The sequence below is a fragment of the Hyla sarda genome, chromosome 6 (genome assembly GCF_029499605.1).
Source record: "Hyla sarda isolate aHylSar1 chromosome 6, aHylSar1.hap1, whole genome shotgun sequence".
Classification (NCBI taxonomy): domain Eukaryota; kingdom Metazoa; phylum Chordata; class Amphibia; order Anura; family Hylidae; genus Hyla; species Hyla sarda.
The window spans coordinates 45,846,554-45,990,732 of record NC_079194.1 but is presented as its reverse complement, the minus strand read 5'-3'; the positions used below and the strand labels follow the sequence as shown (position 1 = coordinate 45,990,732).

The 144,179-nt window shown below is 45.6% G+C and overlaps 2 protein-coding genes across 3 annotated transcripts; one reads left to right on the top strand and one right to left on the bottom strand.

Annotated features, from left to right (window-relative positions):
• Window positions 1-23,242: 23,242 nt before the first annotated feature.
• Window positions 23,243-129,170, bottom strand: FIRRM (FIGNL1 interacting regulator of recombination and mitosis). 2 transcript variants are annotated; one of them, XM_056523585.1, is made up of 26 exons: window positions 129,034-129,170; window positions 128,687-128,781; window positions 124,321-124,361; window positions 124,151-124,239; window positions 122,429-122,533; window positions 120,240-120,380; window positions 108,133-108,295; window positions 107,935-108,019; window positions 107,294-107,432; window positions 106,552-106,632; window positions 95,590-95,654; window positions 93,480-93,628; window positions 92,358-92,478; window positions 86,201-86,387; window positions 85,954-86,036; window positions 85,808-85,859; window positions 84,737-84,826; window positions 79,950-80,135; window positions 71,158-71,277; window positions 63,024-63,119; window positions 62,465-62,578; window positions 58,379-58,483; window positions 57,124-57,204; window positions 54,946-55,068; window positions 50,373-50,584; window positions 23,243-24,252 (listed from the first exon to the last, which is right to left on the bottom strand). In XM_056523585.1, the coding sequence occupies exons 2-25, from the start codon at window positions 128,773-128,775 to the stop codon at window positions 50,390-50,392; spliced, it is 2,700 nt and encodes an 899-aa protein (XP_056379560.1). In that variant the 5' UTR covers window positions 128,776-128,781; window positions 129,034-129,170; the 3' UTR covers window positions 23,243-24,252; window positions 50,373-50,389. The 2 variants fall into 2 exon arrangements, with proteins under 2 accessions (XP_056379560.1, XP_056379561.1); XM_056523586.1 differs by lacking the exon at window positions 128,687-128,781 and having other exon boundaries at window positions 124,321-124,348; window positions 129,034-129,122.
• Window positions 128,839-143,962, top strand: LOC130275527 (14 kDa phosphohistidine phosphatase-like). The gene is made up of 3 exons (XM_056523587.1): window positions 128,839-129,211; window positions 134,949-135,073; window positions 143,706-143,962. The coding sequence occupies exons 1-3, from the start codon at window positions 129,076-129,078 to the stop codon at window positions 143,796-143,798; spliced, it is 354 nt and encodes a 117-aa protein (XP_056379562.1). The 5' UTR covers window positions 128,839-129,075; the 3' UTR covers window positions 143,799-143,962.
• The last annotated feature ends 217 nt before the right edge of the window (window positions 143,963-144,179 follow it).

Below are 144,179 nucleotides of genomic sequence, written 5' to 3'. Positions count from 1 at the left end.
AGAGAGAAGAGAACGCTTGGGCCTGTTCAATTGGTTTTATATTATGTTGTCTCCGCCCCCCTTAGCCAGCCCCCCACCCCCCAGGTGGTCTGTCTAATGTTACAAAAGCCCCTGTAATCTGACTAGTAGACCCCAGGTAAGAGACTACATTTTGCCATTGTTCCAACTCCATGCGGCTTTCCTGGACTAGGATCACAAGTATAGCAAATAAAATGTATGTCATTTTCATGTCCATAACATTCCACCTTTTGATCCTATGCCAGAAAAACTACATTGAGGGTAATCCTCTAAGCTCAGTATTCACAAGTCTATTAAATATACAACAGGTACCTTTTAGGAAAACATACAATGAAATGCATGTTAGTACCGCAAATAACATTCCATGTATTACAGTATTTCCCAAACTTCCCAACAACCCAAACAGTCCCAAGTCCGGTGCTTCATGAAGTTTGTCTTTTACTTCTGTCAGTTTAGACAAATCATGGTTGATTTCGCGTTCATAATTCACAATATAGCTGGAGCATTCTTTTCCCACCAAAGCACACACTCCTCCTTTGGCGGCAAGGACTTAGTCCAAGGCTAGTCTATTTTGGAGAGCTACTGCTCTGATTTGTATCTGCTCCTGAGACAGTTTTTTAATAGAGTCCAATGCGGTGTCCAGAGCATCTTCAAACAGTTGTTGGAGGGCCTCAATGCGATTTAAAGACCAATAAACGCCCCAACTAGGGAATACCACTCCAGTGTTGGCTTCATGAGTCCCTATAAAATCTCCCCACCTCTTGTTCCTCATTTTCCCATTAGGAAACTCATGGGTTTTCCGGATTGCAGGAATCACTGACCCAAGATAACACTCACCCTCCCAATTCAATGGCAACTATTTGTATGCCATTTCCCACATAAAAAGTAGGTGTTTCTTGGCAAAACATTGTAACTTCCATCTGTGTGATGAGTGAAACAGGTTTCCAGGAGTTGGGTTACAAAAGGGTAGTTCAATCTCTTTGTGGTGTACCTGGTGGTGGACTTGATAAGTTTTATTATTGGGGTACTTTTGTTTATATGCATACCCCAGGTATCCCCATACCTATAGCCTGTGATCCAGGCTTGGGAGCAGTTTGATTCTCCTAATCTTGTTATGTTTTGGCCAATGCCTTTGGAATAAATACATACAGCTCCTGCTGTAGGAGGGTTGATGATATGTATTCTTTGCTCTGTAGTGGGTTCACCGTTTTCACAATACCATCCAAACCCGGTTCCATTTAGTTGCTTCATCTCAGAGGCCTCCCATGGGACTCCAAGTAATGGGTAACCTCCTTCCTCGCTGACGGGAATTGCGCCACATATCCAGCAGTCAGAGGCATTGGTAACTTTTGAGTATCTGGCCAAGAAATTCATAAACATGTTGGATGTCCATGGGTTCAGTGGGGCTATACGGCCACTAACCTGTTGGATGGAAAGAAGAGAGGTTTAGTATCTCCATTTAGTAATACAATTTTAGTATTACCTGGACCATCTGATATAAATTCCCCTTTCTGTCTATGTTGGTCAGTAGCTTGTGGCAATACCCACACTTTTGACCCCACTTGTATCTGCTGGTTTTCATCCCAAGATACCAATATTTTATGGGGCACCCAGATTGCAATTTCTCCTAGAATCGCTCCATTAGCTATTCTACTTTCATGTGCGTTGTAAAGAGATGCACTCCACACTCGTCCATCCACACTCACATTCCCTGTTGTACTCCAAACCTCTTTAATTAACTCCTCAGTGAGCATTAAAGTTACCTCTGTACCTTGAGGCATACTGCCTGCTATTGGAAGGATTAATTTCTGCCCCTCCCTCTTGTCACCTGAACTCAGAAACTCAAAATCATTTGTCAGTTGTATTGAAAATTTGTTTTTTCCAGTTACTTTGGGTAAACCACCTGTGAAATGTAATCTTAAACTAACAGTCGGATCAGTATTCCTGCAAATAAGCCTTTGGTAGGGAGATGTGTGTCCTATTGTGCGGTTATTTGGGATCATTAGTGCCTGTGAAATCACCTTATCCCACCCCCTTAGTGACAAGCTTGGGGATAGCTTCCGAATCTGTTCTTTTAAAAGCCCATTGCACCTTCCAGAGTCCTGAGCCCACTGTTGAACTAACTGACCAGTAAAGTGGGTACCATTGTCAGTCTGTATTTCTGTGGGAATACCGTATGCAGTTACTAGAAGTTGCAGCATCTTTAGGGTAAAGGCTTGATTGGCGCTTTTACAAGGAAGTACTCTCATCAGTCCAGTGTATGTGTCTACAGCTGTACAGCAATACATTAAGCCTCCTCTACCTTTTGGTAGTGGACCAATGTAGTCCATCTGCCATATTTCACCTGCAGAATTTCCCCTTTTCAAGTATCCCTTATGTTGCGGAACAAGGGGCCACTTTTTTTACTTCGCTGCAAATGTCGCATGCTTGCTTGGCTGTGGTCACAAGTTCTAGAGTGACGGGAAGTCCCCTTGCTCTTGCCCATTCCAGAGTTGCGTTGTTGCCTTGATGTCCTCCAGTCTCATGGGCCCATGTTGCCATGCGAAGTAGAACAGGATCTACAGGATCACCATCACAGGTCTTTTGGCTTCTGATTCGGGTCAGTTCATCTGCTATCCTGTTGGGGTTCTCCTTGTCTGGATCTTTGGGGACATGGGCATCCACGTGTCCAATTTGAATCAGTCTTTGCTGGGAGGCTGTCCAGATCTTTTCCCAAATTTCTCCACCTCCCCATACTGGTTTTCTCTCCAAGTAGTCATCCATGTAGTACAAGCTTTGTAAACGGCCCAACTGTCTGTGTAAATGAAAAGTTCCTGGGAATCAGTTTCTTCAAGCAAAATGGCTATGGCCGCAAGTTCTGCATATTGACTTGAGCCACCTTTACCTTGCTCCTGGATCACCACCTCTCGACCTGGGTTATAAGCTACAGCTGTCCAGCGTCTTCCTTTAGGGGTGATTACAGCTGATCCATCCGTAAACCATGCATTTAGTTTCTGACAGTCTTGTAGTTCCTCATAGGGTAAAGCAGTCTTTATGGGAGAAGGCTGAAGCACGGGTATCTCACAAGTATTTGGATGTGATAAGGTTTCATATGTCACAAGGCCATTGAGAATCCTGGTTAAGTCCTTTACTTCGCCAGCTTGCACTCCACCTCGCTCTTGAAGGTACCATTTCCATTTTAAAAGAGTCTGACTTTGGGCCACCTCTGCACGTATGGGTAGGTCTTCGTCTCACACCCAACCTGCAATTGGTAAGTCTGTTTTCACGGAGACTGGGGCCTTTTGGGTCATAGTCTCTACATGCTGCAAGGCTGTATAGGCAGCTAGCAAGTTTTTCTCCAGTGGTGAGTACTGTTGCTGAGCTCCAGTTAGTTGCTTGGACCAGAACCCAATTGGTACCGCTCGTTGACCTTTAACTTCATTTGGCTGCCACAAGCCCCATGACATGACGTTGTTGGTCACCATCACATCAAGTTGAAAAGGGAATCCATCTTTGAGTGGAACAAAACCTTGATGCTGTAAAAAGGCTTCCTTGGCTGCTTTAAATGCTGTTTCTTGGTCCGCACCCCAAACAAATGTAGATTTTTTGCGTGTAACATTGTATATGGGACGTAGCAAAAGTCCAAGATAAGGTATAAATGACCTCCAAAATCCAAGTGCACCGAGAAACTTTTGTTCATCTTTCACAGTCTTTGGCGTTGGGGTGTTTTGTATTGTATCCAGTATTGGTTGGGGAATCTTGCGAACAGGACCGGCCCAGATCATTCCGAGGAATTTGACTTCCTGGGCAGAACCCTGCACTTTGTCTTTGTTAACAGCCCATCCTCTGGCAACCATGTGATCAATCAAAACAGTCAATGCTTCTGCCACTTCCTCTTTAGTTCCGGTAATCATGATGTCATCAATGTTGTGGAAAACAGGTACTTTCAGGTTTAACAGGCTTAAGTCTCTGGCAACCAGTCCATGGCATATGGTGGGGGAGTGTATATATCCTTGGGGCACTGTTTGCATGGTGTATTGACGTCCTTCCCAGGTGAAAGCAAAATGGTCTTGCGACTCAGGTGCAACAGGAATTGAAAAGAATGCATTTGTTAGATCAATCACTGCGTGCCACTAGCCGGCCTGTTTGGCTATGTCCTCAACGACAGACGATATTGGGGACTGCAGCACTTAATGGTGGTGCCACTTTATTGAGTCCCCTATAATCTATCGTCATACGCCATGAACCATCTTGTTTCTTAACAGGAAACACCGGACTATTAAAAGGGCTTGTTGCAGGACGAATTACACCTGTTCTCAATAATTCAGCGATTGTTCCACTGATTTCTTTCTGTCCTCCCGGCAGCCGGTACTGCTTCATTCCTTCCTGGGAGGAGGAATGACCACAGGTGTCCAATTTGCATTTCCTCTCACCACCTCGTTGACTGCATTGACATAAGAGGGTTTGTGAGGAAAGCCAAACTTGAACACCCCCCACTGTGTCTCTATACATCGACCTAACCTATAAATCTATCCCCAAGATATTGTCAGGTAAATCGGAAACCAAAATATTAGCCTCAAATCGGGGACCTTTGTTAATGGCTAACATGACAGTTGTCTGGACAGCTTTAGTTACTCTACCCCCCAAACCCTCTATGTGGACTATGGGGCCTGCAAAATGTGAGGGGTTACCCTGAAGCACTTTTACCTCCGACCCCGTGTCAACTAAAGCTAGAACTTTAGTGTTGTGTTTTCCTTTTCCCCACCAAACCGTTAGAGGGACATGGGGCAGTCGATCCCCAGCCATGACTGGTAACATTTTCGGTGTCGGGGATCGGCCGTCCCATCAGTCCAGTAAATTTTGCTTGGCAATGGCCTTCAACTCAGCAGTTGGATACAAGGACTTTGGTTTCCTAGGAGTGGCAACAGGAGGACAAGAATTAGTATAAGGGTATTTAACACCAGATTGCTTATGTTTCAGACCTTTCTTCGTGGGTGTAGGCTTAGAAATGAAATCATCCTCAAAAGTAATTAACTTTTCAACTTGTACAGGACCCGTAGATGCAGTGTGAACCTGAACCCTTTTCTTTAATGCTTTCCACCTTTTAAACAAGGCTCCGGTACCAAGATTTGTAAACGACTCATTTATACCAGCTTCCTGACGATCCTCAATCATCTTTCCTAGACATTCTAGTGCGTTTTGGAATATTCAGATTTTTGTTCCATGCGGGTTTACCCTTGGGAGATTCTACAGTGTCCCCTCTGTCTGACATATTGGCCATAGAGATACCTCTTCTCTGGTTAACCTTTTCTTCCATTTCATACTCCCCCAACTCTGCTAACCTTTGTGTGATCACAAAAATCTGTCCATTTTCGGCTGTACCATTTAGCATAGATAATAAGGACCCTCTTTTAGCACTGGGGGCTGTCTTTAGAAACCTAGACCTCATGCTTGCCGTGAATTCCTCTGCATCAGGCCCTTCCCAGTGATCTTTGTCTAGACCTGCTACACAACCCATAATACGGACTCTAGTTATAGCATCTTTTATGTTGTGCCATTGAATGTGTGGTTCGATGTCAATGTGGGAAAACTTTTAGTAATGCATGTTTAATTATATCCATTAAACTGAAATTACCTTGAATGTTTCTCACTAACCTCAACACCTGTGTGATCTGTGGATTACTTGTGAGCTGACCAATGCTTACGGCTTCATCTGCATTAAGAATGATCTTATCTGCCCCAGAATCCCACACACGCAACAACCACTCACCAATGCTCTCACCCGGAGTCTGCTTATAAAGCTTTGTAATCTCGGTTAGCTCTAGTTGTGAATAACCTCTCACTACCTCATTTATTTCATCTTGTGCACTCTCACGCATTCCTTCGTGACCATCATGGTCCATGGGTACTCTACGTTTTCTCTGTTGAGTGATAAGGGAGGGGGGGGGGGCTTTGTAGTTATCCACCCTCTCATCATCCTCAGAGGAGACATAATAGTATGAATCGTCTTCAGAGGAAGAGAAAAATTACTTATCACACTCATATTGTTTAGTCATTGTTCTCACCTTTCTGGTGTGGTATGGCACTTTACCTCTTTTAGATCGACTACGGTTTATTTTGTAAATTAGCAAAGTATTAGTTTCCTGTAACTCCTCCTTACGGGCATTGTTACTTTCCAAACATTCATTTGACCACAATAACCTCTCTTTTACTTCAGCTAATTCCTTTTCTAGGGCCTGTCTCTGCTCTCTCTCATTTTTTAAAGCATGCAAAATAATCCACCCTACTTCTGCCGCAGTTCTGCTCTCAGGTTTGGAATAGACCCCTAAATCAAGCTTCAGAGCCATACCTCCTATCTCTTCCCCTATCTCTGGGTAAACCGGCGCACCATAGCGTACAAGCTCTTCTGCTATAACACGCCATTTTCCCATAGTGGTAGCCCAATGTGGTACAGCCCCATATTTGGGCCTTCTACCCCCCCCATCAATGAACAAAACTTCTTTCTAATGAAGCTCATTCTCGCAGTCAGATATACTTGGAATGTGATCAGACAAAGGAATCTCAAGCACAATATCAGATGGCGGGACAATAACACGTGTTTGCAGTAAGCCTTATTACTAGTATATATTGTACCACTAACACATACAAACAGGCTACACTGGGGTATCTCGCACAAGCGTGTATGCCCTCTCCCACTAGTGAATATTGTGTAACATGTACAACAGGAGACTTTCTTTATGCTTTAAAATCTGTGTCTAAATAACGATCCTGTATGCAATACAACCAACCATTACCTAGAAAGCAATACTATTAATTACCAGTGACAATCACTAAATAACTATCATGTATGTAATTCAAGTTACCCTTAAAACAAGGAACACAAAAACAACAGTCTATTAGAATCCTGTATAACTAGTCCAGTGCTACACGAGATAACCACAAACAGATTAACCTATTGTATTAGAGTACAACAAAACATGCCCCTCCCCCGACAATGTGCTTTCTTTGTCCCCAAAATGGCCACCAGACTATATAACAAAACGGAAACAGGAAGTACAGACCAACATACAAATCACCCTTTTAGTTAAGAAGACCCTTGAAGACTACAAAGTTAATCATCATAAAAATATTCCTTAATATAGAAGTTTCATAAATAAATTATAATTGCTAGGAAAATGTTGTTAATTTGGTCGATTGGATACTAATATTCATAACTCCTGCAAAATCCCATCCTCGTCGCCATTTGTTGTGGTTCGTAGCTCTGGGGTTGAATTGGATTTGGCTCCAAGGGTTACTCGCCCAGTTATAATCTGCAGACCATGCATCAGAGACACAAAATGGCTGAGACCATGCGGCCTAGTGAATACAATATATTCACACAGACCGCAGATATTTTACTAGCTGTATCACCGGAGACCAAACGCAATCATAAACAACCCACAGACCAACCTATTTTTAGGAATTTTGAAAGAGTTATATCCTAGCATCCAATGCACAAATTAACACTACACACCCAAATGCGGACTAAATTTGTTGTCTCCGCCCCCCTTAGCCAGCACCCCCCCCCCAGGTGGTCTGTCTAATGTTACAAAAGCCCCTGTAATCTGACTAGTAGACCCCAGGTAAGAGACTCCATTTTGCCATTGTTCCAACTCCATGCGGCTTTCCTGGACTAGGATCACAAGTATAGCAAATAAAATGTATGTCATTTTCATGTCCATAACAGTAGCAGAGCTGAGTGAGTGTGTATATGTAGTAGAGTTGAGTTTGTGAGTGTCTATGTAGCAGAGATGAGTTTGTGTGTATGTAGAAGAGTTAAGTGTGAGTGTGTATATAGCAGAATTGTGTGTGAGTGTGTGTATGTAGCAGAGCTGAGTGTGTATGTAGCAGAGCTGAGTGTGAGAATTTAGTGCAAAAATTGTAAATTTTTAGCACCAACTGTTACATCCAAGAAAATTCTGGTGGAAACATCTCACGAAATATTCCATGGTTATTTGTGCCCAGAAAAGTGAGAACTGTATAAATAAAAAATTCTGAGCTTAAATGTGAGTGCAGGTGCAGTGACCAAGAAAAAAACAAAAAAATAAAAAACTATATATTTAAAAAAAAAATATTTATCAATAATAATTCTTTTTTTTATAATTACTTACATAACACTTCCCCCCCTCCCCAAAAAAAGAAGAAAAAACAAAACAAAACAATAAAACCACAACCATTTCTGTGATTTCTACCCTATCAAAAAGCTAGTGTGAAATTTTGGTTGTAAACTGGACTCTCACCCCTTTGAAAATATCATGTAAATCAGACAATATACGTGGACACGCCCACTTTTACAAAACTGACATGAAAAGTGTAAACTGCGGCACAAAGCTCTATGAAAATGTGGTCGATAATTTTCATGCCAAAATTGATTTTTTTCTTGGTGCAAAATTCTTTGCGAATCTCCCCCTCTGTGAACTTTATAAAGATTTATGATTTTACTATTGTGCAGTTTTGTTTGGCACACACTGCTGCTCCAGCACTTCTAGCTATGTGAGCAGTGTGCAGCGGAAAAAAGCCACATCTTTGTGAAGTGTGCGGACAAGGAGTGTACGGTAGAGCGAGGGGGGAGTGTTTCTATATTTGCACAAAATTTATCAAAGGACGTGCACAACTTTAGTAAATCTTGAGCAAGAGTGTAAATTAGACAAGCAGTGTAAAGGGGTAGTTTTGTGTCTACAATAGACACCTAATGATAAATCTACCCCAATGTGCTCACTGTCTGTATATTATTGTATATCCCTTTTGACAGGTTGCCCACATATATGCTGAACAAGGGTTTTGAAAACAGTTTGTATCAAAATGTGAGGAGGGTAGGGACGGGTGATGACTATGAGCATGGTTTGACTCTTCTCCATTCACCTCAGTGATCTGCGCAGGCATTCTGCAAAAGACCAATGATGTAGAAATCCCTCCAAAAATACAGGTCATATGATGAAAATGCACATGTAGAAGTTCATTCATATTTAAAAAGTGCAGTCAGGTACACTTCTAGTGGGTAAATACCAATGACACAGATAACACAACCCCACTTATAGGAGGGGGGATCATATCACCCCTATGTACTCCCAGGGTGTACGTAAATGGACCATGTGACGTCTGCTAAAACAGCAATAAGCTACAAACACTGATATCAAAGAAAAGCTGTGGCAGACATGAGTAGTAAAAATAAACTTTATTGTTTTAAAAACAGATGATCGCGCCACCGGGTCCGGGTGGGATGACAGGGCCGAAGCGCGGGTTGCGGCAGGATCAACCAGGTACACAGCTGCACCTATTACATATGTATGTGATTAGCCAACAAGTTTTATAAATATTCACCGTCATTGTGATTTAGCCACTCCCGGAAGAAGGACTTTGTCCGAAATGGTCGTAGGGGTGAACATCTCTTGGTTACATTTACGCTCTGCACATGTGGGTATCTGTTAGCTTGCACCTGTCAATCAGTGTTGCTTCCTGAGTGGACAGTGTGATTTCACAGAAGAGTGACTGACTTGGAGTTACATTGTGTTGTTTAAGTGTTCCCTTTATTTTTTGCAATAGGAAAAGCAGTAGAAAAATAGACCGATCCTGGCGCTGGTACTCTTGATATAAGAAGGACTTGGAATCCAATGGTATTCCTTTCAATGGATTTTATTTTACAAACATATATGCAACCCGTTTCTGGTGCGAAACGGACCCTTCGTCAGGCAAGGACACCTTGCCTGAGGAAGGGTCCGTTTTGGACCAGAAACGCGTTGCATATGTGTTTGTAAAATAAAATCAATTGAAAGGAATAACATTGGATTCCAAGTCCTTGGATTTAAGAACGCTATCTGAGGTGTTGCGCTCTGAGTGCAACCGAACTCTGAGTTTAATTTTATTTTCACCTTAAACTGATCTGTAACGTCCTTCACTAGGGGGCGAAAATTCCCCTTCTTTTTCTTAATTTTTTTTGAGCAGTGATAAATGTGCATTAACCCCTTCCCTGAAAAAATTTGAATCACCCCACTTTTCCCATTTATCAAATAAAATTATGTAAATTTTTTTTTTTTAAACCTATGGGGTGTCACCGCATGTGTAAATGTACAGGGAGGGGCCATTTATATGGATACACCTTAATAAAATGGAAATGGTTGGTGATATTAACTTCCTGTTTTTGGCACATTAGTATATCTGCGGTGTTGCTATCAGTGTGTGAAGAGTGGGAGAAGAGGGTTGCATTGACAATCCAACACAATGGGCAGCACATTGAACACATTTTATAAGTGGTCAGAAACTTGTAAATAACTCATGAAAGAATAGTTACGTTAAAACCAAGCACATCATTGTTTTTCTTGTGAAATTCCCAATAAGTTTGATGTGTCACATGACCCTCTTCCTATTGAAAAAACAAAAGTTGGATTCAAAATGTCCGACTTCAAAATGGCCACCATGGTCACCCCCTATCTTGAAAAGTTTCCCCCCTCACATATACTAATGTGCCACAAACAGGAAGTTAATATCACCAACCATTCCCATTTTATTAAGGTGTATCCATATAAATGGCCCACCCGGTATATTAAGATATAAGGTTAGGTAATCTGCACGGTCAATGGTGTAAGCATAAAAAAGTGGTCAAAAGAGGACAATTTTTACAAATTTTTTAAGTAGTAAAAAAAAAAAAGTAGCAAGCTAGTGACACTTCCTTCATCTAAGGGACACAACTAGCCTCTTCTCTTGTCCCTTAGATAAAGCTAGCCTGCTCGCATGTGTGTGATTTGTGCAAGGTAATTCCCGATATCGATAACGTCCAAAATCGGAAATACCGGCCAATAATATCGGCCAAACCGATAATCGGTCGATCCCTTATATATATATATATATATATATATATATATATATATATATATATATATATATATATATATATATAGTAAATTTGAGTAGCCATATTAGTCCAGTGATGCAGATGCAAATCATAAAATGTTGCAGTATCTTGTAATACCTTTTTTATTGGACTAACAGCATTTTGTATAGACAAGCTTTCAGGATTCCTCCCTTTATCAAGTCCAAAGCAAATCTAATCTCACAAGTAGAAGACACAGGTTACATCTCACAAATATGCAGGGGTTAAGACAAAAGATGTGGAGAATTCACACTAAGATGGGCCATAAATTGTCCTGTTATGGTAATTGTCAGTCTTGTTCCCATAACAGGAAAATTTATGGCCCATCTCAGTGTGAATTCTCCACACCTATTGTCTTAACCCCTGCATATTTGTGAGATGTAACCTGTGTCTTCTACTTGTGAGATTAGATTTGCTTTGGACTTGATAAAGGGAGGAATCCCGAAAGCTTGTCTATACAAAATGCTGTTAGTCCAAAAAAAAAGGTATTACAAGATACTGCAACACTTTATGATTTGCATCTGCATCACTGGACTAATACGGCTACTCAAATTTACTACATTACGGAAGATACCGCATACAGCCACCTTACAAAGAAAATCTTGAAGATCACAAGAAAAGAAACACAGCTTGTCAGTGACTTATAATTTCTGTCTTGCTGCAAGAGAAGCCAACTCATCCCTAAAGGACTAATGATCAAAAATCCAGTGGCAACAACGCATAACTCCCAATATGCCGAAGACCTCTGCAAACGCACCAGCGAAAAACTGAGGAATCATCTAATCCACCAACTGTACAAGAAAAGAGAAGACATCAAACATTTAAAACAATCCCTCCTTCAGGATCTATGGGAAACTCATCAACATATGGCTGAACAATTGGAAAAGGATATACAATACTTCAATAGACAACAGAAAAGAGAACTCTTCATGAAGAAAAATAAGAAACTCAGCAAACTCTCTCAAAATTTCAACCAACACCAGGCAGAGAGAGAAACCAGGATCATTACAAGCAATGGAATACCTGAAACAACCGATACAAGCAATGGAATACCTGAAACAACCGATACAAGCAATGGAATACCTGAAACAACCGATGACCTCACCACTACTCCTGACAACAATACAGAGAACACAGGGATTATAAATATTTCAGATTATGAACTATCCAACTCTGAGAGATCTGTTCTCTCTAAAGGACTATCATTCTGTCCAAGCACTAAACTGGATGACATCAAACTATACTCAGACTTGGAAGTATTCTTTAGGAGACTACGACTAAAAGAGTACTTTCATAAGAAAGAGGACAGTACTACAACAACCCTGGATTACAATATCAAGAAAAATAATTCTGATTTTACTCCATCACCAGGACGCAACAGCAAACTGGACAGCTACATTGCAAGTTTCAGATTAAGAACAGCATCCCTGGTCAAAAAACACCATTATAAAACCAAGTACAATCTCTCAAAACTAGAAATAGACGCCATCAAAAACTTAAAGAATAATCAAACCATAACAATCAAACCAGCAGACAAGGGAGGAGCAGTGGTGATAATGAACACTGAGGATTACATAAAAGAGGGAAACAGACAATTGTCAGACACTACATACTACAAGAAACTGACAGAAGACCCCACCAAAGAATACACTCTGGAATTGAAGAAATTGATTGAATCCTTCCCAAAAGAGTCACAGAAAGGATTAGAGTCACTCATACCCACAAATCCCAGGGACATTCTACATGCTTCCAAAAATCCACAAAACTGGGAACCCAGGCAGACCAATATTAACCGGTATGGACACATTAACAGAACAGATCTCTGGCTTAGTAGAAAACCTATTAAAGCCCTTTGTCAAAAACACCAGCAGCTTCATACAGGACACCACTGACTTTCTTAAACTCAATCAGATTACAAACTTGCCTGCAAACTCCATATTAGTAACAATGGATGTAGAATCCTTATACAGCAACATCCCTCACAGAGATGGAATTGATGCCTGCTCCCTGTTCCTCTCATCCCAAACCCACAACCGGAAATACAGCCCTGGAGTCATCACTAAACTAATAGAATTCATCCTAACACACAACTACTTCAGTTTTAACAGTGACATATCTACAAATGATGGGCACTGCAATGGGGACCAGGATGGCACCACAATATGCCAACCTATTCATGGCTGACCTTGAACAATGATTTCTAGACACACAACTTCACAAACCCTACAGATACTACCGTTACATTGATATTTTCATCATTTGGACAGAAGGAAAAGAAAAACTCAGAAAGTTTCATGATGCCTTTAACACATTCAATCCAACTATCAAACTCAAAATGGACTTCTCTACAGAAAGTGTGAACTTCCTGGAAACTACTGTCACAATAAACAGGAACACACTACAAATGTCTGTATACAGAAAACCCACAGACCGATCCAGCTATCTACATAAATCCAGTTTCCATCCATCACACACAAAGAAAGGCATCATATACAGCCAAGCTACCAGGTACCATCACATCTGCTCCAACCCTGATGACAGAGACCTGCACCTACAAACACTGTCTGAGAAATTCAAACAAAAAGGATACAAACCTTGGACAATCAATAGGAAAATACACTCCGCCCTTCAAACACCACGGGAACACCTGCTACAATACAGAGCGATACAACCATCACCACGCGTACCACTGGTAGCCACATACAATCCGGCCCTTGAAGAAATACGAAATATTATCAAGGACCTACAGCCGATATTGGCGGAAGATGAGATGCTAAAATAAATCTTCCCTGAACCTCCCATCTTGGCCTTCAGACAACCACACAATTTAAAACAAAAGCTGGTCAGCCGAAAATTACCTACAGAAAGAACAGACACAGAGAATGGGACCAAACCCTGCAACAAACCACGCTGCAAACTCTGCCAACATATCTGCACCAAGATGGAAGCCACCCACAACAACAAGACATATAACATTAGGGGACTATACTCCTGCACATCCCCAAATGTGGTCTACATGATACAATGCACCAAGTGTGACATGGGATGCTACATTGGTGAAACCGGCCAGAAACTCAACGAAAGGATGAATCTACACAGACATTCCATCAACCGCCATAAAGAAAATGACTACTGCACCCCAGTTGGACATCATTTTACTCAAACAGGCCACTCCATACATGACCTTACAATCAAGATACTGAGAGGGAACTTCAAAAACACACGAAAGACATTTGAAGCCAAAATGATACTGTTTTTTTTACTCGGAATGTGGATTTGAGCTTCTTATCTCATTATCAAAATTTCTTATAACCTGTGCTGTACTGTATTCTCTAATAACCTGCACTGTGTTCTCTTTTGCATCTCACTATGTCCTGCTCCAGTCTCTCCCCTGCTCCCCTCTCCCTCCCCCTTTTTCTCATTCTTATCTATTCAGTCTTGTTCCCATAACAGGACAATTTATGGCCCATCTTAGTGTGAATTCTCCAAATCTATTGTCTTAACCCTTGCATATTTGTGAGATGTAACCTGTGTCTTCTACTTGTGAAATTAGATTTGCTTTGGATTTGATAAAGGGAGGAATCCCAAAAGCTTGTCTATACAAAATGCTGTTAGTCCAATAAAAAAGGTATTACAAAATACTGCAACATTTTATGATTTGCATCTATATATATATATATATATATATATATATATATATATACACACACATATATATATATATATAGCAACAGAAGAATGCAGCAGCACACTGCCAGCACAAGGATATAGGTGAAACATGAATATGCAGTTAAAACATGGAGAGCTATAACCGCTATGGTGTAATAGATGCAAATGTGAAACAATGAAATAGTGAGGCACTTAGCTCACAAATTTGTCTCCGCCAGAGGTCAAATAGCTTGGACCGTCCCACCGCGATAAGGTGGCCTCATTGGGACGGACCCTACACTGTGAATATGCCTCTGTGTGAACAGTTCAGTAAGCATGGCAGGGTCTGGAACATCCAAGACACCTTATATACACACCTGATAGAGGTGGGTGGGGTGCAAGGCCAACATGGAGGTAGCCACTCCCCCGTATGTGCAATACAGACAAAGAATAAGTCAGCCAGCACTTTAGTTGATACCAAACTATTGATACCCAAAATATATATACACAAAAGGACAAGTGCAGCACCCCAGATGTATACAAAAAAGTGGTAGTTTATTCCACAGTGCAGACATTTCAGTAGCCCCGCTACCTTTCTCAACACTTTTTTTTTCTGGATACATTTGTGCTGCACATATCCTTTGGCTATTGCTCTGACTTAATTCTGGATCTGCTTCGTTTTTGTATTGGAGTATATATATAACACTGCCATGACAGCTTTAGGTATTGAAACAACTACAGAGCCACAGGTTGGGGAACACTGGCTTAGATGACTTTTTAGGGTGCGTGCAACTTTTTAATTCTCCGCTCCAAATTAATTCACATCTCCTCTACCCATTGACTTTAATGTTTTTTCCGCTGTCCTGTTCACACTGCGGAAATTCTGCTAGCGGAATTCCGATGCGGAATTCTGTTCCGCTTGAAGAATGAGCATGAGCAGAAATCAAAAGAAGTCGATGGTAAAAAAAAATTCTGCCTGACATCGTTTTCCTGCAGAATTTGCGTGGAAATGGCTGAAAAACCCTTCACTTCTTTCTCCCCCATTTCTGCGCCCAATTCCGCAATTCCAATTTCGTGCGAAAATAAAATTATTTTTTCCGCCCATACATTTTTCGCCGTGAATTCCTCTTGATTTACTCAGTGTGAACGCACCCTCAGGATACAATATTAGTGCTGATGTAATCCTTGTACGTTCATCCAGTTGTGTTCAGTAAAGTATTTTTTCCCCATCATAAAGTAGATTGGGATCTTTTTGACATAGATAGTTGTCAGTCATCAATTAGGACTGCCCACTGGATTCCTAAGACCAGAATGGGCAACTATTTTAATAAATAAAAAAGGATAGAAGTCTGGCACCACTAATACACAGTCATGGCCGTAAGGCTAGGTTCACACTGTGGAATTTCTGCTGGAGATTGAGCCGGCGGCACTAGGACCGCGCGGACTACATTGCTGTCCCCATAGATGGCAATGTATTTCTGAGCAGATCTCCCAAAAGATCCACCCAGAAATGCATTGCAGTCTATGGGGGCAGCAATGCAGTCTGCTCGGTCCTAGCGCCACCGGCTCAATCTCCGGCAGAAATTCTGCAGTGTGAACCCAGCTTAAATGTTGGCACTCTTGAAATTTTTCTAGAAAATTAAGTATTTCTCACAGAAAAGGATTGCAGTAACACGTTTTGCTATACATATGTTTATTCCCTTTGTGTGTATTGGAACTAAACCAAAAAAGGGAGGAAAAAAAGCAATTTGGACATGTCACACCAAACTCCAAAACCTTTTTAAAATTGTGGAAAAAAGTAGAATTTTGTACTTACCGTAAATTCTCTTTCTCGGAGCTTCTATTCGGGGACACAGGACCATGGGTATATGCTGCTTGCCACTAGGAGGCTGACACTAGGCAAAAAACAAAAGAAGGCTGGCTCCTCCCAGCAGGATATACCCGCCTACTGGCTCTGAGAAACTCAGTTTTAGTCCCAAAGCAGAGGAGAGCCAACCCCCGAAAAAACAAACAGTCTAACACAACACCCCGAAAAAGGGAAACCGACCAAAAGGGGAACACCCCTGCCCCAGAAAGGCGGAAACCCGCTGGCCGCAAACAAGACAATGGGTGGGTGGCTGTGTCCCCAATAGAAGCTCCGAGAAAGAGAATTTACGGTAAGTACAAAATTCTACTTTTCTCGATCGCTTCATTGGGGGACACAGGACCAAGGGACGTCCTAAAGCAGTCCCTGGGGAGGGCGAACCAACCCCAACAGAAGAAGGTTCAGGCGGAATCACGAACCGCTGCCTGCAAAACCTTGCGGCCCAGGCCTATGTCGAAGGACGCAAAAGTATGAACCCTGTAAAACTTGGTAAAGGTATGCAGGGACGACCAGGTCGCAGCCTTGCATACCTGCAGGGCCGAGGCCCCATGACAGACTGCCCAGGAGGCCCCTACCGCTCGGGTGGAGTGAGCCGTCACGTGGAAAGGAGGCACCTGACTCTTGCATCGGTATGCCTCTGAAATGGCAGAACGGATCCACCGGGAGATTGTGGACTTCGAGGCCGGGAGCCCCTTGCGCCTCCCATCGGGGAGCACAAACAGGGACTACGCCGAAAGGAAGAGGTGACCGCCAAATAGGTCCGCACAGCCCGGACCAAGTCCAGCTTGTGAAGGCGGGAGGGAGACGGACAGAAGGAGGGCAACATGATGTCCTCGTTCAGGTGGAAGGCAGACACCACCTTAGGCTGGAAAGAGGGTACCGACCGAAGAACCAGAAAGGGGGAACGGCAGGAGAGGGTGGCTAGTTCCAAAACTCGGCCCAGAGAAATGACTGCGACCAGAAAGGATACCTTCCAGGAGAGAAAATGGAGAGAAACCTGAGCCCGAGGCTCAAATGGAGTGCCCTGAAGAGCATCCAAAACAAGGTTAAGGTCCCAAGGCGCAGTGGGGGACCGAAGAGGAGGGACCTCGTGGGCCACACCTTGCTAGGTTCTCTATACACTCGTCCGAGGGGTCCTTAAAGGAAGCTGCATCAGCAAGCGGCAAGGTAGTCTATTTAGACAGCCTAGACACAGGGGGATCCACTGTAGGAGGAGAGGACCACTTAGATACTAGCTTTTGCGGAAAGGGAAAAAGAGCTCGAAGCTTCTTAGACCCAGAAAAGTGCCGCTCCGGATGTTTCCAGGCCGCTTCCAACAGTTCTTCGAATTCTGAGTGGGAGCTGAAAACTTGGGGAGTCCGAGGAGCTCGGCGGAAGGAGACTTCAGGGGTAGCCCCAGAAGTTTCCGGGTCCTTCAGGTGGAAGGTGTCCCTTACAGCCGACACCAGGCTCTCCACCATATCTGACATGCGGGGAATCACTTCCGAGTCAGAAGGGGGGGGGGTCCGAATCAGAGTGTCGCAGCTCACCAGGAGACGGTGAGCGCTCTGGGGGGTCCTGGAGCGGGGAGAGGCGGACCGGGAGTGGGGAGACCGGGAGCGGACATCCTGCATCTGAGAGCGGTGATGTCTGGAGGAGGTGGAATGAGAATGGGAACTCCGATGGGAAGGCCCCGGGCGGCCCGACTCGGGGGAGGACTCCGAGGGAGGTCGCCCCGAGCGGTCACGGGAGGACCGTAGGGAATGGTGGGAGCTACTCGCCCTCGGCACCACGGCGGAAGAGCGCGAAGAGGATTGCCCCAGGGCCTTGGTCAGGTCAGAAATGGACCAGGAAAGGGAAGCTACCCATTCCGGAGCGGAATCAGACCGCCCGCCGTCTGGAGTACCGCCCTGGGCGGTAGCTGGGGGGCACAGGGACGCACAGAGCGAGCAGGTGGGTTCGGAGGAACCGCCTGGCATTTTGGTCTTACAGCCTGAGCAGGCATAGTAAGTGACAAGCGCAGTAGCAGCCTGCCGGGTAAGGGGGGGGGGGTCGGACATTAGAAAGCACTAGTAGGTCTGACAATCCAGTGACAAGGAGTAATCTCACCCAGGTGCCTGTATCCGGAGAGGATCCTGGAAACAGCTGGAGGAACCACAGCGGTGCCCGAGTCTGGAAGCAGAATGCCGGCAGAGGGAAGCACTGGAGCACACTGAGCATCGCCTCCCCCCCCCGAAAGAGGGGGAGGAGAAAACGACCCCCACAGCACGTGCCAGGTGCGAGACCACCTCATAGGGTGCCTCCAGAAGCACAGCCCCCCGTGCTGCGCGCGCTCCTAGATGATAGGAGGAAGGAGCGCGTGCAAAAAGCAGAGAGGCCGAGAGGCCAAGGGGGGCTCGGAGGGCCGGCAGCAATGCCACGCAAAGAGAGTGGGAGGGGCTAGGTGCAGGCCGGAGCCACGGGCTCAATTATTGACCTAATACAAAAAGACGTGGAGCTCACACTAAAGAACACGAGGTTAACTGATTTCCTTCACTCAAAGGAGGGGGAAAAAGAAAACAATATCAAAAAAGATCAGTCCTCAGTGTTCCACTCACAGAAATGAGTGTGCTATGGATAAAAGTAATAAATTCTTAAATGCCAGTAGATATATATTATTTATTACACAATACCAAATATACTAAAAGTGTCTCTAGAAGTCTGCCTCCGCAGGGCCCTTGCGGTATATAGGCTTGCTTCAGAGAATGATTGGAGTTGCAATCAAAATAAAAACCGTATAGTGAAGCGGTTCACCCATATAATCATATTACAAACTATATAAAATGGAAAAATTCATGAAGTCCTGAAACGAAAAACAATATAAAAACCAATATAGTCCTATAATAAAAATTAGCCTGTAACAGAAAAAATTGTCCTGTAACTGAGATACATCAAAAATAATGTCCTGCAATATAAATGTGGATCCAAATCCTCAGAAAAAAATATAAAAAGAACTGATCCAAAAAATGTATCCTGTAAAATAAATCCAATGTATGATTTAATTTGTATCACATGAGGAAATGATTTATGAATCCTGTAAAAATGTAAATCTCATCAGACACTCCCGTTGTATCTGTCGATATATTGTATATATTATCAAGTGTCTGATCAGATGGTATAATATAGCCAAGCAGAACCTATACAACGTATCTGTAATAATGAAAGTCCTGTTGGAAGAAAAGTATTGGCACAATGTGCCACTCACCGCCCTTTGATGGAATTGGTGGTTCTCCGGAGTGATGGCTGTCTGGCTGGAGGTAGCGACTCCTGATATCAGGGTCTAGCCCCTTCTTACAGCCTAGATTCGCTGCCTGCCGGTAATGCTCGCTCCGCTGTAAAGATGAATGGCACCCGGCACAAACGGCATGTAGAGCCGGCAGCGTGTGATGTAATCGGTCAGCTGATTGCAGGTCAGCTGACCTTGGCCGTGTTCCGTCCCAATATGCTCCGGAGATTTCAGGTATACTTAGCGGAAGATTTGAAGTGGTGCAGAGACCGGTCGTGATCTCATGACTCACGTTCTAGATGGAAAATGAGTTGTAAAGGTATGCTGGCAATTGTAGTCCTTGATCAGAAATTGTCAGAGTAGACAGTCCTATTAATCTGGATATGACCAGGAATAAGTCCTTTTGCAATATTTAAAAGCAGGATAAGGATATGCAAATAATATATAAAAAACGCAGGTGAACCGCAGGTTAAGTTTGAACTTGTAGCAATCCCAAACGTGTTTCGGGGTACCCGTAGGTGGTTTCCTTGACCCCTTCCTCAGTGGTGCATACAAGAGACTCAAGGTGATTGAGTCTCTTGTATGCACCACTGAGGAAGGGGTCAGGATACCACCTACGGGTACCCCCAAACGCGTTTGGGATTGCTACAAGTCCACACTTAACCTGCGGTTCACCTGTGTTTTTTATATATTATTTGCATATCCTGCTTTTAAATATTGCAAAAGGACTTATTCCTGGTCATATCCAGATTAATAGGACTGTCTACTCTGACAATTTCTGATCAAGGACTACAATTGCCAGCAGACCTTTACAACTCATTTTCCATCCAGAACGAGAGTCATGAGATCACGACCGGACTCTGCACCACTTCAAATCTCCCGCTAAGTATACCTGAAATCTCCGGAGCATATTGGGACGGAACACGGCCAAGGTCAGCTGACCTGTAATCAGCTGACCGATTACATCACACGCCGCTGGCTCTACATGCCGTTTGTGCCGGGCGCCATTCATCTTTACAGCGGAGCGAGCATTACCGGCAGGCAGCGAATCTAGGCTGTAAGAAGGGGCTAGACCCTGATATCAGGAGTCGCTACCTCCAGCCAGCCAGCCATCACTCCGGAGAACCACCAATTCCATCAAAGGGCGGTGAGTGGCACATTGTGCCAATACTTTTCTTCCAACAGGACTTTCATTATTACAGATACGTTGTATAGGTTCTGCTTGGCTATATTATACCATCTGATCAGAGACTTGATAATATATACAATATTTCGACAGATATAATGGGAGTGTCTGATGAGATTTACATTTTTACAGGATTCATAAATCATTTCCTCATCTGATACAAATTGAATCATACATTGGATTTTACAGGATACATTTTTTGGATCAGTTCTTTTTATATTTTTTCTGAGGATTTGGATCTACATTTATATTGCAGGACATTATTTTTGATGTATCTCAGTTACAGGAAAAAAATTTCTGTTACAGGCTAATTTCAATTATAGGACTATATTGTTTTTATATTGTTTTTCATTTCAGGACTTCATGAATTTCCATTTTATATAGTTTGTAATATGATTATATGGGTGAACCGCTTCACTATACGGTTTTTATTTTGATTGTAACTCCAATCATTCTCTGAAGCAAGCCTATATACCGCAAGGGCCCTGCGGAGGCAGAATTCTAGAGACACTTTTAGTATATTTGGTATTGTGTAATAAATAATATATATCTACTGGCATTTAATAATGTATTACTTTTATCCATAGCAAACTCATTTCTGTGGGTGGAACACAGAGGACTGATCTTTTTTGATATTGTTTTCAATTAATGATCTGCCCGCAGCTCCGGACCTGCAAGGAAAAAACGAGGCGCTGGAGATGTTGGCCGGGGAGGGAGGCACTTGACCCCGAGCCGGCCTGCGGCGCAAAGTGCAGGCCGGAGCCGCGGGCTCAGTTAATGACCAGCCCGCAGCTCCGGACCTGCAAGGAGAGAGGCGATCACGGCGCTGTGAGCTCACAGGAGACTGAGTGAAGCGCCGGAAGAGCGGGCGGGGAAGGACCGACCCGCCGAAGCGACGCGCCTTAGCAAAAGACTGCGGCCGTGCAGGAAAAGAACACACGGCCACAGTGTTAACCCCGAGGGCAGAGTTAACTCCCCCACTGCCGGAGAGCAGAAGGAGGAGACCCCCATAAAAGTTAACCCCCATCAAATTTAACCCCCCCGCCAGCCGAGCAGGGCCTGCGGAAGAGGGGAGGGAGAGAGAAGGGAACCTCACTGCAGCCACCATCCAACCCCCAAATAATAAAGAACCCCCCTCTGACCCCACAGCCAGCGGAAAGGTAGTGTGGGGGGGGGGGGGGAGAGGGAGGGGGGGATGAAAAATGAACCCCCAATATACTTACCCCAGGAGACCTCAATACTCCCCCTGAGGGACCTCCATGCCAGGCGTCTTCGACCAGCTGATGCCGCCTGCCTTTAGCCGCCATGGTGAACAGGGGTGAATGGGGGACCCGGACCCTAGGTACACCACCAGGCGCTGGCTGCTGGCGAGGAGGGGTTAACAGTCCATCCATGATGCACCATGCCCCTAGCTCGCATGTGAGGGATCAGGCAGCGCCATGCTCCTGTCGCCCCACGCTAGATAGAACAAAAAAGGGAGAGAAATTCTAAACTGAACCTGATACTAGGGAAAAAAAACTAAAGAAAGAGCAGGTCTGGAGAGCTGCAGAGCTGCGTCTAGTCTCCTCTGACACTAAGCTGAAACTGAGTTGCTCAGAGCCAGTAGGCGGGAATATCCTGCCGGGAGGAGCCAGCCCTGTTTTGTTTTTTGCCTAGTGTCAGCCTCCTACTGGCAAGCAGCATATACCCATGGTCCTGTGTCCCCCAATGAAGCGATCAAGAAATAAGATTGTTTCAACCATGTGATGCTTCATTAAACTCACCTGGGGTAAGTAAAAAGTGTGGGCAATATAAATCCCACCTGAAAGCATATAAAAAGGAGAGAAGTTCACTTAGTCTGTGCATTGTGTGTCTGTGTGTGCCAAACTAAGCATGGACAACAGAAAGAGGAGAAGAGAACTGTCTGAGGACTTGAGAACCAAAATGTGGAAAAATATCAACAATCTCAAGGTTACAAGTCCATCTCCAGAGATCTAGATTTGCCTTTGTCCACAGTGCGCAACATTATCAAGAAGTTTGCAACCCATGGCACTGTAGCTAATCTCCCTGGGCGTGGACAGAAGAGAAAAATTGATGAGATGTGTCAATGCAGTATAGTCTGGATGGTGGATAAGCAGCCCCAAACAAGTTCCAAAGATATTCAAGCTGTTCTGCAGGCTCAGAGAGCATCAGTGTCAGCGCGAACTATCCATCGACATTTAAATGAAATGAAACGCTATGGCAGGAGACCCAGGAGGATCCCACTGCTGATACATAGACATAAAAAAGCAAGACTACATTTTGCCAAAATGAACTTGAGTAAGCCAAAACCCTTCTGGGAAAACATCTTGTGGACAGATGAGGCCAAGATAGAGTTTTTTGGTAAAGCACATCATTCTACTGTTTATTGAAAATGAAATGAGGCCTACAAAGAAAAGAACACAGTACCTACAGTGAAATATGGTGGAGGTTCAATTTTTTTATTTTTTTTTGCTGCCTCTGGCACTGGGTGCCTTGAATGTGTGCAAGGCATTATGAAATCTTAGGATTGCCAACAGATTTTGGGTTGCACTGTACAGCCCAGTGTCAGAAAGCTGGGTTTGCGTCCGAGATCTTGGGTCTTCCAGCAGGACAATGACCCCAAACATACGTCAAAAAGCACCAGAAATGGATGGCAACAAAGCGCTGTCGAGTTCTGAAGTCCAGAGAGAGTGAGAGTTCAGCAATGAGTCCAGATCTAAATCCCATTAGAGATCTTAAAATTGCTGTTGGGAGAGACCTGGAGCAGTTTGCAAAGGAAGAGTGGTCCAACATTCCGGCTGAGAGGTATAAGAAGCTTATTGATGGTTATAGGAAGCGACTGATTTCAGTTATTTTTTCCAAAGGGTGTGCAACCAAATATTAAGTTAAGGGTGCCAATAATTTTGTCCAATTTGCTTTTTTCTTCCCTTTTTTGGTTTAGTTCCAATACACACAAAGGGAATAAACATGTGTATAGCAAAACATGTGATATTGCAATCCTTTTCTGTGAGAAATACTTCATTTTGTAGAAAAATTTCAGGGGTGCCAACATTTACAGCCAGAACTGTAAATGGCAGAGAAAGTAATAATATATAGATGAAGGCATGCAGCACGTGTAACTGTGTAAGTCAGAAAATAGCTGAAGCGGTGCACTTATCCATAAAAACAGGAAGATTCTTGCTTGACAATATAGTACATAAGAGATTAAAGAAGGAGAAAAAATAAAAAATAAACCACTACTTCATATACAAATCTAAGACATATTTTAATATGACAATGTCCAGTACTTTTTAGCTTATATCCATGTGTACATTTATAGCAGCAGTAGTGACAGTGAATGCAGTTGATACAACTGTGATATTCAGTATCTTCATTGGTCTTCCAAATACCAATCATTTTCAAAGTATCTGAGGGAAGAAAACAAACACCTTGTCATAGCATGCAACAATGTTACACAGAAGGCTAGATTCTACGGTATATATTACACTAGACAAGTGAACACGAAATCACAATCTTTCGATTTTAACACTATACATGGAATGATCTTTTGAATTATTGGGCCATCTTACTGGTTATTTTCACAATACGGAATTAAGTGAGGAAAATGTCTTTGCCTAAATGGGCACTGTCAATAAAATTTATTTTGCTATTGCACTCCTTATGGAAATTTTTTTTTTTTTTAATGTACCTTGTTTAAAAAAAAAAATTATGTTTTCTATGTCTAATTTGTATTTAAAAAACCTGCCACTAGGTGTCTCTCTACTTGTCCAGAGCACATTTCCTCCCATCTCTTGCACAGACTTTGGACTCCTGCTGGCCTGGCCGAAGTCCAAACACAGGAAATGCTGAGGAGGGGGGGGGGGGGGGCAGCCTTAGCCAATCATAGTTCATCTGACACAGACTCTTATTATAAAAATATAAAACTTTACAGAAATACAAACATTATTATAAACATAAATACAAACTTTCCGTTTCTAAAGCAAAACACAAAAATAAACATGACTAGCAATAACTATAACACAAAACCACCTCAGAACCATAATCCTGCCTAACCGGCCAGCCCAGCTATAATAACTCATGACACTACACACGCAACTTAAACTAGCTTTAATTAACACCAACACTCCTATTATGCCAAAATGAATTTTTTTTCCTTTTTTTATATTATAAATAACAGAAGTATAGCTTACCTCGCTATAACAAAAAAAGTAAAAAATTCAGCTTGACAATCATTTACCAAAAAAACATTTTTTCTTCTCCTTTTATACATAAATATAAACCACCCTACCCATAAACACACAACTTACCTAGCTACACACCAATAATTAATAACACCAGCTGACCTACACCAGTGATAAGAGGTGGCTAAAAACATAACTTTTAATTGTTACTCAATAAAAGATGCATATAGTACAAATAGTGCCGTTTTGTGCATGTACCCAATGATCTTTAAACCAGAGTAATACTACTAAAATAAGAAATCAATATTCCTTCATCAATAATATCCAAGTAGGGAGTGCTATAGTATTATACAAGCACATCCTAGTGGGGTCTCTTAATAATAACAGGTTGGGGCTACATTTTATCTTCGAGACACATGATCGGGAATTGGCCTTTTTGGACATCAAAATCTATAAAGATGTCAAGGGGGACCTGCAGACTACAATTTTTCGTAAACAGACAGCAACTAATAGCTTGCTGGGATGGAACAGCTGTCACCCAGTAAGCCTCAAAAGGGGCATTCCAAAAGGCCAATACCTCCGACTGAGGAGGAATTGTTCGAGTCTGAGGGTCTTCCAACAGGAAGCGGTTGAATTACGCAGAAGATTTAGGAATAGGGGCTATCCTGATTATGTGCTTCGAAGGGCCTACAAACATGCATTAATGACCCCACGGGAGACACTCTTGAGACCAAGCACGAAGGAAGTCACGGGCAATCAGTTACGGAAAATAGGTATCTTTGATAATGCAGCATCTGTGGTTCGGGAATCCTTGACGAAACATTGGAATGTTTTAAAGCTAGACAAGGATTTGGGAGAGGTTGTAGGTGAGAGACCCATGATTACTTACCGTAAAGGGCAAAGTATAGGAGACACAGTGGTGAGGAGCCACTTGGCTCCAATGAGGAGAGGGGCCAATACGTGGCTGGACAGATATGCACAACCTTTGGGCTGCTATAAATGTGGCAATTGTAAAGCTTGTGCATATGTGCTTAAGACAAAGGAGGTTACGAGTGATGTGTACGGTGGCAATCTGAAGATCAGGCAATTCATTAATTGTAGCTCGAGAGCCGTGATTTATTTGGCCCAGTGTCCATGCCCGAGCTATTATGTGGGTAAGACTCTACGGGAACTGCGTAGACGGGTTTTTGAACATATTGGTGACATCCGCAACAACAGGGATACGCCTTTGGCCAAACATATGAGGGAACATCATCCTAATGACATGTACAGTGCCAGATTTAGGGGTATTGAACACATACGCAGCTCTCCAAGAGGAGGGGATCTGGACCGTTTGTTACTCCAAAAAGAGTGCAAATGGATCCATAAGTTAAAAACCTATACCCCCCCACGGCTTAAATGAGCAACTTAATTTTTCATGTTTTTTGTAAAGATGCACTGGGTAGAGTTTTTATTGGAGGATCTAGGTAGATAGGGGAGACCCTAGTGGGCCTTAGAGATATACCTCCAATAGGAACTCAGGATCGTCAGGGTTTATAGGAGGTTCCAGAGCGGGGCCATCCATTAGGGGTGAAGCCGCATAGGCATAGGGCTGTGACATTAGGGACAAGTAGGGTGGTTATCACAACTAGGGCCCACCCAGTTGGCTCATTGTATAGCCCCCCGCACTCATAATCTCGTGCACATTGCCCCTCCCCTATTGGAAGTTACATGTGACTCCTGTTTTTTGACCCTGTCTAATCAATAAATTATTAACATAATGCATAATTTATTTGATTCTCACATAATGTGTGGTACCAAATATTTTGTTTCTAAATATTTGTATATGTATCTAGATTCCTCAGTGACAACCGAGATAACTATCTTGTTCCATATTAGAAATACCAGGATAATTCATTTACTGACCTTTATGAAAATGCATGGACCATAAACAGTTAACACGGCCGGCGTGTGCTGGTAACCTAGCACCGCCAGAGGACGCGTCGCCCAGGGAAGCAGGGGGCGGGAGCACCGGACGTGACGTGTTGGTCGCGCAGGATATAATGTCAGACGCCGGCTTGCCCGGCAGCGCGCATGGCTGGATATCAGCCGGCCTCTTCGCCACTGCGAGAGTGCGCGCCGCCGGTATATTCTATTGAAGTCACGGAACAGTGAGTACACTCCATATGGAGCATTTTCTCCTTACAGGTGGAATGGACAACTGAATATTGAATAGGGCCATGTCTCTCTTTTTTACAGGGCAGCCAATTGGAGGTGTTGAGTGGGTGAACGTTATGCTGACTGATTTAAACAAAGATCAGTTACATATGGCCATTTGTCTATACACGTTTTTCTTTTTCTCTTCTTTTGCAGGATAGGCCCCCATTGGCACCGGACTCTAGGAGACATATCCATATGGCTTTCTGTTGATATGTTTATATATCTAAGTACTGCAAACAAGAGGCCATCGCATGATATGCGCATTGGCATGCTGTGGCCCCTTGTGTGAGTCCGTTTAGGTGATACATATCCTGACGGTCTTCGGAGATTGACTTCTATGTTATCTCCCCAGATGACGTCGCTGAAATAAGCGATAGAAACGCGTTGGGCATATCAGTCACCACTTAGGATGACTGAGGGAGTAATTGTATGTTGAATGACCACTAGTTGGTTAGTTACATCAGGTTGAACGTGCTCTGACACAACCTTCTATATGTGAACGGATGTGCTTGTATAATACTATAGCACTCCCTACTTGGATATTATTGATGAAGGAATATTGATTTCTTCTTTTAGTAGTATTACTCTGGTTTAACCCGTACAGGACCTAGGGCGTATGGATATGCCTTCTGTACCTGGGTCTTAAGGACCCAGGGCATACCTGTAACCGGGGTGACTGCTGATATCGATCAGCAGGCACCCCGTGCAAATGCCCAGGGGGGTCATCAGACCCCCCCCATGTCGGTGATCGGCGCAAATCGCATGTGAATTCACACTTGCGATTTGCGCCGATTCCGGGTCATTCGGGTCTATGGTGACCCAGAATAGAAGGGGGATCGCGGGTGTCTAAGACACCCACGATTTCCCTGTAGCCATAGGAGTGAGGTGGCAGAGGTGCCACCCCTCCTATCTCTGCTATTGGTGGTCTAGACGCGACCACCAATAGCAGATTAGGGGCGGGGGGGTTTACTTTCATTTTCCCCGTTCTGCCCACCCACAATAGGCGGGGCAGAACGGGGAAATGACGGGGACCGAACGCCGAAGATCCACTTACCCGTCGGTGGAAGCTGCGGGACCGGATCGGCGGCGGCGATCGGCGCGGGCGGCGATGTCGTGCGGCAGAAGAGGACGGCTCCCTGGATCCGACGGAAGCCGGTAAGTTGCCTAGCAACATCTAGAGGGCTACAGTCTGAGACTGTAGCCCTCCAGATGTTGCAAAACTACAACTCCCAGCATGCCCAAACAGCTGCTGGGCATGGTGGGAGATGCAGTTTTGCAACAGCTGGAGGTCTACAGTTTAGAGACCACTGCACAGTGATCTCTATACTTTAGCACTCTAGATCTTGCAAAACTACAACTCCCAGCATGCCCACATAGCTGTTTGCTGTATGTGCATGCTGGAATTTGTAGTTTTGCAACATCTGGAGGTCCACAGTTTGGAGATCACAGTGCAGTGGTCTCTATCTGTAGCCCTCCAGATGTTGCAAAACTGCAAATCCCAGCATGCCGAAACAGCTGTCTCGGCATGCTGGGAGTTGTAGTTGCGATCCCTAAAGCTGTTGCATAACTAGATCTCCCAGCATGCCCTTCGGCGATCAGTACATGCTGGGAGTTGTAGTTTTGCAACAGCTATAGGCACACTGATTGGAAAATACTGAGTTAGGTAACAGAACCTAACTGAAGGTTTTCCAACCAGTGTGCCTCCAGCTGTTGCAAAACTACAACTCCCAGCATGCACGGTCTGTCAGTACATGCTGGGAGTTGTAGTTTTGAAACAGCTGGAGGTTTGCCCCCCCATGTGAACGTACAAGGTACATTCACACTGGCGGGTTTACAGTAAGTTTCCTGCTTCAAGTATGAGCTGCGGCAAACTTTTCGCCGCAGCGCAAATTTCTAGCGGGAAGCTCACTGTAACCCGCCAGTGTGACCGTATCCTAAAAACACTACACTACACTAACATATAATAAAGGGTAAAACACTACACATACACCCCCTTACACTGTCCCCCCAATAAAAATGAAAAATGTATTGTACGGCAGTGTTTCCAAAACGGAGCCTCCAGCTGTTGCAAAACAACAACTCCCAGCATTTCCGGACAGCCACTGACTGTCCAGGCATGCTGGGAGTTAAGCAACAGCTGGAGACACCCTGTTTGGGAATCACTGGCGTAGAATACCCCTATGTCCACCCCTATGCAATCCCTAATTTAGTCCTCAAATGCGCATGGCGCTCTCACTTCAGAGCCCTGTCGTATTTCAAGGAAACAGTTTAGGGCCACATATGGGGTATCTCCGTAATCGGGAGAAATTGTGTTACAAATTTTGGGAGCTTTTTCTCCTTTAACCCCTTATGAAAAGGAAAAGTTGGGGGCTACACCAGCCTGTCAGTGTAAAAAAAATTAAAATTTTACACTAACATGCTGGTGTTGTCCTTTACTTTTTATTTTCACAAGTGTTAAAAGGAAAAAAAGACCCCCAACATTTGTAACACAATTTCTTCTGAGTACAGAAATACCCCATATGTGGGCGTAAAATGCTCTGCGGGCGCATAACAAGACTCAAGAGTGAGAGCGCACTATGTACATTTGAGGCCTACATTGGTGATGTGCACAGGGGTGGCTGAATTTACAGCAGTTCTGACATAAACGCAAAAAAATAAATACCCACATGTGACCCCATTTTGGAAACTACACCCCTCACGGAAAGTAACAAGGGGTATAGTGAGCCTTTACAACCCACAGGTGTTTGACGAATTTGGATGGAAAAATGAAAAAAAAAAATTTTTCACAAAAATGCTGGTGTTACCCAAAATTTTTAATTTTCACAAGGAAACATAGGAAAAAAGCCCCTCAAAATTTGTAACCCCATTTTCTCTGAGTAAGAAAATACCCCAAATGTGGATGTAAAGTGCTTGGCGGGCGAACTACAATTCTCAGAAGAGAAGGAGCACCATTGGGATTTTGAAGATAAAATTTGTCCGGAATTGAAGGCTACGTGTGTTTACAAAGCCCCCATAGAGCCAGAACAATGGAACCCCCCACATATGACCCAATTTTGGAAACTACACCTCTCACGTAATGTAATAAGGGGAACAGTGAGCATTTACGCCCCACAGGTGTCTGACAGATTTTTGGAACTGTGGTCCGTGAAAATTAAAAATGTAATTTTTCATTTGCACAGCCCACTGTTCCAAAGATCTGTCAAATGCCAGTGGGGTGTAAAAACTCACTGCACCCCTTATTAAATTCTGTGGGTGGTGTAGTTTCCAAAATGGGGTCACGTGGGGGGGTCCACTGTTCTGGCACCACGGGGGGGCTTTGTAAACGCACATGGCCCCCGACTTCTATTCCAACCAAATTCTGTCTTCAAAAGCTCAATGGCGCTCCTTCTCTTCTGAGCATTGTAGTGTGCCAGCAGATCACTTGATGTCCACACATGGGGTATTTCCATACTCAGAAGAAATGGGGTTACAAATTTTGGGGGTCATTTTCTCCTATTACCCCTTGTAAAAATATAAAATGTGGGGGAAAACCAGCAATTCAGTGAAATTTTTTTTTTCTCATTTACACATCCGACTTTAGCAAAAAGTCGTCAAACACCTGTGAGGTTTTAAGGCTCACTGTACCCCTTGATGTGTTCCTTGAGGGGTGCAGCATGTGCTTTTTTTTGCTGTTCTGGCACCATAGGGGCTTCCTAAATGCGACATGCCCCACAAAAACCATTTCAGAAAAACTCACTTTCCAAAATCCCATTGTCGCTCCTTCCCTTCTGAGCCCTCTACTGCGCCCGCCGTACACTTGACGTACACATGAGGTATTTCCTTACTCGAGAGAAATTGGGCTACACATTTTAGGAAGATTTCTCTCCTTTTACCCCTTGTAAAAATTCAAAAACTGGGTCTACAAGAACATGCCAGTGTAAAAAAATGAAGATTTTGAATTTTCTCCGTCAATTTGCTGCTATTCCTGTGAAACACCTAAAGGGTTAACAAACCTTTTGAATGTCATTTTGAATACTTTGGGGGGTGCAGTTTTTATAATGGGGTCATTTTCGGGGTATTTCTAATAAGAAGGCCCTTCAAATCCACTTCAAAACGGAACTGGTCCCTGAAAAATTTTGATTTTGAAAATTTTGTGAAAAATTAGAAAATTGCTGCTGAACTTTGAAGCCCTCTGGCGTCTTCCAAAAGTAAAAACATGTCAACGTTATGATGCAAACATAAAGTAGACATGTTGTATATGTGAATCAATATATAATTTATTTGGAATATTAATTTTCCTTATAAGCAGAGAGCTTCAAAGTTAGAAAAATGCAAAATTTTCTATTTTTTCATCAAATTTTGGAATTTTTCACCAAGAAACGATGCAAGGATCGACAAAATTTTACCACTAACGTAAAGTAGAATATGTCACGATATCAGAATGAAAGGTAAAAGCATTCCAGAGTTATTAATGCTTAAAGTGATGTGCAAAAAATGGCCGGGTCCTACAGTGAAAATTGGCTGGGTCCTTAAAGGGTTAAAGATCATTGGGTACATGCACAAAATGGCACTATTTGTACTATGTGCATCTTTTATTGAGAATAACAATTAAAAGATATGTTTTAAGCCACCTCTTATCACTGGTGTAGGTCAGCTGGTGTTATTAATTATTGATTATTGGTTTAGAGGTTATTTTGAATAGATCGGTCGTGTACAGGACCTTATTGGTGTGCAGTCTGTTGTTTGCTAGCTACACACCAACACACATGCTATGCTAAACTATACTTTAAAAATTAAATAAATAAAAAAATAAAATAAAAATAAAAATTTAAAATAAAAAAATATATGAATCACACTACCCCCAAACACACAACTTACCTAGCTACGCACCAATGAACATATACTAAACTATACTGCATTTTTTTCCCCTAGCATAAATAACAGAAATAAAGCTTACTTCGCTTTAACAGAAATAATTTTAATAATTTTTTTTTATATAAATATATATAAACCACACTACACACAAACACACTACACACCAACACACATATACTAAACTATATTACACATTTTTTTTTAAACCTTTCTCCTAGCATAAATAACAGAAATAAATCTGGACTTGGACAGATGTTATTTACAATTTTTTTTCCCCTTCCCCCTCTCCATTTTCCCTTCTCTCCGTAACAGCTTAAGCTGGTCCGACTGCCATAACTATACCCCCATAAAGATTATATATACAATATACACACAATATATACAATAAATACACACAATAAAATAATTAGTGACAATAACCTACTTCACTAAATTAATTCTAACTATACCCATCACCCACACCACCCCCACCTGGATGAGGGTCAGAGTCCGATATGGTTTTGAACAGCAAAGTCTTGTCTTACTGACCCACACCAGGCACCCAAAAAAAACATGAAGTCCGAACATGAGTCCTTTCTTGCCCAACCCAAAGTCCCCCACCCAACCTAACTAAGACCCAACCACCTACCTATACAGAACAACATAACAAAAACATAAAATACTACAAAACAATGCAAACCCTTTATAAAGCCCAAGTTCAGTGCCTGTAAGCCCTTTATCAACCTTCACGTTCTAAACAAAACAAAAGGCTATGGTGTCCATGCATTAGCCCACCACCAGGATTGGAGGATGGCAATCCTGATATGAATTTGAACTCTCTCCCTAACTCTACCCTATCTCTCACTCTATCGCTATCTCTTCATTAAACTAACTCTACACTTACCCTAACCCTGTCCCTATATCACTGCCCCTAATCAAAATAAACGTACCTGGCCCAAAAGGCCTAATACCTAGGGCACATCAAAAGAAAACCCTCTCCATAGGAGAGAAGCCCTACTGGTACCAAGACGGCCATACTCCAAAGACCTGATCTTCCCGAGGTCACCGGTTATATTCCTACAGACCTCCACCTCGGAGAGGATTTTCTGTTGGGTCGACACTAAACACTGTGCGTTCCACGTGTAGTACCTAACCACTAAACTAACTAAGAATAAAGTGCCCCGGTCTCGGCCACCCAGAGTCCTGAATGCCCCATAAGCCCACTCTGGATAGGTAAGGCTAGCAAGTTGACTCCAGCCGATGGAAGCACCCACCCTGTTGTAAACCCCTATATTAAAGGGACAATGAAGCAGGAAGTGGTCCATGCTTTCCAGCGTGTCCCCGTACTCTTCTCGGGGACATCCCCGGTCATCAGAGTTCCTTTACTTCAGATTGTCCCTCACATATATCTTACCCTGAAAGCAGCGCCAGGCCAAGTCCCAAAACTTCTGGGGGATCCTTTTCATGTTCAAAAGATACAATCCCACCATCAGATCCCGACCTGGGCAGTCCCAGAGCACCAGAGTCTTCTGGAAGTGGGTCAACAGAACCCGTTTGTCAAGGAACTGCCTTGACTGGGTCCTGATCTCCCACACTCCCAGACCCCACCAACGTATCGCCTTCAGAGTCGGGGTAGCGTAAGCCGGAAGATATCTATGGGGCGTACGGAAGTCCTTCACTCGCCCTCCTCTCTCCCATTCTCGGAAGAAAGGCTGAAACCATTCCCTGCAGGAGATAACCCACGGAGGAGCCCTCTCTTTCCAGAGGTTTGCGATGTTAGCTTTCAAGAAGGTGTTCGTAAAGAACACCACAGGGTTTACCATAGATAAACCCCCTAGTCTCCTCGTGCGGTACGTAACCTCCCTCTTGACTAGGTTCATCCTGTTTCCCCATAACATCTGGAAAAACAGGCTGTAGATCCTAGTGTAGTAAGCCTCTGGTAAGATACATACACTGCCCAGATAGATAAACAAGGGGAGCAGGTACGATTTGATCAGGTGTACCCTTTCCCTGAGGGTCAAAGACCAACCCTTCCACTGGTTCACCCTCTGAGTGGCATCCTGGAGCTTACCATCCCAGTTTTTGGTGGGATAATCATCCTGGCCAAATGTGATGCCTAAGACTTTTGCTGATTCCTGGGGCCCTGGAAGGGTGTCCGGGAGATCAAACGTGGGATCCCCCCCTCCCAGCCAGAGACTCTCACACTTATCCCGATTGATCTTGGACCCGGATGCCTCCGAGTAGCGGTCCACCTCCGACATCACCACATCGACCTCCTCCCTCGAGGAGACGAAAATAGTGACATCATCAGCGTACACCACCACTCTCTAGGTGACAGCCGGCTCCGCCAGACTCATCCCGACTCCCGCCAATGGTCCGCGACTCAACCTCCTAAGGAAGGGATCGATCGCGAACACATATAAGAGCGGGCTCAAAGGACAACCCTGACGGACTCCGGACCCCACCTCAAAAGAGCGGCCAGACCAACCGTTCACCAGAGGGAAACTCTCTGCCCCTGCATACAAGATCTTAAGCCAATTAACAAAAGTACTTGGTAAGCCACATCTCAGGAGGACAGACCAGAGGTACTCATGGCTCACCCAATCAAATGCTTTGGCCTGATCCAAGGACAGCAAGTACCCCTTCCAGAGACCTGCACTACTCCGCTCCACTGCCTCCCTGACACTAAGGACAGCACTTAAGGTGCTTCGGCCTGGAACAGTGCAGTGCTGGGCCTCCAAAAGGAGCCGGGGTGCAAACTTCCCCAACCGATTAAACAGTATCTTAGCCAGAAGCTTCCTGTCCGTATTGAGAAGAGCTATGGGCCTCCAATTCTCAATACGGCTGGGATCTTTACCGTTTGAGAGAAGAATCAGGGCTGACCTCCTCATTGACTTCGGCAGAGTGCCCGAGGAGAGACACTCATTGAATACCTCAGTCAAGAGGGGAGCTAAAGACTCCTTAAAGGTCCTGTACCACTCAGATGTTAAGCCATCCGGACTTGGCGACTTCTTAGGGGAAAGCCCCTTGATCGCCAGTCTCACTTCCTCTTCTCTGATCTCTTCTGCCAAAATGCCAAGAGAGGGGTCTATCCCTGGCTCAGGAATGGCTTCAGGGAAGAAACCCGACATCACATCCCCATCCAGATCCTTCCTTCCCAAGAGGTGCAAGTAGAAGGATCTGACAACCTCCAAGATCCCTGATCTGGACCGATTCAGAGATCCTGTACTATCAATCAGTCCTGAAATGATTTACTACTCACTGACATCTTGCAGTTTCTGTAAGGGTCGGGCGAGCGGTACATCCTGTAATCACTCTCAAAAACCAAAGATGCGTGCCTATCATACTGACACCTCATCAGCAAGGACTTCACTCTGGAGATATCCTCTTGGCTACCTCCAGTCGAGACGAGAAGCTCGAGTTTCCTCCTTAGACCCTGATACAGGCGGTACCTGTTCAGGGACCTGAGGCTCGAGAGCTGGCTGAAGAACCCCGCAACCCGCTTCTTGAATATCTCCCACCACTCCAGCTTATTACTACATAGATCCAGTAAAGGTACCTGAATCTGAAGAAAATCCTCAAAGGACTGTCTTAACTCCGCTTCCTCCAGGAGGGACGAATTCAGCTTTCAATAACCTTTACCCATCCGGGGGGTCTCTGAAACATTCAAGGAAAACAAAATCATACAGTGATCAGAGAACTCCACCTCAACCACGGACACTGCAGAAGAGACGGCTTCCTCCTTCAAATATAACCTGTCTAACCTAGACCTGCTGCTACCTCAATGAAAGGTGAAACCCGCGTGGCCCGAGGGGCTCCGGATGTGGGCATCCTCTAGGCGAGCTTCCCTAACTATATTATTGAGGGCCACACAGTCATAAGTAAGCGGATTATTGGAACCTCTCCTATCTTGGGACCTCGCGACATTATTGAAGTCCCCTCCAAAAACCACTTGCCGACTCGTAAAAAGAAAGGGCTTAATCTTCATAAAGAGATCCTTACGGGCCCACCTGGTTTGTGGGGCATAGATGTTAATAAGCCGGAGCTCCTGTCCCTTCATGAAGACATCTAAGATCAGGCACCTCCCCATTTCTAACTCAATAACCCGTCTGCATTCAACCGGAGCAGTAAAAAGGACTGCCACCCCACTATACGGCTCAGCCGCAAGAGACCAGTGGGAGGTACCGCACCTCCACTCTCTTCTGGCTTTAACCAGAGAGGCTAGATCTGACAACCTGGTCTCTTGTTAAAGGAAAATGTCGGCTTCAACACGGAGAAAATCAAAGGCTGTGAATCTAGCCATATCCGACTTAATACTGGCACAGTTAATAGATACCAGCGTCAATGGGGAGAGTGCCGCCATCCTGAGTGATTGAGTTAGATGGCCTACTATCCCTTACACCTTCTTCCTCTCCTTTACCGCACCCCCATCTGAGTCAGAGGAAGACCCCTTACTCCTTTTAAGGCTCTGGGATAAATCCATCCCAGGATCTTTATCTTTGGAATCCAGAGTTGCCTTCCCCCCTGAGGAAACCACCTCAGGGGTAGAAGGCTCGGCACCCCCTGGAGGCTGCACCACCTCCTGCCCCTCTTCCTCTCCCTCAAGAGGAGGAGGCGAGATAGTATCCCCGAGGGCCTCATACCGATTCGAGAGGACGATCAGAGGGTCGGAGACTAGGATGTTCCTTTTCAGGTCTGGGGCTGTAACAGAAGAGGAGGACAGAACCTCCTTACTTTTTCCCTTTTTTCTCCTCCTCTTCTTTTTACGGTCACCATTTAGTTTCTGCCCTCCCTCCTCCTCCTCATCCACTGTTTCGTATTGGGAAGAACTGGAGGAGAGGGCAATCTCACCCTCCTCTTTGCAAATTCTCCCGACCTCCTCATCCAACTCAGTCTCACCCAAAACCTCAGATTGCTGACCAACCGAGCCCGTGCCCAGAGAGGGACCCAGAGCTACCCCTGGCACCTGGGAATTCTCCTGGACCCTCTCCAACCTGTGCTTCTCCCTCACTGGTTTTGGTGCCCCTTCTCCATGGCTGGTCCCCCCCCCCCCCCACTGAGGCAACCGACAGGCTCTCCCCAGCAGGAGCGGTCGCAGCATAGGAAAAGGAGCGCGGACACCGGCTGAAAGGGTGACCTAAGTCACCACACAAGTTACACCTAATCTGCCCACAGGTGGCTGCCAGGTGACCCACCCCACAGCAGAGGGCACATATCTGCTGAGTGCAGTTTGCACTGAAATGGTTTGGGTCACCACACCTGTGACACAGCTTCGGCTGCCCTTGGTAGAAGATCTGAATCCTGTCGCGTCCAAGGAAGGTGGCTGAAGGGATGTGGGTGACTGTGTTCCCTGAACGCCTGAGACAGACGGAAAACGTCCAGGCCCCAGACCAGATCCTGTGTTCGTCAAAATTCTTTCGGGGGACGTCCGTCACCTCCCCATACCTGCCCAGCCAGGTCATGATATCGTAGCATGAAAATGACTCATTACGGGTTAATACGGTCACGTTCTTCACCATGCTTTGGCGGGATACTGCTTTTACAGCAAAATCCCGCCATCCGGGCTCGTTCTTCATCAGCTCATAATTAGACCAGAAAAGATCAAGTCCCTCTGGCCTAACAAAGCTGACGTCAAACTCAGAGGAGCCGAACAGGTGGATCAGGGCAAAGATGTCCCTAGCCCTGAAACCCATCTGGAGAAGAAGCTCCACCACCTTGCCCCTTGGGGGGCATGTATCTTTGCCAGTCCACACCAGACGGGCCACATTCCTGCGGCCTGCCTCCTGCCCGGGTGTATGGAGGGACCATACAATCTCCCCATCTTTTTCTCGTAATGCTCCAAGACCATGTCTCTCCACCCAAAAAGACAGGTCCACCCTCCTTTCCCTCTACCTGGAGCGTCCTCTCTCCTCTCCTAAGCGCCTCCAGGAGGTGCCGCTGCAAGTGACCATTTCCAGATTCCAAAGGTAAAGAACTCACTGAACTTCCCGAACCCCCAGCCGCCACACTTTCATAACTCCTGGCGACTGGGGGGGGCAGCCGGACCAGACCCCGACACACCAGAGCCACCAGCACTAACACCACAATCATTCCTCCCATCCATAACACTCCTCCTATTCATACCACTACCACTCCTCTCATCCACAGCACTTCCACTCCTCCCATCTGCACCACTATCACTCCTCCTATTCACAGCACTACCACTCCTCCCATCCACAGCACTAGCACTCCTCTCATCAACAGCACTACCACTCCCCCCCATCTACAGCACTAGCACTCCTCTCATCCACAGCACTACCACTCCTCCCATTCAGAGCACTACCCTTATTCACAGCACTACCACTCCTCCCATTCACTGTACTACCACACCTCTCAACCACAGCACTACCACTCTCATCATTCACACAGGTATTACTAAACCCTTTTAGTGTAGTAGCTCTTTCACACTTACTTTTGACTGAGCTGGCTGGGATATATTGTAAGGTTGCTGGCTTGCGACAGACTGCTGGTGCCGATGTCACTAACTCTGCCTCTGACATCACATCTCTGCCACTGATGTCACCATCTCTGTTTTCCGACGTCACTTCCGTGAGCAGGGCCGCCCCTCCTCCTACACCATGTGACGTGCAGGAAATCCCCTTCCCCACAAGGGAAGTTTCCATTATGTCTGCACTTGCCCTGAACGACCGCATGGACTGTCCAGCTGATGCCTGGACACTCCCCCCCCTCACAGGGGAGTGCCCTGCAGCACCAGCAATGCCCAGGGGACCGCCCCCCACTTTAGACCTGTCCTGCCCTTCCCTACCGACAGGACAGGAGGGCTTCTCAGCATCTCCCTCTGCCATCTTGGATTCCACACTGTACCCCCCGTGCTGGCCCGCTCTACCTCAGAAGCGGGGTCTTGCAGAGTAGGGGGCCCAGCAGCCTGAACCGACTTCTCAGCCAGCCCAGACTGCTGGAAAGGACATAAAACAAACTCGGTAACTTCTCCCATTTTCCTTTTTTTGCTCTTCTGCCCTTTCTTTCTCCCTCCTTCAGGGCCCAGATCCTCACCAAAGGAAAAGTTCTGGAAGTGGGGGGATTCCTGCAGGATGATGGCCCGGAGCATTCCGCCATCACTGTCCTCCTCGCTCTCATCGGATGTCACAGGTAAGGCCACCATTTGGGCAGCAGCAAGGTGGTCTTCACTGAGGGGGGGGGGGGGGTCAGGGGTGACACAGGCAGCTGGGGTCCCACTGTCCAACACCATACTCTCCACCCTCACCTCAGCCTCTCTAACTACCTCCAACTGCTCCTCCACCTCCTCCTCACCGCCACTACTCTCCCCATCATCCACCACCTCCTTACCTGGGGATTTCATGGCGGTGAATCTGTCCCCATTTTGCAGTTTTTCTTTTAACAGTCCACTGCCTTCCAAAAGGACCTTCCTCTCTTCCAATGCCTCAATCTCTGCTTTGCGGGCTTTTATTCCCACCCTCAGCTCGGGTCGTTTCTTCTTGGGACCCCTGTCAGCCAAGTTCTGGGCCAGGCGCAAATCCTCCCTGGCAGCCCTTAGCTCTTTCCCACAGCGGTCATACTCTAAACCAAACCGTCATCCTTGAGCAGTAGATCTCCATAGACTCTTTCGGGTCTCGGTTGCCCCACATCTCGACCGTCTGCAGGCTTTTCTTGGCCTTATTGCCTCTAGTGGCCTTTTCATTACTTGCCGTTGCCTGGGTAGCAGGGCCCACATTACTGCGATCCCTGCTAGATTTTCTTCCACAGGCCGGAAGACTGGCTGTAGATAGCTTCTCTCCACTCCCCGCCAGCCTGGAATGGGAAGTAGAGGCCCGGGACTCCCGGGGCTACATGCAGGAAGGACCTCCCCAGGAGCCTGCCACACTCCTGGGAAAGGCGGATAGAAAACGCTGCCTCTGTACTCTGGAAGTCCTGGAGAGCTCAAAAGGGACACACCTGACAGCTGCACACACTGAACTGCTCTGGGCTGTGTGTAGCAGAGTGAGGGAGGAAGTTCTCCCCTGTATGGCATCAGATGATGTCACGCCTGCTTGGGAACGCCCCTTCCCAGTCTGAATCTGACTGAGCAGAAAATACAGAGCAATTTCAAGGTAGAAAATTAAACAATAATAAAAATAAAGGCAGGGGGTGGTTTATCATGATGGGGGTAGTGAACTGGGAGGATTATAAAATTTAACAAGATTATGACAAGAACTCTAATTCCTCTAGGGACTCGCATGGTATACAGTAGAAATTATGCCGAATCAGACCCTTTTTCCACGTCAGCGGAAATAAGCAAAGGATAAAGGGTAAGTGACACCACATTTGCCCTACTGCAAATAGCAATACCTTTGTAATGTAAAGAGATTCTGTAAAGTAAACATACCCTTAAAGTACAATTTATTGGAGTAATTAACCCCTTAAGGACTCAGGGTTTTTCCGTTTTTGCACTTTCGTTTTTTCCTCCTTACCTTTTAAAAATCATAACCCTTTCAATTTTCCACCTAAAAATCCATATTATGGCTTATTTTTTGCGTCGCCAATTCTACTTTGCAGTGACATTAGTCATTTTACCCAAAAATGCACGGCGAAACGTAAAAAAAAATAATTGTGCGACAAAATCGAAGAAAAAATGCCATTTTGTAAATTTTGGGGGCTTCCGTTTCTACGCAGTGCATATTTCGGTAAAAATTACACCTTATCATTATTCTGTAGGTCCATACGGTTAAAATAATACTCTACTTATATAGGTTTGATTTTGTCGCACTTCTGGAAAAAATCATAACTACATGCAGGAAAATTTATACGTTTAAAAATGTCATCTTCTGACCCCTATAACTTTTTTATTTTTCCACATACAGGGCGGTATGACGACAAATTTTTTTGCGCCGTGATCTGAAGTTTTTATCGGTATGAGTTTTGTTTTGATGGGACTTTTTGATCACTTTTAATTCATTTTTTAATGGTATAAAAAGTGACAAAAAATGCGCTTTTTTTGACTTTGGAATTTTTTTGCGCGTACACCATTGACCGTACGGTTTAATTAATTATATATTTTTATAGTTCGGACATTTACGCACGCGGCGATACCACATACGTTTATTTTTTTTTACACTGTTTTATTTTTTTTATGGGAAAAGGGGGGTGATTCAAACTTTTATTAGGGAAGGGGTTAAATGACCTTTATTAACACATTTTTTTAACATTTTTTTTGCAGTGTTATATATACCTATAACACTGCACACACTGATCTTTTACACAGATCACAGGCGTGTATTAACACGCCTGTGATCAGTGTTATCGGCACTTGACTGCTCCTGCCTGGATCTCAGGCACGGAGCAGTCATTCGCCGTTCGGACACTGAGGAGGCAGGTAAGGGCCCTCCCGATTTCACCGCGGCGGTCTCGAACAGCCCGACTGAGCAGCCGGGTCACTTTCACTTTCGCTTTAGAAGCGGCGGTCAGCTTTGACCGCCACTTCTAAAGGGTTAATACCGCACATCGCCGCGATCGGCGATGTGTGGTATTAGCTGCGGGTCCCGGCCGTTGATGAGTGCCGGGACCGACGCGATATGATGCGGGATCGCGGCGCGATCCCGCTTCATATCGCGGGAGCCGGCGCAGGACGTAAATATACGTCCTGCGTCGTTAAGGGGTTAAAGGCCGGATGTCAAAATACTGAAAAAAAAAAAAAGGTCTCAGAGGAGGATGAAAAAATGTTGCAGGAGATTTGGGGATTAAAACACTTTGGTCATCTGTTTACAAGTGTAATTTACTTGGACTACAGTCTAAAGATGTGTCACGCTTATCTAATAACATGAGTCATTGTGATAAATCTGGCAAATTTTGTAGACTGTCTAGTTGAGAGGTTTCCAAACTTTTCATGTTCGTGGCAAACTTTTAAAATGCAAACTTTAACGACACAATAATTCAGTCTTAAGCTAAGTTTCCACTTGGTTTTTTTCTGGCAGTTTTTGGAATACTGCCACTGCAGTTTTTGAGCCAAAGCCAGAAATGTATTCAAAAGGAATAGGACACATAAAGGAAGGATTTATACTTCTCCTCCCTTATGGATCCACATCTGACTTTGGCTCAAAAACTGCCAGAAAAAAACCAAGTGGAAACTTAGCCGTAGGAGTGTGTGTAAGGATGTCTTAACTCCTACTCCAACCTGCTGTGATTGAGACACTTCAAGCCAATTATACATACAGAGTATAAGCAGTACCTGTACAATCCCTTGACCATAGTGTGCATACACCAATACAACAGAACTGCATGCTAGCTTGTATTGCTAATTTTTGTGTGACACCCCTACAAACTATAGCTGACACACCGACGTGTTGTAGCACAAAGTTTGGAAAGCTCTGGTCTAGTTTAAAGGGAACCAGTCATCACTTTCATGCTTACTAAACCACAAGTCATCAGGATGTTCCCCAGCTACTTCTACCCGTCCCACCAGGCTCGATTGATAAGATTTCTCCCTGTTTATGCATAGAGAAAGATCACTGAAGGCATGTGGAGTCAGAAAGAAGCTGTTGAGAACCATCCTGATGGCTCAGGAAGCATGAAAGTGATGACAGGTTCCCATTAGGTGTGCACTGTAGACAGCATTAGTTAATCAGACCAAAATGTACAATATCTGAATACAGAAAGTGTACAATAAGGGCCTATCCACTCTATAGAATTTCCATCAGGAATTAGATTCCAATGCAGCAGGCTCCCATTGTCTTTAACGGAATTCTGCTGCACTGTGCACAAAGCTCAAATTCTGCACAGGAAATTCAAATTCTGGATTCTGCCAAAAGAATGAACAATGAAAATAAGTAATAACTGTCCCTCAAGGTCTAGGATGACCCAGAGAACGCTTGGATGAAATCTCAATATTTAATATGTAGCAAATTTATAACATACTAGCTGAGTACCCGGCGTTGCCCGGTTTTTCCTTCCTAATCCTTGTTGGGGAGGAAAAAGGAGATTTTTTTTAAACTTACCGTAAAATCTTTTTCTCAGAGGCTCCATTGGGGGACACAGAAACCGTGGGTCCGGAGGGAGCCCAGTCAAAACAACGAACCAACAGACTGACAGGCGACCAACTCTCAGACCACAACTAACAATACAGGGTGGGAGCTGTGTCCCCCAATGGAGCCTCTGAGAAAAAGATTTTACGGTAAGTGCAAAAAATCTCCTTTTCTCATTCAGCTCCATTGGGGGACACAGGAACCGTGGGACATACTAAAGCAGTCCCCGGGGTGGGAACCATGTAACCCAGAATCAAGCGGACGGCAGAGCCACCGCTGCCTGCAAAACCTTACGCCCCAAAGAGGCATCGGCGGATGCAGAAGTGTGCACTTGGTAAAACTTGGTGAACGTGTGCACCGAAGACCAAGTAGCCGCCTCACACACCTGTAGGGCCGAAGCCCTGTTAAAGACCGCCCAAGAGGCCCCCACAGAGCGAGTGGAGTGAGCCGTAACCCAAAAGGGAGGATCCTTCCCCTTGGAACGATACGCTTCAGAAATGGCAGACCGGATCCACCTGGAGATGGTGGCCTTAGAAGCCGGCAAACCTTTGCGTCGGCTCTCCGGAAGGACAAACAGCGACTCCGACCGTCGGAAAGAAGAGGTGGCCTTGAGATAAACTCGTAAGGCTCGGCCTGGCTCCCAGCCGAAAGCCGCCCTGAAGACTGTGAAGCCAGCAGCCGGCTCCTTCTGCGGGGACGGCTGCTGGAGTGAGTAGCAGCCGAGACCACCCACGGGGCGGAGCTACACTCGGCCGGGACCAGGCCAAGCTGCGGCTAAAGTAGCGGCCTGGCTACCGGCCGAACTATGCCGCCCTGACAGCGAAGCCCGCAGCCGTCTCCCTCCGGAACTACACTCGGCCCGGACCAGGCCGAAGCCGCGGGCTAAATTAGCGGCCTGGCTCCCAGCCGAACACGCCGCCCCGACACTGAGAAGCCGGCAGCGGTCTCCACTGCGGGAATGGCTGCCGGGGATATATAGCCAGACCGGACGGCCGCAAATGCCGTCTGGAGGGGCCGGCAGCTGCCTCACCATGTGTGGGGGGCTGTAGCCCACAGTATGATGGTCACGACCAGTGCCCCAAAATAGTCACAGGTCCCCAATGCCCCTACCCCACAACAATAAAGGGGCCCCCAACTGGAATAAAGTAATTTCCCTGAGTAACCCTTGAGGAGCCTTAGAAGATGGAGGGGGTGAGGGGTGTAGGGAACTCACCTGATTATGGAGGTATACTTACCTCCTGAGAAGTTCTGTCTCCAGAAGTCTTCGCCAGACTAAGCCTGCTGCATCATGCCAGGCTTCTTTAAGCGGGGCGAGCAGAGGCAATAGGCGACCCGGACCCAAGGTACAGACCTGGTGCTGGCCGGTGGCGAGGAAGGGTTAACGGACCATACTCTATGGAACCGTGCCCTTCAGTCGCATGTGGGGAAACAGGCAGCGCCATGCTCCTGTCGCTCCTACCTAGAAAAAATAAAAAAGGAAGAAAAAAATTCTAAACACTAACACTAAAAAATTATAAAAAGACCAGGCCTGGAGCAATCCAGGCTCGTGTTGCCTCCTATGACACTAAGCTAAAACTGAGTGTCTCTAAGGCAGTAGGTGGAGTATACCCTGCTGGGAGGGGCAGACTTCTTTTTTGTATGCCTAGTGTCAGCCTCCTAGTGTCAGCAAGATATACCCACGGTTCCTGTGTCCCCCAATGGAGCTGAATGAGAAATTAAGGAGGAAGCTTTAACTTCCTGTCCCATCCTCATATATTGTTGTCATATCTCGACCCCATTTCCCGTCCTCATATCTAAACCTCATGTCCCAACCTCCAATGCCGTCCTCCTGTCCAGTCCTCATATCCCGACCTCCTATGGCGTCCTCATATCTAGACTTCATATCCCGTCCTCATATCCGTCCTTATGTCCCATCCTCATATCCTGTCCTCAGGTGGGACTGATTTGTGATTAAGATATTGTAAGCTGAAAATAGAAGGGGGCGTGGCTTTGTGGGACTGGGAGTGATTTGCAAGCAAGACCGATGCACAAAAAGGGGAGAGAAAGGGTGTGGGGCTTAAACAGTGGGTGTGCCTTTGTGAGATGGGGTGTGGCTTGCAAACCGGACTGACACATTCACCTGGAGATGCAGAGCGGAGCTGGTGGAGTAAGGTACTGGAAGTCCCATATACTTGCAGGGGACTTGAAACAGAAACCCATTTTTTATATAAGGGTGTAGGTAAGGCTTAATTTAACTATCACATATTTTTATTTGACATATAAGTAATATGTGCACCAGGTATTATTGAAATATCTCCAGCCGTACAGAAGTTATGTGGGAACATACATTTCCCATAGATTTGCATGGGACTTTAAACAAAAACCCTGACCCTCACAAATAGGGGGTAGTTAAGGGTTAAATTAACTATCCTATATTTTAAGTGGACATATAAGTAACATGTGACCAAGTATTATCGAAATATCTCCAGCCGTTTGGAAGTTATGCAGTAACATATTTCCCAAAGACTTGTATGGGACTTTAAACAAAAACCCTGACCCTGGCAAATGGGGATGAGTAAGGGTTAAATGACCTATCCTATGTTTGTTGTTGACATATAAGTAACATGTGTGCCAAGTTTCATGTTAATAGTGTTAATATCTTTAGCAATTTGGACGTGATGCTGGAACATACACACATACATACATACACATATACACACATTGAGGGAGATTTATCAAAACATGTGTAGAGGAAAAGTTGACCAGATGCCCATAGCAACCAATCAGCTTGCTTCTTTCAATTTTGAAAGGGCCTCTGAAAAATGAAAGAAGCAATCTGATTCGTTGCTATGGGCAACTGGTCAACTTTTCCTCTACACATGTTTTGATAAATCTCCCTCAATGTGTGTATATGTGTATGTATGTATGTGTGTATGTTCCAGCATCACTATAGACTAGCTGAGTACCCAGCGTTGCCCGGTTTTTCCTTCCTAATCCTTGTTGGGGAGGAAAATAAACAAAGGAGGAAGCTTTTGACTTCATATCCCGTCCTCATATATTGTTGTCATATCCCATCCTCATATCCCGACCTCCTATCTCGACCTCCTGTCCCGTCCTCATATCTCGACCTCCCATCCTGTTCTCATATCCCGTCCTCCTATCTCGACCTCATATCCTGACCCGTAATATGTGTACCAGGTATTGAAATATCTCCACCCGTACGGAAATTATGTGGGAACATACATTTCCCATTGATTTGCATGGGACTTTAACCCCTTAAGGACAATGGACGTACTCCTACGCCCCCGTTCCCGAGTCCTTAAGGACCGAGGACGTAGGAGTACGTCCTGTCCATTCCCGGCCCCCCGCCGCTAGCCGGAGGGGAGCCGGTGCCCGATGCCTGCTGAAATCGTTCAGCAGGCATCCCGGCATATCGCCCAGGGGGGGGTCATTATGACAATTCAGTCCAGCGATCTGCGGCGATTCCGGGTCAATCGGGTCTCCAGTGACCCGGAATTACTGGCTGATCGGGGCCGTCAGAGACGGCCCCAAACAGCCAGAGCCTGCAGGGGTGAGGTGGCACTGGTGCCACCTCACGATCGCCCTGATTCGTCGGCCGGATTCCCGGCCGACCAATCAGGGCGCCTACTGCGGGTGTCACTCCCGCACCCGCTCCGCCCCTCTTCCGGAGGACGTGAGCGGCAGCAGGAGGTGAGTGACAGCCTCCTGCTGTTGCTTAGCAACAGCTCCCAGCATGCAAAAAGGGCATGCTGGAAGCTGTAGTTATGCAACAGGAGGAGGCAGACCACCACAACTCCCAGCATTCCCTTATGGGCATGCTGGGACTTATGGTTTTGCAACTGCTGGAGGCACATTCTTTCTATGGAAAAGTGTACCTTCAGCTGTTGTGTAACTACAACTCCCAGCTTGCACAAACAGCTAAAGTGCATGCTGGGAGTTGTAGTGGTGCATCTGCTGGTTACATAACTACAACTCCCAGCATGCCCGTTGGCTGTCGGTGACTGCTGAGAGTTGTAGTTTTGCAACAGCTGAAGGCACACTGAGTTAAGTAGCAAACCAGTGTGTCTCCAGCTGTTGCATAACTACAATCCCCAGCATCCCCAGCCAAAGTAGTATGCCTCCCGCTGTTGCATAACTACAACACCCAGCATGCCCTTCCGCTGTCCGTACATGCTGGGGGTTGTAGCTTTTGCAACAGCTGAAGGCACACTGGTTGCAAAACACTGAGTTTGTTGCCAAACTCTGTGTTTCACAACCAGTGTGCCTCCAGCTGTTGCAAAACTACAACTCCCAATATGCACTGATAGACCGTACATGCTGGGAGTTGTAGTTTTGCAACAGCTGGATGTTCCCCCCCCCACCCCCCCAATGTGAATGTACAGGGTACACTCACATGGGCGGAGGATTACAGTTAGTATCCGGCTGCAAGTTTGAGCTGCGGCAAATTTTCTGCTGCAGCTCAAACTGCCAGCGAGAAACTACTGTGAACCCCCCGCCCGTGCGACTGTACCCTAAAAAGACTACACTAACACAAAATAAAATAAAAAGTAAAACACACTACATATACACATTCCCCTACACAGCCCCCCTCCCCAATAAAAATGAAAAACGTCTGGTACGCCACCGTTTCCAAAACGGAGCCTCCAGCTGTTGCAAAACTACAACTCCCAGCATGCACTTATAGACCCTATATGCTGGGAGTTGTAGTTTTGCAACAGCTGGATGCCCCCCCCCCCCCCCCCCAATGTGAACGTACAGGGTACGCTCACATGGGCGGAGGATTACAGTAAGTATCCGGCTGCAAGTTTGAGCTGCGGCAAATTTTCTGCCGCTGCTCAAACTGCCAGCGAGAAACTACTGTGAACCCCCCGCCCATGCGACTGTACCCTAAAAACACTACACTACCACAAAATAAATTAAAAAGTTAAAAACACTACATATACACATTCCCCTACACAGCCCCCCTCCCCAATAAAAAACATCTGGTACGCCACTGTTTCCAAAACGGAGCCTCCAGCTGTTGCAAAACAACAACTCCCAGTATTACCAGACAGCCACTGACTGTCCAGGCATGCTGGGACTTTTACAACAGCTGGAGGCACCCTGTTTGGGAATCACTGGCGTAGAATACCCCTATGTCCACCCCTATGCAAGTCCCTAATTTAGGCCTCAAATGTGCATGGCGCTCTCACTTTGGAGCCCTGTCGTATTTCAAGGCAACAGTTAAGGGTCACATATGGGGTATCGCCGTACTCGGGAGAAATTGTGTTACAAATTATGGGGGGTATTTTCTGCTATTACCCTTTTTAAAAATGTAAAATTTTTGGGAAACCAAGCATTTTTTTGCTGTCCTGGCACCATAGGGGCTTCCTAAATGCGGTATGCCCCCAGAGCAAAATTTGCTTTCAAAAAGCCAAATGTGACTACTCCTCTTCTGAGACCTGTAGTGCGCCAGCAGAGCACTTTTCACCCCCATATGGGGTGTTTTCTGAATCGGGAGAAATTGGGCTTCAAATTTTGGGGGGTATTTTCTGCTATTATCCTTTTTAAAAATGTAACATTTTTGGGAAACCAAGCATTTTAGGTAAAACATTTTTTTTTTTTTTTTTTTTTACATATGCAAAAGTCGTGAATCACATGTGGGGTATTAAGGTTCACTTTACCCCTTGTTACGTTCCCTGAGGGGTCTAGTTTCCAAAATGGTATGCCATGTGTTTTTTTTTTGCTGTCCTGGCACCATAGGGGCTTCCTAAAGGTGACATGCCCCCTAAAAACCATTTGTCGCTCCTTCCCTTCTGAGCCCTCTACTGCGCCCGCCGAACAATTAACATAGACATATGAGGTATGTGCTTACTCGAGAGAAATTGGGTTTCAAATACAAGTAAAAATTTTCTCCTTTCTACCAATTGCAAAAATTGGGTCTACAAGAACATGAGAGTGTAAAAAATGAAGATTGTGAATTTTCTCCTTCACTTTTCTGCTATTCCTGTGAAACACCTAAAGGGTTAATACACTTATTGAATGTCATTTTGAATACTTTGGGGGGTGTAGTTTTTATAATGGGGTCATTTATGGGGTATTTCTAATATGAAGACCCTTCAAATCCACTTCAAACCTGAACTGGTCCATGAAAAATAGCGAGTTTGAAAATTTTGTGAAAAATTTCCAAATTGCTGCTGAACTTTGAAGCCCTCTGGTGTCTTCCAAACGTAAAAACTCATACATTTTATGATGCAAACATAAAGTAGACATATTCTATATGTGAACCCAAAAATGTTTTATTTTGAATATCCATTTTCCTTACAAGCAGAGAGCTTCAAAGTTAGAAAAATGCAAAATTTTCATTTTTTTCATAAAATTTTGGGATTTTTCACCAAGAAAGGATGCAAGTTACCATAAAATTTTACCACTAAGTTAAAGTAGAATATGTCACGAAAAAACCATCTCAGAATCAGAATGATAACTAAAAGCATCCCAGAGTTATTAATGTTTAAAGTGACAGTGGTCAGAATTGCAAAAAACGCTCTGGTCCTTAAGGTGTAAAATGGCCTGGTCCTTAAGGGGTTAAACAAAAACCCCGACCCTCACAAATGGGGGTAGTTAAGGGTTAAATTAACTATCCTATATTTTAAGTGGACATATAAGTAACATGCGACCAAGTATTATCAAATTATCTCCGTTTAGAAGTTATGCAGTAACATATATTTCCCATATACTTGCATGGGAAAAACCCAGAACCTGGCAAATGGGGGTGAGTAAGGGTTAAATTACCTATCCTATGTTTGTTGTTGACATATTAGTAAATGTAAATGTATTAGTAAATGTAATCTATATAGACAGATTACATTTTTTGGATTTCATCCAATCGGTGTTCGGGTTATCCTAGACCTCGAGCGCCAGTTACTATTTTCATTTTAGTCTGCACCCGTGGTATAGGTGTATTACTTGCTTGCCTGGTCGCATTGGGTCTTATGATTTAGAGAGCCATACCTTATCATTGTCTGAAATTCCATAAAAGAATGAACATGTTTATTCTTTCAGCAGAACACCATGCGGAATCCACTGCAGCCAATGAGGCTGCGCAGGTCAGGGAGGTCATTCAGTAATGTGCACATACCCTGACCAATTTTGTTTAAAGTAATAGTATTCCCATTTCAAAGTCTGGGCATGTTGGGAGTTTTAGTTTTGCAGCAGCTAGAGGCACCGCCAAGCACAAAGTGATAACATATCCTTGCAATATGTCATTTTTCTTTTAGGTATGGAATACGCATTTAAGACGCAGTAAATTAAAACACTGACCTGTGTAACAATGTATGCTATAACTTTTCTGCAGTTTTTTGTATTTTTGATAAGAGGCTTTGAATAGTGCAAAGTTTTTCTGGAAGCCACTTTGGTGTGGGGCTTTCCAGCAATAGGGACTGTATTGACATTAAAGATTTCTCTGCAGTTTTGATGTGTGTTTCATATTCGTCATCAGTGAATGCAGCTTGCCGAGGACGCTTTGCAGAAGGCTGCAGGGTACAAAAATATTTCATGGTTAAGGCAAAAAATTTTCAGGTAAATATATGTATAATAGTAAGAACACCATATTATTATTTATATTGCACTGAGAACTTTTTTATTTAAATGGGCACTGTCATATACAAAAACTTTTTATATGTTGTACATTTTGGCAAAACATTAACCTTTCTAATATACTTCATAAAAAAAATGTATTTCCTTTTTCTAGAAATCATGGCTTATAAAATCATGGCTTTGTCCAAGCTAAAGCACAGGCATAGACAAAGTCCAGTAAGTAAGGGTGGGCTAGTACTCCTCTGTGCTCGACCCTGTCTGATAGTACTCCTCTGTGCTCTCTCCTGTCTGATAGTACTCCTCTGTACTCTCTCCTGTCTGATAGCACTCCTCTGTGCTCTCTCCTGTCTGATAGTACTCCTCTGTGCTCTCTCCTGTCTGATAGTACTCCTCTGTACTCTCTCCTGTCTGATAGCACTCCTCTGTGCTCTCTCCTGTCTGATAGTACTCCTCTGTGCTCTCTCCTGTCTGATAGTACTCCTCTGTACTCTCTCCTGTCTGATAGTACTCCTCTGTGCTCTCTACTGTCTAAGATTACACATCCTAGATCTGAATGAATGAACTAATTGTATGAAATACTTTTGTCTTTACATAGTTGAATGTGCTGACAACAAAATCACACAAAAGTTATCAATGGAAATCAAATTTATCAACCCATGGAGGTCTGGATATGAAGTCACACTCAAAATCAAAGAGGAAAACCACACTACAGGCTGATCCAACTTTGATGTAATGTCCTTAAAACAAGTCAAAATTAGGGTAATGCTCCTGATGAGGTGGTGGATGGTCTCCTGAGGGATGTCCTCCCAGACCTGGACTAAAGCATCCGCCAACTCCTGGACAGTCTGTGGTGCAACGTGGCGTTGGTGGATGGAGCGAGACGATGTCCCAGATGTGCTCAATCTGATTCAGGTCTGGGGAACGGGAGGGCCAGTCCATAGCATCAGGGCCTTCCTCTTGCAGGAACTGCTGACACACTCCAGCCACATGAGGTCTAGCATTGTCTTGCATTAGGAGGAACCCAGGGCCAACTGCACCAGCACATGGTCTCACAAGGGGTCTGAGGATCTCATCTCGGTACCGAATGGCAGTCAGGCTACTTCTGGCAAGGACATGGAGGGCTGTGCGGCCCCCCAAAGAAATGCCACCCCACACCATTACTGATTCACCACCAAACCAGTCATGCTGGAGGATGTTGCAGGCAGCAGAACGTTCTCCACGGCATCTCCAGACTCAGTCACGTCTGTCACATGTGCTCAGTGTGAACCTGCTTTCATCTGTGTAGAGCACAGGGCGCCAGTGGCCAATTTGCCAATCTTGGTGTTCTCTGGCAAATGCCAAACGTCTTGCACAGTGTTGGGTTTTAAGTACAACCCCCACCTGTGGATATCGGGCCCTCATACCACCAACATGGAGTCTGTTTCTGACCATTTGAGTGGACACATGCACATTTGTGGCCTGCTAGAGATCCTTTTGCAGGGCTCTGGCAGTGCTCCTCCTTGCACAAAGGCAGAGGTAGCGGTCCTGCTGCTGGGTTGTTGCCCTCCTACGGCCTCCTCCACATCTCCTGATGTACTGGCCTTTCTCCTGGTTGCGCCTTCATGCTCTGGCCACTACACTGACAGACACAGCAAACCTTCTTGGCACAGCTCGCATTGATGTGCCATCCTGGATGAGCTGCACTACCTGAGCCACTTGTGTGGGTTGTAGACTCCGTCTCATGCTACCACTAGAGTGAAAGCACCGCCAGCATTCAAAAGTGACCAAAACAACAGCCAGGAAGCATAGGAACTGAGAAGTGGTCTGTGGTCCCCACCTGCAGAACCACTCCTTTATTGGGGGTGCCTTGCTAATTGCCTATAATTTCCACCTGTTGTCTGTTCCATTTGCATAACAGCATGTGAAATAGATTGTCAGTCAGTGTTGCTTCCTGAGTGGACAGTGTGATTTCACAGAAGAGTGATTGACTTGGAGTTACATTGTGTTGTTTAAGTGTTCCCTTTATGTTTTTTTAAGCAGTGTATATGCCATGATTTCTTATGAAGTATATTATATTTAATGTTTTGCCAAGATGTACAACATATAAAATGTTTTTGAATCTGACAGTGCCCATTTAGTTGTGCACCAAAACTGAAAATTTAGCAAGTGTTTGGCTGAAAAACAAAACTGACCCAAAACTACAACTTCCAGTATGTTGTGCTATAGAGCAGTGATCTGTAACCTGTGGCTCTGTAGCTGGTGCAGCAGTACACCTCCCAGAAGGCAATGACAACTACCAGCAATGCATAAGGAGCAGTAACACAATCAAATGCATGTCCTGCTATAGTACAGCCTTTGGCTGTCAGGACTTGCTGGGAATTTTAGTTCTGCACCAGTTGGAGAGCCACAGGTTGCAGATCACTGATCTATAGTAGTACATACACAGTTTATTCATGTGTTACTGGCATAACACATGGTTAAACTTTGTGCATGTACTACTATAGATCAGTGATCTACAACCTATAATACTGCCCTTTGTACAAAACCTCATACAATATTACTCTCTCTTAAATTTTTACAGCCCCCTCCAGCGTAGCCCCACCTACCCCACATTATAACAGGTCCTTCACCCCAACTTCTCTATGTCATCATAAAAGGTCCTTCAGCCACTTTCTCATCAAAGCTCAGCCCACCTACCTTATGGCATCATAAGAGATCCTTCACCCATAAATGTATCATAGCTCAGATCCACCTGGACCCATCTCCAATGCAGTATAGTATAAAGTACATATGGAACTTCCTGCTTCTGTCCAGGGTGAGTGCCTCTATCTGTCTGGCCCTGCCACCAAAAATTTTCAGCGCATTTTTTCCTTTTAGCACAATGCCGATAACCCAAATTATGTAGATAATTTTGTGCAGGGGACCCTACTTGTACTGCTTCTAAATGGACAAAAATCAGTGCAGACATCCTGGAGATATTTATCATGTTGCTACTATAGTACATTTTTCTTATGTGAAATTGAGGCGGGCCGCTGCAGTATGAACAACGCTCTCTCCTGCCCCCTTCTGGTGATAACTCCGACCCTTCACTGATGCACTGAGGAAAATGGTATGAATATTTATAAAGGGGGTGGGGTAATCAGCATAAGGGCGGGGTTATCAGCCAAGAGAAATCACTGCACATACAGGAGCAGTCCTCTTCCATTGTACTCAAAAGGACATTATCATATTAGCAACAAGACAAATATCTCCAGAACGGCTGCACCAATTTTCTCCCTGTAAGAGCGTTAGAAATAGTCAGGTGACTCTGCTGTCAGTTTCCCTTTAAAGATTTATGAATAGAGTCCAGTCACCTATTACAAATACACTGTAGATCTAAAAATCCATACTCCAGACAATCAAACTACCGTATTTTTCGCCGTATAAGACGCACTTTTTCTTCCCCAAAACTGGGGGGGGGGGGGGAAGTTGGTGTGTCTTGTACGGTGAATACCTGCGGCCATCAATGGCCGGGACCCGCCGCTAATACAGGACATCACCGATCGCGGTGATGCCCTGTATTAACCGTTCAGACGCGGCAATCAAAGCTGACCGCCGTGTCTGAAGCGAAAGTAACACTAACCCAGCTGCTCAGTTGGGCTGTTCGGGACCACCGCGGTAAAATCGCAGCGTCCCGAACAGCTTACAGGACACCGGGAGGGACCTTACCTGCCTCCTCGGTGTCTTCTCCGTGCAGGGATCCCCTGCGCTCTCCTTCGACATCATCACGTCATCGCGCACGCCAATAGGAGCGGCGTGCGTAGCGGCGTGATGACCGCGACGGAGAGCGTGGATCCCGGGGAAGAAGAAGTCCGAAGCGTCGGGGACACCACGAGGACGCGGCGACAGTCATGGAGCGACATCCAGGGCACCGGTGACTGGTCCGGAGCGGCGGGGACACGTGAGTATTACCTCCTATACAAGTGGTCTTCAACCTGCGGACCTCCAGATGTTGCAAAACTACAACTCCCAGCATGCCCGGACAGCCAACGGCTGTCCGAGCATGCTGGAAGTTGTAGTTTTGCAACATCTGGAGGTCCGCAGGTTGAAGACCACTGTTGGGTGCAGAATCTTTATTTTTTTGGATTTGGCACGTCTTATCACACGTTAGACAGATTACCGAAATTTTTCGCCCTATAGGACGCACCGGTGTATATTTTTCTTCCCCAAAAATGGTCACTACGTCTATAAAGTTTATATAATGTACCATAAATTCAGAATTATAAATTGCCATTTTCCAATAGATTGTTTTTACCCAGTTATACCGAACAATACTCACCTCTAAGGAAATTGGTTCTTCTTCGTGTTTCTTTGTAGTTTTACCATAAAAGGTCTCTAAAACTTGTTTTTCATCTTTAAGTCGTTGCAATCTTCTTTTATCTTCTTCAGTGAGAAGAATGTTCTAGAAAATAGTAGAAAAGAATATGCATAATTCCTTATAAGTGATATGCGACCCTTGAAACCTTTATATAAACCTAGTTATTTTTTGTATACAGAAAGGAAAAAAATATATACATAGTTACATAGTTACATAGTTAGTACGGTCGAAAAAAGACATATGTCCATCAAGTTCAACCAGGGAATTAAGGGGTAGGGGTGTGGCGCGATATTGGGGAAGGGATGAGATTTTATATTTCTTCATAAGCATTAATCTTATTTTGTTCCAGGAATGTATCTAATCCTGTTTTAAAGCTGTTAATTGTTCCTGCTGTGACCAGTTCCTGAGGTAGACTGTTCCATAAGTTCACAGTTCTCATGGTAAAGAAGGCGTGTCGCCCCTTGAGACTAAACTTTTTCTTCTCCAGACGGAGGGAGTGCCCCCTCGTCCTTTGGGGGGGTTTAACCTGGAACAGTTTTTCTCCATATTTTTTGTATGGGCCATTAATATACTTATATACGTTTATCATATCCCCCCTTAAACGTCTCTTCTCAAGACTAAACAATTGTAACTCCTTTAATCGCTCCTCATAGCTAAGATGTTCCATTCCCCATATTAGTTTAGTCGCGCGTCTCTGCACCCTTTCCAACTCCGCAGTGTCCCTTTTATGGACAGGTGCCCAAAACTGAACAGCATATTCCAGGTAAGGCCGTACCAATGATTTATAAAGGGGGAGTATTATGTCCCTGTCCCTTGAGTCCATGCCTCTTTTGATACATGACAATATCCTGCCGGCTTTGGAAGCAGCAGCCTGACATTGCATGCTATTCTGTAACCAAACAGGTTTTAATGTAAACATACCCAAAATTATCAGGTAACTTCCTAATATGCGTCCATAGCGTTTACAGTTAAATTTTTCTATTAAAGGGGTACTCTGCTGCTCAGTTTTTGGAACTAACTGTTCCGAATGCTGGAGCAGGGAGCTAGTGATGTAATAGCCCCGCCCCCTCGTGACATCACCCCCACCCCCCCTCAATGACACGCCCCCTCCCATAGACTTGCATTGAGGGGCGGGACGTGACGTCATGAGGGGGCGTGGCTATGATGTCATGAGCTCCTGGCGCCGGCTCCAACGTTCGGAACAGTTTGTTTCAAACGCTGAGCAGAGGAGTACCCCTTTAAAGGTATTAAATTGCTGGTACACAGCTATGGAGGTAAAGCAATCAAAATACTAAACTTTGTAATCTAAGGATTTGATTAGTATCTTGTATACCTTACTTATGGGCAACAGGGGTGCAATGCCTAGCCCAGTACATAGAACAGCCTCCAGCTATTGCAAAACTACAACTTCCAGCATGCAGGGAGTTCTAATTTTGCAGCAGCTGGAGGTACCCTGGCTGGAAAACACTGACACAGGATGTATGGAAAAGGTCACGGTTAGACAGAGTGTAGAATATAATATAAATCAGAGTCAACAACACATAGTAATAGGGACAAAGATCAGCCGACGACAGAGCAAACACTTGTTCATTGACTGATCAGATCATTTGACCTGCTTAAAAAAATTAATGTCCGGATTCCTAAAATCAGCCGTACATGTCCTAATGTAATAGGCTAAGTTCAGCAAAGGGCTGCATGAACGATCCAGTGATCATTTGTGCAGCCCTCCCAGCCTAAACTTGAGCCGTTTGATAGGGTCTGTAAATGAGCACCAAGTGGTTTACAGGGCGGATCTGGCAGTCTAATATGGCCTTTACGTAAAGATAAACTGACAACCGGTTCAACAGCACTTAACCCAATACACTGGATTACAGTGCGGGTTAAACAGATTCAAATAAATAACTTGCCCGGATCTTTGGTCCGGTTCCGGAGATAGACTCATTATCAGCATTGCTAACTTGTTAATTGCCGGCTTTGTTTAATGGAGGCAGGACCCGGCATAAACAGATCCCTTCTGGTTTCCACCTCCATTGTGCAAAGCCATGTAAGGCGTTTTCAGGAAAGAGTGATTAGCAGGATGTCTTCAGCCAACCTTCATTACCTATCGCTCCACTGAAATAGGAAGAATGGAGGAAATACCTTGCTTAAAAAACACACAAAGTGGTTCTTGGTCTCCTCTGACCGGAGACTTTGTGGCACAATCTCTTCATAGCTTGTTTCCTATAAAATAAGAACTTCTGGTTAGCTAATAGATGGTAAATTCACATGATATATTCTACAGAAGAATGATTCTTAATAGCTTCTGACTGAGTTGAAGAGGCTATCTTTCGGGACCAGAACAGCTACACTCACTTTACACACTTTACAAGCTTGTCACTGTAGGGGGACAGCAGGACACAGCATATAATGCTAGATTTGACCGTTCTCACCACGTATGCAAAAATGTCAGAAGTAGCCAGGTCTCTAAATCACTTGTGCTGATTTCTGAAAGCTGCTCTCTTAAAGTGGTACTCTGCTGCTCAGCGTTTGGAACAAACTGTTTCGAATGCTGGAACGGGGAGCTTGTGATGTCATAGCCCCGCCCCCTCATGATGTCACACCCCGCTCCTCAATGCATGTCTATGGGAGGGGGCGTGACTCCAATAGACTTGCATTGAGGGGCGGGGCGTGACATCATGAGGAGGGTGGGGCTATGTCACAAGCTCCTGGTGCCGGCTCCAGCGTTCAGAACAGTTTGTTCCAAACGCTGAGCAGCGGAGTACCACTTTAAATAAAAGAATGCATTGATTAAAGTGTCTCATAATATGTGAAGTTTTTTTGCTAATGACAAAGTTTTTATCAGTCGGGGCCTGGGTGTTCACTGCAATTTACATATAACTGAAGGAGACCCTCAGCATGGTAAGTCTATGGAGCCCTTCCCTGCAGTGAGATGGAGATCACAGCGTGAGTGAACTGCTCCCAGCTTGTTCTGGCAGTCAGTGGGGGTGTGAACAAGACCCCGACCATTCAAAACTTTTGTCATGTCACTGTGGCATGTCAGAAGTTTTTCAAATGAGCAGGCTATTTTAAAAGTAAGTAAAATGCACCAAATTTACCAAGGAGGTGCACGCTTAATACATTTTGCCTATTTTTTAGTTGTCTAAAAAAAAAATGGCAGTTATGTGTAGTCATATATTTCCGCTATAAATTTCTCCAATTTATGCACAGGTTATGGTAAACCTGCTGTTCTGCGAGAGGCCACGTCACCTCCTTCTGACCCCTTATAACTCTTACACCACTTTTGGATTTAGTTCTAAAACTTGCACTAGGTTAAACACTTTCATTTACAAAGATACTTCTTCTTGTTTAAACCCAGTAAAGGGAATATCAAAAGAGAAAGGCTATTTCCAAATACCTCAGCAAACTGAGCAAAAGCCTCTAATGCATGTTGCTTAACAATCCATGTTTTATCTGCAAGGAGCAATGAGAACAAGCCCGAGACGTTTGACAATACGACAACCTAGAAAGTAAAAAGAAAAAAATGCTAGAATTGCTATGGTGGATAAACCAAAATACTCAGTGAATATAGTATAAATGTGCAAATTAAGTGTCAAATATTTAATGCAGAAAGTAAGACTAAACCTGCCGGTAATTTTAGAATAGTGAGCAAGATGGGTGACTAAGGCTAGTTTTTTGTGCAATGGCTACCTGGCTGAAGATGCATGCTCCTAAGGTATAGAGCTCTGCTGAGTAGGAGAGTTAAAGGGGTACTCCAGTAGAAAATACGTTTTTTAAAATCAACTGGTGCCACAAAGTTAAACAGATTTTTAAATTACTTCTATTTAATCATTCCAGTACTTATCAGCTGCGGTATACTACAAAGGAAGTGGTATTTCTTTCTGGAGTTCTTTTCAGTCTGACCACAGTGCTCTCTGCTGACATCTCTATCCATGTCAGGAACTATCCAGAGCAAGAGAGGTTTTCCATGGGGATTTGCTTCTACTCTAGACAGTTCCTGACATGGACAGAGGTGTCAGCAGAGAGCACTGTGGTAAGACAGAAAAGAATTCCAGAAAGAAATACAACTTCCTCTGTAGCATACAGCAGCTGATAAGTACTGGAAGGATTGAGATTTTTAAAATAGAAGTAATTTACAAATCTCTAACTTAAATCTGCTTAACCAGTTGATTTTCAAATATTTGTTTTCCACCGGAGTACCCTTTTAACTTCTGAATGTAAGAATATTGGTGAGATTTATCAAAAAGTGTGCAGAGGAAAAGTTGACAAGCTGCCCAAAGCAACCAATCAGATGGCTTCTTTAATTTTTCAGAGGCCTTTAAAAAAAAACAAAAAAAAAAAAAAACATGAAAGAAGCAATGTGATTGGTTGCTATGGGCAACTGGGCAACTTTCCCTCTAGACAAGTTTAGATAACTCTCCCTATTAACTTTTGGAAAATGTTAAAAGACCTTTTACATTTCTACTTTAATAATTTGTTAATCTAGATATACTCTTTGCTACCATTGGTCCAGATTTACTTTTGCATATGGGCCAGAATTCTGGCATAAAGTGCACTAAAAGTCTTACAGTCATGGCCGTAAATGTTGGCACCCCTGAAATGTTAAAGTATGAAGTATTTCTCAAAGAAAAGGATTGCAGTAACACATATTTTACTATACACGTTTATTCCCTTTGTGAGTATTGGAAATAAATTGAAAAAGGGAGGAAAAAAAGAAAATTGGATATAATGTCACACCAAACTCCAAAAATGGTCTGGAAAGAATTATTGGCGCCCTTTCAAAATTGTGGAAAAATAAGATTGTTTCAAGCATGTGATGCTCCTTTAAACTCACCCGGGGCAAGTAACAGGTGTGGTCAGTATAAAAATCACACCTGAACCTGAGAAATTCACTTAGTCTTTGCATTGTGTGTCTGTGTGTGCCATACTAAGCATTGACAACAGAAAGAGGAGAAAGAGGACTTGAGAACCAAAATTGTGGAAAAAATATCAACAATCTCAAGGTTACAAGTCCATCTCCAGAGATCTAGATTTGCCTTTGTCCACAGTGCGCAACATTATCAAGAAGTTTGCAACCCATGGCACTGTAGCTAATCTCCCTGGAAGTGGACGGAAGAGAAAAATTGATGAAAAGTGTCAACGCAGGATAGTCCTGATGGTGGTTAAGCAGCCCCAAACCAGTTCCAAAGATATTCAAGCTGTCCTGCAGGCTTAGGGAGCATCAGTGTCAGTCAGTGCAAACTATCCATCGACATTTAAATAAAATGAAACACTATATCAGGAGACCCAGGAGGACCCCACTGCTAACACAGAGACATAAAAAAGCAAGACTACATCTTGCCAAAATGAACTTAAGTAAGCCAAAATCCTTCTGGGAAAACATCTTGTGGACAGATGAGACCAAGATAGAGCTTTTTGGAAAAGCACATAATTCTACTGTTTACCAAAAATGGAATGAGGCCTTCAAAGAAAATAACACAGTACCTACAGTGAAATATGGTGGAGGTTCAATGATGTTTTGGGGTTGTTTTGCTGCCTCTGGCACTGGGTGCCTTGAATCATCATGAAATCTGAGGATTACCAACAGATTTTGGGTCGCACTGTAAAGCCCAGTGTCAGATATCTGGGTTTGCGTCCGAGATCTTGGGTCTTCCAGCAGGACAATGACCCCAAACATACGGCAAAAAGCACCCAGAAATGGATGGCAACAAAGCGCTGGAGAGTTCTGAAGTGGCAGCAATGAGTCCAGATCTAAATCCCATTGAAAACCTGTGGAGAGATCTTAAAATTGCCCTTCCAATAAAAGAGACCTGGAGCAGTTTGCAAAGAAAGAGTGGTCCAACATTCCGACTGAGAGGTGTAAGAAGCTTATTGATGAAACAACTGATTTCAGTTATTTTTTCCAAAAAGTGTGTAACCAAATATTAAGTTAAGGGTGCCAATAATTTTGTCCAGCCTATTTTTGCGTTTGGTGTGACATTATGCCCAATTTGCTTTTTTCCTCCTTTTTTGGTTTAGTTCCAATACACATAAAGGGAATAAACGTGTATAGCAAAACATGTGTTACTGCAATGCTTTTCTGTGAGAAATACTTCATTTTCTTGAAAAATTTCAGGGGTTCCAACATTTACGGCCATGACTGTATTTGATTTATACCAGCTTTGTTATGATTTTTAGTTACCTTTTTGCCAATACCGACTAAAGGGGTGTGGCCTCGATAAAAGGGACATGGCTTTGGTAAAGAGTGGCCTCAATGTCCCAAAATTGTGGTGGAAAGTTTGGTTTAATGTAAGCCAACTATTGGATCGTCTAATCTTACACTAGAAATTCTTTAGATATGGTAGATTTATAAATCAGCCTGATACACTCTCTAATCTCAGTTTACACAAGGAAGAGCTCTATTAAAGGGGTATGACAACTATTAAAAACATATCCTGTGGTTAGGGGATAAGTGTCTGTTTGCAAGGGGTCTGAGGAAATATTTATGTCCTGGTGATGATGATCTTGGAAAAATAAATATCACCCAATCAATGTGTGTAATAACTTCAATTTAATATCAAGATACAGTGACCCCCCACGAACTACAATGGCCCCGACATACGATAATTTTAACATACGATGGCCATCAGAGGCCATCGCATGTTGAAGGCAGCATCAACATACGATGCTTGTGTATGTCGGGGCCATCGCATAAACGGCTATCCGGCAGCGCAGACTGCTTCAGCTGCCGCCGGATAGCCGTTTAAGGTGCCCCGTGTGGTCCAGTGACGATCACTGACATGTCCACGGCGCTCCGCGACAGTCCTCTTCGGGGATCCCCTGTATCGCTGTCGCTCTCCATCGCCGTCATCACGTCGCCGCGCACCCCGTCCCGGCATCCAATAGGAGCGGCGTGCATAGCGATGTAATGACGGCGATAAGGAACGACGATCCCGGGCAGCGGAGACACTCTGGAGTGGCGGGGACACCACAGGGACGCAGCGACAGCGATGGAGGCGACATCCAGGGCAGCGGTGACGGTCGGGAGCGGTGTGGAAATGTGAGTATACCTTCCTATATTTAGCATTGCACGGATCCCTCAACATACTATGGTTTCAACAAACGATGGTTCATTTGGAATGAATTACCATTGTATGTTGAGGGACCACTGTATAGGAAAAACAATTTTTCATAGCTCGTGTATTTCTAGATTTTTTATACAGAAACTTGTACCAGCAGTTTCCAGAACTACACCAATAGAACATTTTTCTTTCTATGTTGACCATTTTCAAACTCATCACTATGGCATAAAAAACTGCTGAATCTAGATATTAGTGTAAGTGTATGTGATCACTGTACCAAGTAACAAAGAGCAGTGGGAGCTCCACACTGGAGTATTATCAGGTCAGTAAAGATTATTTTATCACATTTCCTCTCGTCAAAGCTGTAAAGGGTTTTTTCTAGATAAATAAATAAAAAAATGATAATTAGATGTAAAACCTACCTGGACCTCTTGGGGGATAGTAATTCTTCCGAGGCCTGATAAAAAGTCTAAGACTGTCAACTTCACATGTGATGGGCAGTCTTGTTGACACAGGGATGAAATCAAGGAAACAACCTTAAAAGTTAACATAAGAGTTGAGTATGTGTTATGTATTATGCAGATAAGTATTATTTTACATAGACAAAAACTGGAAGTTATTACATTTAAGTCTTGGTAGTTATGGCCTTCATGATCAGGAACCATGCTTTAGAACACTACATGGTAAAACTAGACTGTCCTGTAACAACTTGATGTCACTTTAAATTTCTTTTAGGCTAGAAATTGAATGTTAAATATGGTAAAACACAAAGAACTAGTGGGTCACACTCCAAGTCATACTATAGTGGTCATGTACAAGGGTTTGCAAGGCAATGATTACTGTGAGCATGGTCAACATGTGTTGCACCAACTATATTGTCTCAACAGGTGGTGTTCATCTATGTGTGTATACACAAACATACACCCTTATATAAATTGGTAGATTTATGTGGGTGCTATATGAAATTAAGAGATGGCTTACCTGTTTCAGCATGGTGGGTTCTACCTTTTTTACAACAAAAGTAAGCAAATCCAAAAAAAGGCAAATCATTTCTAGAAAGCAAGGTTGTCCTGAGATCTGTTGGAAAAAAAAAAATATATATCGATATATTTTAATTGTGCCCGGGGCTTCACACTTGTGCTCGTTACAAACGTTACATACATACCTGACCAATCCTTTCATAACCATTGTGCCTGTAGACATGCCAGGTCTATGAGTAAACATCATGCCTGTAGACGTGACAGGTCTTTGCATAACCATCGTGCCTGTAGCTGTGACAGGTCTTTGCGTAACCAGCGTGCCTGTAGGCGTGACAGGACTAACGTCACCCCAGTGCCTATACACATGACAGGTCTTTGCGTAACAATCTGCCTGTAGACGTGACAGGTCTTTGCCAAACCATTGTGCCTGCAGACATGGCAGGTATGAAGGGTATACAACCACCTATGAGTCATGATGTTGTTGTTCTGAAGACATGTCAGTAACAACAACAACACAGTGTATCCCCCTGCAAATGTGGCAGGTATGAAGGGTATACAACCACCTGTGTGTCATGCTGTTGTTGCTCTGAAGACATGTCAGTAATCAACAACTACGCAGTGTATCCCCCTGCAGACGAGGCAAGTATGAAGGGTATACGACCACCTATGTTTCATGATATTGTTGCTCTGAAGATGTGTCAGTAACAACTACGCAATGCATCCCCCTGCAGACGTGTCAATAACTGTTAAGTACACAGATCGTACCCCTGCAGACATGATGAAAACCATGATGTCAACAACTACTAGGGTAGTGCATACCCTTGGAAAAGGTTGTAGGGTAGATGCTGTGTGTAACATGCCAAGCTGATTCAAATGCTAACAATGAGTAAGACTGACTTGGTGACATATGTGATACGAATAATATTGCTAAGCGTAACATATCGGCTGTGATAATAAGTAGCCGGAACTACTGCTCAAACTAACAGACATAGTAACACGACTGGAAAATATTCATGATTTCAAATGTCTAATACATGCATGTAATTCTAGAATCAACGTTAGTATGTAAACCTATCTATACACAGTGAATGGTCATTAATGTATGAATGATATGTAAGCTAAGAACCTATGTACAGGGTGGGCCATGGTTGGTGATATTAACTTCCTGTTTGTGGCACATTAGTATATGTGAGGGGGGAAACTTTTCAAGATGGGTGGTGACCATGGCGGCCATTTTGAATCCAACTTTTGTTTTTTCAATAGGAAGAGGCTCATGTGACACATTAAACTAATTGGGAATTTCACAAGAAAAACAATGATGTGCTTGGTTTTAATGTAACTTTATTCTCTCATGAGTTATTTACAAGTTTTTGACCACTTATAAAATGTGTTCAATGTGCTGCCCATTGTGTTGGATTGTCAATGCAACCCTCTTCTCCCACTCTTCACACACTGATAGCAACACAGCAGGAGAAATGCTAGCACAGGCTTCCAGTATCCGTAGTTTCAGGTGCTGCACATCTCGTATCTTCACAGCTTAGACAATTGCCTTCAGATGACCCCAAAGATAAAAGTCTAAGGGGGTCAGATAGGTAGACCTTGGGGGCCATTCTACTGGCCCACGACGACCAATCCACTTTCCAGGAAACTGTTCATCTAGGAATGCTCGGACCTGACACCCATAATGTGGTGGTGCACCATCTTGATGGAAAAACTCAGGGAACGTGCCAGCTTCAGTGCATAAAGAGGGAAACCTCATCATGTAGCAATTTTGCATATCCAGTGGCCTTGATGTTTCCATTGATGAAGAATGGCCCCACTATCTTTGTACACCATATACCACACCATACCATCAATTTTTGTGTACCAACAGTCTTGGAGGGATCTATCCAATGTGGGTTAGTGTCAGACCAATAGCGGTGGTTTTGTTTGTTAACTTCACCATTCACATAAAAGTTTGCCTCATCACTGAACAAAATCTTCTGTGTAAACTGAGGGTCCTGTTCCAATTTATGTTTTGCCCATTCTGCAGCACCTGAAACTACGGATACTGGAAGCCTGTGCTAGCATTTCTCGTTGCTATCAGTGTGTGAAGAGTGGGAGAAGAGGGTTGCATTGACAATCCAACACAATGGGCAGCACATTGAACACATTTTATAATAAGTCAGAAACTTGTAAATAACTCATGAAAGAATAAAGTTACTTGTGAAATTCCCAATAAGTTTGATGTGTCACATGAGCCTCTTCCTATTGAAAAAACAAAAGTTGGATTCAAAATGGCCAACTTCAAAATGGCCGCCATGGTTACCACCCATCTTGAAAAGTTTCCCCCCCTCACATATACTAATGTGCCACAAACAGGAAGTTAATATCACCAACCATTCCCATTTTATTAAGGCGTATCCATATAAATGGCCCACCCTGTACAATATAAGTGCTGTGTATGACTGCACAGTGTAAAAAGAACATGACATGCTATCAATATTCACAGTATGTAGTATAAATAATAAGAATGTATGCCCGGAATGAATGCTAAGCAGTTTATGCACCGTACGAATACTACGAGCCTATAAACAGTATAAATGCTATGAGCATATGTACTGTGCAACTATTAGCATATGTACCGATAAAGCATGAAAGTACCGTAACAGAATATGCCATATAATGATAAAGCAAAAGTACCGTGTAAGCTATGAACATGTACAAAATAAGTATTCTAAGCACATGCACAGTATAAAACTATAAGTGCATGCACCGTATAACTGCTTTGAGCGTATGCAAAGTAGAAAAGATATGGATATATACACAGCATAGATGCCAATCACTGTGTACAGTGAATACTATGAGCGTAAGCACAGCCCACGTACCACAAGCGCACGTACAGCACAAATGCTACGAGTGTCCGAGGAAGCACAAACTCCATGAAACACAAACACCACGAGCACATGAACACAAACGCGCATGCGCAAAACAAACGCTATGGGCGCATGAACACAACGCACAAGCGTATGTGCAGCATAAAAGCTATAAATATATGAACAACGAGAGCGTATGAACAGTGTGAATGCTATGAGTGTAAGAACAGTATAATGTCATGAACGTATGACAGTATGACTGCCATGAGCGTACGAACAGCATAAATGCCACGAGTATATGAACAATATAAATGGCATGAACGTATGAACAATATAAATGTCATGAGCGTATGACCAGTATGAATGCTATGAGTGTAAGAACCGTATAAAAGCCATGAGCGCATGACAGTATAAATGCCATGAGCGTATGAAATAGTTTAAGTATAAAAGCCATGAGCGTGTGAACAGTAAAAATGTCATGAGTGTGTGAACAATATAAATGCCATGAGCGTGTAAACAGTATAAATGCCATGAGCGTGTGAACAGTATAAATGTCATGAGCGTGTGAACAGTATAAATGTCATGAGCCTGTGGACAGTATAAATGCCATGAGCGTGTGAACAGTATAAATGTCATGAGCGTGTGAACAATATAAATGTCATGAGCGTGTGAACAGTATAAATGTCATGAGCGTGTGGACAGTATAAATGCCATGAGCGTGTGAACAGTATAAATGTCATGAGCGTGTGGACAGTATAAAAGCCATGAGCGTGTGAACAGTATAAATGTCATGAGCGTGTGAACAATATAAATGCCATGAGCGTGTAAACAGTATAAATGCCATGAGCGTGTGAACAGTATAAATGCCATGAGCGTGTGAACAGTATAAATGCCAAGAGCGTATAATCAGTATAAATGTCATGAGCGTGTGGACAGTGAAAAAGCCATAAACGTATGGACAGTGTGAATACCAAGAGCGTATGAACTGCATAATGCCATGGGCGTATGGACAGCGTAAATACCATAAGTGCATGAACAATATAAATGTCATGAGCATACGAACAGTATTACTGACATGAGCGTATGACTATAAATGCCATGAGCGTATGAAACAGTATAAATACTATGAGCATATGAACATTATAAAAGCCATGAACGTATGAATATTATAAATGCCATGAGCGTATGAATAGTATAAAACGCCACGAGCATGTGACCAGTATAGAGGCCACGAACATATGAATAGCAGAAAGGCTATGTGCGCATGAACAGTATAAATACCATGAGCGTATGATTAGTATAAATACCATGAGTGTATGAATAGTATAAATGCCATGATGGTATGAACCGTATAAAGCCATAAGCATATGAACAGTATAAATACTATGAGCGTGTAAACAGTATGAATGCCATGAGTGTATGAACAGTATAAATGCCATAAGCGTATGCCCAATATGAGTACCATGAGCGTATAAACAGTATAAATGACATGAGTGTATGAAACCGTATGTCTTGAGCGTATACACAATATGAATGCCATAGGAGTATTAACAGTATAGCTGCCATGAGCATGTAAACAGTATACATGTCATGAGAGTATGAACAGTATAAAAGCCATGGGCGCATGTGCATAAATGCTATGACATAACACAGTAAAATGCTAAGAAACAAAATGCTATTACATACACACTATGAACGCTAACCTGTATACCCACTAAAAATGCTATCAGGTTTACAGACTATAAATGCTATGAAACCTATACGCACTATAAATGCTAAGGACGTATACGTATAATAAATGCAATAGATGTATAATTACCAAATGCAATGAACGTATATGCACTAAAATGCTGTCAACGTATACGGACTCCAGACTCTATAACGTGTCCATGAAAATATAAGCACTGTAAATGCTATAACGTATGAAAACTAAATACAATGAACGTTTACGTACTGTAAGTGTTAAGAACGTATACACTAGAGCTATGAACGTATACCCTTCTAATGGCATGAAAACATTAAACACATTGTAATGCTGATGTGTAACATTATAAACGCTATGACCACCTACACATTGTGAATGCTATGAACATGTATGCCTTATGAATGCTATGAACTATAACATTATAAATGCTATGAATATTTACACCTTATATATGCAATGAATTTATAAACAGTATAAATGCTATGCCTAAATACAGTAACACTATAACATACAAACCATATATATACTAATGCTATGCACGTATTAACCTGTTCATGGTATAGTGATTGTTATAATGCACATATTTAGGGGTGGCATGCACAGCTTGAAGTATTGCCATGTAAGATCTCAGCCGGCTGCAAACACAACTTCAGAAACATCTGTGAACCATTGCACGGCTGCAGTCAGAGCAACAAGCCCAAGGGTAAATACCCTTACCACAGCTGAAGAGCTCGTCACAGTGCATCAGGACGTTTGATAGTACTCGTTCCCCTGGTGATGTACACTGTACACTGGACGTGACTCCTTCCCCCAGGACCTTAACCCATACCTACTCGGGATCTAGCAGAAACTGCCTGCCAGCTGGAGTCCTGTGAGAGGAAGGAGATACTGAGGAAGATTTATTAACCTCCCTGGCGGTATGATTCGGTCTGGAAATTTGTACCAAAAGTGGTACAATTTTTTGCACTGAATTTCACATCTCCCCTCGCCCATTTCACATCTCCCCCGTCACATTCCCCCTCCCTTGTCACATTCCCCCTCCCTTGTCACATTCTCCCTCCCCCTTGTCACATCCCCCCCTCCTTGTCACATCCTCCCTCCCCCTTGTCACATTCTTCCCCCCTTGTCACATTCCCCCCCCTTCATGTTACATCCCCCCTTGTCACATACCCCCCCATCATGTCACATTCCCCTCCCCCGTCACATTTCCCCCTTGTCACATTCCCCCCCCTGTCACATTCCCCCCCTGTCACATTCCCCCCCCCCCCTCTGTCACATTCTTCCTCCCCCCCCCCCCCCCCCCGTCACATTCATCCCCCCTTCTCACCTTGTCTTGTCCTGCAGCAGCATACACTGGGTTTGCCAGGCAGATTTCAAACCTAGTGTATTTGCTGCAGAACAAGTCCTGTGATTGGCTGAAAAGGGAAAGGTCCTGTAAGATGAATAGTGAAGAGAGCAGGGACCAGAGCGCACGGAGGGGAACGACATCTGCAGGGACCGGGATTAGGTAAGCAAAAGTAAAATTTGACTCCTTTTTCCTTTTACACTTAGCTCAGTGTTTTTCTAACAGGGTGCCTCCAGCTGTTGTGAAACTACTACTCCCAGCATGCCCGGACAGCCTTTGGCTGTTCGGGCATGCTGAGAGTTGTAGTTTTGCAACAGCTAAAGGCCCCCATGTAGGGAAACACTGACTTTTAGTATTTTTCTTTACCTGCTCTGGCCAGCCCCCGCCACGGGAGCCGACCAGAGCAGATAATCGCATGTTTTCCAGGGGGGGCCGCATCGCTATATCGCATTGCTTTTGCGATATATCGTGGCAGCCCGGCTGGCAACTCTGCAATTCTACCCCGAGCGTTACTCGGGGTTACCGATCCTGGCAGGGAAAATTAACCCCGAGTCACGCTCGGGATTACCGCTCAGGAGGTTAACAACCAAGACCACAAGAACAGTGTTCCGGCAGCCTGAAAACTCTGCTGTACTGCTAAGGCTCACGCCGGGTGATTCAAACTAGAACATAGCATTTCCGGCTGAGGCACACATGACCCAGGCGGGAGCCAGCAGAGGTCAGAGGCCGCCAGCAGCAAAATGAAGTGGAAAGTGCCGAACAGTGAGTGACCCTGTAGATTCAATAAACCAGCCGACTTAGTATTAATTCTGAGTGCTGAGCCCGTTGGGGATATAAACTACCGCAGCTCCTACCTACACAGCCTTACCAGACCATGACCTGCGTTCGCTGAATCTCGGATCCCGCCACCGCTGTGGGCAGAGTCAGCGAACCTATACATAACATTACCAAACTCTTCTAAATTGAGGGTCTCAACGCCGACCTGGAGAGTAAAACCATCCACCATGGGGCTCCGCTCCCACCAAAACCATCCGCAAAAATGTCAAGTACACCCCGCCAGTAAATGCTGGGGTAGTTATATACCCATGCCCCCCCCCACACACACACAATAACTTAATGCCCCACCAAGTAGTGCAGGGGCGGAAATACTCCCGCGCCTCGCACAAACACAGCCTGATAGGCTTAACACGTCAAACACTTTATAGATGAAAAGAGCTTAAATAGGCACTGTCAGATACAAAAACTTTCTATATGTTGTACATTTTGGCAAAATAATCTTTTTAATATACTTCATTAGAAAATGTTATTTCCTTTTTATATAAATCATGGCTTATAAAATCATGGCTTTGTCCAAGCTGAAGCACAGGCATGGGGAAAGTTTAGTAAGTGAGAGTGGGCTGGCACTCCTCTGTGCTCTCTCCTGTCTGATAGTACTCCTCTGTGCTCTCTCCTGTCTGAAAAGCACTCCTCTGCGCTCTCTCCTGTCTGATAGCACTCCTCTGCGCTCTCTCCTGTCTGATAGTACTCCTCTGTGCTCTCTCCTGTCTGATAGCACTCCTCTGCGCTCTCTCCTGTCTGATAGTACTCCTCTGCGCTCTCTCCTGTCTGATAGTACTCCTCTGAGCTCTCTCCTGTCTGATAGTACTCCTCTGTGCTCTCTCCTGTCTGATAGTACTCCTCTGTGCTCTCTGCTGCCTGATAGTACTCCTCTGAGCTCTCTCCTGTCTGATAGTACTCCTCTGAGCTCTCTCTTGTCTGATAGCACTCCTCTGAGCTCTCTCCTTTCTGATAGCACTCCTCTGTGCTCTCTCCTGTCTGATAGTACTCCTCTGTGCTCTCTCCTGTCTGATAGTACTCCTCTGTGCTCTCTCCTGTCTGGTAGTACTCCTCTGAGCTTTCTCCTGTCTGATAGCACTCCTCTGTGCTCTATCCTGCCTGATAGTACTCCTCTGTGCTCTCTCTTGCATGATACTACTCCTCTGTGCTCTCTCCTGCCTGATACTACTCCACTGTGCTCTCTCCTGCCTGATACTACTCCTCTGTGCTCTCTCCAGCCTGATACTACTCATCTGTGCTCTCTCCTGCCTGATACTACTCCTCTGTGCTCTCTTCCGTCCTGTCCTAGTAAAGTCTGTCAGAGTAATTTAGATTTTTTTTTGTTTTTTTGAGTCATTCTTTGCTCTCCAGAATAAGTTTCTAAGCCAAGTTATGGCCAGATCAAAGTCCTCACCTGCATCATGCTAAAAAGTGACCATAGCTGAAAGATAATTTCTATAACATCAGACTGCTGCTGTGCATCAAGATTCCTCTTCAGATGGCATGCTGTCAACATTGCCGAAAGTGACACATTCTGTGAATAGAATGAATAAATTATTTTGGACATTCAGATATTTTGTGCACAAAATGATAGTCAGAAACCGCTGAAAATCCCCAAAATCTAAACATCAAGGCAAGTGTACACAAGTTAAATTTGCTGTATAATCTGCAAACATTTCACGCAAAAAATAGTGCCGATTTTCCTGAGAATTATGTAAACATAGGAAAAAAATATTTTATTGAAACCTACAGTTGTGAATTTGGCAGCATATCCATGGGTAATCCAATGCAAAATATGCAGCAATACATTATAGTGGCAAGAGGAGAAATTTATTAAAACATAGAGCAGAAAACAAAAGGTGATGGGGCAGATTCATCACTGCCTTCAGAGCATGCCCCTAACCGCTTTTTTTGCGACTGGTGGGTATGCATAAAATAGCAAACAGCCCAACCTAAGCAAATTTCAGGTTCACTGTGCAGCAGTCGCAAATCCCTCCAAAATGTGGCCTTTTTGTGCAGAAAAGTTGCAAAGAGGAGAAATCATACAATGTGGTGTTCTGAAGTTATTTTTTTGCTTACCTGCGCCAAATTTATCAACCCCTTGTGATAGTAATATAAATATGTCACACATTAGCAAAACAAACAAGCAATTACTTAAAAACTCACTTTCCAAAGACGACAATGATAAATCTCCAATAATTATATGCAAAAACTATGTACAGTACAATCAAAGATGCTAGCAAAAAGTAAAAAGGAGATTTTTTAACACTTACCGTTAAATCTCTTTCTCGAAGGATCCATTGGGGGACACAGACTGTGGGTGTATGCTGCTGTCTTTAGGAGGTGACACTATGGTAACAAGAAAGTCGGCTCCTCCCACCTCCCAGCAGGATATACCCGCCTCAGGGCCCTGAGGTAATCAGTTTAAGTACTAGAGCAATAGGAGAGGACCGACAGGTCAAGGAAAAAACACGAACTGTCCGAGAACAGAAGAAAATATATAACTGAACACACCCTCGGACAGAGAACCAAAGAGAAACCCAAAAGGGGCGGAGCTGTGTCCCCCAATGGATCCTTTGAGAAAGAGATTTTACGGTAAGTGTTAAAAAATCTCCTTTTCTCTATCGGCTCCATTGAGGGACACAGACCGCGGAACGTACCAAAGCCGTCCCTTGGGTGGGCAGATAATCAGTCAGGCAGACGGCTATTCCACTGCCGCCTGCAGCAGTTTATGGCCCAGACTAGCATCAGCCAATGCGAAGGTAAGAACCCGGTAGAACCTCGAGAAAGTGTGCAAAGACGACTAAGTAGCCGCCTTGCAATCTGCGAGGCCGAGGCTTTGTTCTGGAGAGCCCAGGATGCCCCAACAGAAGTGGGTAGAATGAGCAACAACCCTGAAGGGAGGAATCTTCCCCCTACAGCGATAGGCTTCCAAAATGGCAGACCGGATCCACCGAGAAGTGGTGGCCTTGGAAGCAGGCTGTCCCTTACGACGCCCTTCCGTAAGGACGAAAAAGGAATCGCACTGACGAAACGAAGAGGAGATAGAGAGGTAATACCTAACAGCCCGAACCACATCCAGTTTGTGGAGTAAATGCTCCTTAGGATGAGAAGGAGCGGGACAAAAGGACGGAAGAACAATGTCCTCATTGAGATGAAAGGCTGAAACAACCTTAGACAAAAAGGAAGGATCTGGTCGGAAGACAACCTTGTCCTGGTGAATCACCAGAAATGGAGAACGGCAGAAGAGAGCTGCCAATTCAGACACCCTCCGAATGAAGGTGATAGCAACAAGAAACGCCACTTTCCAAGAAAAGAGGCGCAGGGACACCTTCCAAGGGGTTCACCTTGGAGGACACCCAGAACCAGAGTCAAGTCCCAAGGGGAGAAGGTGACCGGTAAGAAGGGGCAGCATGCGCCACTCCTTAAAGGAAGGTCCGGACATGAAAATTAGAAGCCAGAGAACGCTGGAAATGGAATAGAAAGGGCCGAAACCTGACCCTTAAGGGAACTGAAAGACAACCCCAGTCCCAAACCCTGAGCTTCACACCATCGAAAATAAGACCACCAGGTATGGTGGTAAATATTCGCCGAGGAAAGCTTGCGAGCCCTGAACATTGTGCGAATGACTTGGGAAGAGAACCACGGGTTCCCAAAACCGCGGACTCAACCGCCACGCCGTCAAATGCCACGACTGTAAAATGGGGTGGCAAAGAGGACCCTGAGACAGCAGGTCCGAACGAAGTGGAAGGCGCAGTGGAGTGTCGTCCAGTAGCCTGACCACGTCGGCGTACCACGACCTACGGGGCCAAACTGGAGCTACCAGTATGGCAGGAACGTCCTCCACTTTGGGATTCCTCAGAACCGGAGGGAACAGATAGGGCAGAGCAAACCCCGCCCAAGGAATCCACGGCTAGAGCCAGGGGGTCCCGGAACATTGACAAAATGGAAGAATCTTCCAATTGTGCCGACCCGAAGAGGTCCACGTCTGGAATGCCCCAGAGGTCGCAGATCTGCGCGAAGACCTCTGGATGCAGGGACCACTCTCCGGGGTTGACTGAGAAGCGGCTAAGGAAATTCGCTTCCCAGAAGCACACCAGGAATGTGAATCGCCAAATGGCCGGAACCTTGTTTTCCGCCCAGAAGAAAAAGCTTTGTCACCTCGGCCATGGCTGCCGAGCAGCGATTTATGTATCCTACGGCCGTGGCGTTGTCCGACTCGACGCGGACAGGGCGGAACTGAAGCAGGGACTCCCAAAGAAGAATCGCCCTGATTCCCAAGATGTTTATTGGAAGAAGGGCTTCCCGGGGAGACCAGAGGCCTTGAACCGTCCAGACCCTGAACACACCGCCCCAGCCCGACAGACTGGCATCCGTTGTCACCACCTGCCAGTGGAGGGAAAGAAATGATCGCCCCTGAAGAAGAAGGGGGGAGCGGAGCCACCAGAGCAGAGACTGACGGATCCGACGAGGGAGAGTAATCTTGCGATCGAGAGACAGAGGAGATCTGTCCCATCGAGAGAGGATCGCCAGTTGAAGGGGATGGTAATGAAACTGGGAAAAGGGTACGGCTTCCATGGCCGCTACCATCCGACCCAAGACTTCCATGTAATTGCGGATGGAAACTAGGGCCTGGGCCCGAAGAGAGTGGACTCCTGACAGGAGCGTCAGACGTTTGTCCGTCGGAAGGCAAATCCGGGCAGAGGTCGAGTTGAATTGATGTTCCAAGAAAAATCAGAGACTGGGCGGGAGAGAGGACAGACTTGTCCCGGTTTACCATCCACCCGAAACGATTCAGGATCTAGAGAGTGAGATCCACATTCTCCAGAGTCTGGACTCTGGTGGGAACCTAAATGAGAAGGTCATCCAGGAAAGGGATCATTGAGACTCCTCTCGACCGCAACAGGGCTATTACTGGCGGAAGGATCTTGTAAAGACTCGAGGAGCCGAGGCAAGATCAAAGCGGAGGGCTATGAATGGAAAATGCCCCTCCGGAACCGCAAAGCGGAGGTACCGCTGATGGCCGGGAAATATTGGAACATGGAGGTAGGCATCCTTGATGACCAACGAAGAAAGAAACTCCCCTTGTTCCATGGATGCCACTTATGAACATTCGGAAGTGGCGGAGAAGATGACGGTGAGACGCTTGAGGTTCAGAATCGATCACACAGAACCACCTTCCTTGTGGACCACAAAAATTTTGGAATAAAAACCCCCCAAAACATTCCCCTGGAGAAACGGGGACAATGACTCCCTGGGCAGGGACTGGAGGGCCTCCCGAAACTGCTTCGCCAGAGAAGGAGACCGGGGAGCTCGGAACTTCCTGAATGTGTGTGGTCCAGCTGTCTTGAAAAAATAAGAGACGACCTCCCACCCGAGAAAAACCTGCGGGTGGTGGCATCACTCCATGCGGAAGTGGGATTGCGGTTACCCGATTTGGCCGCAAAGCGACCAGAACGGTTGGTGTCCGTCTTCCAAGACGGTCTGTCACCTCCTACAGACAGCCGCATACACTCACGGTCTGTGTCCCCCAATGGAGCCGATAGAGAAAGTACAGGTGGTGGCGGAAGGGATAACAAGGCAGTGAATGTGGAGGGGAAAAGAAATAGGGAGGGTCACTCATGGCACACATAAATAGAGAACAAGAAAGCAAAATAGTAAGTCACAATATAGAGCAAACTTCAGAAGGTAGTAGTTAAGGACTATCAGGAGTCCGCAGTTACAATGAAAGGTAGCAAGACATGTTAGAGGTTTGGGAAAAAGTCACACTTTATTAGATAAGTCCACCGTATCCACTCTAATAGCGTTCAATTTTTTGTAACCATTATAGCATTAATGCAAGAGGTCACCATCGATGGAGATAAAGTGGGAGGATGCTATTTGGAGGCAAAGTGAATTTGGGCAGCTAATAAAATAAATTGCACCAGTCTACATGTAGCAGAGCTCATACTATCAGAGTCCAAGAAGGTTAACTGTAAGACTAAGGGTTCACACAGGATCCTGCGCAGATTTAATGCGCAGGATTTGTACCGTATATACTCGCGTATAAGCCGACCCGAATATAAGCCGAGGCCCCTAATTTCACCCCAAAAACCCAGGAAAATGTATTGACTCGACTATAAGCCTAGGGTGTGAAATACAACATCCCCCCCTGTCATCATCCAGATCCCTGTCATTAACACCCCCGTCATCATCCTCCCCCCCCCCCCCTTCATCATCACCGCCTGTCAATCCCTTTCAGTGGTCTTCAACCTGTGGAGCTCCAGATGTTGCAAAACTACAACTCCCAGCATGGCCGGACAGCCATCGGCTGTCCGGGCATGCTGGGAGTTGTAGTTTTTAAACATCTGGAGGTCCGCAGGTTGAAGACCACTGCGGCCTTCGTCATCATCCAGACCCCCCCCCTTTAGTTTTCTACTCACCTCCCCTCGGTGGGAAGGAAGGGTGAGCTGGTCCGGGCCATCTATGCTGCAAGGACCGTCCGGTGGGGAGGGTTAGTCGTTCAGGCTGTCCATTTTCACCAGGAGGCCCTGTGCGTCGTCGTCAAGGCAACGTCACTAGTCCGGGGCCGGCCCGGAGTGGAGAAGAGGGCCTCCCGGTGAAGATGGACAGCCCGGAACGAATAACCCTCCCCACCGGACGGTCCCTGCAGCATAGATGGCCCGGACCAGCTCACCCTTCCTTCCCACCGAGGGGAGGTGAGTAGAAAACTTAAGGGGGGGGGGGTCTGGATGATGACGAAGGCCGCAGTGGTCTTCAACCTGCGTACCTCCAGATGTTTCAAAACTACAACTCCCAGCATGACCGGAAGGCCATCTGCATGCTGGGAGTTGTAGTTTTGCAACATCTGGAGGTCTGCAGGTTGAAGACCACTGAGAAGGGATTGACAGGCGGAGAGTTCACTTGAGTATAAGCCGAGGGGGGCGTTTTCAGCACGAAAAATTGTGCTGAAAAACTCTGCTTATACTCGAGTATATATGGTAACTGCAGATTAGAAGCTGTGCTCAGTCATCTAGTTTAAATTGAAATCTGCAGCAGAAAATCCTGCGCATCATATCTGCGTACGTGTGAACGTACCCTAAAGGGGCATGAGGTTTCAGTAACCTCAAATATAAGGTCGGGAATCTTGTGCCCAAATGATTATATTATTGTACATGTCCACCATATGTGAGACACTGAGCCCACCTCAGAGCAACCCCGAAAGAATGAGGAGGAAATAGCTGGGTGTATTGAATGTAAACAAACAGGTACATGATATGACTGGTAGAGAACATACAGGGGCCTTTTTGACCAGAGATACCCGTCAGTTGTCTTGTGAGTAACAGGCGTACCAAGACAAGAGAGAGACAAGCTAACTTGGAGATCCTTTTCCCACAGTGTGATAAATGGCGATTTCTTATCCTTAGGTGATTGGTTAAAGCGTACCCGTCAGATCCAACAACATTTTTTATATATATATATATATATATATATATATATATATATATATATATATATCACTCACTACCTATTCCTGACCATGTGCATTTTTAGGTGTCTAGCACCTTTATTAATTTTTTTATTACACTATTAATTTAGCTCACTAGTCTGAATTCCTCTCAAAGGGAGGGGGAGTGGCCTCACTGTGCAGGTCTCCGCCCCCTCCCTCAGTATGATTTCTGCTCACATCTCCCCTAGCATTAGCAAAACTACAACTCCCAGCTTGTCCTCACTGACAGTAGCGGGACACAAGCTGACAGTGCACTCACAGCTGTCAATCAAGGAAGTGTGTCCATGACGCATGGACACAGCAGGAATAGTATGTGTCCAAACAGGCGGGGGGTAGTTGATTGACCGGCTTTTTCAGTATGAAACTGGTTTTGCATGCTTTACAAAATATCAAAAGTTTTTGCATCTGACAGTGCCCATTTAAGTGTCGAGTATAGAAGAGAGAGAGCAGAAGAAGGGTATAAAGGACTAAGCTTCAAAGAAAGCAGGGTCAACTAAAGAGGTAGAGGACATTAAAGGATGTAAGTAAGAGAATACCTTGATAAGCTGAAAAAGTTCAGTGGAAGGAGGGCTATATCTACTAAAGAGGGATCAAGAGATAAGTTTCTTCTCTAAAATATGATGAATGGAGGATAATTTTTGTGTCTGACCACTATTCAAAATCAATGGACACAAACCAGGAGGGAAAGAGGGATCATGTAGTAGGAGAATAACAGGAGAAACAGGATTGGAGATCTAGTTTGAAGAAGTGAGGGGTAATGGGATAGGATAGCAGAAGATGGTAAATATGAAGTAAGGTGTACAGTGGGGATCAAAGTTTGGGCACCCCAGGTAACAATTTGTATTAATGGGCATAAAGAAGCCAAGGAAAGATGGAAAATTTCCAAAAGGCATTACATTACAGATTAGACATTCTTATAATATGTCAACAAAAGTTAGATTTTATTTCCATCATTTAACCTTTCAAAATAACAGAAAACAAAAAAAATGGCATCTGCAAAAGTTTGGGCACCCTGCAGAGTTAATATCTTGTACTGCCCCCTTTGGCAAGTATCACAGCCAGCCAAGAGTCTTTCAATTCTTGTTTGAGGTATCTTTGCCCATTCTTCCTTACAAAAGTCTTCCAGTTCTTTGAGATTTCTGGGCTGTCTGTCACACACTGCTCTTTTAAGGTCTACCCATTGATTTTCAATTATGATGAGGTCAGGAGATTGTGAAGACCATGGCAAAACCTTCAGTTTACGCCTCTTGATGTAATCCCTCGTGGATTTCGAGGTGTGTTTAGGATCATTATCCATTTGTAGAAGCCATCCTCTCTTTAGCTTCAGCTTTTTCACAGATGGCATCAAGTTAGCATCCAAAATTTGCTGAAATTTTATTGAATTCATTTTCCCTTCTACTCGTGAGATGTTCCCTGTGCCACTGGCTGCAATACAACCCCAAAGCATGATTGATCCACCCCCATGCTTAACAGTTGGACAGAGGTTCTTTTAATTAAATTCTGTTCCCCTTCTTCTCCAAATGTACCTTTGCTCATTCCGGCCAAAAAGTTCAATTTTAACCTCATCGGTCCACAGAACTTGTTTCCAAAATCCATCAGGCTTGTCTATATGTTCATTTGCAAAGTTCAAACGCTGATTTTAGTGGTGAGGGCGTAGAAGAGGTTTTCTTCTGATGATTCTTCCATGAAAACCATATTTGTACAAGTATCTCTTTAAACTGGAATAGTGTACCACAACTCCAGTGTCTGCCAGATCTTTCTGGAGGGATAGTGCAGTCAAACGTGGGTTTTGAATTGTTTTTCTCACAATCTTGCGAGCTGTTCTGTCTGATATTTTTCTTGGTCTTCCAGATCTTGCTTTAACTTCCACTGTTCCTGATGACTGCCATTTCTTAATTACATTCCAAACAGAGGATATTGACATTTGAAATGTTTTGCTATCTTCTTATAGCCTTCTCCAGCTTTGTGAGAGTCAACTATTTTCAGTTTCAGATTTCTAGACAACTGCTTAGAAGAACCCATGGTGCTGATTGTTGGGGCAAGGTCAGATGAGTCTGGGCATTTAAAACCTTTGCGATTGACATCTCCTGGTCTTCCCAGATGATGATTGAGAACAATCCATGACTATAAATTCTGCAGGGTGCCCAAACTTTTGCAGATGCCATTTTTTTGTTTTCTGTTATTTTGAAAGTGTAAATGATGGAAATAAAATCTAACTTTTGTTGACATAAGAATGTCTAATCTGTAATTTGATGGCTTTTGGAGATTTTTCCATCTTTCCTTGGCTTCTTTATGCACATTAAGACAAATTTTTACCTGGGGTGCCCAAACTTTTGATCCCCACTGTACATGGCCAAGCCATAAAATGTGGGGAGATTCTGTCTGGCAAGGTCTGCTCAAATAGATTTAAAAAGCTGTAGATAGTTCAGTCTGTTATGAGAAGAGAGGTTAGAGGGTATACAGACTCCCAAGTAGGGTAAGAAACAATAAGGCGTTAGTTAAATCAAAATGAAGTTTGATAAGATTTTGGACATCCTGTGAAGGGTTACAGAATAAAATCTTTGACTTGGCTTGGTCAACCAGCAGATGGCCAAAAAGCAATCTGATTGGTTGCTATGGGCAACTGGTCAACTATTCTTCTGCACAGGTTTTGGATTAAACCTCCCAAATGTCCAAAATAATTTTCTCTAAGCCATAAGAGTTTACTTGAAACTTACCAACAGCTGTATGTCCTCAGCTGAAAACTTGCCACTAAGTAAGCTTTTGCACTGAGATAACGCTGCAGTGAATAGCCCAGCTTCTACCTGTGTTCTTAAAGAACTTGGTAGGGATGAAAGGGAAACATGCTGCCAGAAAGAAAAGTTTTCTGCTTGTGCTGGAGAAAAATTTTTTAGGAAATCCACCTGAAATAAAGAACATGGCAATTTAAGAATATATTCTTAAGTTTAATCTTCAGAAAATATTAAAGCTTTTCTTTGCTCCTAGGGCCACATGTGTTCTTCTCTTGCGTTTCCATTTAAAGTTTAGCCAAGTCAGCAACAGACCGGCCAAGCCCTTGTCTCGGAAGCAGAAGACAGGAGATTGGGGGGACTGGATGGACTTAATGTAAGATCTGTGGTATTGTATCCACCCCAGAGAAGGTGAAAATACTTAATGACTCTTCCCAGCAAGAATGAGTAAATAATAAAGGGGAATAAACCCATAGGAAGTGCTCTAAAACATAACTTTTACTAGTTTATGGTTAAAATTAGAGGTGCACCGAAATGGAAATTTCAGAACCGAAACGAAACCGAAATAAAAAAAAAATGTCCGGCCGAAACCGATACCGAAAATGACTTCTCCCCGTCTTCTGGTAAAATGCAGCGCTCCGCTCATTAGATTAGATTCCCCCACATTAGATTGCAGCTCCCCCACAATAGTAGGCAGCTCCCCCACAACAGTAGGCAGGTTCCCCACAATAGTAGGCAGCTCCCCCCAACAATAGTAGGCAGTTCCCACACAATATTAGGCAGCTCCCCCCACACAATATTAGGCAGCTCCCCCCAACAATATTAGGCAGCTCCCCCCACATTAGGTCAGCAGTTCCCCCACAATAGTAGGCAGGTTCCTCACATTAGGTCAGCATTTCCCCCACAATAGTAGGCAGCTCCCCCCAACAATAGTAGGCAGTTCCCACACAATATTAGGGAGCTCCCCCCAACAATATTAGGCAGCTCCCCCCACCACAATATCAGGCAGCTCCCCCCAACAATATTAGGCAGCTCCCCCCACATTTGTAGGCAGCTCCCCCCCCCCACAATATCAGGCAGCTCCCCCCAACAATATTAGGCAGCTCCCCCCACAATATTAGGCAGCTCCCCCCAACAATATTAGGCAGCTTCCACCCCCCCCCCCACAATATCAGGCAGCTTCCCCCCCCCCCCCCCCACAATATCAGGCAGCTTCCCCCCCCCCCCCCCCCCCACAATATCAGGCAGCCCCCCCCCCCACAATATCAGGCAGCTCCCCCCCCCACAATATCAGGCAGCTCCCCCCCCCCCCACAATATCAGGCAGCTTCCCCTCCCACAATATCAGGCAGCTTCCCCCCCCCCCACAATATTAGGCAGCTCCCCCCCCCCCCACAATATTAGGCAGCTCCCCCCCCCCCCCCCACAATATTAGGCAGCTCCCCCCCCCCCCACAATATTAGGCAGCTCCCCCCCCCCCCCCCACAATATTAGGCAGCTCCCCCCCCCCACACACACACATTTGTAGGCAGCTCCCCCCCACATTAGGTCAGCAGTTCCCCCACCCCACAGACATACAGCTTCCAGCCATATACAGTGTACGGCTGGAGGCTGTATGTCTGTACTGCTGCCCCCACAGTGTTCCGGTCACCGCTCCTCCGGCCCGGGGTCACATCTACTGCTATGGCCTATGGACCATAGCAGTAGGTACCGGGACCGGAGGAGCGATGACCGGAACACAGAAGAAGATCTCACGGTCAGTGACGTCCCGTGCGTACGACCATAGAGGCGGAGAAGCGAAGGACCGAAGGAGGATCGCAGGAGGACGCCGGGGAATGGTGAGTGACCGCCGGACATCCTTATGTCCCGAAAAGATTTTTCGGGACACAGGGATGTCCGGGATAGGATTAGGAATACTTCTTTTTATGTGCCCGGGCCGGCTCCCGTGTATGGCTGCAGGCGGGGGCCGGCCAGCGCATATAAAAACTAATACTGTATGCTAAAAACCAGGGGGCCTCCAGCTGTTGTGAAACTACAACTCCCAGCATGCCCGGACAGACTATGCCGGTTCGGGCATGCTGGGAGTTGTAGTTTCACAACAGCTGGAGGCCCCCTGGTTTTTAGTACACAGTATTAGTTTTTATATGCTCTGGCCGGCCCCCGCCTGCAGCCACACACAGGAGCCGGCCCGGGCACATAAAAAGAAGTATTCCTAATCCTATCCCGGAGAGCGCCTTCCCCCAAACCCCCCCCCCCCAGATGTTGCGGCCGGCCCCCCCTGCACCCCCCATGAGTGCCTCTGCCACTGGCAGTGTTTGTAACTTGTGCTGTGGGCGGGCAGGGGAGGTGGGTCATTATCGGCAGATTTTTAGTTGTTTCGGCATTTTGCCGAAATAGCTATTTTCGGCCGATATGTATCGGCCGCCGATATATCTGTGCATCCCTAGTTAAAATACACCATTATAGTGACCAAATAAAAATTCAATTAAACTCTGATATCAATTGTACCAATATATATATAAACCAACGTGTTTCCGCTGCATAAAGCAGCTTCCTCAGTGGAAACAGTTAGAGGTACAGTTAATTATAACCCTAGTCTTTTGGTCTGGTGTGTCAGACCACAAAGTACCAAAATCCAACAATGAAAAGGGTCCAGCTATTGCTGTTTATATATGCATAGTGTATTGTTATTTACACTCATGGATACACACAGAGTTCAACCATCAGGTCAGGTCTATCACAGCATAATATAGGATCTGAGCAAATTATATAAAAAGTACCGGACACAGGATACGCTTCTGAAGTACAGCATGGGTGCCAGTAGCCACTAACTGGCTCCCTACTACTGTAGGTAGCGCTCGGGCCCATGCTGTACGGGACTTCAGAAGCCTATCACGTGGGGACTGGAGGTGCCCTCAGGAAATTTACCAGTCTGGTACTTTTTATATAATTTGCTTAGTTTCTATATTATGCTGTGATAGACCTGACCTGATGGTTGAACTCTGTGTATCCATGAGTGTAAATAACACTATATACATATAGTGGTACAATTAATTGAATTTTTATTGGGTCACTATATTGGGGACTGGATTGAGCCAAATGGGAACTGTGGGGGAGTGGGAACAGGTAAGTATGTCTCTCGTTCTTTTTTTTGTCTTCATACTGCTGTGTATATTAGCTCTATGTACATTTAGGTGCACTACAACTCAACTCAATAAAATGTTATTGCTGTTCAACGCTTATTTGTTTACCCTTTTCTGATCACCATCCCTGGTTGGACTTGATGGACGTATGTCTTTTTTCAACCATACTAACTATGTAACTATGTATGATTTGCTGCTTCTCAGAGTAAAAAAAAAAAAGACTCCACAACCCTTCTCTATTATGTGTTATTCTTATTTTATTGTTATTTTTATTTTACTTATTTGTACATCACCAACATATTCTGCAGCACTGTAAAGAGATTGTCATCACTCACTATCTAATCCCAAATAAACCTATGAGTACGTTTTTGAAATATGGGGAGAAACTGGAGTACCTAGGGGGAAACCTGCACAAAATCCATGCAGATGTTATCTTTTGTTAGATTCAATTCCAGGTCCTCAGTGCTGCAAAGCAACAGCACTAACCACCATGCTGACTAAGAGTGCCCTAAACCACTCTAGGAATGAGCTATGGACACCTAAATGCATTTTTTTTTTCAATAGTAAAGTTTTATTAAGCTTTAAACAAACAAACAGGAAAGTCCAATGTATCGAATGTCACATCGGTAGCACCCCTCAGACAAGGGGGTACAATCTGTAAAGAAAAGGTTTAGCAACAATTCAACTGAGTAGCTAAACCAGTGTTTCCCAACCAGGGTGCCTCCAGCTGTCCATGCCTGGACAGCCAGCTGTAGTTTTGCAACAGCTGGAGGCACCCTGGTTGGGAAACACTGACCTAAACAGTTAAGAAGGGTTAATGGAGGAAATAACATTTCAACCTTAATGAGCAGTAATGACTAGTGTAGGGTAGTAAAAGGTCGAATATCATTGGATGGCTTCCATCATGGCCGTCAGAAGGGGGGGTGGGGGAGAAGATGAACGTTGGACCTACCTTGTGAGCTAGACAAACTCCAATCCTCTATGAGGCCTGGGCGTATCATGTCATATAGATATGTAGGGATATATGTCAGGGGGGAGATAAGGAGGGAGGGGGGTTTAAATGCACTGAACTTTGGTGTAACAGACGAAGGTAAACGTGACTAAATGTGCGCTGGAGTGGTGTCATCCTGGACCACGCACTTACTATTTTTGCACACAGGTTTTGTATACTGTGTATTGTTTGCCTGCTCTTGTTTCTACTCTGGCACATGTAATTTCATATAGTGAATTGGCACTAGCACTTTACTCCTTTTCTTGCTTGAATGATCTATTGTGATTTATGACCAATTCACAGCCGCCCCTAGCTTTTAAAGAAATACAGCCAATGCATAGTGCAGTTAAGCATTTTCCTATAGGATTTAAAAAATATATATTTATTTATCTATTTTAAAAGCCAGAACTAGATTTGTATGAAGCGCAAAATTAGTGCACAGCGTGTGTAAAAAATACACTAACTTCCCATTCTGGTGAAATCTGTAGTTTTGCAGAACTTTTTTTCTAAATCTATTGATAAGTTAAAACTGAAATTGGTTTATTGCGTTCACACTCTGTATACGCCTTTTTCATTAGAGCAACTACTATTCAAAATGTTGAAATTAGAAGCTGTTTATATTCATTTGAAAAGATTACAAACCTGGTGACCAGCATCCATCAAGAAGAGCAGACGCCTAAGCAGAACAGTTAGGTGAGCCAGCTGGTAAGCATTCCTAGGGCTTGACTTTACCTGCACAGAATCACAGTGTAAATGAAAAGGGGACTACTAATGAAAAAATAGCAGAGATAGAATCAGAGATAGAATATGTTACATTATTATCAGACTATATAAAAAACCCACTGGTTCTTGTGGTGTAAATTTGGAATTGTTATTTTTTTATCTAGTTTGCTGTAAATTGTTAGGATCTTCTGCTATTAAACACATCATAGGTTAAATTTGGAAGTTTCCAGCGCATGGCTACAATTGGAAAGTCCAAAACCAAATGAATATGCATAGCGTACTCTGATAAAGGGGTACATTCTGACGTCAGGTGAAAAAACGCTAATTTTGCAGAAGCTGCATTGTTTACCTCTCTGCTCCAGTTCTGATACCACCTAGAATGCATTTGTTTTATTGATATGCAGTTTCTCTTATTTGCTGCTAAGAGCTTCAGACACCATTGAATAGCTCATATAAAATGTATAACATTACTGTTTGCTTTTATAATGTTTATACTATAAAAGCAGACAGTACCTTTCCTGAAGCTGACAGTGGTTACCAAACTTATAAAAATCACTTTTTTATTTCTCAGTCAAGGAGGCAGGGCTGAGCTAGTCAAATGCAACAGCCTGGCCTGCCTTCTTCCTAACCCTCACCTCCCAGATTGATGTCCAAAGCCCTGTACATCAATCAAGGAGGGACTAGTAGATTAGGGTGAGCAAGGAGGTGTGCCGGGCTGCGGCACTTGAGCAGCTTGGGGTCTGCCTCTTCGACACTTGGCTGAAAAATAAAAAGGAGATTTAAAAAAAATTGGCAACTAGCATCAGCTCCAGGAAAGGTACTGATTGCTTTTATAACGTGACAGACATCTAATGGTGTCTGCAGCTCTAAACAACAAATACAACTGACCGATTACCTTTAAGTTTTACACTGTATTTGGTCTACATAGTGGGAGCAGGACAACTGGATACTACAGGATAAATACTAGTGTACATCCCATGAATAACTTACCAAGAAGGCTATAATCTTAACATGGTGAGCGCAGAGTTCTGCAGTCCCATATCTGAGTATTAAAACAGAATCCAAATTAAAATTGATTAAACCCTAAAAACAAAGCATTAATGCAATCCACAGAGACCAGATGCAAGTGATCTTACCGTGCTAAGAAACACCACACGTCGATTGCCAAAAGGCTCTCAAATATTCTATCACTTAGAACAGCATTTAGAAGAGCATGCTCCTAAAACATACAGAATGACATATCAGCTTTTTGATCTTATGCAGAATAATAATGCAAATCCATTTAGTGCTGCGCAAAACAAAACAGGATACCGAGAGCTGAACATACTGTCACATGAACATTTTTTCTCATGTTAAGATTTTTGTCACATGACATGGACTTACCAGTTCAGCAAAGCAGCCTGGAGGGAGTGATACAATATAGGCACAAAGGTGGGAGCAGACATATTGATAAAAAGTAATAGGTAGTAGGTTATGCCCTTTCTCGATCTCATCCTGCAAAACAACTGGAAGGGCTATCTCAGGAGAACATCTTGCAAAGCTCTGCAGCACAGCTTTAAATATAGATATCCTAAAACAAATCCACAAAAAAATATTTTTAGAAATTCAGTAAATACATATTTATTAGGTGCAACAAAAAGGAGATTTTTATGCTTATGGTAAAATCTCTTTCTCGAAGGATCCATTGGGGGACACAGACCATGGGTGTATGCTGCTGTCTGTAGGAGGCTTGACACTATGGCAACAGAAAAAAATCGGCTCTTCCCAGCAGGATATACCCGCCTCCAGGCCACTGAGCTAATCAGTTTTAGTCCCAGAGCAATAGGAGAAGACCGACAGGTCAAAGGAAAGACCATGAACTGTCCGAGAACCAGAAGAAAAATAACTGAACACACCCTCTGATAGATACGCAACAGGAAGACCAGAAAGGGTGGGAGCTATGTCCCCCAATGGATCCTTCGAGAAAGAGATTTTACAGTACGCATAATAATCTCCCTTTCTCTATCGGCTCCATTGGGGGACACAGACCATGGGACGTACCAAAGCCGTCCCTTCGGGTGGGCAGAGAAACAGTCAGGCAGTCAGCTGTACCACCGCTGTCTGCAGCACTTTACGGCCCAGACTAGCATCAGCCGATGCGAAGGTATGAATCCGGTAGAACCTCGAGAAGGTGTGCAAAGACGACCAGGTGGCCGCTTTACAGATCTGCAAGGCCGAGGCATTGTTGCGGAAGGCCCAGGATGCCCCAACAGAACGGGTGGAATGAGCCAAAACCCTGAAGGGTGGGACCTTCCCCTTGCAGCGGTAAGCTTCCGAAATAGCAGATCGGATCCACCGAGAAATGGTGGCCTTGGAAGCAGGTTGTCCCTTACGCTGACCCTCAGTAAGGACAAAAAATGAATCGCACTGACGAAAGGAAGAGGTTAGAGAGAGATAGGCCCTAACAGTCCGAACCACATCCAGTTTGTGGAGCAAACGCTCCCTGGGATGAGAAGGAGCGAAACAAAAGGAAGGAAGAACGATGTCCTCATTGAGATGGAAGGCCGAAACGACCTTTGGTAAAAAGGACGGATCTGGCCAGAAAACAACCTTGTCCTGGTGGATCACCAGAAAAGGAGAATGGCAGGAGAGAGCTGCCAGTTCGGATACTCTCCTAATGGAAGTAATAGCTATAAGGAACGCCACCTTCCAGGACAGGAGGCGAAGAGAAACATCCCTGAGAGGTTCAAAAGGAGGGCCCTGTAAGGCACTCAGAACTAGATTCAAGTCCCAAGGAGAAGTGGGGTACCGATAAGGAGGTGCCGCATGTGCCACTCCTTGTAGGAAAGTCCGGACATAAGAATTGGATGCCAGCGGACGCTGAAAAAGAATAGAAAGGGCCGAAACCTGACCCTTAAGGGAGCTGAGAGCAAGTCCCTGTTCCAACCCCAACTGCAAAAAGGAGAGAAGGCGGGGAACAGAAAAAGAAACAGGAGAAAAAGACTGATGTTCGCACCAATGAAAATAAGACCGCCAGGTACGGTGGTAAATTTTTGCGGAGGAGGGCTTGTGAGCCCTGAGCATGGTGCGAATCACCTGGGAAGAGAACCCGCGGGCCCTTAAAACCGCGGTCTCAACCGCCACGCCGTCAAATGCAGTGACGGTAAATTGGGGTGGCAAAGGGGACCCTGTGACAGAAGGTCTGGACGAAGTGGAAGGCGCAACGGAACGTCGTTCAGGAGCCTGACCACGTCGGCATACCACGCCCTTCGGGGCCAATCTGGAGCTACAAGAATGGCCGGGACTCCCTCCGCCTCAGGACCCTGGGAAAGAGAGGAAGGGGAGGGAACAGATAGGGCAGAGCGAAGCCCGACCATGGAATCACTAGCGCATCTACGGCTAGGGCCAGAGGGTCCCGCGACTTCAACACAAACGGGAGAATCTTCTGGTTGTGTCGAGACGCGAAGAGGTCTATGTCTGGAGTGCCCCAGAGGTCACAGATTCGTGCGAATACCTCCGGATGTAGGGACCACTCGCATGGATCGGCCGAGGACCGGCGGAGAAAATCCGCTTCCCAGTTGAGCACTCCTGGAATGTGAATGGCCGATATGGCCGGCACCCCGAGTTCCGCCCAGAGGAGAATCTTTGTCACCTCGGCCATGGCTGCCGAACTGCGAGTGCCGCCCTGCCGATTGATGTACGCCACGGCCGTGGTGCTGTCCGACTGGACACGGAACCGGCGGCCCTGAAGCAGGGACTCCCAATGAAGCGGACAAAGAAAGATGGCCCTCAGTTCCAAGAGGTTTATGGGGAGATGTGCTTCCCGGGGAGACCAGAGGCCCTGAACCATCCGGTTCCTGAAAACACCTCCCCATCCCGACAGACTGGCATCCGTCGTGACAACCTGCCAGTGGAGAGGAAGAAATGATGGCCCCTGAGAAAGCAGGGGAGTGCGGAGCCACCAGAGAAGCGACTGACCAGACCGGCGCGGGAGTACAATCTTGCGGTCGAGAGACAGAGGAGACTTGTCCCACCGGGATAGAATCGCAAATGGAAGAGGACGGTAATGGAACTGGGCAAAGGGCACGGCCTCCAAGGCCGCCACCATCCGACCCAGGCCTTCCATGCAAAGATGGATGTAAACTGGGACCTGCGTCCGAATGGAGCGGACTCCTAACAAGAGAGTCAGTCGCTTGTCCGACGGAAGACGAATCCGGGCAGAAGCCGTGTCGAACTGGAGCCCCAAGAAGGCCAGAGACTGGGTGAGGGAAAGGACGGACTTGTCCCGATTGACCATCCACCCGAAACGAGATAAGGTCTGGAGCCTGGTAGGAGCCTTGATGAGGAGGTCGTCCAAGTAAGGAATCACTGAGACACCTCTTGACCGTAGTAGGGCTATGACGGGTGCTAAGATCTTGGTAAAGACCCGCGGAGCAGTGGCCAGACCGAAAGGGAGTGCCACAAATTGAAAATGACCTTTCGGAACCGCAAAGCGGAGGTACCGCTGATGGCCGGGAAATATCGGAACGTGGAGGTAGGCATCCTTGATGTCCACCGAGGAAAGAGACTCCCCTTGATCCATAGACGCTACCACTGAGCGGAGAGTGGCAGATTAGAAGGTGTTGATTGAGACGCTTGAGATCCAAGATCGGCCGCACAGAACCGCCCTTCTTGGGAACCACGAAAAGGTTGGAATAGAAACCCCGAAAACACTCCCTGGAAGGGACTGGGACAATGACTCCCTGAATCAGAAGGGACTGAAGCGCCCCCTGAAACTCGCTTGCTAGCGAAGGGGACCGGGGGGCCCGGGACAGAAAAAAACGATCCCCCGGAAGAGAAGCAAATTCTATCCTGCATCCGTTGGACACCACGTCCCTGACCCAGGAGTCCTGAATGTGCGCAGCCCAGACATCTCGGAAAAATAAAAGACGACCTCCCACCCAAGAAAAAATTGCGGGTGGGGGCGTCCCTTCATGCAGAAGTGGGTTTGCGGGTGCCCGACTTGGCCGCAAAACGGCCGGAACGATTTTCCAACTTCCAAGAGGGGCGCGCCCGGAAGAGGGGAACCTTTTTGTCCTGCAAGGGAGCCTATCTCGACCCTTTAGTGGGACCAGAAAAGACGAAGACTTCATACGGGAAGTAGCGCAAGCCCTATTCTGAGGTAATAAGGAAATCTTGCCGCCCGTTGCTTCAGAGATAATCTCATCAAGGCGCTTGCCAAAGAGTCGAGAGCCGGAAAATGGGAGCTCGGTGAGACTTCTTGGAGGCGGCGTCCGCGTCCCATGCTTTAAGCCACATGGAGCGATGGAGGGCCACTAGGTTACCGGTGGCAAAGGCAGCACAGCGAGCTGACTGCATGGAAGCAGAACATAGAAAGTCTCCAGCTTTGGAGCACTGGAGCGCTAGGTCAGACAGTTCCTCCGGAGGAGATCCGGAAAGAATACCCTGACGGAGTTTGGAAGACCAAACTGAGAGGGCCTTCGACACCCAGGCAGAAGCAAAGGCGGGAAGCAGGGAGGAACCCGCTGCTTCGAAGGGAAATTTTGCCAAGGTCTCTACCTTTTTGTCTGCCGGATCCTTGAAGACAGCCGCATCCACCAGCGGCAGCGGCGTAGCCTTAGAGAGGCGGTAGACTGGTGGGTCCACAGATGGAGGGGAGGTCCACTTCGTGATGAGGTCCTTGGCGAAAGGTTACCGCGCCTTAACCTTCTTTGCTTCCTGAAACCTCTTATCAGGATTCCTCCAGGCGGATTCCAGCGGGGTATCAAATTCAGCATGAGAGTTGAACATCTTGGGTGCCGGACGGGCACGACGAAAGGATACTTCTGGAGCTATGTCCGAAGATCCTGGGTCCTCTAGATGGAAGGTGTCTCTTATGGCCAAAACCAACGAGTTCACCATTTCCGATCAGTCCTCTGAATCAGATGCCAAATCGGAAGCTTCATCCGCAAGTTCTCCAGGAGAATGGGAGCGTGTTGAGGCGGCCCTGAATGAGGGAGAGGCTGACCTGGTATGCGGGTCTGGGGAGCCAGAGCAGCGACCATGAGAGCGTCCCCTGGAGGAGGGACGCCTGCAACCTGCTGGAGTAGAGGAGCGATTCCTGAGAGAGGAGCACCTGTGCCTGCCAGAAGACTCAGGGGATGACCCTGAAGAAACCCCTCTATGACGCTTGCGGGAGTGATCAGCATAGGGGGAAGGTGAACAGGTCCCTCTGGGGGCCCAGTGGAGGGAGGACCTCTCCAAGGCTGTCACCACAGAACAAGAGACCTGAGACAAGTCGGATATAGACTGGGAGAGGGAGGAAACCCAGACTGGAGGGACGGCCAAACCCACAGGGTCTGGAGGGACATCCTGAACAGAAATGTCAGGGGGGTCTGGGGGAGCAGTGGTGCAGGCAGAGCAAGTGGGTTCAGCAGAACCTGACATTTTTGTGTTGCAGTCTTTACAGGTGTAATAAGTATCCAGGGTCCCAGGTATCTGTTTGGAGGGAGGAACAGGTCTGAACTCGGACATAGTAAAAAAGAAAACGGTCTCACCCAAGTCTGTGTCCCCAACCGGCAGCTGCTGTGAGGAGAACTCCTGTGAGCAAGCTGAATACACTGGATCCAAGGAGCAGGGGGCTGAGCTATAATAAGGGCACCAATGATTGGCCCTGAAACCCCTCTCCCTGTGCGTATAGGGATCCCGGCCCGTAGTGCAGGGAGAATCCCCACACCGTAAAAAACCACTGCACATCCCCCTATGAATAAAGAGAGTCTTTTCCACAAAAAAAGGGACCCCCCCATAGAGAATGAGGAGGGAACAATACCCTCCAGGCAGGCCCCCCGAACTATAAGAAGAGTGGGCGAAAGTCAGGGTCTCCAGAGGTTGCAAGGGCTCATCCAGGACCTGTAGAGAGAGGGAGAATATACTCACCTTGTCTGAAGAGCTTACCTCATGGAGTCTTAAGTCATGAAGTCTTCAGTCAGCTTTTGTCACCTGCATCATGCCAGGCTGCAACAGCGAGGCGAGCAGGGAAAAGTGGGGGACCCGGACCCAGAGATACTACCCCAGGCGCTGACCGTTGGCGAGAAGGGGGTTGACAGTACATCCACGATGCCTGTGCCCCCTCAATCGCAAATGGGGAAACAGTGAAGCTATGTTCCTGAGACCCCACCTGAAAACAGGAAAGAAAAGGGAGATAAAAATCTAAAACGTCCCTAAACTTAGAAAAAAATAAAATAAATATGAGACATGGTCTGGGGAGAAACCCAGACCAGTGACCACCTCCTTAGACACTAAGCTAAAACTGATTAGCTCAGTGGCCTGGAGGCGGGTATATCCTGCTGGGAGGAGCCAACTTTTTCTGTTGCCATAGTGTCAAGCCTCCTACAAACAGCAGCATACACCATGGTCTGTGTCCCCTAATGGAGCCAATAGAAAAAAAAAAATCTATAACTATGACTGAAACCTAAGTAACAGGCTACTTTTCTGCATATTGGATTTTATCTAATTTTGTTACGTTGTTTACTGTTTAAGGTAACTTTAATCCAACATGTTTCCTATACATAAATGTACTTACCTTTCTGAAGATTTGCTACTTGAGCACCATAAAATCTGCAACTCATCAGGTAGGGTGGGAATTTTTTTCACAATGTTTATCAGAAGCAAGCAATGAGAAAAATGATGTTCAGGTGGGAGATCTAAGGAGAAAAATATACACAAGGTTCATAATAGGGATCGACCGATATGGATTTTTTAGGGCCGATACTGATAATCTGTGACCTTTCAGGCCGATAAATTATACCGATATTTCGGTATAAGTTATCGGCTATTCCCCCCCACCGGTCCCACAGAAGCCGCTGCAGATCAATGAACTGCAACGGCTTTGGTGGGGCCAGAGACCGCGACCGCCACCTGCTTCGCTCCCCCTGCCTGTCCTGGGGTCCTCCCTAGTCCAACCACCACCTCCGCTGCCCCATTGCCTCCCCCATCCCCGGTTTTATAATTACCTGTTCCCAGGGCCCGGGGTCCACGCTACTTCTGGCTCCAGCTGCGTCCTGAGCTGTTACTGTGCGCACTGACAGTGACGTCGCGTTGAGGACGTCACTCGTCATTGCGCTGCGCAGCGCCGAGCACAGCAATAGCGCAGGACGTTGCAGGAGCCAGAAGCAGCGCGGACCCCGGGAACAGGTCATTATAAAACCGGGGATGGGGGAGGCAATGGGGCGGCGGTGGTCTCTGGCCGGGGAGGCGGGGCAGGGGGGTGCGGCATTATCGGCATATCGGCAAGGTAATTGCCGATACGATAATGTCCAAAATCGTGAATATCGGCCGATAATATCGGCCAATCCGATAATCGGTCGATCCCTAGTTCATAACGTCAAAAATCTGCATCTAATTACTGTGTGTTCTAATGTGACATTGCAGGCAAAATGTAATACATAATGGAGCAGATGTATCAAACCCAATCAGAGCTCAGCTTTCACTTTACCAGGGCAATTTGAGAAATGAACCCTGAACTCTGATTGGTTACTATAGGCATTTTAAATATATCTGCCCTGAGTATAGGATACGCAGTGACATAGCTACAAGCGTCTTCGTGTTAGCCAAGTTGTCACAAAACATTTTGAAGCCTTTAGATTTTAGGATGGACACCTGTGTTAGAAACTAAATTCTAAAAATCCTAAACAATGTGTCTTACCCTGAAATTTATTCAAGGCCAACTCCATAAATGGCTTGGATGACAATAACTGCAGAATAAGTGCATCGAGAACCACTAGGAATGCACTGCGGATTTCATTTTTATGAATATCAGACATGGAGGCTGCATAGAGACTTGGAGGAAACAAACTATTAAAAAAAAAAAAAAAAAGTGTAAGTCTATTTTACAAAACCATTTTATGCAAACATATGCACTTGTACATGCCACTGATGCTGATGTCCTTCATTGAATTTTAAGTGTCAGTCTAGTGTTACTATCCCAGGAATGGTGAGATACCTGCCGCTAAGCAGTACAGCTTCCAATGTTAACATACGACATCCAGTAAAGATCATGTACAGGTTATACTCTTAAATAGGACCCATGCACATACTTGCTTGGCATCTTTAGACCAGTGTGCAGATATGTCTCACCATGTCTGACCCGAAGATCAGAGAGGAGAATAATACCAGCCTAACACAATAGCTTTAAATCTGCCATTAAGACAAAACAAACAGCAAAACAAATCAGCAAGACCTGGAAGTAGGGATGTATCAATACAATTTTTTTAAGACAGAGTACGAGTACCGATACTGTAATTTTAGTACTCACCGATAACAAGTACGAGTACTTTTATTTTAAAGGGAATCTGACACCAGGGTGACCCGGTCTCTGGAGCTGCTTACCGTGCTTACATGTGGGTCGTTGTTGTGCGCAATGGAGGCGGCTGCTGTAATATGAGCCAAGATTTTTCTCTTCTCCATTGGACAGAACAAAAAATTTGCATTATGGGAGAGACTGATGACCACATGGTGAGCAGCGGTAGAAACCAGGTCACCTGCACTATCTACCTATAAATTCAAGTTAGTGCAAGTGACTCTGCTGTAAGATTGCCTTTAATAGTAGGTAGTATCCCCCTGCAGACGTTAGTAGCAGCCCCCTGTAGAACACAGGCCCCATTTGTAGACAGAACGCAGGCCCCCTGTAGACCACAGCCCCCCTTTAGACAGCAGCCCCCCATTAGACAGCAGCCCCCCTGCAGATGTTAGTAGCAGCCTCCCTGTAAACCGCAGCCCCCCTGCAGATGATAGTAGCAGTCCCCCTGTAGACCGCAGCTCCCCTTGTAAACAGCAGGGCCCCCCCTTTAGACATTATTAGCAGGCCTCCTGTAGACCGCAGCCCCCACCCTTGTACACAGCTCACCTGCGGCTGTCCTCTGACGGGTGCTGCTGCCCCGTTCTCCCGTCCGCATAATGGCGTTCTATGGAGGAGCATGTGACATACACATCACTCTGCTTCCTCCGTAGCGTTACACTGGGAGCAGTGGAGGAGGTGGAGTGACGTGTGCGTCACATGCTTCTCCATGGAACGCCATTATGCGGACGGGAGTACGAGAGAACAGGGCAGCGGCGTGGCAGCAGGTATTGGATTTGGTATCGGGGACATTGAACGAGTCCCCGATACCAGGGAAATGGCTAGTATCGGCCCTGATACCGATACTAGTATCGGGACATCCCTACCTGGAAGTCTTCATTTGTTACCTCCAACCCTACCACCTAAGTTTTCCATCTTTTAAACCACTTTCTTACATTCATATCTGCAATGTGGAAACTCTGCATCAGTTCCCTTTGTTGCTGCTGCTGAACATATAGACGGTTTGCTCTATTTCAGACAAACCGCGCCAAAAAAGTTGTAAATCATAAGGTGTGCCAAATGTGTGCAACTGGTGCAAATCCCACCCCAGGTTACAGTAGGCATAGATTTTCTGACTTTTGGACAGTCCCAGCCTTTTTTTATTTTTAAATTGGTAAAATCACTTCAATTGTATTAAATGTGGGTAGCTGGCTTGACATGATTTTTTTGGTTAGGTTGGATGTGACTTATTGGAGAACGAAGACAAGATATATTTTATAACACAGCAAGTGTTTAATTTACATAAAGATAGTTTTGTAATAATAGCATCTTTTATATTGTCATATTCATACCCTTTAAAATGTTTACACAATTGTCCTTGCTCACTTGTACTATCACTTTATTGGTGGTTTATAATAGAAAAGTGATAAGATGTATCTTATACAGTATAATAAGCAGAGTAACAAACCACTGCACTTACCTATGTATCTGAAGGTATAACCGATGGAGACAGACACAGGATCCTGATAAAAACGGCATGCATTCCTTTATTTAAAAAAAATAAAATGATTTAACTATTTAAGGAATCAGACAGTTTTTTTTTTACATTTTTTTCCTCCTTGCCTTTTAATAGCCATAACTTTTTTAGTTTTCCGTCTGCAAACCCATATCAGGGACAATTGCACTTTGTAAAGACACCTGTAATTCCTTTTTTGTTTACATTATAATGATGGATGGTTCATTCAATGTGGAACACATAAACACACTGAGGGAGATTCTCAAAGAATTTTGCGCAAAAAAAGGATTTAAAAAAAGAAGTCGTCTCCTCCCAGCAGGATATACCGGCCCACTAGCACTGAGCTAATCAGTTGTGTCACAAAGCCATTGGAGAAGCCAAACCGCAAAAGGAGAAAACATCCAAAGGACATCAAAAGTAATAATAGGCAACAAACAACCTGACCCGGTAACCGGAAATGGGTGGGTGCTGTGTCCCCCAATGAAGGCTACGAAAAAGGGATTTTATGGATAGTACAAAAAAAAATCTCCTTTTCTCAGTCACCTTATTGGGGGACACAGAGACCATGGGACGTCCCAAAGCAGTCCCTGAGGTGGGAAAAAGAACCACCAGGCCAGAGACTGAGCCATAACTATTCGCCCAAGAAAGTTGACGAGGCTCAGAGGAAACCGGAAACCAACCACCCTGAAGCCCCAGCAAAACATGAGAAGGAACTGTGCAGGGACTGGAGTCTGAGAGGCAACCAAATAAGACAACAAATGGTCGCCCTGGAGGCCTGCTGGGCTGAATTGGACCTGGCAGGAGAGTAGAAAACACCTCTGATAAAAAGAAGGAAGATGCCGGACCACCAAGGCCTGGCCAAAAAGCAGGAGAGAGATAAGAGAACCCATAATGCAGAGATTCGTCCAAGTATGAGGGGGCAAGGGAAAGCTGGGAAAACCCGAAAAAGAGGATACAGGGGCGAGAAGCACCTAGTGCGGACTCGAGGTCCGCAGCCTATTTGAGCATAAGGGTACAATGCACAAGGCTTGTGCCGCATTCACAAGCAAAAGCCAAACATTCCAATATGTGAGGTGCACAGAGCCTGCCGAAACAGACCTATCAGTCACACACCTAGGACGACGAAAGCAAGCTTCAAAATCGGCCCCCGTTCTGATAAGAATCGATAAGAATGCCCTGAAGGCATACTAGGAAAGCAGGGGATCTGAGGGAAAAAACTCCAAACTGATAGACAGGAGCACAAGGAAGGGCCATACAAAAAATATGTAGCTGTAATTACTATTTTTGGCCACTAGAGGGAACCCTAATACTCTCCAAGAGAGAGAATAGTGCTGAAAGCAATGCAGCCATTCAGCCACTGGAGGGCGCAGAGCGCCCATGAGAGGCAGTTTTTTGTTGTTGTTTGCTTTTTAATGTTCTCCCTTCACCTTGTCCTCCTGCATATCGCGGCCCAGTAATAGTGGGCACACTTTAGAAAACACTCCCCCCCCCCCCCCGGGGGGGCTAAATTCACAGAGTGCCCGCGGCCCGCCCCGCTGCACGGACGGGGTGACGGCCACACAATCAGGGCACCGGCCGCCTGGAAAAAGAAGGCACGCTGGAAACTGTGTCTCCCGAGCAGCAGCTGCAGGGGGGGGGGAGGGGTGAGTGTGCCCTTCACGTGGCGCCGGAGGCCATAAGGGGACCAGCCTCTATATATAATATCTGTCACATGCACTCGCTTACTTCAAAGGCATTTACTTTGCTGTATACCTGTAATATACCAGGATCTCTTTTTTCTTCCCCCCCCATACCATGCTATATCATTTATATGTTTCACTCTAAGATGAATTTTTATATATATTGAATATGTACTTTATTCCGTCTATCATGTATACTTTTTAGACTTATGCCCTTTTATTAAATAAAAAGGAGATTTTTAACACTTACCGTAAAATCTCTTTCTCGAAGGATCCATTGGGGGACACAGACCGTGGGTGTATGTTGCTGTCCCTAGGAGGTATGACACTATGGCAACAAAATAGTCGGCTCCTCCCAGCAGGATATACCCGCTTCCAGGCCCTGAGCTAATCAGTTTTAGTACCAGAGCAATAGGAGAGGACCGACAGGTCAAGGACAAAACACGAACTGTCCGAGAACGAAAAGAAAAGATATAACTGAACTCACCCTCGGACAGAGAACCAAAGAGAGACCCAAAAGGGCGGGAGCTGTGTCCCCCAATGGATCCTTCGAGAAAGAGATTTTACGGTAAATGTTAAAAAATCTCTTTTTCTCTATCGGCTCCATTGGGGGACACAGACCGTGGGACGTACCAAAGCCGTCCCTTGGGTGGGCAGATAATCAGACAGGCAGATGGCTGTTCCACTGCCGCCTGCCGCAGTTTACGGCCCAGACGAGCATCAGCCGATGCGAAGGTATGAACCCGGTAGAACCTCGAGAAAGTGTGCAAAGACGACCAAGTAGCCGCCTTGCAAATCTTTGTTCTGGAGAGCCCAGGATGCCCCAACAGAAACGGGTAGAGTGAGCCACAACCCTGAAGGGAGGAATCTTACCCCTACAGCGATAGGCTTCCGAAATGGCAGACCGGATCCACCGAGAAGTGGTGGCCTTGGAAGCAGGTTGTCCCTTACGACGACCTTCCGTAAGGACGAAAAAGTAATCGCACTGACGAAACGAAGAAGAAATAGAGAGGTAATACCTAATAGCCCAAACCATGTCCAGTTTGTGGAGTAAATACTCTCTAGAATGTCCTCATTGAGATGAAAGGCCGAAACAACCTTAGGCAAAAAAGGAAGGATCTGGCAGGAAGACAAACTTGTCCTGGTGAAGCACCAGAAACGGAGAACGGCAGGAGAGAGCTGCCAATTCAGACACTCTCCGAATGGAGGAGGTAACAACAAGAAAACGCCACTTTCCAAGAAAGGAGGCGCAGGGACACCTCCCCAAGGGGTTTAAAAGGTTCACCTTGGAGTACCCCCAGAACATGATTCAAGTCCCAAGGGGGTGAAGGTGACCGATAAGGAGGGGCAGCATGCGGTCCGGATATGAGAATTAGAAGCCAGAGGACGCTGGAAAAGAACAGAAAAGGGCGAAACCTGACCCTTAAGGGAACTGAGAGACAACCCCAGTTCCAATCCCGATTTTTGCCGAGTGGGACTTACGAGCCTTGAGCAGGGTGCGAATGACTTGGGAAGAGAAACCGTGGCTCTCAAAACCGCAGTCTCGACCGCCACGCCGTCAAAGCAGAGAAGGTAATAGGGGTGGCACAGGAGACCTGAGATAGGAGGTCTGGACAATAGGGAAGGCGCAACGTTAAGTCGTTCAGAAGCCTGACCATGACAACGTACCACGCCCGCCGGGTCCAGGCTGGGCCACTAGAATGGCGGAAACTTCCCACTGAGAGTTTCCTCAGGACCCAGAAAAGAGAAGAAAGGGAGGAAACAGATAAGGTAGGGCAAAGCCCGACCACCAAATAGACAAGGTAGGGCAAGGCTCGACCAAGAGAGAGGAATGCTTCGGTTGTGGCGGGACAAGCAGAGGTCCACGCCTGGAGGGCCCCAGGGGTTGCAGAGCACAGCAAAAACCCCTGGATGTAGGGACCAGTGGCCTTGGACGACTGAGGACCGGCCGAGAAGATCACATCCCAGGGACGGCCAGACTGAAGATAACCGAGATGGCCGGAAACCTGAGTTCCGCCCAGGAGGGAAATTCCGAAGAAGCAAGCAAAGAAAGAATTGCCCTAGGCCCCAAAATGTTGAAGGGCAAAAAGCTTCTCGGGGGGCCAAGACCCCAAACTGGGCGGTCCCTGAAAACACCTCCCCAGCCTGACAGACTGGCAGGGATGGACAGGAAGGAACACCCCCGAAAAAAATGAGGGGGAAAACGAAGCCACCATAGAAGGGACCGACGAGACTGACAAGAGAGAACGACCTTGCGGCCGAGAGACAATGGAGACCTGTCACACCGGAAGAAAATCACCAGTTGAAGAGGTCGGTGATGAAACTGGGCAAATGGCACGGCCTCCACGGCCGCCGCCAATCGACCCAGGACATCCATGCAAAAGCAAATGGAAACTGGAGCAGGGAGCCGAAGTCACCAGACTCTTGAAAATAGTCGGCGGAGTCGAAAGTGGGCAGAGGCCGCATCAAACTGGAGCCCCAGGAGAGTGGTTGGGCTTGTCCCAAATGACCATCCAACCGAAGTGAGACAAGGTCCAGAGGTTGAGACTAAGACTCTCCAGGATCTGGGTCCTGGCTGGAGCTCAGATCAGGAGGTAGTCCAAATAAGGAATCACGGAAACAACTGTTGTCCGTAAAAAGGTTATCACAGGCGCCAGGACTTTGGTAAAGGTCCGCAGAGAAGTGGCCAGACCGAAATGGATAGCCACAATAGAAAATGACCATCTGGAACTGCAGAGCAGAGGTACCGCTGATGACCGGGAAACAATGAGAAGTGGAGGCAGGCATCCTTGATGTCCACCGAGGAACGAAAACTCCCCTTGAACCATGGACGCCAACACTGAACGGAGAGACTCCATTCGGGATAGGAACGCAAGATGCTGGCTGAGATACTCGAGAACCAAGACTGGGCGAACAGAAACGCCTTTCTTGGAGACCACAGAGAGGTTGGAATAAACCTCGAAAACGTTCCCCTGAAGCTGCATGTCCAGGCATCCCGGAGGGTAAGAGGCGACCGGGGCCACCAAACGGCCGGAACGGATAGCCAACCTCCGGGAGGAATCGGATCAGAAAGAGGAGCCCTCTTCCCATGAAGGCGCCTGGCTGGACCCTTTGTTGGTACCAAAGGTCCGCAGATCCGGAAGGAGAACTTACAACGGAAAGCAGTTCTGTGAGTCTTACCAGAGGTAATAAAGAACTCTTTTTCTGCCCGTCATCTCACTTCCTGAAGGTGGCGTCCGCATTCCATGCTTAAAGCCACATGAAGGGATGGTGGCTACCAGGTAGCTTGTGGTAAAGGCAGCACAGTGGATGCACATGGAAGCAGAAAAATCTCCGGCTGCGGAGCATCGGAGAGCTAGATTAAATAAATCCTCAGGAGGGATCTTGAAGACTACCCTGGCGGAGTTGAAAGACCATACTAAAAAAGGGCCTTTGACACCCAGTCAGAAGCAAAAGCAGGAATAAACTGCCGCCTCAAGGGCAGAGATTGCCAAAATATCCACCTTCATGTCCGCTGGATTCTTGAAGGCAGCCGCATCAGCCAACAGCCGGGTAGGCGCCTTAGAGAGGCGGGAGACCGGCGGATCCACAGTTGCAGAGGAGGTCCACCGAGCAATGAGGTCCATAGCGAAGGAATACCGCGCTTGAACCTTCTTCGTTTCCGCAGGGCGTAAAATTCAGCGTGAGAACTTAAAGTCTTGAGTGCCGGTCGGGCACAAAGAAAGGAGACTTCTGGAGCCACGTACAAAGTTCCTGGGTCCTTTAGATGGAAGGTGTCTCTTATGGCCGCAACCACTGAGTACACCACATCAGGCACATCCGTGCGGTCCTCATCCACAAGTTCTCCAGGTGAATGGGAACGAGGTGAAGTATCCCTGGAAGAGGTCAGACACGATGAAAGGAAACTTCTGGGGCGATTCAACGGGGCGATGCCTGCGAGGGTAGCCCCCGTGCCTGCCAGAAGACTCGGGGGATGAGTCAGATGACACACCCCTATGATGCTGCGAGAGCGTCAGAATAGGGGGAGAGCGGGACCCTCCGGAGGGCCGGTGTAGGGAGGGCCTCTCCAAGGCAGTCACCACATAAGGGGAGACCTGAGCCAAGTCGGATATAGACTGGGAGAGGGAGGGTACCCAGGCTGGAGGGGCGGCCGAACCCCCCGGGTCTGGAAGAACAATCGGGGTAGAGTAGCAGGGGGGTCTGGGGGAGCAGTGGAGCAGGCAGAACAAGTGGTTCAGCAGAACCAGACAGTTTAGAGTTACAGTATTAACAGATTAAAGGAGTGGCTAACACTCCAGTTAACTGTTTAGAGGGAGGCCGTTCTGGGCCTCTCTCACCCAAGACTGTGTTCCATTTCACTGTGTTGCTGATACAGTCTGATTATCTTACTGTTTTACATCCCCATAGACCACTACAATGGGCCTATTTTAATAAATGAAACCACAACACTGTAACACTCTGTCCCACCCCGGGACTCGAACCCGTGGTGATCTCCAGGGTGTCAGAGAGGAGAAATGCCGGCCAATAGAAAGGGAGGGGCGTGTTAGGAGCAGGGGGCACCGCTGATTGGCCCCTATCACCATAATCGCGCGCACAGCGCTGATTGGTGCACAGTTTGTGCCCAGAGAAGCTTCTTCCCAGAGAAGCTTTGGAAGTATTAACAAGAAGTCCTAATGGCGCCCGCTCCTTGCCCCGAGCGCACATACGAATGCATGTGCGCTCGCAAGGAATTGAGCAGACTAGACGCCGCCAGCAGCAGCCGCTGCTGAAAGTGAAAGTGCCCGCATAGAAGAACGCCGCGGCTGTCAGCCGCTTCAATGTGAAAAACACACACACAGTCATTCCACACACATATATATATAAGAATAAAGTGTAGAAAGTTGTGCCCCATTCAAACTGCCACTGCTCACCCCAGTAATAAAGGACCCCTGTCCAGGCCAGCCCCATTAGACCCATGAGAAAGGTGGGCCAAAAACTGAGGGTCTCCAGATGTTGCTAATCTGCACCTAAGGGAGAAAGGGAAATATACTCACCTCAGTCAGAAGTACTTACCTCATGAAGTCTTCTTATGAAGTCTTAAGCCAGCTTTTATCACCTGCATCATGCCGAGCTACCATGTGCGAGCGAGGCGAGCAGGGAGATAGGGTGACCCGGACCCATGAGGTACAAACCCAGGCGCTGACCGTTGGCGAGAGGGGGTGAACAGCGCATATACGCAATGTCTGTGCCCCCTTACTCGCAATGGGGAAACAGTGAGCCGCAATTCCTGAGTCCCCACCTGAAAATATGAAAGAAAATGGAATAAAAAACTAACACATTCCCTAACTAGGAAAATAATAAAACATAAGACCTGGTCTGGAGAAATCCAGACCATGTCCACCTCCTTAAGACACTAAGCTTAAACTGATTAGCTCAGGGCCTGAAGGCGGGTATATCCTGCTGGGAGGAGCCGACTTCTTTGTTGCCATAGTGTCATACCTCCTAGAGATCGCAGCATACACCCACGGTCTGTGTCCCCCCAATGGAGCCGATAGAGAAATGATATATTTTACATACTGATTTCTATTAAATTGTGTATTGGGGTTACACTGTGTTACGCTTTTGGCGTACTGTAGGTATATATAGGAAAAATGGGAGAGCAGCGAAGGCCTGAGCAGAAGGCGAGCACAGAAGGTGGAGACCAGAAAACCACTGAAAAAAAGACTGAAACCTACTCTAGAGAGGCCTGGTGCCTAAGATCAATGACCTGAACATCTGCAGACCCAAAACCTATGAAGGATGTTGTAGGACAAGAGATGAAGGATGTATGTAGGAAAGGCAACATGCAGACACAGTCTGACTCACAGTTATAAAAGGTCCAATGAAGCCACAGAGACACACTGTGTGGAACATCACATGGAAAGTGAGTCACCGGACTGCAGTCGCAAGAGCGGCAGGAATGGGGGAGGTGACCTAGTGAAACCATGCAGACAGAGTCTGGCTATATGGCATAGGGACCATGGTCACACCGGGTCCCGCATCCAGAACCACACACTAAAAGTGGGTCAACAGCCGTCAGCCATCGGGCATGTAGAGAGGGATCTGCTAAAGCAGAGAATCCTGCTAACCAGTATGCGGTGCATTGTACTGGGCAAGTGAGCAACATGGGGTGACTCACTCGAAACTACACCTTGGCAGTGGGTTACCTGAACTTCCTTCCACGGTGTGGGAAATGTATGGTAGTTGACCCTGATGTAGCAGTAAACCATGCAGACAACCGACTGGCTGACTGGTATAGCATTCTTGAAAGCACAGGATCACTCCTTCGAACCCTCCCACAGAAAGTGGGGTACTGGAGTGCGGCCGAATTAACGGGCGACCTGGCAGTGTAGGAGACCCAGTAGACGAAAGGCTGGCTGACTGGAATCAGACCCATGTACCTGTAGGAACCCTCATCCAGATTCCTCACACCAACAGTGAGGTACGGGCAACCTGACCATGCCCCTGGCAGCCCAGAGATGGGAGACCGACTGTGGCGGAAACCGCACAGACAACAGTACGTACACCTCCAGGTGCTGGCGAAAAGGGGACCACAGCCAGATAGGCGATTACTGTGCCCCTCTGTCTTATGTGGGAGGGAGGGGAGGCCTAGAAGCCATGGATAGTATCCCCGCCACCCTGGGAGAGCAGGGGAAGCTAAGGAGCTGTGAATTGTATCCCCCGTCACCCAGTATAGGGTCCATAGGACACGCCGGTTCACTCCACACCTCGCACATCGATACATCAGCCATGTGACGAGTGAAAGGCAGTGGAGAAAACCACACAGACCACTGTTGTCTGGCTTACTAGTATGGGTCCATGGTATACAACAGGTCACTCCATTAGACACCTCGCACTAGCAGTGGGGTACCGAAATCCAGCCAATGATGCGGCATCTGTGAGATGAGTGACAGGCGAGACTACTGTCTGGCATATTGATATCAGGTACAATCCCTGCCCGCATAGGGACACTTTCTACGGAGGCTTCGCACTGGACGTGGGGACTGGAGCACTAGCCGCGGATGCGGCAGCCTGTGGAGGAGGGATAGATTGCATGCACACTCCAAGCACACCCCCTTGATGGGTGACCAGCGGACAAGATTAGGTACCGCAAAAGCATCCTTAGTGTCTGCCAGGAAAGCCAATGCCCTTGCAAGGGCATTCGACCAGTGCCATCCACGGTGGGGGGGGGGGGGGGGGAACACCGGAATTCAGCCGAGGGCAGACATGGTATGTCACCCAGCTGTAGAGGAGAACAGTCACTGACTGTATCCCCAGAATCTTCCAAGGGATCGTGAAATCCCTGGCAATGACCCGCCACAGCGGATCGCAGACGCTCCCTGACAGCTCAGCAGAAAATAGGTATACCAGAGGCATACCTCAAGCCACTCAATGGAATTTGCCTTATCAGGTTCCAAACAAGGTAACAGAAGCAAAAAAAGGGGACCCCATATAAAGTCCTTGGAAAGAAGCCTGGCAGAAATAAATCTGATAAGAATAGATATTACAGGCATGTAATAGCTATTGGATGCCAAAAAGCAATAGACATTAAGGGCAATTCAATTATTGACCACAAGAGGGCCAAACGCTACCAAATGGAAAGAGAGACCAGCAGTAGAGAAGTACTTTTTTTTCCTTTTTTTATTTTACTAAACAGGGTAGAAAAGAGGCGTGGGGAGCAGGGCGACCTGCACTGTTTCTGCCCGCATAAACCCCTCAGTGACATGGGCTAGGACGCCCAGAGCATGTGCAAGACACATGCAGGCAGTCCCTGGAGCGGCGACGGGACGAAGCAGTGTGCTATAGAAGCGCCTGCTAAGCCACCACACGGCTCTGAGCCAGGGAACAAGAGCGGGACGGCTGCAAGAGCTCCCGCGGGGCTGCCACTTCAGAGCTGCTAATGAGCTGACCCCCCCGCAGCGAGGGAGGAGCGGTGCTGGAAGAAGCTCCAAATAATGTCACGGCTGCGGGTAAGCACCCACCAGACGTATGAATGACCCTGGCAACGCGCGAACCTGACCTCCCATTCGCACTGGCTCAGGTGGAGAAGAAGGGCAGAGCTACGTGCCGCCTTAACCCCCTGAACTGCCGCCAGTTGAGCGCACCAGGTGCGCACCCGCGCCGGATACGCACAGCAGACCCAGTGCAGAGGTGAGACGGCAGCTCCAATCGCATAATAGAAGTGCGGGGAGAGCTGCCGGGTCTGCAGCAGATCTGACCGCTTGCAGGCAGCTCCGGAGCTGCAGAAAGTGGAAGTGCTTGCAGCTCCCAGCCGGGGGAACGTTATAGTAGCTCCCTCATAACCCCCACCATAGTCGTTGAAGACAGGAGATGCAGCCAAAGCTGCATGAATAAAATACCGAGGGTTAACCCCTCAGTGCCCGGACCCCATAAACCGTTCCAGTGGCAGGATAATACTAATACTGCTCGTTCGTTTGGGGGGGGGGGGTCATACTCACCGCAGACATCCCCACATACTCACCCCTTGATGTCTTCAGCCAGCATGAAGCCGTGCGGCATCATGCCAGGCTGCCATAGTGAGGCGAGCAGGGGCAGTGGGGGACCCAGACCCAGGGTACAACCTCCGGGTGCTGGCGATAAGGGGTTGACAGCCCATACTCTTATGCACCATGCCCCTTTGTCGCATGTGGGAGATCAGATAACACCATGCTCCTGTTGCCCAACCTAGGATAAAAAACAAAGAAAAAAGAACCTAACTAGACATACTTAACTGATAAACAATAAAATAATACACCAGGTCTGGAGAGCTCCCAGACTGTGTCTTGCCTCCTACTGACACTAGCTAAAACTGATTACCTCACTTCCAGTGGGCGGGTATATACTGCCAGGGAGGAGACGACTTTTTATTCCTAGTGACAGCGCCTCCTAGTGGCAAGAGCATATACCCATCAGTATAGGTGTCCCTCAATGAAGAGCGACCAAGAAAGTTAGAGTTTAGGGAAGTGACTACAAGGGGATTTTATGCCCTGGGTTGTTGTGTTAATATGTACTGGAAGTCTTACAGACTTGCATGGGACTTCGGACCAAAAACCACCCAATCTTGCAAAAAGGGGGTGGGTTAAGGTTGATTTAACTCTATTATCATTTTTAGTTGACATGAGTAACGTGTGCTAAGTTTCATCAAAATATCTTCAGCTATTTGGAAGTTCATATACATATATATATATATATATATATATAACCTATGGGTACAAGTATAGTAGCTTACCTTAGTGTAGTGCACAAGGGAGTTGGCAAGGAATCGACACAGCTTCACAGTTTTCTGGAACAATTTTTGGTCTGTACTTTCCTAGTCAAAATAAAGATTATTTAGAGCTAATTAAGGTACTGTTATTGTATGGACACAATGGATTGTTGTATTGTGCCTCTGTGAGGACAAGAGCATGAAACAGTTTTTTTTATGGATTTCACAGTATTTTTCACAAAAAAAGTCAGTGTAAAATGAGAGGGAAACACAGATACAGCCCGTGGCCTTTTATCTTTAATGAATTTTACTAAACATTATTTTTTGTCATACTCCGTATTCAAAAGCATTATTGCCTGTCATTGTAAGGCTAGGGCTACACTTTGGCCACAACGCTGGTTACGCGTGTTGTGACCAATGAGTTATGTTGTATCGCAGCTAATAAGTGGGGTTACATTGCAACCCATTAGTGGCTGTAGCCCAACAAAATGCAGAAAGTTTACATATTCAGACATGGGTGTCCCATTTAACATACTGGTGTTTCCTTTTATCTTCATTTTTTCCCTTATATAAGTATGGTAGTATTATACATCGATCCTCGGTGCTCTATACAAAAAGCTAGCTTGGGTCATCAAATATCCAATGTGATTGGGTGTGCCCAAATGTAAAAGCTGATGAACAAATAACTGAAAGCCCAGTATGTGTCCTAATATATCATTATATAGAAGTAGTCTAACTGATAGGATGAATTCAGACTGCTTTTTACCTGTGTTCCTGTAAGCTTCATATGTTCTGTCAGGTCTAAGCACGACTGGAATGATAGTAGAATATCATCACACAAGGAACTTACAATGTCATCATGTCGCATGTGACTTTTTACTAATGAATGATGTTTGAGGGTCTGTCTAAATATTAAAAAGAAAAAAAAAATAGAATAGATAAGGTTATAATGTGTGTATCTACATTCCCTCACTAAGGGAGTGTATAATATAGATAAAGACTAAACTCTGCTATCTGTCAGTCTCGTACAGAGTTAATGAAATATCATGGCATTCCATTTACAAAAGGTAGCGGGATGTAGGACAACTTCTCTTGCAATAATTGGGGTTCCCAGAGGTTAGATACTTATAACCCACCTTGTGGATAGGTGGTAAGTGTCTAAGCTGAGAAAACTCCTTCATGTTACATGTATTTCTCTACCATAGCTTTAACTATCAGCACGTGTGATCATTATCATAATACTAAAATATTTCGGTGTAGGTGCAAAAGTAGATAGGGCCAGCAAGACAGGATAAACATTCTGTGTGATATAACTATATTAATGCATGAACACCTGATACAATGCAAAATGCATTTAGGTCATAAAGACTTACATTGGTTCATGTATCTTCAATTTTTATTACTCACTTAATGATGAATTTCCATGTATTCGCATGCAGGGCATGATCTATTTTGGAGACAACCGCACAAATATCTAAGAATGTATGCATCACTGCAAAGAAAAAGAAATAATGTTTCTTATTCCTACTCCATAAGCATTAGTATACTGTAAATCTCATGCAGGGTCAGCCATGTGATATTCAGATAGCATTGCTAAGAACCTACCAGAGACCATGCCTGTAATTTCATCAGCTGATGCCGAGGCACTTAGAGTAGTTTTATCCAGCAATTCCATCAACTGTTTTTCAAGGGACACAGCTTCTTTGAAAAGAGCTTGAAGTAAATCAGAAACCAAATGGAGTCTCCCACAATATACGGAATCACCATCCTTAAAAAACAAATAGTGGTGTTACTATTAAATAACCAATATGTAATAGCAAGATGTTACATGACTGAATGGTTACTTGCCTTTGCCTAAGTATTCTCTCATATTGTAAGACGAGGAGTGTTAAAGGGGTACTCCATCCCAAGACATGTTATCCCCTATCCAAAGAATAGGGGATAATATGTCTGATCGGAGGGGGGGGTCTGGCCTCTGGGTCCCCCCGCGACGTTACGGACACGGAAGCGGTGTCTATGGGCTGAGTATCCTGTTAAGGTCTCTTAAAAATGTAAGATAGCCAGTAGACAAATTCTCATTCAGCCAACATCTATTTCTACTGACTCCCCTGTGAACATGCATGCACAGTATGCATGTTTATTTGGTAGAGTAAGGCTTCCACTTGTTTTTATTTTTTTCTAGCAGTTTTTGGAAAACTGCCACTGCAGTATTTGGGCCAAAGTAAGAAGTGGATCCCTAAGGGAGGAGAAGTATAAGTCCTTGCTTTATATGTCCTATTCCTTTTGAATACACTTAGCCTTAGGGAGAAAAACTGCAGCCAAATCTTTAGGGTATGTTCACACATGCTTAGTTTGCTGCTGATTTTCCTACTCATTGACTTAAGTGGAGAGCAAAAAGGAGATTTTTTTTTTTACTCACCGTAAAATCTCTCTCATAGCATTCATGGGGGGACACCTATACTGATGGGTATATGCTCTTGCCATGAGGAGGCGTTGACACTAAGGAAAAAAAAGTCGGCTCCTCCCTGGCAGGATATACCCGCCCACTAGAAGTTAAGTTTTGTCACAAAGCAGTAGGAGAAGCCAACAAAGAAATACGTCCAAAGAACCCCAGAAAAGAATCCCGGACAAAAAACAAAAAACAAGAACCGGAAAAGATTATCCGTACAAAAAAAAAGAAGAAATGGGTGGGTGCGGTATCCCCCAATGAAGGCTACGAGAAAGAGATTTTTACAAAAAATTTCCTTTTCTCAGTCGCTCATCATTGGGGACACCTGTACTGATGGGACATACCAAAGCTGTCCCCAAGGGTGGGAATAACAATCCCCAGAGAAAGGGAATCAGTCCAGAGACAGAACCCACATAAGGTCTGTGGATCAGACACCGAGCCAGAGACAACCAAGTCCCAGAAACTGAGCTCCTGGAAGATCCCCCGTCCATGGAGAAGGACTAGGACGCCAAAGGAAGGGATTGTCCTGTGTAGAGAGACTAAACCTACGGCCTATATAGAGAGACAAGAAAAGCCAGATGGCTCTTACCCTTCCTTAACTTTGCCCTTTTCCTCCTCCCTCTTCTTCCTCTTGCCTCCCCTGCATTTCCTTCCCCTTTTCCTTGCCTTCCTTGTTGTGTTTTCATGTTTGCAATAAAGGAGAAAAAAGGCAGATGAACTCACTCAGGTAATCTTGCCAAACAAAGTCTTTATTCGGTATCCATTAAAAGGTACAGCGGGTAGACGCAGAGGAGCAGCCTCGCAGCGACAGACTGTTTCCTGCGCCTTAGACGCACTTCCTCGGGCTGCTGGTCAGCAGCCCTAGGAAGTGCGTCTAGGGCGCAGGAAACAGTCTGTCGCTGCGAGGCTGCTCCTCTGCATCTACCCACTGTACCTTTTAATGGATACCGAATAAAGACTTTGTTTTTCAAGATAACTTGGCAGGTGTATCTTGCCAGCAGAGACATTCCCCGGAACGGGATTTAGGTGGCTTGCAGTGCCGGATCCATTCTTTGCCTTGTTTTGTCTGCTACGTGTATTCATGTTTGTCTTTGTTGTTTCTTAGTGATGCTTTGTTTTTCTTCTATACATCTAGAGCCTTGTGAAGCTACTTACCTACATCCTTTTCCGGTTTCTTTAATGGACAGTTTACTGTGTGCATTACGTGAGGCTCGCATAAGGTCATTTGCATAGCTGTAGTGCTTTACTATTGGCCCTCATTTATCATTCCCTAACCCTAGTTCTGTTTATTGTAAAACTTTAATAAAAATTTACAGTTGATAAAAAAAAGAAAAAAAAAGAAAAGAAAAGCCAGATGGGCCGGAACCATCCCAGAAGGAGGTAGAAAATCAACTCCAAGGAATACAGAACCAGACAGAGGGCTAGTCCGGCTGGGAAACAAAAAATGGAAAAGGGCACAACAAGAGGACAAGGCAGAAAAACCCAGGGAGAGCCTTATACGCCTGAGCAGAAGGCGAGCACCGAAGGTGGAGACCAGAAAACCATTGAAAAAAAGAAGACAGACGGAAACCGGCTCTAGAGAGGCCTGGTGCATAAGATCGATGACCTGACCAGCTGCAGGCCCAAAACCCCTGCCCCAGGGGCCCATCGTAAGCACCGGGAGGCAAAATCAGCTCGACTGGTGTAATCTGGAAATCTGGGATGCCCTCCATCTCGGGAGCACATGGACCCCAAAAGGCAGAGAAAGAAAGTAATAACAGCCAAAAAAAAGGAGCGGAACACCTTGAAAAGGGGCATCCCGAAACACCAAAGTGACCGACATGGGAACTGGAGGTTCCCGAGTCACCTGGAAGACATACACGTAAGGAGAAATGGCCAAGAAAGGAGCGGAATACCCTAAAACGGAGCATCCCGGAACACCGAAGCAGCTGACATGGGAATTGGAGGCTCCTTAGTATCTGGAAGGACTTACCCCTGTAGAGTAAGTAAACCCAATGTCCGCGAAACGTCCCGGGAGACAAACTTCCATTGCGAGACAAGAAGTGTGGTACAGAAAAACCGCCCCACAAATGGGATAGCGGAAAAGTCTGGGCAGGATCGCTACACGAGCCTGAGACTCCAATCATCACAAAAGGCCCAAAGCACCAGGAGGGCCGCCTAGAAGAGAAGGCATGCCACAGCATCCTAGGATAGTGTCAAAGACAAGGAGACTAACCGTTTTTTGACCAAGTGGATCAGAGTACTCCGAAGGAACAGCCGTAAGGACGGGAACGGAGGAGGAAACAAAAGGGAACCCAGCTGGGACTCCCAGGTTCTGAGCACATGAAGGTTACTCCAGAAGACTGTAGTGTCAGTGTAGCGGAACTGACAATGTCAAAGGGAAGGATGAACACACCCTTCCAGGGAGATTGCACTGAGGGAGGAGGAGAGCAATGGCAGGACCCAAACCAAGAAACAGGAAAAGAGCCAGGCTGCAATAGTGGGCAGTAAACACACAAGCAAAGATGGCAAAAAGCCATAATGATTGCTGTAAAAAAAAACAAGGGCCCAGCCAGATACCCCACCTATATAGTGGGAAAAGAGAGATGGCTCCCATACTGGAAGAAGAAAGTCTCAGAAATATATATTCACTCTAGTGGAGGGGAAAACAAGGGGTAGTAGAAATGAAACTCAGGCACTGACCATGCCAAGCTCCCTGATTGCCGTACCTTCTGTGGAAGGGGACAGAGACCGGGCCAGGGGATTTGTAGTATGACGCGGCCGTCCCCTCCGTCACCTGGCCGCATGTGGCTGAATGACGGGAGGGCTAGGGAACTGGCTGAATGACACGGCCGGTTCCTCCCCCATCGGGGAAGCACCCTGCAATGTGGGACCGGAGACCGGTGCCCGCAGCTGCAGAGGGTCTCCGTCAGCAGATAAGAGAACGCGGCCAGGACAATGCGCCTGGCCGCACCATAAGAGCGGTAAGCAGGCTGGTTGCGCCCCCACTGGGGAAGCGGTCGGCCGCGTGGCACCAGAGACCCGCTACCCCAGAAGACTGAAACTGGGGCATCAGGCATTGAGTCTCTGGCCGTGCAGAAAACGCGGCCAGGACACTGTGCATGGCCGCAATATATATGGGAGAAATGTGTTACCCTAGGAGGGGGGAGGCAAGGTCCACCGGACTGTCCCCTCCGGAATGGTGCTGGAGGCCATGAGGGGTCTGGCCCAGCACAGCCTTGTGTAATGGCGGCTGAGGAGCTGGGCACAACAGAGAAAGGGAACCCCCGGATGAGCAAAAGGGAGGGAGAGGGGGGGAGGGGGTTTGTAGTACATACTCACCCACAGGCACCGTCTTCTCATACTCACCCTGAAGTCTTCAACCAGGTTATGGCCACGCTGCATCATGCCAAGCTGCCATAGCAGAGCGAGCAGGGGCAGTGGGGGACCCGGACCCAGGGTACAACCTCCAGGCGCTGGCCGTTGTCGAGAAGGGGTTCACAGCACATACTCTATGTACTGTGCCCCTTCATCGCATATGAGGGAACAGGTAATGCCATGCTCCTGGACCCCCACCTGAAAATGGGAAACAAAAGGGAAGAAAAAACCTAACTAAACACCCCAAACTAGAAAATGATTAAAAAAAAAGACCAGGTCTGGACAGCACCAGACCTGTGTCTTGCCTCCTACTGACACTAGCTAAAACTGATTACTTCACTTCCAGTGGGCAGGTATATTCTGCCAGGGAGGAGCCGACTTTTTCCCCTCAGTGTCAGTGCCTCCTAGTGGCAAGAGCATATACCCAATTAGTAAGGTGTCCCCCCAATGAAGAGCGACCAAGAAATATGCAGCAAATTATGCACCTGTGAATGTACCCTTAGGCAGTACCATTCCACCCATAGAGAAAAAGGATCAAACATGTTAAAATTCAACATGCCTTTTAGCTCCAGACACCCACATTCTCGAAGAAGAATCTGTTATGGGCCCCTTAATTGAAGGCATCAACAATCAATAATACAAACACAGAATAAAACAAATAAAATTATTTTCAGTCTACAACAGTAAACCTTCTCTAGGTTATTGTAGCACTGTGGCAATGACAATACTGAAATCTTACCATGACTATATGACTAAGTACATAATACATACTTGCCAACCGTCTCACTTTGATCAGGGCAATTTTGAAAACAAGACTACAAACAGGCATGGCTTTCTGCAAATCCTGACCAAGAGTGGGCATTAGGGGATGGTTCCTGTCCTGCTCAGCCAATCAGTGGCCGAAGTGGTGTCCCATCTCAAGTCAGTGATTGGCTAAGCAGGGCAGGTGTGGGGTTGGGACATCACTGAAACCAGATAAGAAACAGTGACCAGCAGGAACTGGGGACATCGGCATGGCAGCTAAGGGACACTGGGGAAGTTAAACGGGTACGCCGTTGAAAAAAAAAAAAAAAAAAGTTTTCAAATCAACTGGTGCCAGACAGTTAAACAGATTTGTACATTATTTTTATTTCAAAATCTTAATTCTTCCAGTACTTATTAGCTGCTGTATGCTTCACAGGAAGTTGTGCAGTTCTTTCCTGTCTGACCACAGTGCTCTCTGCTGACACCTCTGTCCATGTCAGGAACTGTCCAGAGCACTAGAGGTTTGCTATGGGGATTTGCTCCTGCTCTGTACAGTTCCTGATGTGGACAGAGGTGTCAGCAGAGAGCTCTGTGGTCAGACTGAAAAGAACTAGACAACTTCCTCTGGGGCATACAGCAGCTGATAAGTACTGGAAGTATTACAAGTTTTAAATAAAATAAATTTACTGATCTGTTTACCTTTCTGCCACTGGTTGATTTGAAAACATTTGTTTTCCACTTAAGTCCCTCTACTTGTACGCCCTGATCCCGCTAACTGGGTTTAAACAGTTCTCACGAGTGGGTCCCGGTTGCTACGGGCAGCCAGGACCCACAGCTAATGCCGGGCACCGCCGATCAGGCCGATGCCTGGCATTAACCCTTTAGACGCAGCTATCAAATTTGATCGCGGCATCTAAACTCTGAAAGGAAAACTATCCTGCCAGCTCAGCGGAGCTGATCGGGACTATTGCAAAAGAATTGCGATGTCCCAATCAGCTTACTGGACGACAGGAGGGTCCTCATCTTCCTCCTCCTCGTCCGATCGGTGATCTACTGCTCCATGCCTGAGCAGCAGGCTAGAGCAGCAGAGCACAGGTAGCACTGATCAATGCTATGCTATGGCATAGCATTGAACAGTGTATGCAATCAAAAGATTGCATGGTATAGCCTCCTAAGGCTAAAGAAAAAGAAGAGTAAAAAGTGGTAAAAAAAAAAATAAAGAATAAATGTGAATAATCCCCCCCAATAAAAGTTTAAATCACCCTCTTTTTCCTATTTTATAAATAAAATAATGTAATATAAAAAAAAAAAAAATCATATGTGGTACCACCGTGTGCGTAAATGTCCGAACTATTAAAATTTAAGGTTAGCTAAACTGCACTGTCAATGGTGTACACATAAAAAAAATACCAAAGTCCAAAATTGTGAATTTTTGGTCACTTCATATACCATAAAAATAATAAAAAGCGATCAAAAAGTCCCATCAAAACAAAAATGATATCGATAAAAACTACAGACCAAGGCGCAAAAAATAAGAACTCATATAGCCCCATACACGGAAAAATAAAATGACAATTTTAGTAAAATTAAATAAAGCCTACATAAATTGGGTATCCCTGTAACCGTATGGACCTACAGAATAAAGATAATGTGTCATTTTTACCGAAAGGTGCACTGTGTACATACAGAAGCCCTAAATATGAGCAAAAAGGAGATTTTTTTGTACTCACTGTAAAATCTCTCGTAACTTTCATTGGGGACACCTTACTGATGGGTATATGCTCTTGCCACTAGGAGGTGCTGACACTAGGGAAAAAAAGACGGCTCCTCTCTGGCAGAATATACCCGCCCACCTGCAGAGAGATAATCAGTTTTGTCACAAAGCAGTAGGAGAAGCCAACAAAGAAATATGTCCGAAGGACCCAAAAAAGGAATCCCGGATAAAAAAACAAGAACCGGAAAAAAATTATCCGGTAAAAGGATGAAGAAATGGGTGGGTGAGGTGTCCCCCAATGAAAGTTACGAGAATGAGATTTTACGGTGAATACAAAAAAAAAATAATCTCCTTTTCTCGGTCGCTTTTCATTGGGGGACACCTTACTGATGGGACGTATAAAAGCAGTCCCCTAGGGTGGGAAAAACAACCACCAGAGGAAAGGAATCAGTCTCCAGACCGAACTAACGTGTCCACAAGGCCTGCGGACGAGCCCCCAGACCAGAGACAAACCAGGCCCAGAAATTGAGCTCCTGGAAGATCCCCTGTCCATGGAGATAGACTAGGACGCCAAAGGGAGAGACCTTCCCTGTAGAGACTAAAGACACCTGGGCCATATAGAGAGACAAGAAAAAGGTCGACCAGGAAGCCAGATGGTTCGGAACCATCCCGGAAGCAGATAGAAAACAACTCCCAGGAACCCAGCAGGGAGATCAGTGTACGCCTGAGCAGAAGACTAGCACAGGAGGTGGAGACCAGAAACCACAGGAAAAAATAAAAGACTGAAATCCGGCCTGGAGAGGTCTGGTGCGTGAGAACAAAAATCTTGAACAGCAGCAGACCCAAAAACCCCTGTCCAAAGGGCCCGCCATGAGCACCCAGAAGGCGACAATAGCCGGACTGGTGTAATCCGGATGACCTAAACGCCCTCTAACTCGAAGGACAAGGACCTCGAAGGAAGAAAGGAGCAGAATGCCCTGAAAAAGGGGGCATCTCGGATACCGGAGAGACCGACATGAAAACTGGAGATGTGAGAGTCACCTGAAAGACGAACCCCTGAAGAGTAAGTTAAACAAACGTCCGCGAAAACTTTCCGGATGACAAACTTCCATGTGGCAACGTGAAGAAGTGGAGGACAGAAAGACAGGAGTCTGGGCCGGATCACTACACATGCTCGAGACCTCAACCATCACCAAGGCCCAAAGAACTGCAAGAGCCACCTGAAAAGAAGGCCCGCCACAGCATCCTAGGACAGAGTCTAAGCCAAGGAGACTAACCGGACTTGGACCGCAGGGGTCCAAGCGGACCAGAGCACTCTGAAGGAATGTCCCGCCAGAATGGGAACGGAGGGGGAAACAAAGGGGAACCCAGCTGAAACTCTCAGGTTCTGGGCACAGGAAGGTTACTCCAGAAGACCATGGAGTCATCGCAGTACAACAGACACAGACAAAAAGGAAGGAAGAACACACCCTTCCAGGGAGATTACGCCGAGGGAGAGAAAAGCCATGGTAGGACCCGAACAACAGACAATGGCTAAACCAGCTGTCACCGGCTATACAAGATTACATAGACTCCTCCAACAAAGGAGAGAGCCAAGGCTGCGTGAGCAGCAGTAGATTACCAAAAAGCAGAAAGAGCCAGACAGCAATGGTGGACAGTAAGCACACAAGCCTGGACAGTAAAAAACTCTATTGAATGCTCTCAGCAAAAAAACACAAGGGCCCAGCCGGATACCCCACCAATATAGTGGGAACAGAGAGATGGCATCAACATTGCGGCAGGAAAATCTCAACAAAATAGTCCCCCTAGTGGAGGGAAAACCAGGGTGGATGCGATTAAACTTATGTACTGACCATGCCGAGCACCCTGATTACCGTACCCCCTGAAGACAGGGGTTTGCCAAATGCGCCAGGCACCTTAGGAGCAGGGAAATGCTGCCCCACAGCCACGGGACAATTACTGGGTGGACGTAGCCCCCAGGCCCTAGCGACAACCCTTCGCTGTATGGAGGAGCCACCCTGCGTCCCCAGAGGGATCGGAATCCTGCATACTGGAGCTGGGCAAAAAGACAAGACATGTTGAGAGCCATTCTGGACAATGACAAAGGCAACAGAGTAGGTGCCTGAGCCACCCTGGGCAGAAACCCCAGAAAAGTACCTGGAGGCACATGGAGGGGCTGAACTGACTTTGTTACCCCATCAGGCCCCATGCCAGAACAGAAGTGCTCAACCGCCGCAGAACTGCAGAAACAAAATCACAGGAAACCCCGAGGCACACCCCACCAAACAGAAGGAAAGGTGGGCTCTACACTTAAAGAGCGGCCTCAGCATATGTAGGGACACAGACATGGGTACCTCACGATAGAAGTGGGGTAGCAAGACTGCAGACACAAAAGAAACTGACATAGCAAAACCACATTGCAACCTTAGAAAGTAGAACAGAGTGATGGTGGTGCTGTTGAGAAAGTCCCTGGAACCTGCAGAAAAAAACAACACCCCATCTCCTAATGGTGCCACACACCAAGACTGCAGGCGCAGACTCAAGAGATGAAGAATGTATGTGGAGCAGGAAACATGCCAACACAGTCTGACGTACAGGTAGAAAAAAGGGGCCCATGAACGCACAGAGATACACTTTGTGGACCTTTACCTGGAAAGAGAGGCACCGGACTGCAGCCGCAGGATTGGCAGAAACGGAGAGGTAACCCAGTGGATTAGAAACCATGTAGACACAGTCTGGCTACGTGGCTCACTCGGAACTACACCTCGGCAGAGGCCTACCTGGACGACCATCCATGGTGTGGACAGAGTATGGTAGTTGACCTGACGTAGTAGTAAGCCATGCGGGAAACCATCTGGCCGACTGGTAAATGATTCCTGAGCACACAGGGCCACTCCATTCAACCTCCCACAGAAAGCGGGGTACTGGAGTGCGGCCTATCCAACGGGCGACCTGGTGGAATAGAAGACCTAACAGACGAAGGACTGTCTGACTGGCATCAATCCCGTGTACCCGTAGGGACCCTCCTCCAGATCCCTCACCCTAGCAGTGAGGTACGGGAACCTGGCTATGTCCGCAGCAGCCCTGAGATCAGAGATCGATGGCGGCGGAAACCGTGCAGACAACAGTCTGACTGAACAAGAATACCTCCAGGTGCTGGCGAAAAGGGGACAGCCAGATAGGCGATAACTGTGTCCCTTTCCATAGGTGGGAGGGCGGGGAGGCCTAGGAGACATTGATAGAAACCCTGCCCCCCTGGGAGATTGAGGGAGGCTAAGAAGCCGTGTAAAGCACCCCTGTCATCCCGTACAGAGTTTGTTGGACCCGCTGGGTCAGTTCTATGTATACCGCTCCAGCAGCGAGGTACCGGAACTCTAGTGTCGCAGATACATCAGCCGAGTGACAGGTTGTGTTGGAAACCATGCTGATCACTGTCTGGCTTACTGGTACGGGTCCATAGTAGGCAACGGGTCACTCCGTCGGACACCTCGCACAGTAGTGAGGTGCCGAAACTCCAGCCACCTATACATCAGCCGTGTGATGTGTGACAGACGGTGTAGGAAACCATGCAGACCACTGTGTGATTTACTGGTATGGGTCCAACGTATACTACAGGACACTCCTTCCGACACCTCGCACCAGCAGTGGGGTACTAGAGTGTCAGCTGCGGACACAGCAGCAGTGAAATGACAACTGTCTGGCATAATAATATCCGGTCTAATCCATGCCCATGCAGGAATATTCCCTTGAGGACCGTGCGCTGGATGAGGGGATCCGTAGCACTAGCTGCTGATGCGATAGCCTGAGGAGAAGGGAATCCCATAACATCACATGCCAAGAACACCCCCAGGATGGATGGCCCGCAGACCTGACAGATGAGGAATCTTAAAAGAAACCTGAGCATCTGCCAGGAATGCAAAAGAGCTTGTTCATTGTATGGCACTCAGTGGTAGAAGAGAACAGATTGCTAGAATATGACTCCTGGTAGGTTCCAAGGGAACTTGAATCCCTGGTAACAACCCACCACGGCGGTTTACATATGCTCCATGACAGTGAGCAACAATGCCGGATTAGAACAGATAAGGCCGGTCAAGGCTGCAATTAAAATTCATTAAAATATGATGCCACAAAATCCTGGAAGGGAACATTGGGCGCAGGGGACCCTGCAAAGTGCTGCTCGCAGAAATTATAACCGGCAGACAGTAAGCCCCTGGGGCAGTGACTATAAGTGCCTGCTAAGCCGCTGCTCCGGCAGGGGACAATAGCGGGCCGGACATCGAGCTCCCGCCAGGCTGCTGCCTCGGGAGCCAAGGTGCTTTTGCCCACGCCGACCCCCGCAACGGGGAAGGAGGGCGGAGCTGGAACCTCCAGCAGCGTGCGAGCAAGAGAGGAGGAGCTGTCTCATCTCCCGGCTTATGCGTTGAATCCATGTGCCGCCAGGGCTCTGGACTCCTGCCGGCTGAGCAGACCCCCAGCAGAGAAATTCATAACCGGCAGAAACAAGAACAGCAAGGCTGTTCAGAGGTGAGCGAGCAAAGAACTCCTGTGGAGGGAGCCGCTGCAAAATGCCGGCAGCTGTCCTCCCCAGGACCTAGTATGCATAAAACACAGACCCCCGCCCCCCCCAGGGGACCTAAGGGAGCCCCAACATGATCTTCCAATAAAGGATCCACTGTAAGAGAAAGGAGGGGGGAATATACTCACCTGTCTACTTATACTTCAGCCAGCTTTTAAGTCACCTGCATCACGTCAGGCTGAGACAGCAAGACAAGCAGGGAAGATGGAGGAACCCGGACCCTAGGTGCAACCCCAGGCGCTGGCCATTGGCGGGAAGGGGTTAATGGCGCATGCTTCATGTCCCGTGCCCCTTAGCCGCATATGGGGGAACAGGTAGCGCCATGCTCCTGAACTCCCAACCTGAAAAGAGGAAACAAAAGGGAGTAAAGAACCTAACTAAAAAGCCCTTACTAGAAAATAATAAAAAAAGACTAGGTCTGGAGAGCTCCCAGACCTGTGTCTTGCCTCCTGCGGACACTAGCTAAAACTGACTATTTCACTGCAGGTGGGCGGGTATATCCTGCCAGGGAGGAGACAACTTTTTTTTCCTATTGTCAGCACCTCCTAGTGGCAAAAGCATATACCCATCAGTAAGGTGTCCCTCAATGAAAACCGAGAAATAGTGTTTTTTTTGTTTGTTCATTTCACGCCACAAATAAAATGTTTTTTGTTTTGCCGCAGATTATGTCATAAAATGAGTAATGTCTTTACAAAGTACAATTGGTGACGCAAAAAACAAGCCCTTATATGGGTCTGTAGGTGCAAAATTAAGGGGTTAAGAATGGCTTGTTTATATTTTCACCCCCCATGGAGATTATTGTATCACCCCAGACAATCACTTTAAATGAAAATCAAAGAATTATAGCTCATTGTTTCATGCACGCAGCTCACCTTGCAGTGGGTGAAAACTACTATAAGAACCTGCAGCACAGATGAAGGAAGAGACTGAATATTTTCGAAGGTCACTGGTTCCTCGATGGAACAGACATAGCGCACACAAGTTGTTAACGCTTCTATCCACTGAGTCATATCCTGCATTTATAAGAAACAAAAACAAATTAAAATTAAACCAAAAACATTTTATCTCACATAAACCTTCATTTCTTCACCTATAAACATTATGTGTCAGGTCAAGGTCAAAAGATTCAAGAAAGTAATTGACACTTTGGATGGAACAAGGTTACCTTTTTTTTTAAAGAATATGTTCTATCCCAGAAACTACAAGAATGAGCATCAATAGGTAGACATGAAAATGTTAGCAAACTAGGCTATTATCAGGAAGTCAACCAAATATAAAAAACTGAGAAACTCCTTTGTACTTTGAGGTAGCCATATTTATATGTTAACACCTGAGATGCCTGGGAGATACCAATGGTAAGAGTTTGGTAGAATGGATAGACTAACGTCCCGTGGGAGGGAAACAGCCTCTTTTAGAAATCTATGGAAAGAGGAATATATTTTCAAATGGTAATGAGCATTATCTAATTAAATATCAGCCATGCCAAAGTTTGGGCATTACATATTTATAGTATTATCTAGGACTACCATGAGAGATTTTTTCCCCTAAATTTATAATCATTCTGAAGGAGCTGAGAGGAATAACATCAATTCCTGGCACAAAAACCCTTTCCCTATTCTCCATCTTGTATTCAACATTAGTTTTCTGTGGCCAGACCAGAGTCTCCAGATCTCTTCCCGCGTGCTCAACTGCACAGAACAAATTGGAAATAATAAAGTCTATGGTTTCTACATGCCTGCTTGAAGATGGAGTTGTTGTTTACTTGTGCTCAGTCTAATTCTCAATAGAAAAAAAAACACATTGATATTTTATTAGCCAGAGGCGCAACATTTATGTCACAAGTGCAAATGACACATGTCTCCGTCACTTGATTGTAAGGTTTGCTAAGGTAATATCGCGCCTTCTCTTCTACTCCATTTCCAGGTCACTTAGAGGGGATATCCAGGAATAGAATAACAGAGCTAGTTTCTTCCAAAAACAGCAATGCACCTGGTCCTCAGGTTGTGTGTGGCATTGCTACAATAAACCAAAATTCCAGTCCTTAAGAATATCACCAGGTTAAATGAATAAACTAGTGCGTATTGACATCTGCTACATTTTATTTTAAAAAAAAATTTAAAAATATTATAATGAAAATATCAGAAAGACTGTGTTTCAGGTATATAATGCACCTATTTATTGAAACACATTACAATATAAAATAGGTACATTATATACCTAAAGCACAGTCTTTCTGATATTTATGAATGAAAGAAGAAGCAATCGGCACTGCGGCTTGTTCCCGGTGCACGTAGCTGTTGAGAAAGGCTCAGGTGGAGCCGCAACACGTGCAGTAATACTAAGCTGATAGCTTAATTAAACAGTCAAAAGCTATCTACCGTGTACAGGGACTTTCTTCATTTCTGATATTTATATCATAAAAATATTTTACATTGAGGACTGGAGTTTTGTTTTATTGTAGCACATAGAAATTGCACCTTTGGGTATTGCTGATCATCCAGTTTTACCTTGTTTATTTTAGGTGTGAGCTGCACACATTCTGCGATTTCTATGTGTGGCATTGCAACTTGGCTCCATTCACTTCAATGAAACTGAGCTGCAATACCACTCACAACCTTCTAATAGGTGCAGCGCTAGTTTGTGAAGAAACTCATTTTGTTTTTCTAATTCTGGATTTCCACAGCAAATCCACAGAAAGCTGCAGTTAAATCCGTGCAGATTTTATTGTAGATTTCTCAGCAATTTCAAAGCTCCTGATCATGTGTTTTTTCTTGCATATTGCTGTGCCACTATGGCTACTGGTACTCCTATGATTGTCATTTTCAATCAGTTTTTCACGATCGTTCTTACTCATTGGAATTTTTCTTCTGTTAGGGCAGCTCACACGTGCCATATTTTGCTGCTGCATATTTTCCTACCCTCTGAAGTCAATGGGTAGCAAAATCAGATGCAGAAAAAAAGCCTAATACAACACATGTGACCCTGCCATTATAATTTATTTTTGGAGACAAAAATCAAGATCAGATATGCCGACAAAGGCAGTGATAAGCGGGTAACATACCTGGAGAATATTTCGTAACGTGTTCTTTAGTTCAGTGTTTTGACTTGATAATTGGGACGCCTGACTTGAGATTTCAAATACCAAGTTGTGAAAATGCTTCACAGCCTTAGGAGAGAGAAAAAAAAACATCCTTACAAAAGGAAATGATTATTATAGGAATTATCAACAGCATTTAAGTGATTCTTATACAGTACACTGTGAATTCAGGAATTATGGAATTCAGCTCCTCATCCTTTTTACCCCCCAACATCTGCCAGCAGGGTAAAGTCAGGACACCTTCACACACCGGATGTTCAACATTTCCTGCCAATATGTTTGGTTCGGCAAGGCCCCTTTTAGACTCACTATTTCCTTTGTGTTACAATTATTTATTCTTCTCCAGACAGCATCTATGTTGTTCATTTTTTAAAGTCGTTGCGGCAGCAGAACACACATTTAGGCTCCTCACAACTCTCTAGCCTGCTGCTAAAACAGGCAGTCTATGGAATTGCCAGAAGTCCCATAGACTTGCATGAGACTTCTGGCATTTCTGTAGACCACTCAATTTATCAGCAGGCTATGGAGTTGCAGGGAGTTTGAATGAGTATCCTGTTGCTGCAACAATATAATAGTTACCCTTTATCATTGCTGGATCATCGCCTTTTCTTGCCTCTCTCAGTTGGCAGCTTGATCAAATAGCTCAGCAGTCTCAAATGGCTGTCTGGGCATGCTGGTAGTTGAAGTTTTGCAACATCTGGAGGGCCACAGTTTGAGATCACTGGGTTAGCTCTGACTTAACCAACTCACCATTTCTAACCCTTCGATCACCATCTCCTTTCTTTTGGCATGACAACAACTTTTTTACCCTCCACAATCCTACCCTCAAGTGTGCCTTCAGCTGTTGCACAAGTACAACTTTAAGTATGCCCCGAGTGGTAATTTAGCAACAGCTGGAAGCACACTGGTTGGGAATCACAAACCTACACGGTCCTGTGCCTGAAGCATAAAATCAGACCATAATATTTTCCTCCTACATTACCACAATATGCACCAACACCCGCGCCAAGTAGTTCTGTCAGGTCAGCATATTGCGCTGAATTCAAGTAGTGGAAAAAACAGACATGGTCGCACATCCACAACATGCACAGTGATCTAAGGTTTCTCAGCAAAATGTATTAAATTAACAGGTCCCAAACACCTTATCCCCTATCTAAAGGATAAGGGGATAAGATGTTAGATCGCGGTCCTGCCACTGGGGCCGATCTCCGTGCCGGCAGCATCAGGAACGCAGGGGTTTGCAGCAGCAGAACAGCTTCTGCGTTCGTGATGTCACGCCACACCCCCTCTATTCATGTCAATTGGAGGAGGCATGGTGGCTATGACGTAGCCATCACGCCTCCTCCCATAAAAGTGAATTGGGGGGGGGGAGCGTGGCAGCAGCATCGCCAGTCACTCAGCGGAGTTCACTCTGTGCGCCGGAGGACGGGTGCCGCGCCGGAGATCACAGAGGTCCCCATTGGTGGGACCCCTCGTGATCAAACATCTTATCCTCTATCCTTTACATAGGGGATAAGATGTTTGCGGTGGAGTACCCCTTTAATGATCATGAAGTGCAAGCCGCTAGCCACATCACAGCCACCTGTAAGTAGTGCTCTATATTTGCCACCAAAACAACAGAAGCTAATCTGAGAACAGACATCTATTTCACATGTATTCAGATAGGCAGCCCTCTGGTTTAGTTACCCTTGGTAGAAGCTGTAAGAATACGTCTTGTTCCAAGTCCACAACAGTGATATGAGGCAGAAACATCTCTGTAACAATTTTGAACAACCCTGAAAGAGGGGGGAAACAAATTTACAAAAAGGAAACAAAATTATATATCTGCAATATTTTAAAAGTAAAACTTTACTTACGTATTTCTTCCTTCCAGTCATCAGAGCTCTGAAACATTGAGTATTAACTGTTAAGGTAAACAATGTACGGCAGCATACATCATGAGATGTCTGAGGATGCGTTTACAGTGACCCCCTGACCTACGATGGCCCCGATATACGATCATTTCAACATATGATGGCCTCTCAGAGGCCATCGCATGTTGAAGGCAGCATCAACATACGATGCTTTTGTATGTCGGGGCCATCGCATAAACGGCTATCCGGCAGCGCAGACTGCTTCAGCTGGCACCGGATAGCCGTTTACAGTGCCCCGTGTGGTCCGCTGACGATCACTTACCTGTCCTCGGGGCTCCGGCGCATCCTCTTCAGGATCCCCTGCATCGTCATCACGTCGCTGCGCACGCCGTCCCGTCATCCAATAGGAGAGGCGTGCGTAACGACGTGATGGCGGCGGCGGAAAGCGAGGACGTCGGGGGAAGCAGAGGCCTTGCCGGAGCGTCGGGGACACCCCGGGGACGCGGCAACAGCGATGGAGGGCGACATCCAGGGCAGCGGTGATGGTCCAGAGCGGCAGGGACACGTTGGTAACACGTTGGGGACACGTTGCAAAACTACAACTCCCAGCATGCTGGGTGTTGTAGTTTTGCAACATCTGGAGGTCCGCAGGTTGTAGACCACTGTCCTATACTTTACATTGCACGGATCCCTCAACATACAATGGTTTCAACAAATGATGTTCGGTTTGGAACGGATTACCATCGTATGTTGAGGGACCAATGTACATTTGTAGTGTACAATGAATGTTGACGGTAAATGTGTTGCAGACATTGCCCTTGTGAACATAGCCCAAAAGCTATCTACTGCGGGCACAGAGGCTTTCAGCTGCCATGGTAACCAATTGGCACATCACAATTGTATTGTGAAGGTGCCCATCAGATTCCGGACAGGTGCAGAACCTGTCAGTTCACTTTCTGCACGCTGCGATTACTATTCATCGCAGCATGCAGAGGGATAAACTGCTGGAATCTGACTAAAGTGGAATTATGTGGTTTATCAAAGACAATTAGTGGCATCCATTACCCAGGGGCTCTAATACAATATTCTCCAAACTGTGGCTCTGCAGCTGTTGCAAAATTACAATTTCCTTCACGCTTGGACAGTCTTTGTATCAAATAAAAGTGCATAATAGTCTTCTGTGCTATTCCATACAGCAGTGTTTCCCAACCAGGGTGCCTCCAGATGCTGAAAAACTACAACTCCCAGCATGCCCAGACAGCCAAAGGCTGTCCGGGCATGCTGGGAGTTGTAGTTTTGCAGCATCTGGAGGCACCCTGGTTGGAGGGGTAAAAAAGCAGCACCTGTGTATACAATCTTGATAATGTGGGCTTATTGAGCAGTGTGACATAAACATGGGAGTGCTATCCTGGTAAATGAAGCAAAGGGTACATTTCGCAGTACACCAGTAATGGTCAATACACCTCACTGCTGCAGATTTAGGCTACAGACAGACACAGCGCTATTGTCTAAAAACGTGGAAAACTTTTTCTTTTTAAATCAACTGGTGCCAGAAAGTTAAAAAGATTTGTAAATTACTTCTATTAACCCCTTAACGACGCAGGACGTATATTTATGTCCTGCGCCGGCTCCCGCGATATGAAGCGGGATCGCGCCGCGATCCTGCATCATATCGCGTCGGTCCCGGCGCACATCAACGGCCGGGACCCGCAGCTAATACCACACATCGCCGATTGCGGCGATGTGCGGTATTAACCCTTTAAATGCGGCGGTATTAACCCTTTAGAAGCTGACCGCCGCATTTAAAGTGAAACTGAAAGTGACCCGGCTGCTCAGTCGGGCTGTTCGGGACCGCCGCGGTGAAATCGCGGCGTCCCGAACAGCTGACCGGACACCGGGAGGGCCCTTACCTGCCTCCTCGGTGTCTGATCGACGAATGACTGCTCCGTGCCTGAGATCCAGGCAGGAGCAGTCAAGCGCCGATAATGCTGATCACAGGCGTGTTAATACACGCCAGTGATCAGCATAGGAGATCAGTGTGTGCAGTGTTATAGGTCCCTATGGGACCTATAACACTGCAAAAAAATGTAAAAAAAAAGTGTTAATAAAGGTCATTTAACCCCTTCCCTAATAAAAGTTTGAATCACCCCCCTTTTCGCATAAAAAAATAAAACAGTGTAAAAAAAATAAATAAACATATGTGGCCGCGTGCGTAAATGTCCGAACTATAAAAATATATCATTAATTAAACCGCATGGTCAATGGCGTACGCGCAAAAAAATTCCAAAGTCAAAAAAAGTGTATTTTGGTCACTTTTTATACCATTAAAAAAATGAATAAAAAGTGATCAAAAAGTCCGATCAAAACAAAAATCATACCGATAAAAACTTCAGATCACGGCGCAAAAAATTTGTCCTCATACCGCCCTGTACGTGGAAAAATAAAAAAGTTATAGGGGTCAGAAGATGACATTTTTAAACGTATAAATTTTCCTGCATGGAGTTATGATTTTTTCCAGAAGTGCGACAAAACCAAACCTATATAAGTAGGGTATCATTTTAACCGTATGGACCTACAGAATAATGATAAGGTGTAATTTTTACCGAAATATGCACTGCGTAGAAACGGAAGCCCCCAAAAGTTACAAAATGGCGTTTTTTTTTCGATTTTGTCGCAGAATGATTTTTTCTTCCGTTTCGCCGTGCATTTTTGGGTAAAATGACTAATGTCACTGCAAAGTAGAATTGGCGAAGCAAAAAATAAGCCATAATATGGATTTGGTGGAAAATTGAAAGGGTTATGATTTTTAAAAGGTAAGGAGGAAAAAACGAAAGTGCAAAAACGGAAAAACCCTGAGTCCTTAAGGGGTTAAAAAATCTTAATCCTTCCAGTACTTTTTAGGGGCTGTATACTACAGAGGAAATGCTTTTCTTTTTGGATTTCTCTATTGTCACTAGCACAGTGCTCTCTGCTGACCTCTGCTGTCCATTTTAGGAACTGTTCAGAGCAGGAGAAAATCCCATAGCAAACATATGCTGCTCTGGACAGTTCCTAAAATGGACAGAGATGTCAGCAGAGAGAACTGTGGTCGTGATATCAGAGAAATCCAAAAAGAAAAGCATTTCCTCTGTAGCATATAGCCCCTAAAAAGTACTGGAAGGATTAAGATTTAATAGAAGTAATTTACCAATCTGTTTAACATTCTGGCACCAGTTGATTTAAAAAAAACATTTTTCCATGGGAGTACCCCTTTAACTTTGCTATTGAAAGATCATGGCCTAAAAATTTGCCAAAACCAGGATGAAACGTTTTGAAAGTAACTCTGATAAGGAAAAATTGGCAAACTGTGCGCGCTGTTGTTAAAAATAGTGCACAGCATTTTTCCTGACTTTTTCCAACTAAAATTATGGTAATGACGTAATAAGCGAGGGTCCGTAATTTCTGCGCCAATAACTGCGCGGCTATATGCCATGTGAATATGATCTAAAAGAAACCTAAGTGTTGCCCACAGCAACCAATTTCAGTACATCTTTCATTTCACCAAAACAGTTTAAGAAAGGAAAGCTGCGCTCTGATTGGTTGTTAGGCTGGGTTCACACGTTTTTTGGAATACAGTTCACGTATACGTTTTCAATCTGAAAACCGTACGGAACCGTATTGAAAACCGTATGCCAAACAATGTATCCAGTTGTGATCGTTTTGCATCCTGTACGGTTTTGGCAGTTTTTTTCCCGTACCCAAAACTGTAGCCTACCCCGATTTTTGGTCCGCGTGAAAACACGTATTGAAACGTATTGTTTAGTTTTTTTGTAACATGAGAGTCAATGGGAAACATACAGAACCGTATGTACGTACGGTTCCATCCGGTTTTCACCTTCCAGTTTTTGACTTTGTAGTTTTTTTTCTTGCACTTTCAATCAAACAAGTGTAACTTTATTAGTAATGGAGTGAAAAATTAACGTACAGTTTTTTTTTTTTATCTTAAAATACGGATGCAACCGGACATCATTATTTAAACCAAACCGTATAGAGATTAAAATTTGTACACACGTTTTGACAGTTTAGTCAGGTTTTGAGGAATCCGTTTTTTTTTTTTTTTTTTTTTTTTATTAAAAACCTGATAAACCTTATTAAAAACAGAACCGTATTGCAAAAACGTGGTGTGAACCCAGCCTTATGGGGGCAGCTTGTTTAATTATGAAACTGTTGCCCATAGCAACCAATCACAGCGCGGCTTTCGTTTTACCACAGCACTATAATAATGCCGCCTCTGGTTGGTTGGTTAGTTGCTATGGGTAACAGAGCTTGACAATTCCCCCCTCCCCCTCCCTTTAGGTGCCCATCCCGGGATCACTACGGGCAGGATATGAGGAGTTTAGGCAGCGCGGCCGGCAGCTCCCTCTGACACATCTCCCGGCTCCATCCGCTCATCTCCTCCAGCAGACCCGCCTGCGACATGACGACCTGCAGAACGATAGGAACCCGTCAGCGACAAGACTCCAAGTTTGGCGCGTCCATCCGAGCTCTCGCATGTGTAGAGGAGATCTCGCGAGAACTGAACGTTTGTGGCGCCAAATCCAACCCCCACATCAGCCACCAACCCGCGTCGCTGTGGGTGGAGGTTTTGGCGCTGTACACACTCAATAAACCGCAAGCGTTGCAGTTCTAGCTCTGGCCGCGGCTTTATAAGGCGCTGCTAGGAATAGCTCTGCTCACGTGATCACTCAAGCACCGCCTCTCCCGCCACCAGGTGTCATCATGGCCGACCTAGACTCTGTGCCTGAGGTCGTAATAGACCCTGAGGGGGTGTTCAAGTATATTCTGGTCCGGGTGAGCTCGGAGCCAGAGCGGTACCGGGATATCGTGCGGGGAACAAAGAGCGCCGAATATCACAGTAAGCGGCTCCTGCGAGCGGAGTGCGTCACTATCACTGCAGAGCTGCTTATACAGCGCCACCTACCGACCCGTGTGTGATAGCATGCAGCTGATCCACACGTGACCACCATTATCCCCGCCCCGGGGAACGCCCACAAACAAAGGGCACAGCGGCTCCGCCCACTTCACAGATTGGGTTTGCATATTCAGTGACGGAGATTTATTAACCCTTTAAGGACGCTGCCAGTTTTTACCTTTTTATAGGGGAATTCCGGTACTTTACAATGTATTCACAGCATAGGAGATAAGTCTAATCCAGTGTTTTCCAAGCAGGGTGCCCCCAGCTGCTGCAAAACTACAACTCCCAGCATGCCCGGACAGCCGAAGGCTGGGAGTTGTAGTTTTGCAGCAGCTGGAGGAACCCTGTTCGAGAAATGCTGATTTAATCACAGGGGTCCCAGCAGAATATCTCTCCCCATGCTGAGTGGCCACTTCCATGCATTTCTATGGGAGAGTCAGAGTTACAGGAGTCCAGCGCTCTTGTATGGCCATCTCTCCCATAGAGATGAATGGAGGGGGCATGTTGACCATCACTCCATGGGGGGGGGGCTAGGGCGCCAAAACTCACTGGGTGTTATAACTCACTGAGTTGGAGCACTACACCATTACTCTTCACCTTTGGCACTCACCCTTGGTATCCCGGCCTTCTGGCTAAGATCAGGGAAATTTTTATAGATCCGGCTGGATGACCGGGCAGTATATCTGCACTTATCCACTTATTTACTTTTTTGTGTTTTGTCACTGTGCCACTTTTATGTGTCTGTTTTTGTACACAGGATTGTCAGGATGCGGTAGCCCTTCTGGGTGTCCCTCCTGGCGGTCTAGGGGAGGTGTGTGTGGCCGTTAGGTTCCGCATCTCCCTGCAACCCCTGGGCATCTTGGCTTTGGTCAAGATGCCATCAGTATACGGCTCCTTGGCTGATACCTTGGTTAACGCCTAGGTTGAAGCCAGGAGCATTTTCGGCCCCTTAGTAGCTTTGGCGAAAAGGGGCATCGAACCTGAATCCTTGCAGGTGCCTTTTGGCCCGGAGATGAAGGGTAGGTTTGTTGGGGGCCTCTCTCCTGTTGGAGAAGGGCTTAACGATAGACCGCATCCTTTGTGCACTTTTTTAGTGTGACACGTTTGCACTTTTTCTTGCACTTTGGGTGATAGAGAGCACTTGCCTGGCTCTAAAAAAAAAAATCATGGGGTTCCCAGCTGTCCGACCCCTCATGACCTTACATTTATCCCTTATCCTGTGGGATAGGGGATAAGTTGTTAAGTACTGGATGTTACGACACTCCCTGACAGGTAGAGGAAGCTGCCGCTTGGAATGATCCCCTTCTCCAGGAACGCAGGTTGGTTCCAGCCGACCGTCCAACTCCCGAAATAACAAATAACGAAAGCGCTGTCCCAATAGTAATTCCCTTCACAAACGAGACCAGCTCTGACTTGAGGGTCAAACAGGAATGACTTTAATGGGGCTACCTGCCCGGTATTTATGAAGGTCTCCACCAGGTGGACACTCCCCTAGGGGACCTGATGGAAGACTGTAAAACATAGTGGACAGTAGCCAATCGCAGTGGCTTCAACATAAGCCCTTCCCACTTTACCCATACCGCCCTCCTCTCTATCCCCCAGACAACTGGGAAGAAATCCAATTATCTCCCAGGACAGAGACAATCGCCATCCCAGAACACAACAAGAAAACACATTGAAACATATACATGACGAAATAGAAGGCGGGCGGCAGCTTCCAGCGGTGTTTGGTAGATAAAGGGTCCGTTTTTAGTTTCATAGGATTTGTACCGAACACTGCTGATTTTTCCTCGGGTCCCAAAAACGTCCGTCGCCTCGTGGTCGGCGAACGACGACCACCCGTACGAATGGAATGGAGAGGTGTCCCCACACACACACACAATCTGCTATACGGAGCCCCGTCTCTCCCAAGAGCGGTGCGTTGAAACCACTCCATATATCTCTATGGGAGAACCATTTGGCTGAGTTATAGTAATGTTTAGGATGAGACTTCTCCTTTGACCAAGTCCCATTTTTCTAATCTGACGTGTGTCTCTTAAAATTATAATAAGTTTGGAATGCTTCTGAGAGGATGATCTCTTTAGGCCCCTTTCACACTATAAATCAATCCGTTTTAAAGATCCGTTTAATGCACTATTTGTCCTGTTACTTTTTCCTGTCACAAAATAATGTCCGTTATTAATAACAGGTTAAAACGGATAATGTAAAAATCCCATAGACTATAATGGGATTTTGTAACGGCCTTTCAACGGCCGATTTTAAGGGTTTTTATTATGGAATGTTGAACAGAGCTTTAAAACGGATTAATTTTATAGTTTGAAAGGGGTCTTATTCTGTGGGTCGGTACGATTATGGAGAAACCCAATTTATAAAGTTTTGGGTTATATATTTTTTCTTTTCAAAACATCCTTTTTTCCCATTTTTTTGTGAGACGAGCCATACTTTTTATTGGTACCATTTTTGCAATATATGCTACCTTTTGATCATTTTTATTACACTTTTTTACACCAAAATTAGCAATTGTTTTTTTTTTTCTTTTAATGGTGTTCACTGGGTTGGATAAATTAACAACGTTGTTTTACTGTGCAAGTCATTACAAACATGGCAATATCTATTATGTATGTGTATTTTTGGGAAAGGGGCATTTATTAAATTTTTTCCATATGCATAATCGCCCTCCTTGCTCACGCGGCCGTACTACTGTATGGCTGAGATCGTCTCCCAGCAAAGATGATGTCGGAGTTCCCAACATTCGCCCATGCCCCAAGGACCTCATTTGCATATCCCAAAAAGGAGGAATAACGACGGAACGGCATTAAGTATCATTTTGATCAGTATCACCTGCTCTACAAGCCTGTATATGACAGGTTAGTGTGGGTGATACTGATGACAGAGTTCCTTTAATTCCTTACGAACGAAGAGCTTGTACGCCCTTGTCCCGCTCCCCTTCTATGACACGGGGTCACGGGCTGACACCGTGTCATAGCTGGGTGGTCCCAACAGCTATCAGCAACCCGTGGCTGATATCAGACATCACCGATTGCAGTGATGTCTGGCATTAACCCCTTAGACGCCGTAATCAACTTTGATCGTGTTGTCAAAAATAGAATAAAATGTATCCAGGCAGCTCAGGGGAGCTGATCAGGATCATTGCGGTCAAACCACAGTGTCCCAATCAGCTTAGAAGACGGCGGGAGGGCCCTTACCTGCCTCCTCGCCGTCCAATCATTGCTAGGTTGCTCAGGCAGTCTCAGCAGATTGGAGCAATCGAGCACCGATAACACTGAATAATGCTATGCTGTGGCATAGCATTGAACAGTGTATGCAATCAGAAGATTGCATGTAAGGCTAGGTTCACACTGCGGAATCTCCGGGCAGAAAATTTCCTCCCGGAGATTCAGAGTGTGGCCAGCGCCGGCTGAATCAGTCGGCGCTAGGACCGTGCGGACACTGCAGTCTCCAATAGACTGCAATGTGTTCCGCGAGTATGAACAGCGCCATTCTTCAGGCGGAAATTTTAAAGCGTATTTTCCGTTCACAAATTCTGCTTCACAAATTTCGAAGTGTGAATTTGTGAACGGAAACCCATTCACTACACTTTACATTTTAGTGAAGAAAGAAAGCAAGAGCCAGCGCACGGTCTTCAGATTTATTCATGAGGTATACACAGGTAACAGGATAGTACACATACCGGCACTCCGGATAGGATGTGACGCGTTTCGGGTCACGTGACCCTTTGTCAAACAGATAGTTGGGTGGAGATCAACCACCTTTTTATATGGTGTTTCACAGGTGCAGCTTGACTGGCCAACGGAACAAAGGTCCATTAACCCTCAATAGCTCGAACGTTGTGAAAACATCAAACAAGCTTAACAAGAAAATATTACAAAAATGCACAAATGCACAAGTACAAATATGTTATGTTGCATATTACATCAAAAAGTTCTATATGCTAACATAATAAAATAATGCATACTTAGAGGTAATATATAGAATTGGTATGATATTGCAGAGAAGAGGTGTAGGATTAATCGTAATGCAGAATAATACTTTACATTTTAGTAAGCGGAATTTCTGCCTGCAATTTCAAAGCGGAATTGCAGGTCGGAAATTCCGTAGTGTGAACCTAGCCTAATAGTCCCCTATAGGGACTATAAAATAGTGTAAAAAAAAATTTGTGAATTATCCCCTTCCCTAATAAAAGTTTGAATCACCTCCCTTTTCCCAATAAAAAAAATTTATAAAAAATATGCAAACAAAAATAAACACGAACATATGTGGTACCGCCGCATGTGGAAATGTCTGAACTATAAAAATATAATGTTAATTAAACCGCACAGTTTATGGTGTACACGTGAAAAAATATTCCAAAGTCCAAAATTGCGTATTTTTGGTCACTTTGTATACCCTAAAAAAATGTATAAAAAGCAATCAAAAACTACAGACCACGATGCAAAAAATGAGCCCTCATGCATCCCTGTATGCGGAAAAATACAAAAGTTATAGGGGTCAGAAGACCATTTTAAACATACTAATTTTGGTGCATGTAATTATAATTGTTTTTAAGTAGTAAAATAAAACCTATATAAATTAGGTATCCTTGTGACTTTATGGACCTACAGAATAAAGATAAGGTTTAATTTTTTCCAAAAAGTGCACTGCGTAGAATTGAAAGCCCCCCAACAGTTACAAAATGGTGTGTTTTTTCTCAATTTTGCCCCACAGATATTTTTTTTCTGGTTTCGCCTTAGATTTTTTGGTGAAATGATTGATGATATTACAAAGTAAAATTGGTGGCGCAAAAATACAAGCCCTTATATGGGTCTGTAGATGCAAAATTGAAAGTGTTATGATTATTAGGAGGTGAGGAGGAAAAAACAAAAGTGCAAAAAAATGAGAAAACCCGTCGTCCTTCAGGGGTTAATACTGCTGTAACGGGCGTGATTTAGATCTCAGCACTTCTGGAGCGATCCCAATCTCCTTAACCGTGTTTGGCAGCACAGGGAATATGTAGGACATGAGTAGGTCCTGTTGTGGGAACGAACCAGCTGACGATACGTACTCATACGATTGGTTGCTATGGGCAACTGCACCACGTTTCCTCTACACAGGTTTTCACAATTCCCCCCCCCCCCAATTGTCCCATGTAAAAGGGCTCAGCTGACTAATGAGAAAACACTCATCAGCATCTTCTGTGCTGCCATTTAATTTGTTATTGGCCGCACGTTACCCTGTACAAAGAAGGGATGAGCGGCCATCAGTGCTGAAATTAAAGGGCCGCACAAACTGTCCAGCACTCGATCATGTGATCCAGCTCGCAACTGGTTGATCCGCACGAAGGCTTATTAAATGAGCGCCGAGCAACAAGATTGGAGTCGGTCATTGTGCAACCTTTTGCCTGTGCACAAGGGCCCTTGGTGGTTAAAAATTGTGAATTTTCTGATAATGATAAATTATCCTATGGTAAATCTTACTTTATAAAGTGTTTTGTCATTACATATTCAAAAAATCTCACGTCACCAGTGAGCGATAACAATAAAGATGGTGGGACATTATAATTAGATTTTTATATTACATAAAAATAAGGACATTTTGGGGGTAATTTGATTCTTATATTGCCATTCTGTTCTGTATTTTTCATGATTTTTAACAAGTTTTCTGCATTCTTTTATAACAGATCATATATTTGAAAAACTGGATCCAGAAATTCAAGCATTGGGCCTTAAATGTAAATGCCTCGGAGGAGGGAAGATAGAACACAACAGCAAGGACAAGAAAATCAGAGTATTTGGTGAATCCACTGTACGTACAGTATGTCTAGCCATTAGGACTGCAACTTGCAATTATTTTCTTAAAGGGGTACTCCGCTGCTCAGCGTTTGGAACAAACTGTTCCGAACGCTGGAGCCAGTGTCGGGAGCTCGTGACATCCCGCCCCCTCAATGCAAGTCTATTGGAGGGAGCGTGACAGCCATCACGCCCCCTCCCATAGACTTGCAGTGAGGGGGCGGGCGTGACGTCATGAGGGGGCGGTGCTATGAGGTCACGAGCTCCCGGCTCAAGCGTTCGGAGCAGATTGTTGCAAACTCTGAGCACCAGAGTACCCCTTTAATCTATTAGTTTTCGATTTATGTTTTCGGTTAACAGGATAAATAAAACAAAAATGTCCATTTTGCGGCCCACTACAGGGGATCACATGAAGGCACCCTCTGCTGGATTGGGCAAATGGGTCTGGTGCAGCAACTAATCATACTCTGATATACAAGCCTGCAGGAAATAATGGGAGTTGTAGTTTAGTTGCAGTTGGAGAGCTCAGTGTTGGGGAACTCTGATATACAAACCATCAGGTCATGATGGGAGTTGTAGTTTTGTAACAGCTGGAAAGTAGCAGGTTGGGGAACGCTGATATATAGACTATCTGAGCATAATGGGAGTTGTAGTTTTGTAGCAGTTTGAGACAAAACTTGTTGGGAAGCTATTATATAGTCTGTCAAGGCAATCTGGAGTTGTAGTTTTGGGAGGACACTGATATGTTGGCTGTCAGGGCATGATGGGAGTTGTATTTTGGGGCATTAGGAGAAATACACATTGGGAAACACGAACATACAGGCTATTAGGCTTGATGGGAGTTGTAGTTGTGTAGCCTTTTGAGAGTTCCGTGTTGGAGAACTCTAATATGAAGGGTGTTAGAGCATGATAGGAGTTGTCGTTTTACAACAGATGGAGAGTGAGAGGTTAGGGAACACTGATATAGGTAGCACCCCTGTAGAACCAGCTTCTCCATAGAAATGCTAATATATACTGAAGAGAAAAAGCTGACACCACGTCATAGCTGGGTGGACCCTTCGGTGATGCCTGGCATTAACCTATTAAATGCCAAGATCAAAGTTGATCGTGGCATCTAAAATAAAAACCATTCAGGAGAGCTGATCGGGACCACCATGGTTTCACGGTTTACATGAATTAAGTTTCCTTGTGTTCGTTTGGACCTACAAAATAAAGATAAGGTGTCTTTTTTTTACCAAAAAGTGCACTGTTTAGAAAAGGAAGCCCCCAAAAGTTTTTTTTCAATTTCACCCTACAAATAGTGTTGTTTTTTTTGTTGTGCCATAGATTTTATTATGAAATGATTGATGTCATTACAAAGTACAATTGGTGACACAAAAAACAAACCCTACACTTCCGTTTCCGGTGCCATACGATAAGGACGTGCGGTGAAGAGCTCCCTGCCCACGCCTGTTACCCGGCCTTCTCTACCCGCATTACGGTGGTCCACTGTCCCCCCGAGGAGTGAGTGGGAGTGCGGGTTCCAGCATGGACCGGTTCCTGCTCAGGGAGAACGGGCAGCAGATCCAAGATGGCGGAGTCTCTGGCCTCTACCCGCGCTACCTCCCTATTTATTTCGGATCGCGGCTCCACAGAGACTGGATTGCAGAGACCAGCAAAACATGGACTATGCTCACCTCGCTGCTGAGGTGAAGGCGGATGTGGTCTCCACATCCAGGAGACCTGGCAAAACATGCAGCAAACTGTTTCACAGCATGGCGCCTGCATAACTGAAATAGAGGAGAGTGTATGCCATGTGGAAGAAACATCAGACAAAACTGACTCCCGCATCGTGTTCCTAGAATCGGAGTGCCGTCCCCGACCTTGTCATGGAAAACAGGTCCCGTCGAAGTAATTGCATAGTGGGGCTCCTGGAGTCTGTACATTTTTGGGAAGTGCTACTTCCCAGAGAACTGGGTTTACCTAGGCCCTGCAAAGTTGAATAGGCCCACCGTTTAGGCCCTGATTTGAGGAGCGGCACCGGGGACAGAAGTACTCTTGGCCTGCAGCATAGGTGATCGTGAAATAACTTGACTTCATCGACAAGGTTCTCAGGACATTCCGCTAAAGGCGGGAGGACTTACTATTTGAAGGATACTGGCTTCTCATATTTGGAGATTTTTTGGCAGAAGTTATCCGCAAATGTAAGCTTTTTGCCCCGTTGTGCACCTCCTTCCATGAAAAGGGGATCCACTTTGCCCTACTATATCCAGCAGTGTTACGGAACTTCTACCCCGACGACACGATTGGGACTTGCCGATCCGCGGAAGCAGCTTCAGAGGCTGTATGGTGCGCCTCACCTAGGGAAAAGAGGATTCACTGACAGTCTTCTTTGTGGGTGCTTGTCTACTGATCGCCACAGGAAGGTCGGCTGGGTTAGTGGACTGCTGTATCCCGCCTGGATGTTCCTGCGAATCCCCTACTCTACAATGACTTACCCGATTCATCCATAGACCATCGATATCAAAGCCAGGTTACTTTTGGGACTTTGGAGGTAGTTGTGGTGGACTGAGTGCTCATATTTTGTTTTATGTACTGGGGGTGGCGGGGGGAGGGTGATAGGTAGAAATAGCGTATATTTACACAGGGGGAGGGGTAGCAGAGGGGGGGGAAAAAAGTTTATACCATTCTTTGTTCTTACCCCTACCCCTTAATTCCCTGGTTGAACTTGATGGACATATGTCTTTTTTCGACCGTACTAACTATGTAACTATGTAACTATGTAATACATACCCAGGTTATCTTTCTCACAGTACCTTACGGTCGATGGTCTTGGACTTCTCCTGTCCATATGGGGGGTGGGTAGATCTCACCAGGGGGTTTTCTCTCCACAATCTCTGGGGGGTAGGGTCGAGGGATGGCCGTAGGGCAGGGGGGAGCTTCAGTTGATGGAATTACGTTGTAGGCATGGGATATTTTGAGGTCCCTAAGGCAATTGTGACCCGAGTGAGGGTGGGAGGTCTCTGTGTCTGGCCTATTTTCTTTACTGGGTGGTTTTTGGTTGCCCTTCTAGTTGTTGGAGGGGGAGGGTTCTTCTTCAGCGCATGGCCATTATTGATTTTTATTTTTTGTTTATCTACTGTTTTATTACCTGGGGTTTATGCCCGAACATGCGGTTAGTCTCGTGGAATGTTAAATGGGCACTTTCATTAAAACAAATTTTTTATGGTAAATAAAACAAGATTTCTAATATACTCTGCAGCCTGGAGTGCCTAGGGGGGGGATGTCCAACCAACAGCATATGGCAGTTAAGTTTAAGAGGAGGCTGGACCCCCCCCCCCCCTCAGCACTCCAGGCTGCACTTTCTGTGTTTGGACCTCGGTCCTAAGTCTGTGTATAAGATGGGAGAAAATGTACTCTTGAGCTTTTTTAAGCACAAATAAAACATACAAAACTATTTTGTTTTTAAACAAAGTATATTAGAAATATTTTTTATTTACCATAAGGAGTACAATAGCAAAAATTTATTTTAATGAGAGTTACCATTTAAGGGCTACATTCCCCTAACAAACACAGCATGGTTCTATGCCATTTGAAGTGCTTGTACCCTGATATAGTGCTCTTGCAAGAAACACATTTAGAGGAGGCGGATTTTCACGGTGTGAGGAACTGGTGGGTGGGTAGAGTTTAAGGGTCCCCTTCCGTGGCTCAGAAGGCAGGGATATAATTCTTATTTCATAAATCATTTGTTAATGATATCCTAACAATACCCAGAGACGCAGAAGGGAGTCTGTGTAGCATACATCTGAAAACTGCTTCTGCAGATATAGTGATATTTAATGTATACGGTCCGAATGTAGATGATGGATCGTTTCTGTCTTCATGGCGGTGAAGGTTCAGTCTAGTTAGAGGTGTAACCCAGTAGTGCCTGGGGACTTTAATACGGTCATGCATACTGATGAGGATCGTAGAAGCGCCGGGGGAGGCCCCTTGTTACGCAGACGACAGGACGGCAGATTAGTTCAGTGGCTGACTCAGACTGGTCTCTTAGATGTCTGGCGTGTGTTGCATCCTGAGGCAAGGGACTTCAGTCATTATTCCCATGTTCATGCTTCATGGTTGAGGTTGGACTATGGTTTCATTAATCCTGCCCTGCTCCCCAGGTGCAACAGGCCAGTTTGGAGGAATTAGTTATTTCTGACCATTCACCGTTTCTGCTTCACCTTACTGATCTAATTCCGAGGGAGTCGGATTTTGTGTGAAGATTCCTCTTAGGATTAGCTATGGATGAGCAGTTCCAATTGCTCTTAAAAGGGTGGTGGCATTAATATGAGCAGACTGTGAACATGCTTCCACTCCGCAATTGTTCTGGGAGGCCACTGAGGTGGTGCTGAGAGGTAAAATGATGGGCTATACCACTGCTTTGAAACGGAAAATCTCCCACCAAATAGCAATATTGGGTCAATCTCTGCGTCAGCCTTATACAACTTTTACTTTGTTGCCCTCAGACGCTACCAAGATAGCCTGGTCTGTTGCAAAAGCTGACTGAGTCCTGGGTGGAGCGACGTGACAACCTAGCTTGGTCTCAGTTCGAAGTTACTTTATTTTGCCATGGCAATAAACCAGGTCGTTTGCTAGCCAGGTTTGCTAAGGGCGTCAGTCCCCTGACCAAAATACCAGTTCTGAAAGATGTTTCTGGGAACATGCAGAGAAATCCTAAGGTGATTATTGAGGTGCTCCATTCTTACTTTCAGGCGTTGTATATGGAGGGAGGAACTGGGGGCTCCTCCTCCCGTGATTGGATAGCATCAGCTCACCTTGCCTCTCACTGAGGAGGAGCGGGCGGCTTTGAATGCACCGATCACGGGGGAGGAACTTGGTGAAGCTATCAAACGATTGGCTGTTAATAAGGCTCTGGGTCTGGATGGCTTTTTGGGAGATTTCTATAAGGTCCTCCAAATGGAGCTTGCCCTTCCGTTGTTGGCTCTCTTTAACTCCTACCTGCAAGGGAGCCCTATCTCCTCTTCCATGAACACAGCTTACATTAAAGTTCTGCCGAAACCTGGCAAAGATCACCTTTCCCCGGATGGTTATCATCCTATTTTGTTGATAAATGTGGACCTTAAGCTGGTGTCTAAAATATTGGTGTACCGCTTGGCGGCCCTCTTACTCCGGCTTATCTCTCCCTTGCAGATGGGATTTGTGAATGGCTGTTCTACTGTGGCTAATCTCCGTAGGGTCATCACAATTCTGGAGGAGATTATGTTACACCCCTCTGTGCCTCCTGTCTGTCAATGCCGAGAAGGCATTCCACAATGTGCGATGGTCCTGGTTGTGCAGGGTGCTCTAATCCATGGGTTTCACGGGCCCCTTCCTACAGTATATTTCTTCCTTGTATGACTCTGGTAGCTCGTTTATAAACGATGGGATTCCTGTCGTCCCAATTTTCACCCCTAAAGGGCTCGCGACCGGGATGTCCTATTATCACCTTTTATTGTTTAATTTACCTATAGAACCCCTGACAGTTGTCCTTTCCTCTACCACTTTATTCAAAGGGATATTGGTGGGTGGAGGGTGGTTTTCCATGCCCTGTTTGCGGATGACCTACTTATGTTCTTGGCCAATCCTACTAGAGACCTCGGGTTGGTGTTTGACTTACTGGCAGACTATGGGATAGCATTGGGATATAGGGTCAACGTGGACAAAAGTGTACTCTTAGACTTATCCCTGCAGGCGGGGGGTGGGGTGGTATCCTCTGATTTACCTATCTCCCTAACTAGATCCTCATTGAAATATCTAGGTATATGGGTGGGTCGTTCGGCTAGATCTATTTATTCTTTAAATTCTCCTCCACTTATCCATAATTAGTGATGGAGCTTAAAGGAGTACTCTAGTGCAGAGTACTCCTGCTCTGTCCTGCCCGGGCTGCAAAATAAATGAAAATGAACCATCACTCACCTCCCTGGGTTCCCGCGGAGCGCCATTACAGCTGATCGGTCCTCCGGTCCATCTCCTTCATACTTCCGGGTGTAACAAAGCGTCACATGGCGCTCAGCCTATCGCCGGCCGAGGCAGAACATCGCGGCGGCCGGCGATAAGCTAAGGGCCATGTGACGCTTCGTTACACCCGGAAGTATGAAGGAGATGGACCGGAGGACCGATCAGCTGTAGTGGCGCTCCGCTGGAACCCAGGGAGGTGAGTGATGGTTCATTTTCATTTATTTTGCAGCCCGGGTAGGACGGAGCAGGAATACTCTGCACTAGAGTAATCCTTTAATTGGTGGACTACATTACTGCTTCCTCTTCTGGCTCACTGTCATCTCCTTAAGATGATCACCTTTTCCAAACTATTATACCCTCTCCAGAAAATCCCTATCTTGCTGCCTAGGAGCGGTTTAGCTTTGCTCACTGCGGCTTTCACCAAATTTATTTGGGCCAGCAAATGCCTTTGTATAGCTCTACGTAAGCTTATACTCCCTCGAGAGAAGGGGGGACTGAATTTTCCTGACGTAACTCATTATAACTTGCCTTTATCGACACTGTAATGACTGGATTAGGGGCAGTGACTCTTACTCTAATATGGCACTGGAAGCGAAAGTGATGAGTCCCTGGTCTTTACTGGCCCTCCTACATACTAAATTTGAGGCTATCCTGGGTCCTATAAGGGGTTTGTGCGTAGTTAGGGATACTGTAGCAGCATGGAAGATGGGTAGAGCTGCAATGAGGTTATCATTCTCGGTTAGTAAACGTTTGTCATTATGGTCCCTTCCAGAATTCCCTATGGGCAGAGAGAATAGCATGTTCCGATTGTGGCGGGCTGCTGGGATACTTCGGTTTCAACATCTCCTTAGCCCTACTGAGCCGAGGTATTTAACCTTCTCGGAATTCTCGACCCAGTATGGCTTGGACCTGGAGCATGCTCTCCCTTATGGTCAGATCATGGCCTTTCTGAGACCTTGCCCTCGTGACCTTACGAGAGAGCATGCACAGACAACCTTTGATGCTTTCCTCTCCTCTGACATTAGCTATCTCTCCCTGTCAGGGCTATACAGACATCTTAATAAGAAAAATGTAACTGGGATGCAGACGTCTTTGTTCAAATATTGGGAAGGGAAACTAGGTAGGGCTGACTTAACTCTTCCTATTCTGGAGGGTTGGATGAAGGTTCGCCAAGCGGTCTGTAATGAGTCATGGAGGGAAACGCAATTTCGGATTATCCATCATGCCGTTTATGGTTTAATCTTTCCCCGCATGCCTGCACATCCAGACCACATAGAGGAGTGCCCTAAGTGTGGGCAACACAGAACACACCTGCTCCATGGGCTGGTTACCTGCCCATTCTTGGATCGGTTTTGGTCTGACCTCTTTGCGGTACTGAATTGGTAGTACTTAATCTAATTATCCTGGTAACGAAACGATGCTTGTTGTCTCACTGGTTACAATCTTCTACACCCGCAATATCTGAAGTTTGTCTACAAATCAAGAGGTATCTTTTTATTGACCTTATATATTAGGGTCGTATGAAGGAAAAATCGGCTAAATCTTTTTTTTTTTTTTTTTTTTTTAAATGGAGGACTTTTATGGTAACATTTTTATCTGACGAGGAAATACTGAAGATCGTGAGACCTTTTAGGGAGACTACATGGTACCTGATGAGGTCTTTCGCGGGTTCTCTAGGTAGGCTGGATATCTCTTCAGGGACTGCACCTACTCCGTAGGTTTACTACAGGTGGGCCTGGAGGGGCTTTTGGACGATGGAGGCTGGTGGAACCATGCTGCGTTTTTTCCTTTCTGTTACCGCAGTTGTCTCTTCTGTAGACATGTTTTCTCTTTGCTATTTTCTACTACATTGTATTTGATACCTTCGGTTGGGGGGATGTTTTTTGTTCTATTATTCCTATAGGCATTTGGGACACGGGCCTTTGGCTGGTGTCCTTGACTCTATGGGGCTTTGTATATTTTGTTTAGCATGTTTCCATGTCAGGGTAATGTCCTGGCTTACATGGTCTATAGAATTTATTATGAAAATCCAAATAGAAAGGTGTTTAAAAAAATAAAATAAAGCCCTTTTATATGGCTCTGTATGTGAAAAATTGAAAGTGTTATGATTTTTAGAAGGGGAGGAGGAAAAAACGAAATTGCAAAAATGAAAATTGTCCTTGTCCTTAAGGGGTTAATTCCTATTTAGAGAGTCCACCTTATGGGGGAGATTTATCAAAACCTGTGGACAGGCAACGTTGACCAGTTGCCCATAGCAACCAATCAGATCGCTTCTTTCATTCCTAACAAGGCCTGTGATAAATCTCCCCCTATGTGTTTATTGCTGATGGTCACACGTGCTCAGTCTCTATCTCCATATCCTCTCGTAAACAGGTGGGAAGAAAAAGGGATGGGAGTAACCATGACCCAACAGCTTCGAGAAACCCACCTGGGATGGATTTCTTGCAGTGTCTGTTCATGGTCGCTGCCATATTTAGATCACAGTGCGACCCAATTTACTTACGTTAGAAGCAAGGCAGCACAATCCTCAGAGTGTGACCCACAAGTTTTCATTGTACAACCCCTGTTGTGGCCTAAAATACTGTTGAACCTAAACTGTCGTATGTGGACTAATGCCTGTGTACAATCTATATACTCACTATACTGAAGTTATGTGTTTTCTCTTTTAGGGATATGGGAAAGCAGATCACTCTGTTACAGCAGAAAAACTGAGAAGCACATACAGTGACTATGAAGTGGTGTGGTCAGATGAAAAGAAATGACTCCTCATGACCATCTGTCCCAGCTGTGGTCTTTATTGTTTTGGATTGATGAGATTAAACATTTAATGCATTCAGTTCATTTTAAGTTATATTGGGCAAATACCTGCATTATATGTTACTAAAAATATTTTTGAAAACTAAAACAATTTCTGAAAATTTGTGAATTTTTGTTGCATATCATTATTTGGGAAATGTCACCTGAAATCATGTGAGGAAACCTTCTCAAATCTAAGCATCATTTGTTAAACATTTTTAAATACATTTGCATTGATGCAAAAACTAGATTTAGTCGTATCATACTATGATAAAAGTGCTGCCTGAGACCAATGGTCCCATTGGGTCCCATGGTAGGGCTGGCACTACAAGATTTCAATAAAAGGG

Bases quoted from the DNA above. Each gene is read 5' to 3' on its own strand.
- FIRRM (XM_056523585.1), bottom strand. From the start codon at position 128,775: ATGTCGCAGGCGGGTCTGCTGGAGGAGATGAGCGGATGGAGCCGGGAG. The intron at 71,278-79,949 runs GTAAGTTTCAAG...TTCTATTCACAG, and splicing joins CTGAGGACATACAGCTGTTG to AATGTGTCACTTTCGGCAAT. The intron at 63,120-71,157 runs GTGAGGACTTTG...TTTTTCCAACAG, and splicing joins CACTTTTTAGCATGATGCAG to ATCTCAGGACAACCTTGCTT.
- LOC130275527 (XM_056523587.1), top strand. From the start codon at position 129,076: ATGGCCGACCTAGACTCTGTGCCTGAGGTCGTAATAGACCCTGAGGGG. The intron at 129,212-134,948 runs GTAAGCGGCTCC...CTTTTATAACAG, and splicing joins AAAGAGCGCCGAATATCACA to ATCATATATTTGAAAAACTG. The intron at 135,074-143,705 runs GTACGTACAGTA...TTTCTCTTTTAG, and splicing joins GAGTATTTGGTGAATCCACT to GGATATGGGAAAGCAGATCA.